Source organism: Glycine max, chromosome 13, assembly GCF_000004515.6.
Source record: "Glycine max cultivar Williams 82 chromosome 13, Glycine_max_v4.0, whole genome shotgun sequence".
Classification (NCBI taxonomy): Eukaryota; Viridiplantae; Streptophyta; class Magnoliopsida; order Fabales; family Fabaceae; genus Glycine; species Glycine max.
The window spans coordinates 23,485,122-23,619,412 of record NC_038249.2 but is presented as its reverse complement, the minus strand read 5'-3'; the positions used below and the strand labels follow the sequence as shown (position 1 = coordinate 23,619,412).

The 134,291-nt window shown below is 32.0% G+C and overlaps 12 protein-coding genes and 1 long non-coding RNA gene across 19 annotated transcripts; 7 read left to right on the top strand and 6 right to left on the bottom strand.

The window, feature by feature from the left end:
- Positions 1-15,119: 15,119 nt before the first annotated feature.
- LOC100792720 (type I inositol polyphosphate 5-phosphatase 8) lies at positions 15,120-22,291 on the top strand. Of its 4 annotated transcripts, none has more exons than XM_003541343.5 (10): positions 15,120-15,441; positions 16,404-16,449; positions 16,560-16,653; positions 17,118-17,211; positions 17,381-17,485; positions 18,419-18,737; positions 19,116-19,312; positions 19,410-19,518; positions 19,736-19,884; positions 21,135-22,291. In XM_003541343.5, the coding sequence occupies exons 2-10, from the start codon at positions 16,417-16,419 to the stop codon at positions 21,436-21,438; spliced, it is 1,404 nt and encodes a 467-aa protein (XP_003541391.1). In that variant the 5' UTR covers positions 15,120-15,441; positions 16,404-16,416; the 3' UTR covers positions 21,439-22,291. The 4 variants fall into 4 exon arrangements, with proteins under 4 accessions (XP_003541391.1, XP_014620985.1, XP_014620984.1 ...); XM_014765499.3 differs by lacking the exon at positions 15,120-15,441 and adding an exon at positions 15,471-16,018; XM_014765498.3 differs by lacking the exon at positions 15,120-15,441 and having other exon boundaries at positions 16,040-16,449.
- Positions 22,292-28,026: 5,735 nt separating this feature from the next.
- On the top strand, positions 28,027-31,651 carry LOC100792190 (uncharacterized). Of its 2 annotated transcripts, none has more exons than XM_006594019.4 (6): positions 28,027-28,410; positions 28,550-28,653; positions 29,598-30,785; positions 30,867-30,935; positions 31,019-31,217; positions 31,328-31,651. In XM_006594019.4, exons 2-6 carry the CDS (start codon positions 28,651-28,653, stop codon positions 31,381-31,383), a joined length of 1,515 nt encoding a protein of 504 aa, XP_006594082.1. In that variant the 5' UTR covers positions 28,027-28,410; positions 28,550-28,650; the 3' UTR covers positions 31,384-31,651. The 2 variants fall into 2 exon arrangements, with proteins under 2 accessions (XP_006594082.1, XP_006594083.1); XM_006594020.4 differs by having other exon boundaries at positions 28,043-28,410; positions 30,870-30,935.
- Positions 31,652-31,788: 137 nt separating this feature from the next.
- LOC100811147 (WAT1-related protein At2g37460) lies at positions 31,789-35,572 on the bottom strand. 2 transcript variants are annotated; one of them, XM_003542421.5, is made up of 7 exons: positions 35,311-35,572; positions 35,125-35,187; positions 34,906-35,022; positions 34,357-34,588; positions 33,659-33,820; positions 32,634-32,785; positions 31,789-32,263 (listed from the first exon to the last, which is right to left on the bottom strand). In XM_003542421.5, the coding sequence occupies exons 1-7, from the start codon at positions 35,499-35,501 to the stop codon at positions 32,041-32,043; spliced, it is 1,140 nt and encodes a 379-aa protein (XP_003542469.1). In that variant the 5' UTR covers positions 35,502-35,572; the 3' UTR covers positions 31,789-32,040. The 2 variants fall into 2 exon arrangements, with proteins under 2 accessions (XP_003542469.1, XP_025980822.1); XM_026125037.2 differs by having other exon boundaries at positions 35,264-35,357.
- A 21,829-nt stretch (positions 35,573-57,401) lies between these two features.
- Positions 57,402-61,172, top strand: LOC100527417 (uncharacterized). The gene is given in 9 exon segments (NM_001248848.2): positions 57,402-57,508; positions 58,255-58,392; positions 58,500-58,528; positions 59,449-59,514; positions 59,593-59,700; positions 60,304-60,369; positions 60,531-60,651; positions 60,795-60,876; positions 61,073-61,172. Coding segments are annotated over 8 exon segments (651 nt in total). The 5' UTR covers positions 57,402-57,508; positions 58,255-58,256; the 3' UTR covers positions 61,116-61,172.
- Positions 61,173-65,043: 3,871 nt separating this feature from the next.
- Positions 65,044-68,982, bottom strand: LOC100810605 (uncharacterized). Its single transcript, XM_014765497.3, has 4 exons — positions 68,598-68,982; positions 67,214-67,363; positions 66,025-66,121; positions 65,044-65,541 (listed from the first exon to the last, which is right to left on the bottom strand). The coding sequence occupies exons 2-4, from the start codon at positions 67,274-67,276 to the stop codon at positions 65,417-65,419; spliced, it is 285 nt and encodes a 94-aa protein (XP_014620983.1). The 5' UTR covers positions 67,277-67,363; positions 68,598-68,982; the 3' UTR covers positions 65,044-65,416.
- A 2,981-nt stretch (positions 68,983-71,963) lies between these two features.
- LOC100499734 (probable histone H2B.3) lies at positions 71,964-72,926 on the top strand. Its single transcript, XM_003542419.5, has one exon. It carries the CDS (start codon positions 72,385-72,387, stop codon positions 72,802-72,804), a length of 420 nt encoding a protein of 139 aa, XP_003542467.1. The 5' UTR covers positions 71,964-72,384; the 3' UTR covers positions 72,805-72,926.
- An 803-nt stretch (positions 72,927-73,729) lies between these two features.
- On the top strand, positions 73,730-78,019 carry LOC106795476 (uncharacterized). The gene is made up of 2 exons (XR_001384105.3): positions 73,730-76,216; positions 77,479-78,019. It is a non-coding gene; the product is annotated as an uncharacterized lncRNA (long non-coding RNA).
- Positions 78,020-78,268: 249 nt separating this feature from the next.
- Positions 78,269-85,096, bottom strand: LOC100809547 (arginine biosynthesis bifunctional protein ArgJ, chloroplastic). The gene is made up of 17 exons (XM_003542418.4): positions 84,784-85,096; positions 84,548-84,652; positions 84,244-84,367; positions 84,103-84,176; positions 83,592-83,636; positions 83,336-83,386; positions 83,169-83,237; positions 82,966-83,024; positions 82,652-82,721; positions 82,134-82,214; positions 81,968-82,054; positions 81,584-81,706; positions 81,088-81,150; positions 79,747-79,824; positions 79,521-79,666; positions 78,757-78,827; positions 78,269-78,641 (listed from the first exon to the last, which is right to left on the bottom strand). The coding sequence occupies exons 1-17, from the start codon at positions 84,847-84,849 to the stop codon at positions 78,559-78,561; spliced, it is 1,395 nt and encodes a 464-aa protein (XP_003542466.1). The 5' UTR covers positions 84,850-85,096; the 3' UTR covers positions 78,269-78,558.
- Positions 85,097-86,493: 1,397 nt separating this feature from the next.
- On the bottom strand, positions 86,494-95,947 carry LOC100808999 (uncharacterized). Of its 2 annotated transcripts, XM_006594017.3 has the most exons (20): positions 95,571-95,946; positions 94,386-95,320; positions 94,243-94,311; positions 93,964-94,162; positions 92,489-92,573; positions 91,656-91,766; positions 91,436-91,504; positions 91,245-91,326; positions 91,086-91,145; positions 90,941-90,993; positions 90,701-90,867; positions 90,166-90,331; positions 89,721-89,778; positions 89,584-89,640; positions 89,256-89,504; positions 88,457-88,518; positions 87,709-87,765; positions 87,530-87,623; positions 87,258-87,398; positions 86,494-86,689 (listed from the first exon to the last, which is right to left on the bottom strand). In XM_006594017.3, the coding sequence occupies exons 2-20, from the start codon at positions 95,187-95,189 to the stop codon at positions 86,603-86,605; spliced, it is 2,670 nt and encodes an 889-aa protein (XP_006594080.1). In that variant the 5' UTR covers positions 95,190-95,320; positions 95,571-95,946; the 3' UTR covers positions 86,494-86,602. The 2 variants fall into 2 exon arrangements, with proteins under 2 accessions (XP_006594080.1, XP_014620982.1); XM_014765496.3 differs by lacking the exon at positions 91,656-91,766 and having other exon boundaries at positions 95,571-95,947.
- A 5,632-nt stretch (positions 95,948-101,579) lies between these two features.
- On the top strand, positions 101,580-103,367 carry LOC100499953 (uncharacterized). The gene is made up of 3 exons (NM_001251590.2): positions 101,580-101,755; positions 102,584-102,849; positions 102,949-103,367. The coding sequence occupies exons 1-3, from the start codon at positions 101,753-101,755 to the stop codon at positions 103,097-103,099; spliced, it is 420 nt and encodes a 139-aa protein (NP_001238519.1). The 5' UTR covers positions 101,580-101,752; the 3' UTR covers positions 103,100-103,367.
- Positions 103,368-107,611: 4,244 nt separating this feature from the next.
- LOC100807932 (pentatricopeptide repeat-containing protein At3g53700, chloroplastic) lies at positions 107,612-110,340 on the bottom strand. The gene has a single exon (XM_003542415.4). The coding sequence runs from the start codon at positions 110,195-110,197 to the stop codon at positions 107,927-107,929; it is 2,271 nt and encodes a 756-aa protein (XP_003542463.1). The 5' UTR covers positions 110,198-110,340; the 3' UTR covers positions 107,612-107,926.
- A 6,752-nt stretch (positions 110,341-117,092) lies between these two features.
- LOC100807056 (short-chain dehydrogenase TIC 32 B, chloroplastic) lies at positions 117,093-122,327 on the bottom strand. Its single transcript, XM_003542413.5, has 8 exons — positions 122,003-122,327; positions 119,596-119,827; positions 119,316-119,395; positions 118,839-118,992; positions 118,407-118,485; positions 117,714-117,798; positions 117,566-117,612; positions 117,093-117,420 (listed from the first exon to the last, which is right to left on the bottom strand). The coding sequence occupies exons 1-8, from the start codon at positions 122,121-122,123 to the stop codon at positions 117,247-117,249; spliced, it is 972 nt and encodes a 323-aa protein (XP_003542461.1). The 5' UTR covers positions 122,124-122,327; the 3' UTR covers positions 117,093-117,246.
- Positions 122,328-127,717: 5,390 nt separating this feature from the next.
- Positions 127,718-132,505, top strand: LOC100806519 (ADP-ribosylation factor GTPase-activating protein AGD7). The gene is made up of 4 exons (XM_003542412.5): positions 127,718-128,948; positions 129,045-129,122; positions 131,345-131,945; positions 132,232-132,505. Exons 1-3 carry the CDS (start codon positions 128,181-128,183, stop codon positions 131,942-131,944), a joined length of 1,446 nt encoding a protein of 481 aa, XP_003542460.1. The 5' UTR covers positions 127,718-128,180; the 3' UTR covers position 131,945; positions 132,232-132,505.
- Positions 132,506-134,291: the final 1,786 nt, after the last annotated feature.

Below are 134,291 nucleotides of genomic sequence, written 5' to 3'. Positions count from 1 at the left end.
ATGGTGAGTTTTCAACAAGAACATTTTCGTTAGTGGTAAAAGACAATTTGCATAATGAGTATTACCAGAACGCATGCAACGTATGGATTTTACTGTTTGAAAGACGACGCTACCGTCAGAGTGAATAGAGGGACAGCATGAAGTGGACGCTAACATTGAATAGGGGCTGCTTGATTCCTACCCGAACATTGAACGGAGACTAGACTACATTCAACGGAGTTGTTTATTAGGCTGTGTTTGGATACGTGTTGCAACCACGCTGAACGGGAAAACTACACGTTCTAATGCAAAAATGCCAAAGTAACAAGGCTGCTGTTTTTACGTTGTTGTGCCCTGTGTGAGGTGTACACAAACGCACACTTAGTATGTTTTTACAACTACGTAGAAAACATTGGTGTTATAGAGAATACCTGCAAATTCTTTCTATTCACAAACCAATACGATCATTAATGATCCGTGAGAATCAATGTCACACATCTTATTTAACCAATTCAACTAAACTCTATTTACATAAAGCAGCTGCTGTATTCAAGAAAAATAAGACCAACTTTAATATTATTTATTATATATATGCAGTGTCATTCTTTGAAAAAATTTACGAGATGTAATAGGACCTCAGAATCGCAACTTGGGTGCCATATATTTCTTTCTGATAACATTCTTGAGGAAACAAACATGTAAATTGGGCCATCCTCTGAACAAAAGAAAAAACTGGACCACCTGATTCATGAGGAAAGATAGAAATATTCATCTTTAGCATCTAGTGGATGTTTGTATTGAAGTTGGAATTACCTATAAAAGTACAAGTACTTTTACTTCTAAAGTATTTTTTTTCTTCCATTTAGTGTATTGTAATTCACAAAAATATTTTCTTAATTTTAATCCAAGCATAACCTATATCTTTATGAATAATATTTCCACTTTATAATTCAATTTTGTAAATTTCTATTTTGCTCTTATACTTCAGATTAAGATATAAATCTTTTTTTGTTTAAGTGGCTCTGAGAAGAGAACAGTAGTTCAATGTGATCAAACCAAAAAAGAAACAATGTGTAATGTAAAAAAATTCATATGGATATTAATTATTCTTACTAAAGAGAAATATTATTTATTAAAAACATGGGTTAAGCCTTAGGATTATATCTTTTAATAAATACTTAATTAACGAAAAAATTATTAGTACAAATATTGTGGGTATATATATATATATATATACTAATAATATGACACATTATATTAACACTTCGTATTTTAATAGGATACATCAATTTTCAATACCAACACAATTGTATTATTATTGATGCAACGGACACTAATTCAATGTCAAATCATTAATATGGTTATTTTTAGTGCGTTCAATTCATAAAAAATAAAATAAAAAATTACTGTGCTCGTTACAATGACTCCCGTGAATATGACCTCCAAAACCAAATAACTGAATTGTAAATTCTTTTCCACGGATAAAAAAAAATTGTGAATTCCTGATATTACTGCGTCATTACAGTTCCAAAATGTAAGCTCTGCTGCATGGAGATGAAGGAAAAGACGAAAACACCAGCTGCTTTCCAACTTACGATGGATAACTTTTGCATTTGTATCCCTCTTGGCTCTTACTATGAACACATAATGGAAAACTTATTTTATTTGGAAATACATGGCTAATCATTAGCTAGTATTTATAATGTTGTATTTTACTTTTGACACTCAATTGCACATGCAAACAATGATCAGGCGCTTCTTGTAGCAAAATCTATCACATGAAATTGGCCCTTCCACAACAATATATCCACTATAAGTAGCTTTAACTACTAACTATATATATTACTTTATATATATTAAGCTAATACTATTATATGGTGGAAGAAGAAACAAAGCCCTATATAATTCGCAATCTGGGCATATGTGGTGAGGTTTATCATTCCTAAGTAAGCGTGCACATTGGCTAAATTTTTTAAGTAACGAAAAGGATTATTATCACCTAACTTTCGTACTAGCACATATAAAGCAGGTTACTATTCATGGCATCGATGGTGATTCGCATAGTGGAAATAATTGTTTGCCTCATCATTATATATCTGGTACAACCGAGAAGCTAAGACCCATATTATTACAAGAGAATGCCAATTTTTCTTTTGTTAAAAAAGTTTCAGTCATCAACACATCATGCTTTAAACCCTTCGTGCGTGGTATATGATTGGGGCATATTTAAAACTTTGAACCAATATGACTGATAATGATGACATCCATGGTTTTGATTTGTTATGCATCTAATACATTATATATATAATGAATTAGTCATGTCAAAACGCCTTCCATGATTTTTCCCATCATGAAGATATCCCTGCTGAGTTTTAAAAAATAAGCCTTGACTCTGCTTTCTAATCAACTCATCTTTTTCTTTCTTGATTAATTAAATTAAACATAAATTAGTCATGCAGGGCTCACCACCAATAATGAAACCAAATTAAGCCGCACGTGTCTCTTAGAAAATGAAATGTTGTTCAAGTTCTTGGTTAATGATTAGTGGTGAGCATAGTCTGCTACTTAATTTTATTTAGATTAATTAAGTTAAATCAATATGCAGACAGAATGAAGTGAGAATTAATTGAAGTAATAAATATAGTGAATTCTTGGCATTAAGTTAATTACTTGCAACTTTGATATAATTATAGAAAGCCTTATGGTATAATTAAGATCGTATTGGCTGGCTGGAACTTTATTGGCCGTGTGAGATTCTGCATGCACATGCTAATTAGCTATATGCAAGGTAATGAGAAATACAAACTATTTGAGTTTATGTGGTGGCTTAGAGCTTTAGATATTAGCAGCGACTCTGTAATCAATAACGACCCTTAAATGAAACAAAAAATGCACGTCTCCTTTTGTATGAGGCTACATGGATTTTGAAATAAAGAAACACAAGCATGCAAACTCTTCATCACCTCATATTACATGCAGTATTTCGCAAAGAAATTAAATGAAGAACTATTTTAATCATGGTTGACCTTATGTACCAATGGCATTTCCCCAAATAATTGAGTCAAGTTGTTTCTAATAATAACAGGAAAAAGGAAGAAATAAGGAAAAACTGGTTGATTATGCTGTTGAGATATATAGATTCTAAATCATGGGTAAGTACAATGCGGAGCACGTGATATATAATTCCGAGAGTCAAAATTTTATAGTCAACCGTTACAACTCCTAGCTAGCTGTATATGTATAATGTCTAATTATCTAAAGTTGTTTCACTCTCGTCTGAAATGACAAATAATTGGATATCATGTCAGCTATTAGTATAATTGAATATCTTGTGAAAGCTAAGCAATGACATAAATATTACAGTACATAATGGTGCTCAATTCAAAGCACTATTTAACTGACAAATCATCCAAGTTCTCTGGATTCTGGAACAATCTAAACCAATCCACATTAACAAATCATCAAACTCATTAGTTAGGAATAATTTACACAATTAATGTCTCATTATATGTTTCTTTTTCCTTAGTGGTCTTAATTAATGAAAAATATTAACCAATGTTCTAAGAGCACTTAGTTAAGATACTAAAAAAAATATTTTTTTTAGAATACATAAAATCATATTATTTATAATTTTTTTTATGTTTTTCTATCATCTCAACATATTTTTTTTCTATTTAGTTCTTTAATCGTAAGAACATTCACAACATTTTTAATTAATTACTTGTAACTAGCATTGTCTTAATTTGGACCACCAATTGATATGGTGTGCTCTGAGATTGATCAACTACTGCATGAGACAGCATTATACTATATAGATATAGAGCAATATAATTATTCGCTAGCCATTTAATTATTTCATAATTCCCTTCCAGTATGATCACAAGTAAATACACGCAGATTCGACGTGAATCACGTTGCTATTGCCCATATATTTTGGATACTTTAATTCCAGTGAAAAAGCCTGGGAGAAAGCAAATTAAACAACTATCCACTAACGTCATAGCTGGCGATTTCTGCCCAGAGAAATTGTGTAAATTTGTACTTTGTAGTGGTTAGTAATAGTGCTCAGCATAGTGCTTATGAAAATTAATTAAGATGATAAATTTGGCACAGTCGCTGAGATAATCCAAAGAATCCTTGCTAGTGTTATATATATATATATATATATATATATATATATATATATATATGTTCTTCCCTCTCCACTTGATTTGTGGTGGCCAGATGCAAAGAAACCAAATTGATTTGGGTCTGTTTCAATTAATTCCACGTGCCAAATAATATTCATTGATTTAGACATATATGTTTCATCATTTAGAAGTCATAGATGTAAGCGTGGCAAATAATTAAAACTATTGGTTTAGGTAATTATATGCTTTAAAAAAAATAAATGATTAATTATTTATGCAGCATTGCTGCTTTTATAAGACCACTTAAATAATAAATTAAACTTTTCACACATATTATGTACTTTGATATCATCTCAGAATGAATAATATGAGAGGTCTAATTTAATCTTAAAAATTAATTTAAAGAGTGAAAATTACTCTCATTTAATTTATATATTTTAATTTAATTTTATTATTAGATGATGTGAAATTTAAATATTTTCTAATATGTAAAAGATCAATGAGAGTGTCAACCACTCACATATACATATAGGTACACACGTACAGAGAAATGGACTATACATGCAGATTGATTGTTATTGCTATATATAGGGTCACTAGTTGAAGAGTGTCTTGTGGTGTCTTAACTACTGGTTTTTTAGTTAGAACTAATTGTAAGAATTGTCATATTAAAAAGTTATTAAACAATAATTATGTGTGATTTTTAAAAGTAATTGAAGGATAAATTAAAAATAATAAATGTATACATCAAATGAATTTTATTGATAGTTATAGATATAATATATATATATATATATATATATATATATATATATATATATATTTCTGATTATTTTAGTTTTTTTAGAAAATGAATGGGAAGACATTATAAAATTTTTTCAAAATAGAAATAAGAAAGAGTATAAGTATGTAAATTAATCTGTTTTGATTTTTTTTTTATACTTAATGAAATTACTTAATAAATTAATGAAACCTGTTAATAACATTCATTTATTTAAAATTTTCGAGAATGTTTCTGGATGTGTTGTTATATATATATATATATAACACAAAGGAAATGAAAAATTAAAATTTTATAGTTGGACATACAAGGTTGATTTTTTTTTTATGTAAAGTAATGTAATTTATTACCACAGGGGAAATATATGTTTCATTTATTGGCGTTGCATCCGTAATAGAGTAGAGTTGAATTCATGAAATACCACAAGGGAAATATATGTTTAATTTATTGAAGATTTAAATGAACATGTAAGGAGAGAATCTCATTTAATGTTTTTTATATCTTATGTATTTGATGCATAAATTAAAGACCAGTAAATTCATTCTTTTAAATATTTTTAATTAATTAAAGATATATTAAATAATTTTTGTTTTAAACAGATATTTTTTTTCAATAAAACTTATATTTTTTTGTTTGATTAACTTGAACACTTCATGTATAAAATATATATATATATATATATATATATATATATATATATATATATATATATAAATGTTAATAAAATTTGTATATGATCAAAAGGAAAATCTACTATAGTTTTTTATGTTAAAACATGATAATAAATATTGATTGTAAGGTATTTTTTTAGGAACACTGTAAGGTAATTAATAATTATAAAAAGTTATTCATTGGATTATGATTATTAATACTTTTACGTACGGTTTATCATATATAATTCATATCTATTTATAGATAAATTATTAAATTATTATCTAAACACAAATATAACTTTATATTATATTTTAAAATATTTTTTGATAATCATGTATTTTTTTACTTTAAAAATATACAAAATATTTTATATTTTCAATTTTTTATTTAATTTTAACGGGCTAGGCACAAATAATACAAAAACTCTAGTCTCGTTAGTATTATCGAAACACTTTGCCAGGATATCAATGAATGAACTTGGCTAAATATCCTGATTATTGTGAGACCAATTTAATCCCTTATTAATCATGTCGATACTTACCTAATTATTGGTAGGCTTTTACTTCAAAAATTGTTTGTAAAAGTAGCTAGTAGAGCCAACCGAACTTTTCATCTAACCTTCTTCATTCATAAAATGTCTTCAGGTAAGGAAATTGGATAGTGTTTGAAAACAAGAATCGATGGACCTAATAAAGTTTGCTTAATCCAATATATTAATTTGGTGCTATATATCTAACCTCACTCTAACTCAACTACATTAATTAATCAAGCATTTGTGTTAGGATCATTAGGATTACATATATGGCAAGTGAATATGATTTGTTTGTTGTCCTGTGTAGCAGCCCCCTCTGTAATTCTCTATACTGTATATGGCATTCATGGAAGTTCTACACTCCACATCTTCCCGTGGTAATGTCGGAAGCAGTCTCAATCTATGCAATGAATTTAATTAGAATATATGGATGGTGTGAAAGTTTTTATACGGTTATTTGATTCTAAATTAGTGTTATATTTTGTGTAATAATTTTTAAAATAATTAATTTTGTACAAAAAGTTATATTAATAATATATTAAATTAAACTCATACATTATATATACAGTATAACTTATGCACTTCCTCCCCTTACACATCAAACAAATGAGTGAGACTATTGCCACTTTAATATGTTTATTCACATTCTTTACCTTTTTTACTTTTATTCTATTTTCCAGACCTATTTTTATGTAGGTTTTAAAATAAAATATTAAATTATATAATATAAATCTCTTTGTATATCTTATATATTTTTTTATTCCCTTCAGTTCACTATGCTATCTATTATAGTTATTATTTTTTCTATATTCCCTATCTTTCTCTTCACTCTTAAAATATATGTATTTAAAAAATGTAAAGCTTTATTTTTCTTAAATTCATTTAAAATTACATCTTTTTCAACAAGCATTCATTGATATTTATGTTAGTCATTTTTTTAATTTGATAGAAAAATATTTATGTTTTGTTATTAGCATGAAAATAGTAAATTAAATATATTCAAATGAATAAAAAATAAATTAAGACACTGAAAAATATCAATATTTCTTTTTAGTTTTTATTGCATGTATAAATCAAACGTATTCATCTTTTCTATCAAAATTTAGCAATATTTTCTTAAAAGAGTCAAATTAAACGATAAAAAATATTAAAAATATATAATTCCATTTTAAAAATTCATTTTAAAATTTTATAGTGAAATAAAAATATAGAAAATAATTTCATAACATTAACTTCATAAAACACAATACATTCCATTTTTTTTTACATTTTATCATATTCTTGTACATCTTGTTAATTAGTATTATTATAGTGTATTGGTTGAAAAACTTGGTAAAAAGTTATTATTATTAGAAATTGTAGAATTATAGAATTATATTAAAGGTCAACAGTGATAACAATAATCTTTCTTTTAATATGTTTGTTATTGTTGGTTGAAATTTATTAAAATTTATGAAATTATAAGTGAAACTCATTAAAAAATATAACACGTATAATTTAGTAATTTATAGTAATATTTTATAAAAAAAATTGTTTAAAAGAATATATATATATATATATATATATATATATATATATATATATATATATATATATATATATATATATATATATATATCCTCCTTTCTCCCCATCTTTCTCTCTACACAGAAACATATCTACCTACAACCCATGTTTTTCACTCATTATTTCATGCCAATGAGCATGCATTTTCCTCTTGTTAATTTGTTTCAGAATTAACTCTAAGACTTAACAATTATGTAATCAAGAAAATTAATTAAATGGAAACTTCAATACTTGAAAATAACTTCATTCCACAATAACATAATGACTAAATAATTCTAAACCAAATTAGCATCCAAATTCATTTTAGTTTTTTCTTCTTAATCAAACCTCTCTAATTAAGTGAGACATTAAATCAATAATATGTGAAATAAAGAATTAATAACACTTTATCTTATCGAATTCAATCATAAATTAGCATGTATAATTAAGATTTAATTGAGTTTAAATTTTAAAAAAAGCATAGAATTATATTAAATTAATATATATCGTTCATACTAATTCTAACCGAATTCAACATGATGTTTTCATTGGGAAAAAAAAAGTCAAGAATTTTACAAGAATTACGACAGCACGAAACCCAAAACTGTTTTATCACAGAAACATGGACATTGTTACTGTTTTAAATTGTCTGTGGATGATTCAAACACAGTCTTAATCGAAGTGAATAGGCCTTAAGTATATAACATGAATTTGAACTAGTAAGCAGCTTGTAGCCCCACAAGAGACACTTTTCTTGCGTCACATTGTGTATAAAAAATTCTTAGGCAGTTAATTATTTATAAGGGTACTGAATATTGCCCTCTTTTCTCATTACTGGCTCGGCGGAATAACAAATTTGACAAATCTTATCTACGATGAACCGGCCATGATCTTTTTTAGTCAAAAAGTCTAATTCCTAATGTGTCTGTCAAAAAAGTTCCCCATAATAAAACGATTAGGATCAATATAATTAGTTTACTGGCTGCTGGATTTAGAGGCCTATCGTTTTATTAATTGTTGTAGACGTTGCCGTGAGTCAGAAGACAACATATGTTTAAATAAGTGTTCAGTAATTAACAATGTATTAATTTGTATTTAAAATCAAATTACTAATTAATCAAAATCTTCAACATAAGAACTTGGATGAGGATGGTGCAACTTCTAAATGAAATCCTATATCATTATTCCTCGTCAACAATATCCAAGTATCATTGTCGGTATTCAAGTAAGTGCATTCTGATATCACATGCCCGCAAATCTTAATTTGCATTAGAATGTAATGCTGACCTATTAGAACCTCGTCAACAATATAAATGGATTATATGACCGCATCAGATTCATCTCCTTCAAGTAAATATTTAACAATTAATATAATTTAGTATTTTACTCGTATGTTCTACGCTAAAATTAAATTAAAATTAATTCAAAATATAAAATATGTGAACTATTTATGTTAAATTTAATATAAAAATACATCGTTATAAAAAAATTAATGAAATGCAAGACAATTAATATATTTGTAATTAGAAGCAGTTTATCCAGAAATAAAAGTAAATTTTTAAAGTATAATAAGAGTATCAGTTAATAATTATAACATAATTAATAAAATAATTTATAGTTATTGATTGCTTTGAAATGAATATTTCATTCCATACTTCAACATGAGAGTTTATAACATGATCATCAAACTTTTTTATAAATAAAAATCACTTTTTTTCCCTACAATATAGACAACGTTTATCGATAATGTTTTATCTTATACTATATCAGGTCTATAGTTGTGGAAGTAAGAATAATTATTAAAAATAAAAAACTATTATATTTGAAATAAATAATCATTTAATCTTTATTTTTAAACTAATTAATATTAATTAAGAATGCATATTTGTAATGTATTTTAACTTATGCAACAAATGCACAAGATAAAAAATATATATATGCATTATATAAATTAGCTAGGTTGATTAGAATTTAGCTAAGCATCAAACATATCTATTTTATTTTCATATATTTTAATTTTTGGTGATGTTTAAAGTCGTGTATATAACTAAACTTGATTTTTCTTATAATTTTAGGTGATTAATATTATAATATAATACTCACATATGATTTTCAATTTAAACAATGCAAGTATGATATTATATAACAATTTGTTTTAGTTGTTTATGCTTCTGTGAAATGTCTTTTAATTAATTGCTTTTAAACATTGATAGTTAAGTAGATCTACATATCTATGAAAATATAGTCAAATGAAATTTTAATATTTAATTAAATATTAATAATTTATTTATTTTATTAAAAATATTATAGTTTTACATTATCCCATGCCTTATATATATACATAATGTGTGTGTGTGTGACAATATACGAGTTATGAGAGATCATGTAAAACAATATTTTTTTAATAAAATAAATAAAAATTGTTTATATGAATACTTGAATGTTAAATTTAATTTGACTATACGTTCATAAACATGTATAACTATCAATGTTTAAAAGCAATTAATTAAAGATTGTACAGAAGTATACATTAACAAGTAAAATAAATTGTTAAATAAAATAATACTCGCATTGTTTAAATTGAAAATCATATGTAAGTATTATATTATAAAATTAATCACCTAAAATTTTAAGAAAATATTAAATTTAAATATATACATGACTTTAAATACCATTGATAATTAATATTTTTAGGTCACACTAATATTAGTATGTAATAATTGTTGAATTTGTTGATCACTAACTTAGAATTAAAAAAAAGCTTAAATATGTTTAATTTCTTTGATAAATAATTGAATTTTATTCAGAGACTCTAATAAATTTTTTAATTATTTTAAGTCGTTGATATATTAAAAATTTTGTTTTAAGTCTGAAAGTTAAGTAATGACATGACATTATCACAATAATTAATATAGTTGATAAAAAAATCAATTTGTAAAATAACACATGATTACTTAACTGATAATAAAGATTTAAAATAAATTTAATATATAAAAACTAAAAAAAACTAAAAAGAAATATTAAAAATCCAAAATAAAATTAAACCATTTATTAAAAACCTTAATCATAACAAAGAAAAACTTATCTAATAACTTTTAGTGAGATGAACTTGACATATTATTTTATTTGAGAATATTGAGTCCAATTCTGTTAAGAATTAATTTTTGTCTTTTATGTATTAATTAGATGATGAAGACCTTCGAAAATTTTATTAGAACTATGCCTGCCCCTATCTCTTCTATGACCGTTTACTCTCCTATGAGTTGTGACATCTAAATGAGCCCATGCATTTATATCAGTCCATATAAATCAGTTAAATACCAAGATGGCTGCACCGCTGAACCAACCAGGTTTTGATGGCTAATACTCTATTTTATTTTATTTATTATAGTGTTGATATGAAGCAATCTCAGTGATTAATTTTTATAAGCAGTTCTAAGTGTATACCAAAAAATATTTTCCTTTTAATATAATTTATTTCATATCTAAAAATATGATTCAAATTATAAATCATTTAATTAAGTAATATAAATTACTATTAGTTGGGTCAATTTGACAAATAATACTTAGTTAATGTCCACTTTATACGGCAATTCAATGTGGAAAAATATCTGACACAACGGTTTTGAAAATTAAAAAGCAACATATTTTAATTAGTTGCAATTTGGTTCTACACTAAAAAAAAGCAATTAATAACCCAAAACTGAAATTGTTTAATTATTTGTTATTTACTCATCAAATGTTAAAATATCACATTTTCTCTGACAAATCTTAGCAAAAATAAAAAAAAGTTTAACAGTTGAGTAGAATATTTAAGTTGTTATAAATTTTCTAATTTTATCTTCAATTATTGTTAAGAATAAAAAAAATCATAACAAAAACTTTACTAAGAAAACTATACATTCACATTTCTCATGGTTAAAATAGAGAACAAAAGTAGATCCTTATTTTCACTTGCATAAGAAATCTTTAGCCAAAAATTTTATGATGGGAGAAAATAAAAAATTATATAAATAACAAGGTATTTGTATTAGAATGAAGAGAAAAATAAATCATATATGGATTTTTTTTCTTTCCTTTCATTTTTTTCTCTGATTCAAATTTTAAATTATTTTCCTTTTTTTATTCTCTTTCATCTGAAACAAACAAAGCATTGTAGCATTCGAAAGAGTATTCTTGGAATTTATTTCGGATTATCTCTACTTATTAAAACTAAATTCTAAATAAAGTAATTTACGTTTAGATTTTTTATCTTAAAATTAAATAAATTTAGAATAAAACTTAAAATACAATGCCGAACTAATGCAAAATTATAGAGAAAAATATGTTTAACCAAATTTTTTTCATTAGAAATTAGAAATGTTCATTAAGGTGTGTGTTTGGTTTAGTTGTTTTCTATTTTCATTTTAAAAAATGGTGATGGAAATATATTTAGTTAGATTTTCATGAAAATAATTTTCTAAACATCTAGAAATTGACTGCCACCTCCTTAAGGTTTCCTCTTCCCACCTCGCAGATATGTTTTCCCCAAGACTATTTCAATCAAATCTTTCCAAGCTTGAGCTTCACGATATCTTTGAACCTTCAGCTTGTGGGGGGCTAAAAGGAGAAGAAAATCACAATTAAACAGAAGATTATCTCATATTACTTTGTACAGCTGTAGAGCCTATTATCCTTTTCTCTATTTTGTTTTTATTCATAACTGCATTTTGTTACTAGGATTCAGAATTTGCTGAGGTGTATATTTTCTGTTATTCCTTTTTGTATCTTTTTTTTTCAAAGGTTATATATATGTACGTTTCCCTCTTCAATATGAGATAAGGAAAACCAATTCCATTCTTCTGTCTTTTATAGCCTTGTGTTTTCTTTTAAATAGGTTATACTCTGATTTACTGAGTTACAAAAAGTGGGTCGTTTGTCCTGTCCCATGAAATCTGTTTTGTCATGTGCTGCAATCATTTTTACAGATCAAATAGGAAATAAATTGATTTGTTATGTCCTGTCGCCTTAATATTTTATCTATGCCTAGCTAAATACTTCCCTTTCCTCTTCTCATGTCCACGTTACTATGCAAACTGCTATGTTACTATCAAACAGTTAAATTGTAATGGCCACCTGGGGGCTGGATTAATGAAGTGAAGTTGTTGGAAGTGGTCAAGCATCCCAATCTACTGCGCTGAGGATAATGAAAAAGGGATTCATAGACGACTTTTGGTGTGCGGGTTTATGCCTAATAAGAGCTTCGAAGTTGGAACACCGTCTTTTGACTCCAGTTCCTTCAAACTTCAAAGCTCCTTGGGGACCAGCTGACTGAAAAAATTATTCTCCCCATTCTAATGTTTTAACATTTGGCTATTTGTTTATAGATATGATCTTACATTTTCAGGAATCATTTTATTAGAAATATTGTAATAGAATAATATTTTTAGGTATGTCTAAAAATACGTTTACTTAACTTTTAATATTTTTAGGAATATTTTTTATATTTTAAAATAATAATAAAAAGAGTCAAAATGGGATTAGAAAATAATTTTCTACATTTCCATGTAACTTTTTCGCTCTTAACATGGAAATAAAAATTGCGTGTACATGAAAATACAACTTTTCCAATAATAAAAGATATCTAAGAACATTTTTAATAATCTCCTAACAAACAAGAGAATAAATATTCTCACTTTTATATTTCTTGAATGTTAGAAGATCTTTTTAAAACAAATGTCTCCTATAAAATATCCAAATTGATTGATATTTTTAGTTATTTTTATTAGATGTTAAAACTTTTAAGAAGAGTGGTTTGTTGAAAAAATTGAACTGATCTGAAAATGCAAGATTTTGTGAAACAAATATCTCTTATAAAAAAATCAAATTGATTGATATTTTCAGTTATGAGATGTTAAAACTTTTAAGAATAGTGGTTTAAAATGATCGGAAAAAATTGGAATAACTGATAAATCAATTAAATTAAAATGTATATTTGAAATGACAAAAATAAAATTAAATGCTGAACATAAGTGGTTCAATAAATACAACTCCTAAAAATACTTTTATTATTTTTTATTAAAGAATAATTCTTAAAAATACTTGTATTTAATATGAGAATTTGAATTTATAGTATATGAATAGATTTTGTATAATGTAAATATATTTTTGAAAATAAAAATATAAGCTAATCCTTATTAGGTAAAGTATAATATACTACTATACTACAAATCTAGATCCTTATCCTTGAATCAGTGTGCTTTTAGGAATTCTTTATAAACTAGTATTTTATTCTATGTATTACATATAATAAATGTTTATTTAATAATAAAAAATTATAATTTATGATAAATAAATATGAGAAGAAGGTTTATACATTAACTGTATAAAAAAATTACACTCTCATTTAAAACACAAATATGATAAGTTTGTTAACTTTTATAATAACTACCTTAAAAGTCATATTAACAATATTTATTATTAGATGATAATATAAAAGTGGATTACACTATTTTACATTATGATTCAATCATAAGGATCACTTCTAAGATAATTATTGTAATAATTAACACAGTTATCATATATAATAGATTGTAATTAGATGGTTTTGTAAATTTATTTTATACTATCTTAAGAGTCATACCAACAATGATTTTTATTAGTTGATAAATAATATAAAATTGTTTTACACTCTTACTATGCATGACCATTAAGCTATAATCAAAATATTAATAAATAGATATTTTTAACATATGAATTATATTTAGATTTATGATAAATAATTTATGTTGTTATATATATATATATATATATATATATATATATATATATATATATATATATGTGTGTGTGTGTGTGTGTGTGTGTATTATTTTCAATTATTGATGATTTTTTTATAGAAATATTTATATGCAAGTCAGAACTAAAGATGTCAAAACGATATATTGAAAGAGATAAGAAGTTAAACTAAATTGTTTAGATATTAAAAGTGTAAATTAATATATCGAGTATATTTAAAATTAAAAGTATAAAATGATATATCACATCTTCAACAAATAATTTCACCAAAGCTTATCTTTTATTTTTTAATAATATTTCACACTTTCTTATAATATCACATCATATTTCTTACTTTGAACAACTCATTTAAATTGTTACTTTAACAAAAAAAATTCACTAAAATTTCTTAAATAGATCCCACAATATATCTAATTTTTTCTCCAACCCAATATAAAAAGTAGCATGTACACCCACGAAGTTGCTATATATTTGAAATTAAAAGTGTCTAATATAAAAAGTATGTAAATTAAATTTTTGAAGTTAAAAGTATAAAATTATATAAATTAAATTAAATTTTAATTTTTCATATATAATTATATGATTTAAATTTAATTTTTTTATTATAAAAAAATATTTTCTTCTCGTATGATATGTACTTAAATTATTATATTTCCCCATAAATAAATTGGATAGACTAAGAAACTAATTCATCTTATTTTTCAAAATCAAATATCCCCTTTCCGAGAAAAGCCCCCAAAACAAAACATCATCTGCATCTCTCTCTCTCTCTCTCTCCCTCCCAGTTTCCACCTTTCCTTCCCTACAAAGTACTACAAACCAATAAAGGCAAACAAGCTGGAAGCTACAGGTCACTGTGACATATCACATATACACTTTTATGTGTTGGTGTTACCTCTCTTCACATCATTAACAAAAGGGGAAGAACTAAGGAGCATCAAACCCGGGATTATAAACAGTCTGTTTCATATCCACTCTCTCCTTCTGAATCATTTTCACTCAAACTGAAACCCCACACCACACCCCCATATTTTTCAATTCTCGTAAGTGTTTTTCATCTGTTTCTTGCTAATTATCACTTACAACCGTCACACACTAGTCCACAATAAGCAATGTCGTTGACCCACTTCACTATAATGTTCCACTTTCTCCTTGTTCCATGCTCTTGTCCTGCTTCTATCTCTGCTATGCTTCTCTTTTTCTTTTCTTCTTTCTGTTTTGGCTTTTTGTTCTTTTCGCGTTTTCCAAAAAGGCTTCGGATTTGGTGTCCCTCCTTTCGTTTTCACCACTCTGATTCCGGGTCCAGCTATTAGATTGATGTGTTTCCGTCCATTCACACACGCCATTTTCTTTTTTCAATCTTCTAGTTTTGGATGTAGACACAACCCCAGTTTGTGTTCAGATTTTTCCTCGAGAAAAAAGTCACAAACTTTCGCTTTTTGAACGAACGTTGAATGTGATCACACCCCAGTTTGTGTGCAATTTTTTGTTGGTTCATCCGCACACTGTTTTTCTTATCTGTAAAGCGCAAAACTGGAGCTTGTAAAAGGAGATTCCTCAGAGCCGAAGAGGAAGATGCACCTAGCCTTTTTTCTAACCTCTTTCTTCCTTTCTCTTTTGGTATATTCTATGAGCCCAATTTTCGTTTTCATTTTTTCTTTTTTAACATTTTAAGTACTCAGAAGCTGTCTCCATTTCCCCTGCAACTGGGTCTTAAATATTGGCCGTTGAAAACTATTCAAAACTAGTTTATTAACATTATTTCAATTTCAAACAATAAACTTAGTTTTCTCGTACAAAAAAGGAAAAATAAAATATCTAGTGTGTCTAGACCCATTTTGTTGTTTTTTCTCCCTTGATGACTTAACGAAATTTCTAACCTTAATTATAAAAAATTCCCACATGGATTTGGATAATCTGAGCTGTTGCTATTAAACCGCCGGCACCCGCGTTCCCATGCCATTTTGTTGTTTCTTATCATTTGTTGTTGTCTTATTTGGTTCAGTTGGAGAAGAACAATGAGAACAGAGTTGAAGAAGAAGATATCCAAGGTATGAAACATAAATGTCCTTGCTATCTTCCACTTTTGGCAATACATGTTCTTTATTATCTCTCTGACCCCAAATTCTTATTTTTTTTCCTTTTCATTTTCGGGTTACAGTCTTCATGGCCAAAATTTAATGTAAGAAAGTGGCTCAATATAAGGAGCAACGATGATAAATTTCACTCAGATGCGTCATATTACTCTTTACCAGGTAAAATTCAGTTTTCGGGTAATTTGTCATTTAATAGATTTTTTTATTAACATTAAGAATTATTATTTGTTTTTGAGGTGAAAACGTGTATTTTCTTTCGGGTAATTTGAGGGACAGATTGGTGGTACATGGGTATGATGGGTTAGCGTAGTGTGATTAGACATGGTGATGGAACAAAAGGAAGTGACTTTGATTAAGGGTACGCCATATTTGTTACCGGGGTCCTTGGGTCCCATCTGAGAGGCTTCCATTGAATCTCCACGTGGATGGCTAATTTTCTGAAAATCAAATTGGCCTATAATTGAGCCTGTAATTGCAAAACCACACGGTTTTAGGTTCGATATAGGATCTTTTGTTTTGGGGAAAAAAAGTAGTATATGTAAATGTTTATTTATTTATTTATTAATTATCTGTTGTGCCTGCTTTAGTATTGATTTTGGTTTTTTGGGATTTTATTTTCAAAGAGGGGTGGCTGATGGACTCCACAAATGAATTGAAACATTCGGCATCAGTGATGGAGGCACCATCTGTCATTGACATTGACACGCTCAACCTTAGGTAAACACACCCATCATACCTGATTTGAAGTAATAAATATGATTATGTGCTATGATCTGGCTAAAGCTAAAAAATTTGTTCTCAAGATATATATTTTACTTTTTGGTGAAATTTTGGCTATAGAATTTTGTTTATTTGGAAAGATGATGATGGAGGGCGTGGTCTGTAGGATGTTCGTGGGGACTTGGAATGTTGGAGGAAAGTCACCCAACGAGGGATTGAACTTGAGGGATTGGTTGATGTTGCCTTCACAAGCTGACATCTATGTCATTGGGTATACTATTTTATTTTTTATCATAAGTTTATTCCTCCTTTTTATTACCAATCCCAGTTTCGAATTTATACAACACTTGTGTTGTGTGTTTCTTATTTGATGTGCCTAATACTAGTATATTTATTTCTCACTTCAAGGTTTAATTTCAACGAGTACAGACTTTGTACTCATAATTACGTTGTCAGTTTTCACAACTGTAATTCTTTTATTATTTGGTTATGGTGACTGGAAGTCTCTACACACCAGAGGCCAGGGCTCAGAGGCTACTAGGCTATAGCTCAAAAGAGCAAATTATTGGCAAAAAAGTAACGGCAATTTTTACCTTCTGCCTTTCCCCCTTGTGTTATTAACTTGTTCTCCAATCCTTTTGCCCATTCTCGAGTTCTGAGAGCACTGCTTTTATGAATTTAGATTATTTAATTTAAACGGTCAATTAAATATACTATTATAGAGTATGTTTGTTTGATAATTTTTTAATGCAAACTAATTAAAAAAATATAAGAAAATATTATTATTGTACAACTGTAATACAAACATGATTAGTTTTATAATTGTAAATAGTTATTTAAATTTTAATTATCAATTTTTAATCAATTTTTATAATTACTTATATATATATATATAAATAAACTAAATCCTTGTTTGTATACCTTTTACTGCTACCAGCACTTTGCATGTAGTTAGTGTTGGGCTGGTACAAGAAACCTTGAACACAGCTAGTGAATCCAAACATGTTCAATCCTCATTATAGTGTATTTGCATTTTAGCTTTTGGACCTCACTATCAAATCACGGCCTAGCTAAGTTCACAATTTTGCCCCTAGTCAATCTAGGAAATTGAAATAATGTCCATGTGAAAATAAATTCAAGTCTTTCTTTTGAGGGTAAAATATTGAAATATTAATGATTTTGTTTTTATTGCATTGCACCATAGGTTCCAAGAAATTATACCTCTAAACGCAGGAAACGTGCTTGGGCCAGAGGACAGTGGCCCAGCATCGAAATGGCTGAACCTTATTCGTCAAGCCTTGAACTCTAACACAAGCTCCAGTGGAGAAAATTCTCCTACATCGTCTTTTAACAGTAGAAGGCAATGCTGCCCAAATGAACAACACTATTATTGCCTAGCAGCAAGCAAACAAATGGTGGGTATCTTCTTGTGTGTGTGGGTACGTGCGGATCTTTACAAGCATGTCAGCAAGTTAAAGGTGTCTTGTGTTGGTAGAGGCATCATGGGCTATCTAGGAAATAAGGTTGGTTCCTCTAATTTGCTTACTTATATTAAGTGTGTCTTGGATAAGCATTTGCAAAATTGATTTTGTGAATGTTAAAGTTGATTTTCAAGTGATGTTATGTTTAGATGTTTTAGTATAAAGGCCAAAAGTAAGTTAGAAATAATATTTAGTATATATTTTTTGGTCCAACACAAAAATTATAAAATTGTTTCAACTCAGAACCAATTGTAAATCTAGAATCAATTCCTTGACAATGTGAAATCAAATATGTGAGAAATTATCTCAAATCACTTTACAATGGGATCATTTGACTTTTGAGATTAATTTCAGCACTAGAAATTCTTTGTATGTGATATTGTGATTGCTTATTACTTTGTCTTGTTGGTTAATTAACAGGGTTCAATATCAATTAGCATGACATTGTACCACACAACGTTCTGCTTCGTTTGTACCCACTTGGCCTCCGGAGAGAAAGATGGTGATGAGGTGCGAAGAAATTTGGACGTTTCAGAGATATTAAAGAAAACTAAATTTTCACACTCATTCAAAGCACTTGGCCAACCACTCCCTCCTGAAAGCATATTAGAGCATGAGTATGTTCTTTGTTTCTAATTTGCAAAAGAATCTAATAATATTCCAGCAATTACCTTTAGTTACTAAATGGCCCTTGAATTTATTTTTTATTCGCAGTAAGATAATTTGGCTTGGGGATTTGAATTATCGCCTTGCTGCTGCTTACGATGATACACTTGGGCTGCTGAAGAAGAATGATTGGCAGGCACTATTAGAGAAGGATCAGGTAATTTACATACATAGCCATTTGTTTTGTGTGTATGGTCTCGATTAATCTCTAGGTGACAAGTAATTAAGTTTTATTAATTCTTTATCATAAATTGAAAATTTTGGTTGTATGTCGTGTAAAAATTTGATTAGAATCATAGACACATACTGATTTCGGACTGTGTAACAATTTTTCTTCTGTCTTACCATTATGTTGTTTTCATTCCACTTGGCAGCTAAGGATAGAGCAGAGAGCTGGTCGAGTATTCAAAGAGTGGAAGGAAGGGAAGATATACTTTGCTCCAACTTACAAATATTTATTTGATTCTGACCAATATGTTGCCCAAACTAACAAGTCCAAGGAAAAACGACGAACTCCGGCTTGGTAAGATTTGATATATTAATATTCCTTTTATTAAAACTAGAACTCTTTTCTTATCCACAATGGGAATATCATTTTATCATATGCATTATTGTTGCCGTCTGTTTTGTGTATGCTCTGACGTTAAGTGATGCCAAGTTGAGGTGACTTTTTGGGATTAAGATATGTCTAGTTGAACATAATTTTCAACCATGTTATGCATAATTAAGTATCTTCACTTAATTGGTTGGTACGTAACAGTAATATATACCAGTTGCAATTCTTTATGAAACTAGTCCCGTATGCCTTTGAAAAGGATTTGCCTGTATAATATATTAGCAACTGTTTATACTTCAATGCTGAATTAGTCAACCATGAGCAAGTGATTTATACAATTATTCTGTAAAATCATTGGCTATGTTTAATGAAATATTCCAAAATGGTTGATGACTTAATGATGGGTTGCGGGGAAACACTGTATATTTTATATCATACATGATAGGACCATCACCTTCAGAGATTAAATATCCAGGTCGTCATTGTTTTCAATATAATCATATAAACCAAATTGAACCTCCACCCATTACCATCGACCAATCGCATAGATCTTCACCCAATCACACGCCCATCTTCATCAAACATTAATTTTCTACAATAAACTAAGTTAAATGATGTCAGGTTATCAAACAGACTATTATTATTTTTCCAATTACAATGCATAGAGGCAGGCAAATTGCTTCCGATTGACATTATATTATATAATGATGGGAGATATAAGACTCATCTAGTGATAAAAAAAATCGTAAGTTTAAATTTTCATACTAACAAAATTTAATAATACTAATTACTAACATTTTTTGTTCAGAAAAAACTATTATATTAATGGTTAAAATATACTTTTGTTTCTTCACTTATTTCTTTAGTCTCAGTTTGATCTTTAAAGTTTAAAAAGTCTCTTTTTTTTATTTTTTTTAAGTATGTATGTGAATGTTAAATTAAGTTCGTTGTTTTATTAGTTTATTATACTAACATTGTTAATCAAAATTAATATCGCTAGTACAAAAAATCAATAGAAAACCTAATTTGGTCTAACAAATATACTATAAGAAATTAAAATAAAACTTTTTAAAACTTAGAAGAATAGATCGAAACCAAAATACTAAGACAAGGAATATATATATATATTGTAGTCTATATTAATATTTTGATGTTCTAGTTAAGTTTTCTTGATGAATTATCACAACTGAAGTAAATTTGTTTCTTTGGAACAAAAGGTGTGATCGAATTCTATGGAGAGGTGAAGGCGTGGAGCAGCTATGGTATGTGCGAGGAGAGTCCAAATTCTCAGACCACAGGCCAGTGTATTCACTATTCTCGGTTGACGTGGACTTGACATGTAACAAGCTAAGTAGTCCCTCTATTGCTGCATCAGATAGCAGCTCAATAATCTCAACAAGGTCGTGTTCCTCTAGACCCTTAACAAACGCTGCCTTGTCCTCATCTTGCTTTGCTAAAGTTCAGGCTGAGGAACAACTTTTGTTACTAACCAGGGTACATAGACACAGGGTTCTGACTTAGTACATAGGATACTATACAAACACTTTCCGAGAAAGTAAAGTAAGTACATAAGAGACACGACCACCAAGTTGCCGCAGCTCGCGGTGTGCCCTGACAAAGCGTAAAGTGAGGGAAAATCAAACATTAGTTGTCATGGTTCGGGTTCTGTGTTCCTCACTTTTTTTGTTGAAACAGAGGATGGATTAGTCTTTTATGGGGTAAAAAGATTAGGTTCTTTTCCAAGGATATTGCTAAAAAGTGTTTTTTAGCATATTGGTTAAGAAATTAAAAGAAAAAAATATTTATTGTAAAAATTATAGAAGAATATAAAAAAATAATTAACAACATAATTTTATACATCTCTATAAGAAAATCTTTCTTATTTTAATTTCTTAAGCAATACTCTAAGAATACTTCCTAGATGGCCTTTGCCCTTTTCATAATTGCTCTCATGCGAGCCTTGGCAATTTGGCATGCACCCTTCTGGCCCAGATGAAAACTATGTGACATGTTGAGCTAGCAATGATTAGAGGACTGCATTTGGTGTAAAAAGTGAGAAACAGAAGCGTGGCAGCGATTGAAGTGAAGAAAATAATGGCTCGATGTGTGGGAATCTCTAATCATGCGTGCTCTTTTTTTAAGCTTTTTGGGTATTAGAGGCTTAGCTTTTTTTATATAAGCTTGGAATCTTGAAAAGGTTTGGTTGTTTTAGTAGAGGCCGGGGGATGATTTGCATTTTGATAATCGGATCGGTGGAGGTGAGATTGATAGCTGTTGAAAGTTGTAAATTAAACTGTTTATCAGTTTTGTTATCGTTATTCAATACAATGTATGGAATTTTGTTATGTGAAAAATCTATAGCAGCTTAGTATAATATTTGTTCATGTCATTGCAACGCGACTTTGGTATCTTTGGCGTAGTATCAAGGATCCTTTGCTGATCAGGATAAAATAAAGATGTGTGAAATAAGACGATAAAATGGTACAAGGAAAGAGTATGAAAGGATAAGTTTGTATTGTTTCCAATATTTAGTACACACAAAGATAACTTAATAGATATCATATAAATTGTATGTAAATAATGAAAATACTTTTTATAAAAGAGTTGTGGTATTAATAATAATAATAATAATAATAATAATAATAATAATAATAATAATAATAATAATAGTGGCAATGACCTTGACAGATTATAGTATAAATTATAAAAAAAAATCACCGTATAGTAGCAAGTAATCAATGATGGATGCACATATTGGGCTGTGGGGGCAATTTCCCCCACAAGATTTTTTTCCCATTGTATATGTATAATAAAAGAAATATAAAAAATTAAATAAAATGAATAAATTGATATTGATTTTATTATTTTATTCTTTTTATTTTATATAGTATTGAAAATGGAAAAAAATTGTAGAACATTTTCAAAGTATAAAAATACATATATCGCAATTATAATTTATAGAAATTTAAGTATTTTGGATTTTATTTGTCATCACATTATGTATTTTTTAAAAGTTTGTGATTTTTTCTTCTTAAATGCAATTTTGTTCCCCTAATCTTTAAAATCCATAAATTTGGTTTCTTTATTTTAAAATAAAAACATTTAGTCTTCATATTTTTTAAAATTTGTAATTTCAATCTCTCTATTTTAAATAGAGACTTTAGTTTTTACTTTTATAAAATTTGTGATTTTGGTCATTTCAAAATATTGATTAGTAAGAGATTAATATGATGAAATTCAAATTTAGTGATGTGACACGAGTATTTGTTTAATCCATATCATAATCAACGTAATCTTTTAATAATTAACACTTTTAGTTTAACTAAATGATCAAAATCACAAATTTTGTAGAATTGAAGGCTAAATGTTTATATTTTAAAATAGGATGACCAAAATTACAAATTTTAAAAAATATAAAGATTAGTTAGTGTCTCTATTTTAAAATAGAAAAACAAATTACATTTAAGCATTTTTTTCTTTTATATAAACTGTTTTTTGTCCCACCAAGAAAATTTTCTAGATCCATCATTGGTAGCAATATTGTGATTATGATGACTATAGTGTGGATGAAGGAATACTAGTTGGGATAGTGGTGGTCACAATTATAATGAAAGCGAATTAATGATGATAATGACTATAATAGTAATGAAAATAATGATACTGATAATAATAATAATAATAATTATGATGTTCACATAGAATTGTAATGATAGTGATAATAATAATGATAATTATGATAGTTGTGTTATTAAGAATGATAACAACAAAAATTCAACATTTATAATGATCATAATGGTGAAACCAAGAAATTTTGTGATGTGAATTAAGAGTAAATAGAATTTTTTTTTTATCTTGTATTTTTGTAGTCAGGTTTTTCCTTATAAGATAAATTTTCAATTAATATATGATAATAAAAGTTAATTGGATATGATTATCCTATGCTGTTAACTCATCAAATAATAAATAAAAATAGATGATGTATCTTCTCATTGTTACTTTTTTATTACAGGAGTATCGTCATTGTTATTATTCACTATTAAATAAGTTTTACATAATAAATTTTATGTATCCAAAAAGTATTTAAAGTAATATGCTAACTGTTTCACAAGTTATAATTGGTCATGTTTAAAACTGGTACAACTTTAGTTTTACATTATATTAAAATTTTATCTACAAGAGTTAAGTATAGAGGAAGAAGACAACTTTATATACATGACCAATTAAGATTTAAATCTTTATTGAAAGAGACATTTATATTTAGTATTTGACACGAATTGCCTTCAAGACAAAATACTAGTGGGAGAAACTATTAAAACTTTATTGATATTTTGAGATAGGAACTAATCAATAAAGTGCAAGTTCACCTTTCAATAATTTTACCTTTTAAGTATTGAGTTTAAATAACTTTTAATTTTAAATTAGAATGTATATTCGCTTCTAAATTTGCATTTGCATAGCCACGCACTCAAAACCCATCACGCCCAAATGTTAATGTTAGCATTAATTGGCTTTATTAATTCTTAATTGCTACCGAATGTTAGAAATCATTCTTGGGTAAACATGAGAAGGAATTTTAATTGGGCCACACAAGGTCCAAATAAAGGGATTGCTATTAGTCCCATTGATATTGTTTTCGGCCCCTACTAAGGGGATAACAATTTTTTTTCATTTTGAAAATGTCCTTCTCACTTTGAATGTCCAAATTCACACCCTTCTTATCACAACGGAATGTGATTTCGTTGTATAGTATACAATGCAACCATGATTCCGCTGTATTTTTTTAATTGCCTCAGACATCACAACGGAATCATAATTTCGTTGTTATTTTTGTTAGCACCCCCTTATGATTTTGTTGCTTAAGTTTTTGTATCATAACAAAATTATGTTTTACTGTTTTTAAAAAAAAATTGTGTAAAAAAGAAAAAAATACATTTTGTGTTTTATATTAATTGAACACTACATTTGTTTATTGAACACTATTTTTTCTAAGAGGTATTAACTTAACACTGTTTTTCCTAAGATGTATTGATTGGACATTTTTTTAATACACATACCAATTGTATTAAGTATAGACACGATCTAAATCGTCTATATTGTCAAACCAAAGCCATTGTGTTCTCCTCTACCCTGAAAACCTCTACCTCTAAAGCCACTTATGTCTGAGCCACCTCTGTATTTCCCATCACCTACTCCATCGGAATTTTCATTTGAACCTTTATTTACACCATCATTACTTGAGGCATTTGTTGTGTTCCAACTACTATTGCTTATCCAAGTGGTGTTTTGATTAGCATCACCAAATCCATAATTTCAATTACTTTTCTTGCCCCAATTAGAATCTTTATTTCCAGGATCCCCAAAACTCCAGTTAGAGTTTTTGTTTTCATTCCCAACACTCCAAGAGGATTTGTTAGAGTTCCAATTGCTATTGCTTGGATTAGAAGCATGGTTACCATTGTTCCTAGAGTTCCAATTGCTTTCCTTGCCCTGATATTCACCATATTACTGAAAACATGAAGAGTGTACATGTTGTTGTGTATTGTGATGGTGACGTGATTTCATCATTTGAAGGGGAATGGGTATTATTTGAATGTCATAGTGGTTCTAAAGTCATTAGAATAAGTGAGGATATGTGATGCTTTAAAGAAAACAATTACGAACGCCATCGGAGGTAACAAAATTTTGCTTGACCTGTTTATATAGGTGATGGTTGTGTTGAATATGAGTGTATGAAGCTTACACGCGACGATGATGTGAGAAAAATATTTTTCATCTTTTCAGAATGTTGTAGCAAATGTCTAATTGATCTGTATACAACTTTTGGCTGATCTCTACATGAAGTCCTTGCCTTGTTGTGCAAACCAAGGAAATCCATATGTGCTAATGAGCACCTAAGCATCATGGCTCACAAGCTCCACCTTTGGTCGCTCTTGACAGATCTAGATGTGTCCAACACAATGGTCCCTATATGTTGTTGAAGAAAGGACAAATCAACTAGACCTCCTCCAAATAGAGGTCCAATGATCCTACCAGCAAGTGGCCCTGGTTGTGGTTGTGGCTCTAGCTCTGCTTGTTGTTGCCAACGCTTGTCATCACAACACCGGTGCGCCAACGCTTTCACTCCATGATGTCTCTCTACAACATTTATCCCTTGTTGCGATGGGTCTTCATGGGAGGGGTTACATCCAACAACATATGATGTTTGATTTATGCAAGCCATCTGAAAAAAATGAAAAAAAAATAAGTCATCATAATAAACATTTATTTAACTAAGAGAATAAAATTAAAAAAACATTATATTTGTCTAAAAGTAATAAAAAAAATAAAACACACAATGGAATCACAATTTCATTGTGTTTCACCAGAATGCACAATGGAATTGTGATTCTATTGTGTCTCCAATGAAACACAACAAAATCGTGATTCCTCCAAATCCAAAAAAAATATAACGAAACCATGATTTTATGTAGCTATATCTACAATGGAATTGTGATTCCTTAAAATCGTTGATTTGCGAAAATAAAATAAAAAAAAGTGCCTTAAAGGAATTATAAAAAAATAGGTAGAAGGGTCGGGCGTGGTTAGGAGGTGAAGGAGGTTGGTTGGGAAGGAGAGAAGTTAGAGAAGGGAAGAAGAGGTTGGAAGGAGAAGGGTTGGGGAATAGAGAAGAGGAAGAGTGCAGAGGGAGTAGGGTGGAATAGGGGGTGGAGTAGAAGGAAGAGGGAGGGGTAAGGAATTTGAAATGGGGGTAGAAGGGTTTTTTCCCCTTTTGGTAGGGGCCAAGAACAATTCTGGTAGGGACCAATAGTAGTCCCTCCAAACAAATTAACATAGAGGCCCGACGCTTGCGGGTTACGTTCACTTTGAAACCAACCAACTTTACTAATGACATTACCCACATAGGTCGTGTTTTGCATTTTTCTGAAATTGTCTTACCCACGAAAATATGATTTTGTTACAAACAAATATAATGGAATTTTGTTTTTGTTGCGCATACGGGGGTAAAAAAATGAAACAACAGAAAATATGATTTTATTGTACACTATATAGCAATGAAATCATATTTTCATCGTTGAACAACAACCATCCCACAACCATTCTAGCACCACCATCCCAAAACCCATTGACAACAACACAAACAACAACAACACATGGTGCTGCCCTCACCTAGGTTACCGTTGAGACGTGCGCCACCATCCCAGCATTGCGCTGCCATCACAACACCACCGCATAGCCAAACAACATCATTGCATAGTAAAACAACAACCCTACACCAACAGATATGCACACCACTATTAGCACCATCGTGTCACCCTGCCGCTAGTGCACCACCACCACCATCACCGCACCACTGTTTGAATGCCACGCACTGCGACCACACCCAGATCTGACTAGATCCACCCCAATCTCACCATTGAGTCATTGACCATATGTTCCACAAATCACAACACTCTTATTTGTTTGAACAATTAAATAATTTTGTCATTTATTGATAGAATAATATTTAGAAGTTCAAAATGAATTTTATAATTTGTTAAAAATGCACTTTTAGTTATTTATGTTTTCAAATATCTTTAATTTGATCTCTTATTTTTTTAAAATGTTAACTTAATAGTTTATCTTTTAAAATAGTTAAAATGCTCATTTCAAAATGTTGTAATTATTGTTTTAAATTTTCGGATATAATTTTGAACTTTAATGTTATCATGTGAAACTTAGTCTATTAATTTTATTTACATAAAAATATAAAAGTCAACCGCTCAAAAATACTCATAAACATAATAAAAATTTCAACAAAAATCAATCTAATGAGTAGTAAAAAGAAATTTTAATCTAATATCATTTTTTTTCTTATGAGAATCATTTTTCATACTATTTTTGTTATATTTATGGTCATTACCGGTTCAAACATAAAAATGTAAGTAAATTTAATGATACATATGTCACATCTTGTTAGTAAAAAAAATCAAAATTATATTCCAAAATTAATAACTCTTGTTATTTCAAAATGATCCATTTTACTAAAAAAAAATAAGATACTAAAGGGAACATAATTAAATGAGAGTCTCTAATATTTATTCTTTTTGAATTAACTCAAATAGTTCTGGTATCTTTTTTTTCCCCTCAAAATAAAACTGAAACAATAGAATAGAGTCATAGACACCGTTATAGAGAGTCACTGAGGTGAGGTGAGGCAGCCGGCGTATGTATGATGAACCTCAGACGCACAAAACTCGATGATGCCACGTGTACGGAAAAGATGTGATGTGACGATGCGATCGTGCGGAGCACCATCGTTTAACTTTTCCGACAAGCACAAAATCCTCAAAAATCTTTCTACCGATCTTACCGTGTTCCTCCGCATGATTCACAAAACCTGCTCCATCAAACGTAGGTTCACGGCAACGCATTCCCACTGAGTCACTCACTAGGTTACGAATCAAAACCGATGCTAATGTTGTTCCTTTTTCCGCTTCCTCGTCTCAGTAACATGTAAGTTCTATTTTTTGTTGACCCGAATTTTATCAACTTTTGGAGCCACCCAAGATGCGGTTTTTACCATTGCATGTTCCATTTTCGAGTAAAGTAACGGTTTTTAGTTTAAGTTGGTTTTGGGGGTGCTCATTGGCAGGTAAATTTATCGAGCAAGCACTGATTATTGGGAAGTTCCATCGAAAAGACCAACATTGCTTTGATTCTCTCAGTAACGAGGAGTTTGCAGTGAAGAGGGAAATGGTATGTTTCTCTTGATTGCATGGAATTTTTGTTTGCTGCTGCATATGCTTTTGTGGTCCATTTTTTTTAATGACAACCGAAATTTTGTGTGGTGCTAGTAGGTACAAAGATTTAGCATTAAATTTTTGTTTTTATTTCCATTATTAACCTGAGTAAAAAGTGTCCAAGGTCTAGTAAGGAAAGTGTGTGTAATGGTTAGGAAGTTTACCATTATGTTCTAGTTACAAATACTATGCTAAAGGAGTTAATTATATATTTTTGTTGCATGATTCACTAAACATTAATCACCAAGTCACTGTAGTGGAAGATCTCTATATTTTTTGATAGAAAAATTTTAACTATGATGATTCTGCCTTCTTTTGTTTTTAATTACATGCATTTTTTTTTATCTTTAGCCAATGTTATGCTCTACTGCAAATTTTTACATAGCTGGCCCCGTGCCAGGATAAAAGAGGGTGGTGCGAAGCAGTTTTCAGCTAACCTAAAACTTACTCAGTATTAATGTTTTTTTTTTTTGTAATTTCATTTGTTAGTGGCAATTAGCTATATGTGGAATTTGTGATAAAATTTATGGCTACTTGATTAGGAAATTTGGTTTAAGTAATTTCATATTCATTGCATGTTAATCTCAAGCTACATGAGAGTGTTTTCGTGTGATCAGTTCATGCAAAGACGTTTTGGGTTCAGATCTATTGCCTGTAGTCATAATTTAGGAGGTTCTTAGAATATGTGATTTAGATTGTAGAGATTTAAGAGAAGGAAGTGTTTTGTTTTTTCATGGTACTTATTCTTATTGGCACTGGTATTTGTGAATGTTTTTCCCTATTGGTGATAAGATGCATGCTAAAGTTTGTTCCATCTATAGTTCAGATTTAGCGGCAAGTTTTTTTTTTCATTGAAATTCTTTAGTAGGGGCATCTTTCTAAAGAGTTTTTTTGTGACAGTCTTTCCACAATCAAGCATTTTGGATGGGGAAGAGTCCTGGGGGGTTGAATGACGGTGACATGACAAATGACAATTCTTCTAGAATAGAGTCCAAGCGTGCTCATCAGTGGTTCATGGATGACCCTGAAGTGGATATGTTTCCCAATAAGAAACAAGCCGTAGAGGCTCCAAACAATTTGTTATCTGGAATGCTCAACTCCAATATTTCTTCATGGGGAAATTCCTCAGGATTTCACTCTTTAAATGGTCATTTTACTGAACAGTTATTTGCCCCAGATGCAGTAACTATGGGTTTTGAAGACACAAACACCCCCTCTGTTAGCATAGATGATAAGTTGAGTGTGGAAAGAAAGGATAACATGGATCCCTTTGGGAGTGAGTCCTCATTTGGTTTATCCATCTCAACTGCATTAGAAGATCCTCATTTAGTTTTTAATTATGATGGAACTAGAAAAGTCAAAGTTAATGAGGTGAGGGAATCTGAGAATGCCATGCCTGTTGCTACAAATAATCCCTATGAAAGAGGTGTTAGTGACAGTGTCTCAAATCCTTGTCTATACAAGGAGGATGATAATTCCATATCAACAAGTCTCGCCTACAATGAAGAGGTTGCGAATATAATAACAATGGATGGCACATATGACAGGACAGATAACAATTTTACATCAATTATTCAATCCTATAACAAGGGAAATGACAGCTTATCTATACATCCAACGTTCAATGAAATGGATTTGGGTTTCAGTAAGGTAGATAGTAATGTAACATCTATTGCTCAAGGTTACAACAAGGCCTATAACAATTCCGTGTTAACTAACCACTTATACAGTAAGGTTGACAATGACACTTTATCATTGCATCACACCTACCACAAGCAGGGAAATGATGTGCCATTTGTTTCACATTCCTATAATAATGGAGAGAGCACTATCATATCCTTTGGTGGCTGTGATGATGATGCAACTCCCACTCACTTATTCATTTCTGACTATGAGAGCATCTATCATTTACTTCCAAGTACAGCTCAGACATCTGAACCTGAGACTGAAAATGTTCCCAAGACAAAAGGGGAGATAAAAATGTGTAGAAAAGCTACTTCAAACAACTTCCCTTCAAACGTCAGAAGTTTGCTATCCACTGGTATGCTGGATGGTCTCTCAGTAAAGTACAAGGCGTGGTCACGGGAGGTAAAATTTAGTATTAATGAGTTCATCTTTCACAGTAGCTTATCTTTCATCACATGTCTGTGTACTTCCTATGATTGTTAGAAGGAACTTCGAGGTGTTATAAAAGGTGCTGGCTATTTGTGCAGTTGTCACTCATGTAATTTTTCCAAGGTAAAGTTTCTTCAATCCTTATCATAAAGGAGAATCCTTTTTGAGCCAAACTGCTACCTTTGACTAATATTACATTTGTTCAGGTTATTAATGCATTTGAATTTGAGCGACATGCTGGTTGCAAGACAAAACACCCCAATAATCACATTTACTTTGATAATGGGAAAACTATATATGGGGTTGTACAAGAGCTCAGGAGCACTCCACAGAGCATGTTGTTTGAAGTTATTCAGACTATAACTGGTTCACCTATCGATCAGAAATCCTTCTGCATTTGGAAAGGTAATATATCTTGTTCTGTTAGTGCTGTATTTCCTGGTTTTGTCTTAATATCTTTATGTTGACACTAGATGCTCCTTCTCACATTTGGACTCTCTCTTCCTCCTCTACAGAATCTTTTTTGCCTACAGCAGGGAACTCCAGCGCATATGGGCAAAACAAGAAGTAAAACAATTGTTATAAAGGAGCAATTTTGAGTTACAAGATAGGACAATCTTTGTTGGTTTCATAGGAGTAATGTTTTGATACACCTTTTGCTGACCGATTGTCAATGCATCATAAGTTTTGAACCCTTTACCCATTTGAAGATAAACTCATCTTTGATGAAAATAGTAGGGAACTCTCCAAACAAAATGGAAATATGTATTGCAAATTGGATCTATCATGGTAGCATATAGTTGATAAATTTCAAGAAGGGAAATTGATTTTGTTGTCAAGGTCTGTAGTCTTATTAATACTCTATTATTACCATTTTCTTTTGTTGTTGTATGTGGACCATATCTCAAATCGAAATATCGTATAATTAGATACACTTGCAAATTCCTGGTATCATCTGTAGGCTGACAAAAGGAAGTTTGATAGGTACCTTTGTCTTTTATTGCTGCTGTTACACCTTGACATTTAGTTATATGCAACATCATAATCTATTTTCAAAGTTTCACTACTATTTTTTAGTTATCTACCTGCCTTGTTGAGATAACTTACAACACGTTAAAAATCTATGCTCTCGTAAATCGTAATTGAAAGATTAAACAACTAGGAACACTGGCATAGCTGGAATGTCCTAGAATAGTTGAATTTTAGATAGTAAATGGTAAAGCTTTCCTCACACTAGTTCTTCATTTCTAGTGATTCCATTTCCAAAATTGTTGACGTTGATGACTTCGTGAGTGCAATTGTAATTCTCCTTCTTAGCATTGTCCTCATTTACTATTTGTTTTGCCGGTAATGTGGGCTCTTGAGTATTTGGGTTTGGTGGGCTATAATCTTTGCTTTTCCCCCACACCACAACGTATAGGCCCAAACAAATAATAACGGCACCGATCATTCTGCAACATTCAGATTCCATTAAGGTTTTGGTTAATTTCATATGTATGGAAAAAATCCGACTTAAATACCTTGGAATTTATTTTTGTTTTTAATTTTTGTCATTGTAAAATTTTTTTTTTATTGTTTTTAATTTTAAAGTTATGTTTATTTTGCTTTTTGTCCTAATAAAGCTTTAGATAACATTTTTTCATTGTTCAAACTTCAAAGTGTTATCTAAAGTACTTTAAAAATAAATAAAAAATATAATTTGCAATAACTAAAAATAAACAGATAATTTTGTAAGGAAAAAAACAAAAATAAATAAATTATAAGAATTAAAAAATATTTAAACCCAGAAAAACATCATAGGACTAAAATTTTGATAATTACCTTCCAAGAAACACTTGTTCGGCCAGAATAAAGTAGCTCATGACAGCCACGATTACCATGCAGAGGGGACTAAAAGCTGTTACGAAGACTGGGCCTCTAGTTTTCATCACTACTCCTTGCAAGTAATAGCCCATTCCCGAGCACACTATGCCCTGTATGTGAATATTTTCTTAATTAGTTTATTAGAATGAGCATTAGAAATAACTGGTATGCGTGATGACTCTTGGAAGAAAAATAAATAATTTTCTCTTTATTATTTTGTATGAATATGAAAAGAAAAGGGAGAGAAAGAAAAAAGGGGGGGGGGGGGGGGGGGGAAGAGAGGTTAATTTTATCTTTTATCTTTTCTCTTGATTGATTAGAGGGAAAAGGTGAGAAGAAAAAAAATGTAGTTATATTAAATGAGGTTTTTTTTATCTTTTTAATATAATGGTGGGTAGGTGATTAGATGGATAGACTTTTTCTTTCAATAATTTTTTCTCTTTTTCTTCCAAAGGAGAGAAAACTCCTAATTTAGTATTGTTTTCTAATTACAGTTGAACTTTCACCTTGAAAGCCTGACTTTAAATGCTAATTTTTTTTCATATTGAAGAAACTCTAATTTTAGTTATAAATAAAAGAACGCTCAAAATATCTAAAGAACTGTATTTATTGTTTGTCCTTTCTTAATATCAATAGTAGCTCGAGAAAATAGGCTTTGGATGCCAACGACTTTACTCGAATGTTCAACATAAACGAAATGAACCACACAATTTTTTTCATTAAGTTATTTATCACAATTTTTTCTTAACTTTTCTACTTTATTTATTTTTTCTTTTTTTTAATCCATCTTGCATCCACAAGAGTACGTGGGGAAAAAAAAGCACTATTAATGATAAAAAAAAAAATAGAACGAGTGGATTTAGCCAACCCAACAAGGCAACTTGGTGATGTTTTCCATATTTGTATTATTAATTTTCCATGCAACATGTTGCATATAACGTGGTTTTCTTATATTTTTGAGTAGTTAGGTTAGAGGGGCTTACAGTGTAGACTGCACATAGCAGTTTCATGTCCAATTTTAGAGACCAAACTGAAGGGTTGCCCCTTTCCATAATCAAAGCCACTGCGGCACCTTCAATTGTGCCCATTAAGCATATCCACGCAGAAAGAGAGAGTTCAGCAGGGTAGGTTTTAAGCGTAATAGCCTACACAAACAGATGATGCTGTGTTAGAACTCTATCTATTAAAATTATATATATTTAGCAGAATTCTATATTATTCCATTAATTTTTCTTTTCTCGACCTTTTAGCAATTTTATTTTAGTGCATAATTCATATATGACAAACACCTATTCATTTACTTTTTAGCTCAGCGTATCATCGATCTAATATATAAATTTATTTTTTTTTCTCCTCATCTGTCTTTCTTTCATTCTCTTTCTCAAAGTGTCAAATAGCATTAGATCATTACATGTTCATGCTTCTTTGTTCTTAATTATATGCGGTTTTCTATTAGAGAAAAATTAATTAAATACAAAATATAAGAATTAGTAAGCAAGTAGTTCATATTTTTTTATAAAATTAAATATTAACTATACTTTTTAATTCTTGTGCCTACAACCTCAGACAACATACGAAGGAAAAGAAAGAAAGGATCGAGTGTCCTTATTATTATAATTTTTTGGTCATTCTTCTATATGATTATTATTGAATAATTAATTAGCTAGAATACTCCACTCACTTGTAGGATCACGAAACAAGCCCAACTAAAGCATCCAATTGTGATCATTATGAATCCGGTTATTGTATGCTGCATACTTGTCCCATTGTGCTGGCCGTGATCATTGCTTCTGTGTGACCCTAAAAGTACGGGACCTTTCAGCAGTGTCATAACCATGGCACCCGAAACAGTTGCTAGAGTTCCTACCACCTTTGCTTGGCTCCTTATACTTTTTATTTTTATCTTCTCAAGCCTGATCAGAAACAGAGAAATCGCCTAACCTTATCAAAAACAATGAAAAATTAACTGCTATATATTAGGTAATAAGTTTGTTAATAATTTTTATGTCATATTAAAAATGAATTTTGATTGGTTGATAATATAAAAATATTTACACTTATATATGTCTATAGTGGTCATTTTTGTTAGCTTAATTAGTAATCTGTATAAGAATCTCTATCTTTCAGCAAGTTGCCAAGCAAGCAAGAACAAAACGGCAAAACCTTAGACCATATTTGAAAAAAAAAATTAACTGGTGGAGCAAAAACAATTAATGTTAGTTAGAATTACCTAAGAATGCATGCGAAGATAAAGGTAATGGCAGGAAGCATATTGGTCGTGGCAACGGCAAAGGTTGCTGTTGTGTACTTCATCCCCAAAAAATACAAATTCTGGTCAATAACTGGCCTGTCACAAAGAAATATAAATCAACATCAAAGTTAAGTGATTATTTATTTTTCCATTAAAAAAAAAGTTAATGTGTCTATAGCAATGCAGAAAATTAATTACTCTAGCAAGCTGAGCACCGCTATCTTCATGAAAATTGATAATGTCATCTTTGGCCTTACTTTCCTGTTAAAAGATCAATGCAAAAATTACTTAAATTTTATATTGACACACAAAAATATGAGTAGTGTTAGAAACGTACACTAACACACTCCTTCAAGCACACGTAGAGGAATAAGGGTTAATTACTTGTCAAAAAACCATGCCAAAGGGGCCATAACAAAGAATGCAACAGCATGACGATAAACGACAAACACATAGTTGCTCATCCCTTTGTTCATTGCAGCCTTGGATAGAACATCCATAGCTGCATATCCAAACTGCATTGATACCACAGCTGCTAAAGGCTTCACTCTTTCGAACCAATTTTGTGTCTCCATCTCTTGTTAGAGCTCCTCCAACAACCTTAACCACTAATTTAATTTGTTGAGCCTCAAGAATGAAATGATACAACGTAGAATCATCGTATTTATATGGATATATTGAAAATTATTTGCCCCTTTTTGCCCTTCCAATTGATAAATGACACGTCACTATAAAATTCCCATAAGAGGGTATGTAAATCTGTTGTTGCTTTTTAAATCAGTTGCGTCCACTAGGCATACATATTACATAGGAACTCCGTTATTTCACGCAAATAAATAGAGTTAAAACGTATAAGTACTGGTTTATTATTAAGAGACCCTCAAACAATCCTTGAATCAAAAGTTTTGAATTTTTACTTCTCTCAAAATCTGTATGAGAATGTGTGTCCATTCAACCTAAGATTAAATCAAATACACCCTTAAATCATCTGTGTAACCCATGTATCCAGAGAATTCTTTAAAACTTTTGTCTTCTTTCAATTATTATTGCCTTTAAAATAATTAAATGTTTACTGATTGACTTCAATTCACCAAAAAAAAAAAATGTTTACTGATTGTAAAGTAGCTTTTATCGATCGTTCATGGTTCTGCTTTACCATTTCTTTTTATTATTATTATTGATTTTTGTTATTGGCTTTTGGCATTCTGCATGTAAAATATTTGTATAAAAGAACATTTTTGTGTCTTATTTCTCTAATAAAAAATGTCAGCTCAACATAAAATGGAATAGATTTCTAATTGAGAAATTGTATTTATGTAAGAATGTTGTACAAAAAGTTATACTACAATACAAAGAGAGATAGAAAGAGAAGAGAAAATTCATGAGATAAGATAATTAGTTTATATGATGGTGAGAAAGAGAGAAAACATATTATTGATTGTTATAAAAAAATGTTTGCATGATTTTGTTATAGGATAATATAACTATTTGTAATTTTCTGTCCTCCCATGAGGTGAGGAAAAACAATATGCCAAAGATGTTTTTAGATGAAGCTCTGGTTCATGGTTTAAATTTCCAAAAAAAATAAATTATTGAAGGCCAATCGAATTAGCTAGTCCACAATCGAAGTTGACAGATGAGGGATGATTTACGCAAGTGTGAATGATCATCATATCCTGTTATTAGTCTTGCTTTATACACTATGAACAAAAGATTTGGTCTCAAAGTGTGGTAATTACTAATTAGCTAGCACTTAATTAGTCCACTATATGTAGTTAGTGGCTAAAGTTGTTTCCTCCTTTTGTGCTTTCAGTATGTGTAGGCACTAGCATGGTCGTTTGGATACTCCACCTCCTGCTGGAACCCCATTCACTACTCCATTTATTAATTTTTCATATAATAAGTGGATTTATGACCCCACTAACTGTTAAAAAACAATGACTGCATCTACTAATTGTGTGTTTATAGGGCGCCCCCCTTCTGAAGCATTGGTGGGCTAATGTGCCTATGAATGGAGTCTTACTCAATGCGGGTCCGGCAGCAACAGTTATCACCACCGCCAAATCACATAGTAGGAACGAAACATACAAGAAACCAATGGTCGGAAGGAAAGGGAAAGGAGGATTATATATATAAGATATTTTTTATACTAAAATTATATCCAAGATATTGAGGAACAAGATTTGTTAATATTAACACATTTAACGACTAAAACTACTATTTTAAACGGCATTTACCTATAAATAAAACAGAAAAAGGATATAAAAAAAAAAAAAAAAAACCTTCTCTTTTCAATTGTAAAGTTGCTTTTATCGTTCATGATTTTACATACATACATATATATATGAAAGCACATAGAAATACAAGAAAATGGAAGTTGAGTTGTGTTTCCAGTATGAAGATCCAATTCGATCAGTCTCAATTTAATAAGTTGGTTTGGGTCAAATTTGTTAAAGTCTATGGAAGTTGGGTCCCATTTATTTTTTTAAACACAACTCATATTTACTTATGTTGCTAGCTTTATTTTCATGACCATTGCTATTTTAGCCTGTATTGTACAATATAGATATTTATTTTTATATAATTAAAATTTATAATAAATAAATATAATTTTTTTATAAGTCAATTTTTTTAATTGAAACTAAAATGCTTGAATTTGACAAAAGTGATACCCAATTCAAGATTAGGCAATACAAAGAGCAATACTTCCAATGACAGAGTGCCACTATCATTGAGCATCCATCTAACCTAGCTATATCTACGAAACACCCAGTGTCCTCCCAACTCTATTATATTTACAAATCAAACGTGGTTGATTTCCACAGCCTAATGCTTGCTACCTCAAATATGGTTAGCATTGACTACATATGTGATTGATGTCATTAATGGATTTTATATTTACAAGTTAGGCCCACACCTAATTAAGACATTGGCTATATATGTGGTTGATTTCATTCGTATTTTTTATGGAAAAAAAATTATACACTAACATTGTAAAAAAATTTACATGATCATTCCTATATTGATTCTTCATGAGAAAAAAAGTTATATACTAGCAATGTAAAAAATTTTACATAGTCATATTATAAAAACTTATCTTGTATGATAAATTTGTAAAATTTTAAAATAATTATCTTAAAATAATTCAAACGATAATATATGATTCGATGACAATGTAATATTATTTTACATTCTCAGTATATATAGATATTAAACTCAGTATTTATATGTTAAGTTCATTCTCCTTAAATACATGTTTTTTTTACTATGTAACATAATTTAATTTAATAAGGAAATGTATGTTTTCTTCAAAATGTGTCCAATTAATTTTGATTACATGGTCATCTTATAACAATCTGTCATGTATGATAAGTTTATTAATTTTTAAAATAATTATCTTAAAGTAATTTAAAATTTATAATTAGATGATAATGTAAAACTATTTTACACTATTAATACATAGGCATTAAACTCATTATTTATATGTAATTTAGTTTAATAAGGAAATGTATGTTTTCTTCAAAATGTGCCCAATTAATTGTGGCTACATAGTCATTCTATAACAACTCATCTTATATAATAAGATTGTTGACTTTTAAAATAATTATTTTAAAATAATTTAAATAATAATTTATGATTGAATGATAATATAATATTATTTTATAATATTAGTGTATAGATATTAAACTCATTATTTATATATTAAGTTCAATGTCTTTAAATACGTACATTTTTACTATGTTACATAATTTAATTTAATAAGAAAATGTATGCTTTTGTGATTACATATGTGGTCAATTTAATTCATTGATTTGTTGATCTTAAGGTTAATTGTAAGCCCTCAAATATGGTTAATATTGACTAAATATGTGGATGATGTCATTAATAAATTTGTTATTTACAAGTTAGGTTCAAAATAGTTACATAGTACAAATACTTTAAACATGGAACAATATGAAATTAAGAAGCTTTTTTTATTAATTCTTTAATAAAATAATAAGAAAAAAGAGTAATTATAAAATGAAACAAGAATTATTCAAAACTCAATCGGGCTCAATTTCGTCCAAACACCATTTAGCATCTGTCTAATAAAACTATTAAAAATTAAGTGTTGTTTTATCTAATCTAATATAAATTAATCGTGCTCAATTGAACATTTTTTATTGGAATTAAAGTTAAATGTTTGACTCGGATTCTCTATATTAAGAGATAAAAGTGCACTATGGATAACCCAAGCATTACTTAAATATACTTATAATATTATAAAATACAATAGATACACTTATTTTATCTAAAATTCGATAATTGTAAAAATTAAACATTTTTTCTTATTTATAAAGTAATGAAATACTATATTCTCTCAATTTTTTTCATTAAAAATCTATACAATTTTCCTCTTAATTTTGTATTACTGTTTTTGTTTTATTAATAAATTTAACTCAATTTTAATAATTTTATAACCTTTGTCTTAAGTGCTAAACAAAATTATACTCCGTAACAGCCTAGGGTTGACTAATAATATGGATTTGGGTAATATGAATGAAGTTTTAACTTGAAACCTCATTATCGACATTGTAAATGAAATAAAAACTACACAAGTATAATTGATAGTTAATAATAATAACAACTACATTTGTTACTTTCCAATAATAATCAAAAGTAGTTTAACAATTGAAGAGTTAATTCTATCTTATACTTTAATTATTGAGCTTTAAACTTTTCTTGTTATTGCTCTTAAAAAAATAGTTAATTATTTTAAATGCACTGTCGTGACGATGGGAGGGGGTGTGCCCATCGAGCTTGCCATTGACCAAAAAGGAATTAGTCTCAATAAAACAAAGGCTGACTCAGAAAAAGGTTTCTTTTCTAAAAGTTGTTGGACATAACAAAACAGAAATTATAACCCAAGCACCGAATATAAGGTTACAAAAAAAAAGTTAGTATCAACATGCACTTACGTGTACTCAATTAACATAGAGGAGAATAGAAGAGAATAAGAAAATGAAAAAGGTTGCTTGGTCTTGCTTTCCCGTGTTAAACCAAGTATATGACATTAATTTCTGTTGTTGAAAGTATTAAAAGTACAGCAGATAAGAAATCCTCATAGTCCAAACAATCAATTATACACAAGCTTGTAACATTAAATAATAAATAGGATAAATAATAATTTTTGTCCCTAAACGTGTAGAATCTGATAAAAATTTATCCCTGCAGGATAACAATTCAAATTTTAGTCCCTGAAAATATAAAATAAATGTAAAAAATCATCTCTTACCATTAATAAAAAAAACCTCGCGACACATTTAGGATGAATTTGTCAACGTTCTACATATTCAAGCATGAATATAATTATTTATCCAAAATATAATTCAATCTTCATCTTCTTTCTTTTTTAATCCTTGTAAGTGTTACAATAAACACTTAAAAAATAAAAAAACAAAATAGGAAAACAAACATAAATTAGAACAAATATAATAATAATATGAATGAAAGTTAAAACAAATATAAATTTGTTTCATCCCTAAATGTGAAATGTAGGTTCTTTCATTAATAGTAATGGACGAAAGTTAATGAATGGATAAATTTGTCACACTTTTTTTATTTTTAAGAACTAAAATTTAAATTTTTATGTATCAAGAACGAATTTGTAAGCATTTTACACATTTAAGAATAAAAATATCTATTTAGCCATAGTAAATACCTCCCTTCGAATTTTAACTTAATTCCCTATAGTAAGTTTAATTTCTCTAGAGAGGGATAAGAACGTACATATTCTAATGGTGTTAATTAATTAAAAGAATGCATTTTGTTCAAGAAAGGACAAATTTACGATGATAAGAATTTGCCAAAAGTATTTTTCGTTCATTGCATGCGGATGAAATTTAATTTCCTAGACATATATATGACATTAATGAGCCATAAGCGCATAGCTAAACGAATGTTTTCTCGTGGTAATTTTTGTTAACGTATTTCCACTTTTTGATTTATGATAAGGATATTCCAGAAAAGTTGGTTGATGCGAACAGACACTTATATAAGATGTTCCTTATTCTTCAGTGTGGCCAGCAAATAACATCAAAGTACAGATCTGGAATTTTTTTCATTTCAACATCTATGTATGTCTAGGTTCTTCTTCCTTTCCACATCAAAAGTATTGATCTAGGATTTCCCCTTACACTGAAAATTACCCAGTGCTTGTGAATTTTCGAGATGCATGAAATTCTGCTTCCAATCCTGTTTTATCGAACTTTTATGATTCTTTTGCAATGCTACATGATTCTCATAAGAAAGTCGGTCAACACAGACATTAGCCAAATGTGTTTCATTTTCGTTTTTAGCACTAAAAGAAGGAACTAATTAAAAACATCTATGACATAACACACCAACAACCAGAGGTTGGCAAAAGATAAATCATAAAACGCATTAATTGGTGGTTTTATTTTATTGAAGGAAAAATTTAAGATAAACTAAGACCTTTTTCTTTTCTGTTTTATTCAAAATTTTAAAATTACTTTCCTTATTGCAAAATAAACTACCTTTAAAACTCTTAAAGTTAGTTATTTTTTTTGGTTTTGTCCCTTTCATTTCTGTTTTTTTAGCTTTGTAGCTTTCATATGGACAAATTAACATGCCTATTTTGCGTAGATGGATGGAACGCAAAGGATAAGAATAGAGAATAGGGGAAAAATGGAATAATTGAATTATGAATTCGGATGATGCAAACCAAATAAGAAAAAGTTCAGAAAACGAGATACCGCATTTTCCTATAAACTTTTTTATCCTGGGGGAATCCTTGAAGAAATGTTCATCATAAAGATATGTCTCTAAAATAATAAGCAACATAAGTATATTTATTCTTAAATTTATAGAAATGATTTCACAATGCACTTCAATTGATCAAATCAATAGTAATGTTGTCTTCTTTTTTATTTTTAAATTTTGTTGTCCTATCATGTTGTTGCTTACTTTATTGTTTTGGGCTTTTTAAAATAGAATATTGCTTTCAACATCGGCAAATATCACACCAAAAGCTCATGTGACTTTCATTGTCATCCCATTAAAATAGCAAGCGATTAACATAATAGCAGCTAGCTAGTCTCAAACTATATATCCTCCATGATATCTTACAGTGAAGATCTTGTTAAGAATGCCATCACCCATCTCGTTATTTATCCAATTTCTCCATTCCTTTTGAATGCTTTCATCCATACTCCTTTTTACCCCTAATCTTAAGAGAGCTCATTCTAATACGTTCAGAAGTTATATACGGTGGATTTTTAAGCTCAAAGAACACTTATGTAAAAAACTTATATTTACCTCATAAAAAAACTAAATAGAACTTCAAATCTATAACATGTGAGATACAAGGTAATTAAGACTTTATTTCATTCAACTAACCCCGGCCCTTAAGCTTGAAGCTTGATTCAAAAAGGTTGAAGCTAAACACAATTATGAATATTAGATACATTGGGTTATGTTTAATCAGCAAAACACAAGTATCATGTAGTCTTTCCATCCTAAAATAAGTGTTGTTTTTATATTATTTTACACATCAAGAAAAGTTAATAAATCGATAAAAGAGAATAATAATTTTATAAAATTAATCTTATTAAATAGATGAAACAGAATAATATTAATATTAGATTCGAAAATTAAAGTGATATTTATTCTATGTATTGGTGAAAAAAAGTAATTAATATTGCAATAAAAAGTCAAATGCGATACTTATTTTAGAACAATTTTTTTTTTCAAATGCTACACTTATTTTGGGAGGGGAGAGTATACATTAAAAGGTGTTGCTAACTAGTGTCCTAAAGACATTGGTTAAGAAATTAAAATGAAAAAGTATTTATTGTGAAAATTAGATAAAAATGCAAAAAAAAAATCATAAACAATATAATTTTGCACATCCCAATAAAAATATTTCTCTTTTTAATTCCTTAACTAATCTATTTAGGGACAATAGTTAACATTTACCTATATTAAAATACTTTAATTCTTATACAAAAGATCTAATAATAATGTGTTTGGGTACTCCTTTAACAAAGGAAACACATTTTCCTAGACAACATAGAAACAACACATTTATTGCTTTTAAAAAAGCATTAGTTACTTTTGAAAAAAACGGTAACCTAAATGTGATGTTATTGGTTACTAGTAATTCAACCATATATTTTTTTGTCTCAAATATAAGGCGGGGGGGAACATTTTTTTTAGTCTCAAATATTAAAAAAATTCAACTAATTTTAACTTATTAAATACTACTATTTCTAATATGCCTTTCACTTAATTTTGAATTTTAATTGAGATTTTAGTTACAATAAATAATAAATTGCGAAAATTTTAGTTTTTAATTAAGATTGTTACAATTAAATGTAGTTAATTAATTTTTTTTAGTTAGTGTGAATTAATTTTTTTCTTCTTATATTTAAGACTTAAGGAAGAAACAAAGGATTTAAAGATCATTAATCTGATGTGCATATTAAATACCATTCTTAAATAGTGATATTGGTATGAATATAAATACAATGATAAATTAAATATGATTCTTTTACAAAAACTAAGATTGAAGTAGGATAATATATTAAGTACAATATATTTATATTTTATTAATTTGTTTTGCATCATTATTTATTTTTCTTAATATAAATGATATTTATATTTATTTGCACGCCATTACTAATCTATAATTTCTTACAAAACTTAAGGGAAAAAGCTTGATTATAAATAAATATAAATAAAGGTAGTCATATTACACATGTATCATATCTGATATATGACTGTGAGAGAGTTTAACTCAATTAATTAAACGGAATATCTAAATTATTATAAATTTTTCAATAGTAATGAATCTCTAAACTGTTTAAAAGTGGACAAATACATCCCTTTATTTTAATAAATTCATGTTATTTTCTTAAAATTTTATATTTTGTATTTCTAATTTTATGTGTTTTAACCCTGACTTATTCTCATTGGAAAGCATAGTAATGTTTTATATTACAATAAGTCAGAAGGTGAGTTAATTTTCCATCTAGTTATGAGTCATGTATAGCATTGTAATTTATTTATTTTTACATAGCAGTGTAATTATTCATCCGAAAGTTTTATATTATAGCATTGTAATGTTTTTTCTTTTATGTGTTTGATAGCAATGTAATGCTTGATCATTGGTGACAGAGGGTTAGTTAATTTTCTATCTAGTTATGAGTCATGTAAAATTTTATGTGCTTCCACTTTCTTGTTTTTGGAATATAACGTTGTTCTCGCAGTCAATGTTGCGTTCTCCCTGGCGGCCAGATATGAGTGTTTTTTTCTTGGTAATTTCTTCCTGCACCCCCAAACTTTCTAATATTCTCAAACTATCCTTTTCTTATTATAACTTCTTTCATTTATTTTTTTTCAAACATTTATCTTTATCGATGGGCTAATCCATAGGTTACATTTTTTATAGGCTTCTCGATTCGTTGTTCTAGAAATAACGTAGCATTATTCCAGAATCAATAATCCATAAAACATGTTTTTAAAATTACTCATTCTGTTGTTTGTAAAAAAAAAAAAAGGAATTACTCATTCTGGAATAATGCTATGATATTTTTGGAACAACAAATCCAAAAGTTATCTAACATTGTTATAGATTGAATATTCCAGAAAACTACATGGATTCTGGATTACTTAATTCGGAACCAATGCTTTCAGATTTACTATTCTAGAACTTTGTTAGCCCATACGTAAAAGGATTTAGGCACGACTTCATGATGGCCTTTTCTCATTACAAATTCGTTTACACCTCAAACATGGTGGCACAATGGAGGTTTGGAGACATTAGAAAGGGATGGCGGTGGAGGTTCAAAGAAGAATGCATCCCGGCTAGCGACGATAACGTTGAGTCTCAACGGTAATGAGGAGTTTTAAATCTAAACGTGACGGTCACACCCACTACTGCAAAAAAGACATTTAACGACGATTAATAGAGTCATTTATCGACGGTCTGTAATAAGACAAATTAAGGAGAAGGAAATAGATGTTGCTGAGTCATCAATTCAAGTGTGTAAGGGCCCACATGGAATGCAAGAGGATAATTCTGTTATGCATGATCCGGAATTACAGGGAATGCGCAAAAGCACCAGAGCACGCAAGGCCAACAACCAATTGAAGGATTTCGTTACTTCTTGAGTAGTTAAATAGAAGAGCTAAGGGTACTTAGAGAATATCATGTGAATTGTGAATCTAATTTCTCTCTCCCAAAACTTTCCCTGTATTCACAGCTTGTACTGCAAATTCCTCTACAATTGTAGAGGTTGATACTAGTTTCAATCCAAAATTCCTTAGCTCTCTATATCACTCTCTGTATCATTTCATTGGTGCTTTCATTTCACCATGGCAGACAACACCAGAATGAAAGAGCTCGCCACCAACGTGAAGAAAAACGTCGACGATATCAAGAAGTTGTACGATGAAGTTCAGATCCAGTTTGAGCGTTTTGGTGCTGTGACGGATGCTCGATTTCAAACCATGGAGGATCTGCAATCGTCCACTGATGGGAAACTGGATAAAATCAACGAAGCTCTTTCGATGTTATTACGCAACTCCTCTCAGACCTCTTCCCATGGTGTTACGAACTCAAACAAAGCTCCGTTTCAGGTAAGAAATGTCAAGCTCGATTTCCCCCGTTTTGATGGCAAAAATGTAATGGAATGGATTTTTAGAGCTGAGCAATTTTTCGATTATTATGAAACCCCTGATAAGGATCGATTGACTATCACATCTGTTCATCTTGATCAAGATGTGGTACCTTGGTTTCAAATGATACAGAGAACACATCCTTTTAATTCCTGGGCTGAGTTCACTCGTGCCTTAGAACTGGATTTTGGACCTTCAATCTATGATTGTCCTAGAGCTACCTTGTTTAAGCTTAGCCAAACTGGGACTGTGAGTGATTATTATCGGCAATTTACTGCTTTAGCAAACAGGGTCTATGGATTAAGCACTGATGCTCTTGTTGATTGTTTTATAAGTGGCTTAAACCCCGATATTAGGAGAGATGTGATGATTCACACTCCTATTAACATTGTGAAAGCTGTGTCCCTAGCAAAAGTTTATGAAGAAAAATACACTTCCAACACCAAACCACAAAAATACCAAAACCCAAACACTCAATACCAAAATAGAGCTCACTTCAATTCAAATAAACCAGAAATCAACCAAAAACCAACCAATACTCCCTTATTACCAACACCCCCTACCAGACCCATGGACATTAACCAAAAGAATCCAAATATCAAAAGAATCACCCCTGCAGAGATGCAATTAAGGAAGGACAAAGGACTGTGTTATTGGTGCGATGAGAAATTCTCATTTAGCCACAAGTGTCCTAACAAACACCTGATGTTGTTGCAATCTGACCATGAACCAGAAAATGCAGCAGAAGAGGAAACAGAACCACCAGACCAACCACAAAACATCATAAACCAAACTCACACAGAACATCACCTATCCTTGAATGCAATGAAAGGAGCCAACAGTCTAGGGACAATGCGTTTCATGGGGAAAATTGGCAAACTCCAAGTACAAATACTTATTGATGGAGGGAGCTCTGATAATTTTGTACAACCAAGAATTGCGCATTTTCTGAAATTACCAGTGGAACCAGCACCCTGCTTTAAGGTGTTAGTGGGAAATGGACAGACTATGACAGCAGAGGGGGTAGTGACACAACTCCCTGTAGTCATTCAAGAGCATGAAATGTTGATTCCTGTGTACCTTTTACCTGTAGCTGGTGCAGACTTAATATTGGGGACAGCTTGGTTGGCTACTTTAGGGCCTCATGTGGCAGACTATTCAGCTTTAACTTTGAAATTTTTCCACAAAGGAAAATTCATTACATTACAGGGTGACACAAGCATGGGACCAGGTCAGGCACAATTACATCAGCTGAAAAGGATGTGTAACACTAGAAGTATTGATGAAGTGTTCACTGTAGAGAGAGTACAAGCGGATGCAGTCAATGACGTATGGGATGAGATACCAGCTAACATGTCACCTGAGGTGGCTGTGATATTATATACTTACAGAGGTATTTTCAAGACACCAGAAGGACTACCACCCCAAAGACCTCAAAACCATGCTATTCCTTTGAAAGAGGGCTCCAATCCGGTCAAAGTTAAACCTTATAGGTATCCCCACAGTCAAAAGGAGCAAATTGAAAAGATGGTGAAAGAGATGCTAGATCAAGGAATCATTCAGCCCAGTAATAGCCCTTTTTCATCTCCCATTGTGTTAGTGAAAAAGAAAGATGGAAGTTGGAGGTTTTGCACAGACTATAGAGCTTTAAATGCCATTACAGTTAAGGATAGTTTCCCTATGCCTACTGTAGATGAGTTGTTAGATGAACTTTGTGGTGCAAAGTATTTTTCGAAGCTGGATTTGAGGTCCGGTTACCACCAAATCTTGATTCAACCGGAGGATAGACACAAGACTGCTTTTAGAACCCACCATGGTCATTATGAATGGCTAGTTATGCCATTTGGGTTAACAAACGCGCCAGCAACCTTCCAATGTCTCATGAATCAAATTTTTCAACATGCTCTGAGGAAGTATGTATTGGTATTTTTTTGATGACATCCTTGTGTATAGTACCACTTGGAAGGACCACCTCACACATTTGGAAGCAGTTTTACAGGTGTTAGAACAAAATACCCTGTATGTAAAACTATCAAAATGTGCTTTTGGGGTTGAGGAGATAGAGTATCTGGGACATGTGGTGTCAGGGAAAGGGGTAGCAATAGAGGCAACCAAGATTGAAGCAGTTCTCAAGTGGCCAACACCTACTAACCTGAAACAGTTGAGAGGGTTTTTAGGATTGACCGGCTACTATAGACGATTCATTAAGTCGTATGCCAAAATAGCAGCTCCTTTAACAGACTTGTTAGGGAAAGATTCATTTTGCTGGAATGAAACAACACAAGAAGCTTTTCAAGGGCTGCAACAAGCCATCACATCTGCACCTGTATTAGCTCTGCCGAATTTCCAACAAACTTTTATCCTTGAAACTGACGCTTCAGGAATTGGAGTGGGGGCAGTTCTGCACCAAAATGGCCACCCGATAGCATTTTTCTCAAAGAAGCTGGCACCACGAAACCAGAAGAAATCATCTTACTTTAGAGAAATGCTCGCTATAGCTGAAGCCATCGCAAAGTTCAGGCACTACTTATTGGGGAGTAAGTTTATCATCAGGACTGATCAGAAGAGCTTGAGAAGCTTGATGGATCAAAGCCTACAAACACCTGAACAACAAGAATGGCTACACAAGTTTCTGGGTTACGATTTTGTCATTGAGTATAATCCAGGAAAGGAGAACATAGCTGCCGATTCCTTGTCCAGAATGTTCATGATATCGTGGTCTGAACCAAAGACACGATTTATGCAACAATTACTAGATGAAGTGAAGAGTAATGATAAAATGCAGGAGCTCATAACTCAATGCAAAGATCACCCCCAGCTGAAGCCTCACTACACGACCAAAGAGGGACTGCTTTATTGGAAAGGCAGGTTGGTTATACCAGACGCTTCTAACTTGATTCAAATGATTTTGAAGGAGAATCACAGCTCTCCTATTGGGGGACATTCAGGAAATTCTAGAACCATGGCTAGAATTGCTTATCAATATTTTTGGCACAATATGAAGAAAGACATCGAACAGTTTGTGCAAAATTGTGCTATATGTCAGCAAGCAAAATCTTCTCATAGTTTACCAGCTGGGTTGCTCCAACCATTGCCCATTCCATCTCAGTGATTACAGCAGTAAAACAGTTGCAGAGGCTTTCATGAATTATATAGTGAAGTTGCATGGAATTCCAAAGTCTATAGTTTCAGACAGAGACAAGGTATTCACTAGCGATTTCTGGAAAAGATTATTTGAGATACAGGGTACAACATTGGCCATGAGTTCTGCATATCACCCACAGTCAGATGGACAATCTGAAATTCTCAACAAGTGTTTAGAGATGTTTTTGAGATGTTTCACTTTTGAGAATCCTAAGGCTTGGTATAAAGCTTTAACTTGGGCTGAATACTGGTACAATACAGCTCACCATACAAGCATTGGCATGACACCCTTTAAAGCACTCTATGGGAGGGACCCTCCAGCTTTAACTCGCTATAGGCCTCAACCAAATGACCCTATTACGGTGCAAGAGCAGCTGGGAGAAAGAGACAGAACTCTACAACAGCTCAAAAGTAACTTGGAAAGAGCACAAGTTTATATGAAAAATCAAGCTGACAAGAAAAGGAGAGATCTTGAGCTGCAGGTTGGAGATTGGGTGCTGGTACGATTACAACCTTATAGGCAGCAATCTGTTGCTTTGAGAAAGAATAAAAAATTGGGTATGAGATTTTTTGGACCTTTCATGATAATAGCTAAGGTAGGTGTTGTAGCCTACAAGCTCCAATTACCAGAAGAAGCAAAGATTCACTCAGTTTTCCAAGTGTCACAATTGAAGCCTTTCAAAGGAGGGACCACTGAACAATACATGCCACTTCCCTTGACAATGACTGATATTGGGCCTATTGTACTACCTGCTAAGGTACTAGCTGCACGTGTGATTCAACAAGGAGAGTTGAAGATTCCACAGGTTCTTATCCAATGGACAAACATGCCACCAGATGAATCCACATGGGAAGGGTTGGAAGATATGAAAGCCAATTATCCTAGCTTCAACCTTGAGGACAAGGTTGTCTTAAATGGGGATGGTATTGTAATAAGACAAATTAAGGAGAAGGAAATAGATGTTGCTGAGTCATCAATTCAAGTGTGTAAGGGCCCACATGGAATGCAAGAGGATAATTCTGTTATGCATGATCCGGAATTACAGGGAATGCGCAAAAGCACCAGAGCACGCAAGGCCAACAACCAATTGAAGGATTTCGTTACTTCTTGAGTAGTTAAATAGAAGAGCTAAGGGTACTTAGAGAATATCATGTGAATTGTGAATCTAATTTCTCTCTCCCAAAACTTTCCCTGTATTCACAGCTTGTACTGCAAATCCCTCTACAATTGTAGAGGTTGATACTAGTTTCAATCCAAAATTCCTTAGCTCTCTATATCACTCTCTGTATCATTTCACGGTCACACTCACTACTTCAAGTTTGAAATGTTGAGTCTCAATCTTTCAAGTTTGTTGAACAAGCCTTGATCTAGAAGTATGTCCGAGACCCTTAATTCATTTTTCCTTGCAGGCTTGGATGGTTGCTCAAACTTGCTACAATTGTGCACAACTAGTGGCTTTTGTTTATCTACACCATAGTTTTCTTCGAGGATGCTTTCAGGAGCATCATCTTTGTCATCAAGGTCACATATTTGGCTACTGAAATTGATGAAGGATCTTTGTAATAAAGAAGGGAAGACTCTGGAACTGAGAGTGTCAAAAGGCCAAAATTGTTTGTTGTTTGAGAGGTCTTGGGGTGGGGGTGTAGTTATTATGGCAAAGGGATCAACGTGAGGTTTCATTCAGATCTGGAACGGAAGGGGGTGCAAGGGAAAGGAAAGGACACATTTGTCCATTTAAGTTTCCTATGGGATGTAAGAAGTAAAATATGAGGTGGAGGAAGTAATTGTCTTTTTTCTTGTACATGTAGTAGTGGACTGGAATGCAAAAACTAATTTTGTCGAGTGGCTACAATCTAGGTATTAACGGGCTTAGAAAGGTTCATAACCCAAACCCAATAGCTGAACACAACAATTACTCACAAGTGATAGGATTTTACCTATTAAATGGAGGCAATTACTATTTTACACCCCCTACTTCTCCATCCTCATTTCTTCTTCCTAAATTACCCTAACTTTTCTCTTCCTCTGGTAGTACAAAACCCCCCCTGATAAACCTATGTGTTTAAAGATAAAGCTTTGTTATGTCCATCATCAAGCCATTGTTTTACAATGGCTTTTATTTTTTAATTTTTTAGATGAAAAATCACTTACTAAAATATCACAATTAAGTTTTGATCTTTCTCTTTCATTTGATAGGAAAGTTAAATATTGAGATGATTTTTATTAATTGAGAAATCTATTTCTTAAAAGAAAATCTTCATTTTTAATATTACTCATTAATTAATTTATAACCTCTTTTCAGATTTTTTTTATAGTGAGAAAATAATACCGACAATCATCAATATTTTGAGATCTAGAGAAAAATGTTTTCATGAAACTGTTGACGATCGTCATCTTTGAAATTCTTTTTTATGTTACTGCAAAAATAATTTGTAAATGCTTTTGACAAGTGTTGAGCCAAGATTTAAAATAGTATGTGGTTTTCCTTTTTACTGCAGAAGATTCCAAACATTCAGGTCATGTTATCAGTGAGTTTGGTAACGTGTTAAATACCAGTGAACGTGGATCTAGAAAATAATTAATAGTTACTTTTGCATTAATGGGATCCGTAAAATTTGTAAAAGATATATAATATCTATTTACATATAATCAATTTTTTTTTTAAAGTTCATTTTTCTAAACTTATACGGAGTACTCACAAAGATAGTAATTTTAGATTTATCATTTTTATCTTTATTTTGTTTTTTTTTAAATATTTTCCATTTACAATTTTCAACATTTAAAAAATATTTTTGTTTTGACTACTTAATTTATGTCTTCAAAAAATTAAAATTATAAAAATGCATTTGTTTTAACTTCTATTTCTAAACTTTTTATTTCTATTTTCATTAAATATTTTGTATATATAATTTAAAATAAGAAAAACATATTTATATATTTTAATAAAAAAAAATTATAAATATAAAAAATATTATATATAAATATTCTGAATAATATTTTGCGTTGTTTATTTATAGATATAAGTATTATAGATTTTTATAAGTTAACTATAACCATCATAACAAAAAAAAATGCCTAATTATAATCATCAGAAAATTTTTGAACATTTATATATATTTGATTTTACGTGTTTCAACATTCTACAAACACATTATATAAGTTTGTTTTTAGATAAATTTCTTGATAAGCAGGAAAGGGATGAATACAAAAAATAATGTAAAAGGAAATAAGTTTCTTTTACAAGCTAAAATAAACATGTGCATTTAAACTTTTAAAAAAGTTAGATGATAAAGCTTCTAAATTTTATTTTATTTTTATGGAAAACTTCTAGAGCATACGAGAGAAGCGAAATTCGTCTTATTTTCTAATTTTGTTCTCTCGTGGATGTTTATGGAAAAAAAAATTCAAATATGGCCTAATTCTTATTTTATTTGTGGCCATAATGCGTTGTGAAAATCACGCAAATAACATATTTGCCTTTTTTTATAATGAATTTTTGCCTTTGAAATAAGACAAAAATAGCCTAGCATATTGGGAAATTTAGAGTTGGTAAGATAAAATTGTTTTGTAACTATAAACAATGCACCTATTTAATTACTTAGTACCGTTAAAAATGAAATAATATTGTTTTAAAAAAAAATTATCTAAACAAGGCTTCAGAAAATTATTTTCATGAGTTAAACCATCCAAAAAAAATCATAAATGATTTGTGATCTCTTTCCAGTCAAAATAAACAAATAGATGTTAAAAAATATTAAAAATCTTTTATATTCCAGTTATAATGCAACATAAGTTAAATATTTGAATAAATTTAAATCTTACAAACAAATGTTATATGTGAGAATAAAGTGGGAATCTTACAAACATAACATTAAATTTTTATTTTTGAATTTATTAAATAAACTTGTCAAGATGAGATAAAAAAATATATATTTAGAGTCGCACCTATTTATACTGATAAATGTGTGTCCACATCAAGATTTGTTGGGGGAGAAAAATTCCCTCTTTATATCGAGCCTTAATTTTTTTACTAGTGGTCATTACACTTTCGGTTAATTGTCATGCTACCCGCTGCATGGTAAAGCTTAAAAAATGTTGTTAACGCGTAGCTTTGTTATATATATATATATGCTTATCTAAAAGCACGTTCCTTCATTCCGGGACAGGATGCTTCACCCGATTCTGTGTGGGCACCACTACATGCTTTGTCTCCCTCTCTTCCTTGATCACCTTTCATCTTGCATTCATTTTCGTGCATAAAAAAATAAAAAAATTTGATTTCTTTGTTGTCCTTTTCTGTATTATTCTATAAAATTATATAATTTTTATAATTTTTTAAAATTATATATCACCATTAAATATTAAATATTAACATAATGTATGATTATTTTAATGAAACAATACAGGAATAACATGAAAAAGGCCAACAGAAAATTCAAGTCCAAAATAAAATACCCAAAAGACGAAAACCAAAAGAAGAAAGATCCATGACAAATGGAGGGATGCAACTAACTAATCGTGGACGACCTTGAAAAGTCATTTTGATCGACCTGGTCCTTTTTTTTTTTTTTTTGAAGACCAACTGATTCAAATTTTGTCCTGGTCTAACCACGATCTATATATTCAAACCTATCGTTCCCATTATTTTTTTTATATAATTCAAAGCTAGGCATAGTTTTGATATAAAAAAAAAAAAACTAGGCAAAGGAAATTCGAACCATAATGCCATGATGGCAAATAATTTTTTAATGCTTTGCTAAATTAATCAGAATTGAATTGCTGTTGTTGATGAAATGGAAACTAGCTGTAGCGTAGGAAAAGGAAGGGACAGTGAGATGCCAGCCTCCATTGTAAATGCAATGCATATTTATTTATTTGCTTTCATATATTTTTAAGAAATAGTTATCAACTTAAGCAAAGAGTTTTTCCTTATTTTAAAGATATTGCATTTTAAAATTTCAGCTGGACAACGTGAACGAATTAAATGAACCTTTTTCCCTTGGATAATAAGATATTATTACACTTTAAAGGACCCTTTTTTATTATAACCAAACGATTTCTTCTAGTTTTTTTATTATAAGTTAACTATATTGATCTTTCTTGAAATTTGTATTATATATATATATATATATATATATATATATATATATATATATATAATTTTATTTATCACCAGACTTGTTAATATTTGTTATTTTTTTTAAAAAAAAAACATATGATTGCTTTGACTATTTATACCTATTAACCAAACACGTAATGTTTTCAAACATAACAAAAAGAAAAGAAAAGAAATATAATTTTCCGAACAAGTAAAATATAAATATAATCACCGTTAATATTAATACTTAGCACGTTGGATGGACCAATTCAATGGAGACTCGGAAATATTGAAGAGTGACTTACAAGAGGAATTCAAATCTCCAACCACTTGGATTATCAAGACATCAACCATTACATGAGCGATAAAAAGAATTTAAGGGTAGAGTTTTATGTTAGATATCAACCATTACAGGAGGGATAAAAAAAATTGAAGGGTAGAGTTTATGTTAAAAATTGCTCCTCTTTATTATCTTTTTAAGTGAAATTTTTATTTGGGTTCTTTTAAAATAAAATCTTTACATTAAAACACGTCTCCCCTTTTGAGTATTATTTAAAATTCTTTTATCTTGTAAAAAAAACATGTTTTCTTATTTTTAATTAAAGACTAACATTTTATTGAATAATAAAAAGATCACATGAGGAGATCTAAACCCGAGTACTCGTGCATTAATCCTTTTAACTTTAAGTAGGATTTTCATTTGAATTCTCTCGCGTGAAAATCTCTACTACTACTAATAGTGTGTTTCGGTACTTCATAAAATTAATTTTACCACCAAAATTATGGTAGAAAATTGAAAATTGAAAATTAAGAAATTGAAGCAATTATTTGTCCATTTGGTTTCAACTTTATTTTATTAGAATTGAAAACTAATTTAAACACACTAAAATTCCCATGAAAGAAGTAATTAACTTCAAGTATCTCTTTTACTATGAAGTATTTTCTTTAACGATCAAAATTGTCCAATCATTCTAATTTTTTCTATTTAATTAAATAAGTTATATCATTTGTCTTATCTATATAAAGAAATGTTAATGTATTCTTTTTTCAATACTCTCTTATGATTATCTGACATTTGTTAAAAATGATCAATTTTGGTTAATCATACTTATCATTTAATGATTTTATTTCTTAATCTAAATATAAGATTTTATCTCTGTATATCCACTTAGATAACATACAATCTCACATAATATTTTTTTCTTTTTAAAAAAATTCCTCTCTATTTCTTTTTAGCATCTAAAGTGTAAAAGATACGAGCAAATTTTCAAATTTACCCAACTAAACGCCCCTTTGCTGTCAGGAACACAGTTTCATTGCTTCTACGCCACTTCCTTTAATTCATTACAAAAATAGTGCAAGGTCGCATCCCGTGCGGACGGTGCCAAGAAATGTCACGTTTATTTTTGTTGAATAAGGAATGTCATATTTATTAAATTTGTTGTCATTATTAAAAAAAATACAGGACCATGCGTTTAAAAAGTGAAATCAAGAGGTGGCCTTGCTTTGAAAAAAATTAATGTATAAAACGAAATATAAAAAAATTAGAAAAATATTTGTTTTTTTTTATATTTCAAATTATTTATTGAATGAATTAATAGATTTGCAAATATAAAATAATATCATTCTTGCTTTCTTTTTTCTTTTTATTGTTATCATGTTTTTTTCTTTCTTTTTCATTCTTTCAATTCTCTGTTTTACTTAACTTTTAATTTAAAGAACCTTTTCTTTTCATTTTAAGATAATAATAATAATACATCAAAATCTCAAGTTACTATCTATATAAAAAAAAAAATCACAAACATACATAGACAAATGAACAACTTTTAGTTTAAACATACATAGGTAGCTCATAAATCGCTAGTAAGCAGAAAAATAAATAACCGGAGTGATAATCCAATTCACCCTCAAAGATCAGTTAGTAGTTTACTTAGTTTGAAAAAAAAAATGCATATTTGTGTTTAGTTTATTCGGAAAGAGTTCTAATGGATTAAAAATGCAATATTTATCCACAGCATGAAAATTAATCTGAAAAATCTCTACGTAAAAAATGTTATATTGAGACTAAAAAAGAGAGAGATGAATGGTGGGTGAGCCAGCACTGCATCACACATGATCCCCACTTGCCGTGAGCGAAGATCCGTTTCGTTAACGGAACAAATTTCTTTGCTGTCTCGAGACAATATGGCGTAGGAGTGGGTTCCTACTGCACCGCACGACCGTTCGGATTTGGAACGCCGTCTCCGTCAACGGTGGGTCCACGTCACACCCAGTCAGCATATGATAAACGGGTAAGAGATGCTTATCCATGCTGAGTAGGAAAGAAGGTATCGTATTCTATTCTTCTCTTTCAATTCTTCAAAGTAATTCATGCTTTTTACTTTAAAAGGAATGAATAATCCACTTAGCGCACACATGATTAGTGTGGTAACCAGATATCATTACTAAATTGAATGACTAGTATTATAATTTCTGAGACAAAAACATAAATCACCACTGATAAAAAAAAGTACAAATTCTTTAAGTAAATTAATTTTATAATAAAAAGCTTTCTTTTTTTCTTTTTCTTTTTCTTTTTTTTATAAAAAAAACAGCTTTCTTTTATCAAGAAAACGCCAATATATTTGCTAAAATTATCAAAATCATGAAACAGCTATATTAGTTTTTTTATTATCATAAGCAAAAGTTTAGAATCTGTACTTAAGAGTAATCAAATTATTTTTAAAAAACTTTATTTTTGTAAATTATGTTAATAATGATTTATGTTAAATACAAAATTAATAATTAAAAATAATGCCATACTTTTTATAATTTTATTATAAAGGAAAATCAAAAAACTAAACGAAAAAATTTATTTTAAAACTATTTTTCACTCACCATATTAAAATATAAAATTCTACTATATAATTATTTATAATAAATTATTATAAATATAATTATTTATCAAAATAATTTGTCACAGCTAAACTCACATTAATTAAATGTTACTAATTCCTTTCATATTTTAAGGAATTCATATTCCCAAATTCGCAAAATATAAATGCAACAACAAGAGTTTTTATTTTGATTTTCACTTCTATGTTTTTATTTAAAAACGGCAACATCTAAACATTACTATAATAGAAACTCTCAATGAACGTTTTTTTTTTATATTCATTTATTGATAACCCAGGTTATTTTATCTAACTTAATCTTTTATTCAATGGAAAGATAAATAAAATTTAATCAATAATTATTTTTAATAAGAATCGAATTTGAATATTCAATCTTAATTTTAATAAATTAATCATTTGTTTTTCATCATTTAATTAAATTTTTCTTTCTTTCATTTTTTTTCTTTTTATGTTTATTTTCTTTCTTACATTATTTTTTTTTATTCGGCACCTTACCAAACAGATATTCTCTGATTCTTTCTCCTTATTTAATTTAATTTTGAATAAAGGTGAAGTGGCTATGGCCTGTGTCTGTGAAACAACAAGGAGAGCGGGAACGCGTTGCGTACACCTCACATCCTCCTCCTCTACATAAGCGCCCTCGCATCCCATTCTTTGCAGACTCAACAAGCATTCCACTCACACCTCATCGTTTCTCTCTCTAGATCTCTGTTTCTTCTTTTTCTCCAACCTTCGTTTCACCACCACACTTACATTACTTTGTCGGTGAGTTCCCGTTTTTCCTCCTTCCACTCCCACCGCTAGGGTTGCGATGCTCCTAAACTTTTTTTTTTCTTAATTAATTCTTATTTCTGCTTAATTTTCTTGAAGCGCCGTTTCTTAAACTCCACGTTTCTTTGTAACCTCTGTTTTTAAGTAGTAGCAATATGCTTGCCCTGGAATATCTCAGATCTGTCGCCGTTTTGGCCTTTCCCTGCCGTTTAGTTACGTTTTTTTTTTTTTTTTTGTGTAATTCCCTATGCTCTGCCGTTTCGCTTGCAAAAATGGCTTCTGAATCAGAGAATGTCAAATGAGTTATAGGAAAACGTGTTTTTTAAAGTCGTAATTGCAATTGTGACGGTGCTTTTGGTGAGATTGGAAAAGAAAAAACTAGGTGTCTCTGCATATAACATTTATTGAAATTAAAATAGATTTTGTCAAATGGATTGATTATTTGAGTTTTTAATTCGTAATTGCAGACATTCATCTTTTATGACGGTGCTTTTGGTGAAATTAGAATAGATTTTGTTTTTGCAATTCTTGCCTAAGTTTACGCGTCAAATGGATTGATTATTGTTGATTTTGTATGGTATTAATTTTCGGACACTGTTCTTTTGGGTGATTATTGAAAGGTCAAAGGTCAAAGGTCAAATTTGGTACATTGTTTTTTTTTTTTTTTAAAGGTTGGTAAATAATGTGAAAATACAACTATGGATCTAGTGAAAAATATTATTTATTATTTCGGAGTGCAGAAATGGCTCCACCAATTGAGACCCCAAACAAGGTTTCCAGCTATCAACAGTCCCCAAACCCTCGTCTTAACGAGAGGATTCTTTCATCCATTTCCAGGAGACACGTTGCTGCACACCCGTGGCACGATCTTGAGATAGGTAAGCTATGTAATTGTAAAATTGTGACATCTTAATGTTTTGATCGTGATGTATTTCTTTTTTCTTACTTTATTTTGTATGTTAACTGTATTTTCTCCACAATGCAGGACCCGAAGCTCCAAAGATCTTCAACTGTGTAAGCATATATACTTAAAACTTACAATCCTAAACATTGAATGACTTGTCATGCAATTTCCATGCCAAATCATTAAAGGATCACTAAATGTTTTGCTGAGATTTTATCTATTAATGGCTATGATGCACGGATATAATATGCATGTTTGTTTGATGGAATGGTAAAGTAAAAGATATACAATGTAATTCACACCAAAAAAACAGATATACGATGTATTTTATTTTTTTTACAATAGTCACTGAATTTTGATTCATGACCTCATGTATACTACTCTAGGCCCAACATTAAGCCGACCCTGGACGGTTGATACTGTGTTACTATATAGGAAACAATGCTTGCAATGTGTGTGTGGGTGTGTAAAGAGGACATCAAATAAGTATGAAGTATCCAAATATTCATATTGGATAGTGAAGCAAATGCAAGTATTGGTGCTTTGTAGACTGATGGTTAGAACAGGGATCATATTGGATAATGGCGATTCCATTTTCATCTCAAATTTTTCCAGTTAGTCTGTCTTCTTATTGGAAATGACTATCCTGTTACCTGACTGACTTGTTGGAAGGGCATAATTTGATTATTTGTATGGGATTCTGGCTGAATTTGTTCTAAACTTGTACTATAGGTTTAAGCATATCTAGCATTGCGGGACAATTTGTTGTCAAGTACCCAAAATATTTCCTATATTATGTTTCTCATGCTTTCTTTTTCTTTTCATCTAATTCTTAAATGCTATAGAATGATAAGCCTAAGCTTTTTAAGAATTGCAGTGTTTGACCTATAACATTTTCTAATCAGCATGGCTACTCTAATCTCAAGTTTTCATATCATGTTGTTCCTGTGACCTTAAATTGTTATGATTTTTATTGCCTCTATTGAGAAATTAGACTTGAATACTTGTGAAATATTGCTGAATCTTGCAGGTGGTCGAAATAGGGAAAGGAAGCAAGGTGAAATATGAACTTGACAAAAGAACTGGACTTATTATGGTAATCATGGTTGCCTAGCTTTTTCTTCCCTTGTTACACTTGTTGACAGGATATTGCTGAACATGCATCTATGTGCAGGTTGATCGTATACTTTACTCATCAGTTGTTTATCCTCACAACTATGGGTTTATTCCACGTACTATTTGTGAGGACGGTGATCCCATGGATGTCTTGGTTATTATGCAGGTACTTGAATATTGTTCATATTGCCAACTTCTTGCTAGTTAGTGTGATTCAAGTTTTCTGAAAATGGATTGTGTAATAAGTCAACAACTTCCGTTCAACTGCAATACCAAATACTTAAGTTGGTGGTTAGAGTAACGAGGTCAACATTTTAACTAAAGTCTCTTGAGTAGAGTTTCTATAGTTTTGATGATTTTAGTGTCTTTAAAGTGATCCTTGTCATTTTAAAAGACCTTTACTTATTAGGCCTTATCTTTATTACTAATCTAAAATTTAGCCAGCTCAAGTGATCTCAATGTGGGAACCTGAATAAAATTATTTTATATACTGTAATATAATTAATAATCCCAGAATATTTTTATCGTAATAATTCAAGGAGAGTCAATGAATTGGCCTTCCTAGTTCAACAATTTTGTATTTGACGTTTGTGGACCATCCTACATTTTTACATCTTCAGTATTTTTCTACTATCTTTAGTGTATATTATGTATATATTTTTATACATTATCTTTAGTATATTAATTAATTAATCTATTAAGTACGTTTTGTTTTATGCTTTTACTGTTTTTTTGTGATGCTAACCCTTGGTCGTACTTGGTTGGACAGGAGCCAGTTCTTCCGGGTTGCTTTCTTCGGGCCAAAGCTATTGGTCTCATGCCTATGATTGATCAGGTATATTAGACATTCCCTTTTTCCACAAAGCAAGAGCCTCTCTCTCTCTCTCTCTCTCTCTCTCTCTCTCTCTCTATATATATATATATATATATATATATATATATATATTTAGCAGTTCTTTTGATTATTGATCTACCATTAATTGTGATCAAATTCAGGGTGAGAAAGATGACAAGATAATTGCTGTCTGTGCTGATGATCCTGAGTATAGGCATTACAATGATATCAAGGAGCTTCCTCCACACCGTTTAGCTGAAATTCGTCGTTTCTTTGAAGATTGTATCCTTTCCAAGAATTTCAAAATGTGTTTGTTCAGCACTTCCTATATGTTAGCATCTACATAACAGCGAAATACACAAGTATCATTTGGTGCGCCATGTAAAATCAAACTATTTTTGTGTTTTTCTTAATAAAGGAATTAGACAAGAAGAATGAGAACAAGGAAGTTGCAGTGAACGACTTTCTTCCTGCCTCAGCTGCCTATGAAGCGATCAAGCATTCCATGTAAGTAGCAGCCATCTGATTCATGATCACTAAACCGTTTTTTATCCATTAAGTAATGGGTAATTGATCACTTTAACTCGTCCAATTTTGACATTTTTTTTAAAAATGTTTTAAGGTTTCAATTTTAATACTTCTCTTTTTATTCATGCGCAAGAATGATATGAAGTTTAAAACCTTTTTATTTTGTTGTGAGAAGGACCTTATATGCGGAATACGTTGTGGAGAACTTGAGGCGGTAGTGTTGATTCCTGGGTGCTTGGAATTTTGTTTGGTTGTGAAGACATACATTACATGTATTCAAAGGCTGCTATTATAATTACGATTATGACGATAACAAAAGCTTTCTATCCTTGTCGCGTGTGCATTGGTCTCAGGGCTGCAACATGCATATTCTACACATGTGCTTAGTTTTGAGTGAATGATTTTTTCATTTATTAATATCAAAGTTTTATTATTGTAGCTCACTCTACCAAATATTTGGAGCATATGGGATTCTTACATCTTATATAAAGCATTTTTACAACAAATATTAGTACTATGTTTTGTGCTTATTGCCACTGTTTACCCGAAAAATTGCATCGAATCAAGATCAAAACTATTTCATCGCGTGTGCAAATAATACGCGATAAGAAAATTGGTGCCTCGTAAATTTGCAGAGAGCAATGTCAATGTGTATGGTTGTACCAGGATGACACGTGCAAAACAAGGGCATGTTTACGGTTCAAGCAACTTATTAAAGATGGAAATGATTTAAAATTTTATATCTAGCTTGCCTCGTTTATTAAATATATATGCTTCATGACTTTATGACTACAGTTTAAAACTTTTTTTTTATTATACTGACTATGTTTCTCTTTATCATGTCCCTCTGGACTTTTCACATGTGTATTTGGGGCGCTAGTGCGCTACTGCGGGGTTATCTGTTTCAATAGGGAAAAAGTATAGCAAAGCTAAACTATTACACACTACTCTAGCCAAAAAAAAAAAACTAGTATACACTAGCACATTGGTCAATATAATTTTTTGAAACAGTGAAGAAATCCTCAAGATTTTTTGGAAGAAAAAAAACTGAAATAATTTGATGTAGATTATACTGATTCGAGTCATGTATGAGGTCACATATATATTACAATAACCGAGTAAGATTTTTTACATGAAAAAAACAAGATTAGTATAATAATAAAGTTACCTCTTCAAATATTGTCTTTGAAGATTTATATGACTGATTCGGGTTATAACAAATTATATTTCCCCCCCTTTTTTACAACAATAAACTGCATTTAAAAAGTGTGGAAAAAAATTCATCAATCCACCATGTATCAATCTAGATTCACGTAACAACATTTGACAAAATACCAAAAAGGGTGAATCAATAAAAGTTTGGATTTAAGCTTAAGCAAAACAGATGGCACATAGCTGATGAGGAACGAATCAGTCAAAGTTCAGTGAGTCATCAGCCAGAGGCCAGATGGTGGCTAGGCATGCAACTCTGCAAGTGCTTACAGAGACCTCACATTTGAATACGTCGTGCCACACATCACAGATGATGATGGCTGGGGACCAAGATCCTGTGCAATTTTTCAACAAACTTCATCAATCTCATCCATTAAGATATCTTTAATGGTTAAAATTTAACATACTCTTAGAACATATTAAATTATTTTTAAAAAAAAAAATTTAGAGATGAGTTATTGATATAAGATACCCAAACAAAAACTTAAGAAACACCCACAATGTCAATTGGACTTCTCCAATAACAAAAGAAAATAAAAAACATATATTTTTTATCCTAAAAAATTCATTAGACGTCTTCCATTGGAGATGAGCTTAGCATTTAACTAATAAAATTTGTAGAATTTTTATAATGAGATAGCGAGTATGAAAACTGGCGTCACTTAAATCTAGGGTTTTATGTGCATAAATTTCAGAACATCAGGGTGTATATACCATGAAACACAGATATGGGTTGCCACATTAGTTTAGAACACCTTCTATTGGACAAGTCAATAACTTAAGACGGGTGAAAAGTTTTAAAATTTTTCCACTAACAAACTATAACCTCCTTTTAAATGATAGACTCAGAATGAAGAAGAAGAAACAACAATCAATTTAATTGATGTTTTTTAAACGTGCAAGACAAAATTGATTGTAATAAAATAAATGAGATAAGGGAAGAGAAAATTGCAAACTTGATTTATACTGGTTCGACCACTTCTCATGCCTACTTCCAATCCTCAAGCAATCCACTTGATTGTTCACTATCTCTGTACATCTTTTATAGATTTCGAACACACTTTGGAATCTCTCACCCTTGTGTTCAAGATTCTCTAAGAGACAATCAATTTCTTGATTACAATTCTCACAATCCGAGAGACAATCAGTCTCTTGATTACAACTCAGTTTCTGAGATGAACAGAAAGATTTCTCTTCTTTAGAGTAGATGATACAAATTGAAGATTCTAGAGGAATTTTTCTCTTTTAGAGATAATAATACAAATTGAAGTTCTTAGATGAATTCTCAATAAATTTGTAAGTGTTTACCCAATAGTTGTTGAGAGAGCATTTGACTATTAAGTTCTTTTAGAACATCTCTCTTTTCGAAGTCAGACACATATATATAGGCCCATTGTACCTTTTCAAAATGGTTTGAAAAAATGCATCTTTTCAAAAAGTTTTTCTGAAATTTTCTCACTGGTAATCGATTGTAGGTTTTTGGTAATCGATTACACAGTTATATTTTGAACGGTCGTGACTTTTCAAAGTGTTTTCTGAACGGTCATAACTTTTCAAAGTGTTTTTTAAAGTGTCGTTATTGGTAATTGATTAGAAACATTTGGTAATCAATTACAAAATTCAAAATTCAAATTTCAAAACCCTTTTGAAAAGCTTATTTCCAAATTTGTCTATGGTAATCGATTACAAACATTTGGTAATCGATTACAAAATTCAAATTTCAAAACCCTTTTGAAAAGCTTATTTCCAAATTTGTCTCTGGTAATCGATTACGAGGCTAGTGCCTTTGATCTCTTGGAAATAATTTGTTTTGAGGCAAAAACCAATCAACCAGTGAGATTGTTTGAAACCTTATCTTTTTCTTGACATTGAATTAATCTTAAAGTAATGTTTAACCTTTGAATGTTTGTTGAAGCAACCTTATTTGATTCTACTTTGACATCATCAAAACCTTGTATTCATACATTCACATTCCCTCCCTTTTTTATGATGACAATTATTACCAAGTGAATTCTTTTCAGCATCATCAAAACCTACATATTTCACACCTTCACCTTCAATAAAAAGAATTAAACTGAAAAGAAAAGATTTCTTCTTCATAGAGAGCCAATAAATAAACTCTTGTGAACAGAAAACAGCATTCAAACATATAAAATAAACCGCACTACCACAGCATTCAACGTTGAGAAAGATCCTCGAAAGGAAAGAAACAATGACCATTTTTATACGGGGGAACAATTGCAATTCAAACTCGAATCAGGGAGTAGAAACACCCACTTATAGTACTAAGGAACACCAAATAGAATAAACATTGATACTTTATATTGTCCCTTTTTTTAGAAGAAATGAACCGTAGTAATGCAACGTTTTGTTATGCACTTGTGCAGATTCTGAAGCACACTCTAAGTCGATTTTCTCAAAATACACTTATACGAGAAGAAATAAAAAAATCAAAGAAATAAAATAAACTTCACTTTAAGTTAAACATCTCAACTTATAAAGAAGTAAGATTTGAGAAGTTATAAAAAGGTTTAAGTACACAAGTTAATTAACTTATGATTGGAGCATGACTCGATTTATTTTCTTTTCCTGTAAGTCTTCATTGAGAAGTTTATTCGAACTGCCTCTTTATCATCTCTAGTCTCTACCCAACCATAGTAGCTACTTGCTATTCCCATCTTAATGAAAATACGCTTAAATGTGCTTTAGTAAGAATAGACAAAGGTGACAGTCATGAAGATGACAAGAAACAAGTGGATCGCAATGTGGAAGCTCTATGATGTGTGTAAGAAGCAGCCCTAAAATGCTTTTCTCCTTTGCCTGAAGGAGATTAAGTAAAGATTGGCTAAAGTAAATGTCAACTGAAATTGTAGAAGAATGAGACTACTTTGAAAGACTTGCACATAAGAGGTAAATGTCAGCCAGGGAAACAAATTAAGAAACATTTGTATTTTTTTTTTTAGTTGAGAATAATGTTAGCACACGTGTGCTTGTCTCAGTGTTGTATATGTACCATATTACCAAGAAAACACTGCGCACTTATTCAAGAGTCAAATAAAATAAATTCAACACTCAAAGCCAGATAGCAAAATTGAAGGTTGTGTGAGCCATCCCAGAGTTGCCCATGATTTGGAGTCTAGCCGACAAGATGTAGCAATCAAGGTTGTTGGATGGTAATATACCAGATCCACTTTCATAACAGAATAGCTAGTCCAAATGTTATTAGTTTATTTCCGCACATTCTCACATAACACTTTGAGTTCTTTAAAATCACTCATGGATTTTAAGAAAATGATTCATAATTGAGTCAGGACTTCTTTGTTTTTTCTGTGTCAATCTGTCTCCAGGGGTTTAGAGCTTCTCTAATTGCCTGAGCATCAGGCGAATTCTCCCAGGCACGCTTTTCTGACTCCAAAACAGTTACTTTGTCATCTGTACAAAAACAAGGCAAGGAAAAATTGAAACATTCAAATTTTTATAAAGTCTAAATCCTTCGATGAAAAAAAAATCACGGGAGCTATCACAATACCTAAGAAAACAATAATTAAATTCTCTTCATATGCAAAATATTATGTTGATTGGGCAATTTGATCAAGAGAAATAATGTAAAAAGCCATGTATGACAGAGTACATGATATTTCCCAAATATTGTTCTCATTGGAAGACCATGGATGCTTCCCAAAAATCAGATTCACAACATTATTGAATTGTGTATCTACTAACTAGTAGTACTGGAGGCAATATAATAATCAAGACACTACTCTAGTAACCAAAATCAATAACCTGCTATTAGACAACTCAAAAGGTCATATCACATTAAAAAAGAAGCAAAAATAAGAGCATCAAATGGAAAATCAAGAAAATGGTAAGGCAGGGCAAGGGTGATTAGAGAATAAGAAAGGAAAGTTCTCACACAGAATCCAGTTTTGATCATGAACAACTCCATAGAAGCCCCAACCAGAGCCGACACAACCCCAATCTTCAGGTACCAATCAAGAAACTTCATTTTCAACTGAATGAAATAGAAACAATGATTACTGAAGTCAAAATCTGAATACAGTACTGATTAATTGCAAACCCAACACCATTTCTAAGTTCCAAAAGAACTGGAATTAGTTAAGCTTGTCATTAACGGTTCAAGTTTAAACTCATTGTGTAAAATCATAATCATAAACGTATAATTGAATTTGGATTTCATTATGCAGAAGCATTAGAAATAACTAGAGCCAAATAAGAATCAAACTGAAGGAAGCAGAAGCCACATTGTGATTCCAGAAAAATCTAATAGAAAACACACCAAAGGTAAAGGGAAGGGAACCGTATGCTATCACAATCATCACCACAGGATCAAGCAAACACAAAATTCCAGATTAAGGTCCAATAGTTTAACAAATGCATGCATGGTTGACCTTCTTGATAGATCTTGGGATTTAGGAATTGAAACTAAGCCAGAACACTATGCATGCATGTAGATTTGATAATAAGCATGCCTTTAAGCTTTACACATGGCTGAGTTTACTGCCAATAATCTGCTTGAGCTTGATCCAACTATTGCAACTGGATATGTTCAATTGGCTAATGTTTATGCAGCACAAAACAGATGGGATCATGTTGCTATGATCCAAAAATCAATTAAAGAAAATAATGTAGACACCTGGATATAGTTGGTTTGAAATAAAAAGTGTGGTGCATGAGTTTAGATTGAGAGACAGATTGCACCCTATTTGGTTTATATACATGAAAAACTAAATGTCTTGGAGAACAAAATGAAGTTGACTGGCTATGTGCCAGATCTTGCATTTGTGTTGCATGATGTGGGAGAGGAGTTGAAAGGACAGCTTTTTTTATGGCATAGTGAGAAGCTGAAAATTGCATTTGGACTTCCAAAGGTACCATATTAGGGGTTCCAATCCGGGTGTTCAAAACTTGAGAGTTTGTGGAGATTGCCACTCTGCAACCAAGTACATCTCGAGTATTGAAAGAAATCATAATTAGAGATACCACAGGGTTTCATCATTTCAAGGATGGGTTCTACTCCTGCACAGATTACTTTTAAGCTCGAGAATGTGCAATCAGCATGATGCTATTAAATTGAAGGATATACCGTTTTATTCCAAGAGCAATGCTGGCATGCGCCTGAGGTTGACGTTGATTTGATTTTGATCATACACAGAAAGGAATACCATTATAGAGATTCAAAAAAGTGGGCTTAATTGCTCTAGCATCGTATTAAATTTCCGGTTGAACTAATTGCCTGTGATATTGAAAATTAACAGCCAAGTCACATCTTAGGTGTTAGCAGTCTTATGGACACTACTTTGTAAAATACAGAGGTTCTCGACAGAATATGACTAGAGAGAACACAATCCATTGATGTTTGTTAGCACCCAAAAATTAAATGCTTTTGCAAATGCAGTCTCAAGAATGAAAAATTGACTTGTATTAACTTCCAAAATAGAAAGGCTACATGACAGTAGGATGGCATGGCTCCCAATCAGATAAATTCCCTTGACCACTTGGTTTTGACTTTTGGTGGCATTGGTATTCAAGATTTGGCACACTGATTTCATGTTGAAAAAACCATCCACTGCTCCCATCCAGACCATTCCATATTGTTAGTGTTTTGATGAGGAGCATTATCTACCATTTTATCAATTGTTTCTTGAGACAGTAAATAAAAAAATTCTTGCAAGTTCCTCCACCGCTGGGTGACAAGTACCTGCAAGCTTTTTTATAAACCAATTGTCTAGGTACAGGCCTAAAGCTATATTGAGCAAATAGCTAATATAAGGAATCCAATGACCCTGCTACAAATTAATATGCTTCCCATTCCCTAAGCTCCACATCATGTTGTTTTTAATTTTATCACAAGCCATAACGTACTCCCATCCAAAAGTTGGAAGATTGCTAATGTTTGTAAATTTTGAGATAAAAAAAAATTAGCATTTACTAAACTTGTTACCTATGATCCTTAGTCCAGAGGTATAATCTATAATCACAACATTGGAAGATCAATCATATTCACCGATTCATCATATTCAAAATATAATCATTGGAATGAGTGAAACACATAAAGTAGTCAGTACTTGAAAGCATTAGCAATTTAGCATGTGACAGATATGAAAGGAGATTATACTGTCCAACACAATTGATTATAGCCAATGTAAAATAATCAAATCATCAAAACAAAAGAGAAAAAGAATTACATTTACATTGGATAGCATATAAGGATATATGTTCATCTCATATATGTACACTAAAAACATCTAAGAAAAAGCGAGTATATCAAATTATATTGCATGAGAGAAGAAGATATGGAAAACATTCCTGTACATGATAAAGCATATGCCAAAAATTTTGATAATGAGTTTGCTTATCTATGATTCTATGTATTATTTAGAGCAATTATTTTATCCTATAGTTATTTTCACAAACATGATAATTTTCTGTATCATTCAACTCCTTTGTCAGAGTGGAAAGTATCATACTATTCACGATACGTATCGCACGATTCGATACGATTCCAGCTGCTACCGATACGAATCGGAGGTTGTCTCGTTTTTGTTCCTGAATCGTGGTTGAATATCTTTATCGGGGATGAATCGTGCTTGAATCGCGATTTCCAGACGAATCGCGCGATTCTTCACCGGCGGCTGGCCTCGCGACTCTTGAGCCTGCGCAGACTCGTCGGAGAGCGGAATCGCTGGACACGCCGCGCTGGATCGCAGGATCGTGAAGACGGGCGTGTTTCCGCGTCGCTATTTTCTCAGCCGTGGCAGAGCGGAGTCAAGGTTGTTTCAGATTTAGGGTTACTGTGGAGGAGATAACTGATATTTGGGCTTGCGGGACTTGGACAAATTCGGCTCACGTGATTTTTAAACTAAATGACGCTCCACACGTGCCTTTTTAAAACATAATAAGGATTCAAATGTGATTTTTTTATTCTGTACTAAAATTTGGGTGAGTTTTTAAATCTTGCAGTCAAATGTGATTTGTGCTTTTTTATTTTAAAATAGGTTCAATAGTATCTTTTTTTTATTATAATTAATTTTTTTTTTTTTATGGTGTGGCTGTTTTTCTTTCTACTTTTATTTGTATGGACTCTTGAACCTTCATATGTGAATAATAAGTTACTTGACATGCATGCAAGGGTGATAACTTTCAATACGAATCAAGGTGAGCGACCACCAGGGCCTCATATTTAAAGTGCCATCAAAATTGTTATTTAGTCTAAGTATTAAAATTTTATATAATATTATGATTTAGCAATGTCAACTTGAGCTTGAAGAATTGTTTCTTGTCCATTGGATTGCAAAATGTAAAGAGGAATAAGTTATGAACATAAAAAAAAAAAAAAAAATCTCTTAAAACATGATAATTCTCTAGGCTTCCTAAGATTAATCTTTAGTGTCCCGAACAAAAAAAATTAAGTATTCATAATTATTGAAATATTGTTCATCTTGAATTTTGTTGTTGTAAAACTCATTAGTAATTTATTTATAATTAAGATCATTTAAAGTAATGATAACGTGTATATTACTCTAAAAGTTGTTATTAACAATAACATGAATAATTAATTTATCATGAAATAAAAAAATTAATTAATCTACCTTGTCACATAATAAATTACAAATTGATAAACTCTTTTAAAATAAGTGAAATGATTAAAAAATCGTAGAACTAAGAAAATAAATATACATAGAGTATGAATATCGAGACAAGCAATTATATATAATATGAATGACACATCAAGAGCTCATGATTGACAATTGTGAATTAAAATTACAATTATTGTATTAATAATATATATATATATATATATATATATATATATATATATATATATATATATAAGTTTGTACTGATAGTGTACGCTCACATTATGTAGTATAATTTGAAATTGTTTTTCTTGAATTAAAATTAATTTTAAAAAATAGGCTTACAAAATATGATTCGTTACTTAAATAGATTTTGTGATTTGTAAAATCAAAGTATAACAAAATATAGCAATAAAATATTAGATTTAACTAAAATTAAAATAAAATTCTAAAACAAATAACTTACAAATTCATAAAAATTCTTATAGAAATTAAAATAGCAAAAAATGGTCTTATTCATACTCTCCTAATCTATAAACTAATTAAATCTAGATGGATAACAATAATATTATCAAGTGCAATTAAGTTTCTTTTATAAGCAAACCATAGACTAGTGGGGAAAAAACACATTAGAAACTTCATAACATTTTATTATTTACACTTGGAAACTAAATTATGACATTTGTACATGGACCTGTAACTAATAATAATGAAAATAAGATAATATTCACATATTTTATTTACAACAAATAAAAATAATAAGAAAATGTTTATTTTAAAAAAATGTAAACTAACCAAACTAATAGATAAATAAATATTTTAAGATTCTTTTTTAAACTTGTTCTCACCATTTCAAGTCAAGAGATACATAAATAGACACATATCATTATATGTTTGTAGTGATACTATTAAGAACCTATTAAACCAACACAAAAAAAATTGTCTATTATGTAACATGCCTTTTTTCGTAAATAAATGATTTAATAATGTACAACCTAAGAATAGAAATAAAAATACAAATCTAACCCTTTATTGTCATTATAATGTGATTCGGTGTGATTATGCAAAAATATGTTACTTAAGATTGTTGACTTACTATTATTGTTATGTCCAATTATATGTTTTGTTATCATGAACAAATAGTTGAAGAGCAAACAACTACAAAAGAATAGTGTAAGTCTTAAAGATCTTTTGAGGAAAAATAATATGACTTTTTTCATTGATTAAATCAATCACTTGACTTTCTAAACAAAAAAAAAGTTACTAATGAATGAAATTAGAACATAAGCAATGCTTTAAGAGTATTGTCTTTGTTGAGTAAGTTGCCACACCAAAAAGTCCAAAGATTATTTTCAAGATAGGAGTATGACATAGACGAAATCAATGAAGAAGAACCTATTAAACCAAACTTTAATATCAATGTGAATGAGTCTTGTGATAAGAAATTATGTACAACACTAATGATACGATAATAATTCCAAATCAAAATTGTACATCCAAGGAAACAAGTACACATCATGGTACAATTATAAGTTTAGACTTGGAAGCATCTATTCATGGAATTGAAAAAAATTACTCTAGGTAAATACTACTTTTAAACATTTAAAATGTGGCAACATTCTGCCAAAATTTAAAAGGTCATTCGCATCGAGTTTAATAACAATTTGTCATGGATTAATAGAATGTACAACTGATTTCAATAAATTACATTATTCTTATCACTAATACAATTGTCATAAATTTTATATATGTTTTTCTCTTGAACAAAAAGTTGAAGACTTGAAAATAACAATAAAAGAGTACAAGAAGTATGTTGTCTCTAGGAGTCTGTGGAAGAGAAATAATGTAGGTTTTGTCATTGGCAAAAAAATTGTTACTACTTGATGCAATTTGAACTCAATCAATATTTTTCTTTTGAGCAAAAAGTTTTCATATCACAGGCCTAAAGAATTATCATAAAACAAGTATGCGATGTACATGAAACTTGTGAATATTCAATTTAGTCCAGCAAACAAAAATATTTATTTACAAAAAACTATGTTTGATGTCTGATTGCATCTAAAAATACATATAGGAGCAAAGGACCATTATTGTTGAGCTAAAAAATATATGTTAACCATCCTTTTTTCATAATAATAATAATAAAAATAAACAAACATAATAAAAAAATTATCTTTTTAGTAAATAAGTTCGAGTGAGATAAATGTTTTAAAAATTAAAAATAATCTATTTAATTAATTAGAGGTACCCATCTTAGGAAGAATATTATGGAGTGTTAACACCTTTATTATGCATAATCGATTCCTTTAGGGAGGGTTTTTGTATACCGAATCCAAAAAATATTATTATTTAAAAAAAAAAAAAACTTGAAACGTTCCCCAAGTTTGCGCTCCTAGCAAGTGCAGTAAGTGAAAGTGAGTAAACTACTCCAAACTCGACTGCGGATTACGCAAGCTGAAACCGATACGGTGAAATCTCAGCCGTTAAAAAAAGGAAGATGCAACTGGACACGTCATCGATCCGCGTGACAGTGTATCCTCCAATAAGAACCCATCTCTTATCCCTATATATACTTCCACTCTTTCATCCTATTACTCATCGCATTTCATAGCACTCACCCTCATTACCAACACGAAAGCATAGCCAAAACCTTTTTTCGAAGTCTCTGATTTTCCTAATGGCTCCGGCAAAGGCAGAGAAGAAGCCGGCGGAGAAGAAGCCAGCGGCGGAGAAGGCACCGGCGGAGAAGAAGCCGAAGGCGGAGAAGAAGATCTCGAAGGAAGGAGGGAGCGAGAAGAAGAAGAAGCGCACGAAGAAGAGCGTGGAGACCTACAAGATCTACATCTTCAAGGTCCTCAAGCAGGTTCACCCCGACATTGGTATTTCCAGCAAGGCCATGGGCATCATGAACAGCTTCATCAACGACATCTTCGAGAAGCTCGCCCAGGAAGCGTCGCGTTTGGCTCGCTACAACAAGAAGCCCACCATCACCTCGAGGGAGATCCAGACCGCCGTGCGTCTCGTGCTCCCTGGTGAATTGGCCAAACACGCCGTTTCTGAAGGGACCAAGGCGGTTACCAAGTTTACCAGCTCTTGAATTAGGGTTTGTTAGGCGGTTGTGTTGCAGATCTAGGGTTTTCTGTGGATTTCTTTTCTTAAAAATTAGTTTGTAGATGTAATGATCTGAACAGTTGTTAATGGAAGGTTTCGTTTGAATAATTATAATTGCATGACTGTGGATTACTTTTTCGTCCTTTTTGTTTATGGTTTGGGCGGTGATTAGGGTTAGGGTTGTTGGATTGACTCTTAAGATGTATAATAGATAAGAGGAGTGTGGGGTTGTGTCAATTTGATCATATCGTTCCCTAATTTCCGCTCTGTTTGCCGCAATTTGAAGAACAACAGTTCACACTATTCTTTGTTTTTTGGCTATTGTTTTCTGATTTTCGAAATGAACGCCGTTTTGAAGGATGTGGTTTTCGTTGTTTCGGAAGATCGGTGAGGGCTTGAATGTATTTTGGCTGCTTAATGGACGTGCTGCAATAATTATCGCAGCCTATTTTTAGAAATTGATTCTCAGTATTTGTGTATTTATACTTTTGAATGAATATTGATATATTGAATTAAATTTATCAAAATAAATCATAATTGATCGTATCTATGTTAACGGTTGCGATCAGTTGAAAACATAGAATGTGGAAATTTTCTGACTGCTGGAGTTCGGATTCTTATTTTTTTAATGTTGCTGGATTGTTGGGACTTGGGAGACCTAATTCAATATTTCAATGCCTTTCAAAATAGACTTTGCCCTTATCATTTACGGAAAAGAATATCAAATGTTGGGGGTCGTTCATTTTCGGATCAGTTACATAACTTAATAACAATAGAGAAATACAAATTGTAGTTGATTACTACTATTTGACTAAATTATATTTTGGGTCTGTATATGGGTTTCCTTCCCTTGCCATTTATGTACATTTCAAATTTTCAAACTCTTGCGAACTCCGATCACAGTATCACACTCCTAAGAGGATGGGATGCTTTGAGATTTTACAGTAAGAGATACTGCATAAGTAATATTGTCAAACTATTTCCCAAGAATACGGAAAGAATTGTGCTTTTGCCTTTTTTTTTATAGAAAAATATGAAAATTCCAAACCGTCAACACGCCTTTTCTCTATATATATGGGCTGAAAATGTAAAATTTAGTGAATATTGGGCTTTGACACCGTAAGTGTTAAGCATATCCACAAAAATACACCGACACGTGTACGTCCAGATTTGTTCTGACTTTTCCCATTCCCTCCCAGCACCAACTATAAACAGAATTTCTCATTATAGCTCCAAATTCCATTCCGTTGACGCGTTTTTCCTTCTTCGCTAGATTACCCAGATCTACGACGAGTCTCTGCTATGAATCAATTCTTATCTTAATTTTATTTATTTATTTATTTTCATTCTAATCTTTCCAGAATCCTCGAATCTCTCCTTCGAACGTTCAGTGATCTTTGACTTGACCGAATGCTGTTGCGGTTGAAATCTCAGAGGCTTTGGGATTTCGGTGTGAGAAAATAGGGCTTCGACGATTCCTTTGCTTCCCTTCGGACTCCTTCTACGCCATTTGGTCCCTTCCTTGGCCGTATTCCACTGTGGATGCTCCTCTCATCGTCTCAAACATCTCGAAAAAAGTGATCGGCGTTGTAGTCTTAGTTAACATTACGACTTTTTCTTTCTTCTGTTTTTTTCGGTGTTCGTGGTTTTGTTTGTTTTGGAAATACCTGTTTCGGTTTCCTCTATTTTTGGCTGACGAATTTGGGAATCGAGGTGTTTTTGTTTCTCTCGGTGTTAGGAAGAAAATGCTGTCACATGGATAGTTATGATTTTAGAAACAGTTATTCTAATGATTATTGTAGTGATTATTGGAGTGGAATTACGGTTAATGTACATGTTTAATAGGTAATGTACATAGCCTTTAAATATCAAGAAACATTAAATAAAATGTAGAATATTTAGAGTTATTTCTTTTTTTTGTCTTGAAGACTGCCCATAGTCTCAAATCCAAACTAAGGACAGTCTTAAAAAAAAAAGAAAGGAAATAACAAACTTAAATCTGAATATTCTATATTTTATTTAGTGTTTCTTGATGTTTAAAGGTCTATCAAACATGTATAGTAACCGCAATTTCATTATAATAATCACCACACTAAATGTTTTTAGAATGATAACTAACCCTATGACAAATTTTTTTGGCAGAACATCTTCCTAACACTCGGTATTGCGTTGACTTCAAGGAACGTGGAAGTTTTGCAGCTGTAAACGCCGTCGTTTACAGTATGGGGTCTGAATTCAATGAAAACTGTCTGATACCTGTGGCATGTGTTAAAACATGTTTGTACTTAATGGAATAATACTTGGTGTTAATGGCTGTGTTATTCGATGCTGTATTCGAATCTCTTGTATGATCTAGTATTTTTTTAAAAAAACCATTTATCCATTTAGTTATTCTAGGATGTAATGTTAAAAAGTTATTATTTAATTCTGTGTGAGAAATCTTACTTTACTTAATTTTTAGTGTAGAAATAAGATCATCAAATTAGTTGTTTAAATGTTGCCAAAAAAAACACATCAGTGGTTTAAATATCAAATAGGCGGGTAATGGTTTTAGCAGATGAAGTTTTAGGCCGTTTGAATCGGATAGAATGTGTTGCTTTTTTTTTTCCGGAAAGATGGAATCTTCTCAGGGTTTACATATTTGGTAATTTAATTCAAATTTCATTAGGATTTTCGAAGGTCGCCAATATATAGCTCTTAGTCATGATATCTCGATTAATTTCTCTTTATAGCTCTTTGATTTCTTCCTAATCATGAGCACAATATGTGTGTGGAATGGTTTACTTGTTAAGGCTTCTGTGTGAAGATTATTAGTAATATATATATTTTTTATTATTCATCAAATAGAGGACGAACCCTGGTAAAGTTGTGTCTTGGTGATTAGCTGATCATGGGTTGAAATCAAGAAACAGCCTTTTTGCATATGCAAGGATAAGGCTGTGTATAATTACCCTCCCCCATACCTTCGCTTAGCGAGGAGCTTCCGGGCACTGGGGTTGGCTAGTATTTTATTGTTCATCAAATAATTTGTTTTGTCCTTTGTTGCTTGTAGTGCGTAATACAAATGATGGACACGCGCTCTCCTGTTAATGCTGTGTATGACAACATCATAGGTAAGCTAGAAGGTACTTTTAGTGAGTCATTACATATAAATGATGCTCAGAAGTCGGAACATGCATCTGAAGGGGATCATATTGGTAATTGTGCTGTGGGAGAGGTGAACTTACGTGGAGGTTTTGAACTGCAAAAACCAAATTAGAGATAAAGTGCTTGAAAGAGTGTTCAACCTTTCCTTGTCCTGATATGATGCTGCCTTCAAGCTCGTCTGATGAGGAGGCTGATGCATCACCCTCTAAGCAGTCTCCACGCGAAAACTACTCGTGCTCAGTATTTTACCAGTAAGTTCTTAATTTTGATTTTCTGCATGTTATTTTGTTAAATGAGGGTTAGTTTTGATATCCTACGGAAAGATTGTCTGCAATGCGTTTTTTTTTTTAATGAAGAAACGCATAAAATTAATGGCGGAATGGACTGTTTGACTTATCTTCATTTAGAGGATGTTTAAACTGAATTGTTGCTTGTGTGTTCCAGCCTAGTGCATCAGTTGGTGTATTAAATGCTGTGCATTTACACAAACATTTCTTGTTATTTAGCACTTTGCAAATTGTGTAACTAGTGTCTGTAAATACCTGAGCCCCCCTTTTTGCATATTTCAACAACGAAGATATGGTCCTACCCTTGGGTAGTGTGGCATGTGCTTTTTCATTGCAATAATAGGCTAGAACGTTATGGCTGCTTCGTATGTTGCATGCTGTAGACTGTAGTTTTATCTCAAATTTAACGTTCCAACCCAAAATAGAACACAGGGTGGTTGAAGAGTCTTGTTGTTTTCCGTACTTATGATTTGGGTTTTTTCTGTTGATGAAGTATAGATGTTTCTATTGCAAAATAAATAAACAAACGTTGGTAGGTTTAGTTTACAGATTGCTATGTTGCTACAGTGTCTCAGCATTTCCCGTTCTTGGTTCAACAGATAGAAGCGATGATTAGGGGAAGTTCCACAGATAGAATGCAGTTTGGTCTTTGGGCATACATTATTGGCAGCTATTTTTAGTAGCATTTGTAAAAATATACATACAAATAAATTTAGATAGCATATTTAGATCAAATAGCGGAAATTAAAAGAATTACGAGCGTACCTCCAGCCATTGCAAATTGAACGGAAAGCTACGCACACACGAACCTGAAAGACAGTTTTGTTCTTCAGGCCCCTTACTCACTCTGAATAGATGGTGTATTTTTTCTGAATAGAGAAGTGGGTTTGGTGATACAAAACTGAGAGCACCCCATCCTATTTATAGAGTCTGTCCATCACAGAGCTCTCTCAACTTGTTATCAGAACGTGAGATAGGAAGTTATCAGACGTGAGATAAGAAGTTATCAGTACGTGAGATGATGGGTACGTGATTTGTTACTGAAGGTGGTTGCAAATATATTTTGCAAAGATATGAGATGAATGTGGATGAAAAATGGACCAGATTCAGAAGTAACAAATTTTTCCAAAATAATAAAATATAAAGGAATGTGCAACGTGCACATAACGTGGGCCTCTAACAGCATTTGCTTATGATTTTCTTTTTCTCTGTGCTTTACACTACAGGCACCTCCAAAGCATGTATATGCCATGAAAGGTGGTCGTGAGAAAGAGGGTGGATCACAAATGAAATTGACTGTGACATGGGCCCCTGATGTGTCTGATCCGGTACCTACATTGTTATCACATACTGTAAAAAACAAGAAACAGCAGAAACCCAGGATCAAGAAGAGTCAAAAGAAAAATGGAAAGGGCCAAAAGGTCAGTTACTCCAAAAGAGGCAGCAGCAAAGGCAAACTGTATCGAAATAGGTGGTTGCATTCTCATGATGAAGTGTTTGAAGCTTCCTCTGAATTAGATGATCTTAATGCTGTTAACCATGATTCCTACTATGGAACTAGTTACTACTTAAAAACATCATTCACACAAAGGTTCACTGGCCTATTGGAGACGCGCTGTAACATGCTTGGTTGTGTCGTATACTGAGACTGCATAAATAGATAATTTCCTGTTATATTGTGATATGAATAGATCGATCAAGGCTGTTAGAACGTCCAATGTACCACTAAAAGCAGCCTAATGCACGATTCATACCTTTTTTGTTAAATAATTCGTGGAGCAATTTTTTTTATACCATCATTTATGGGCTTCTAGGTAGCAGTGCAGTCTTTTGGTTGACTGTTTGTGCAGAATCTAATCATGTGCTTTTTGTGGACACTTGACAAATTGAAGGCTCCTCATGAACATATTATAATAACAATCTTTTTACACTGATTTTTGCAGCACAATTTTTTACCGGTCTTGTTGATGACCGCTATCAAGTGCACAATCAAACGCTATATGACGAGAAATGAGGTGAATAAGGAAGATCGAGTACTACTATAAGTGCAGATTGCAGAGTACTATGCTTATGAGAGTTTGTTCATGAAACAACAAAAGTAAAGATGAAATTCCTAAACATAAGATAAAGATAAAGGTAAATCAAATTCCAACCAAATCCTGAATAAGATAATGCAGACTAATTACCATAAATTCAAAATAACATCCCTAAATATGAAATCAAAATTGAAATCCTGAATAATATCTAATTAGATCATAATCCAATCCCCATCACTATGCCAATGTACGTGTGAGGTTTCCTTTTGCCTATGTTGTGTACTCAGCATTTATTTTAACATAATCGTAGCTTAAATCACATCCCCATGCTTGTCCACGTCCTGGTCCATTGCCTGTTAGTATGAAATGAATATAAATTAGTAAGTATGATAATATACATGGATATTTATTCCAGACGGCTTAAAAAGAAAAAGAAAAAAAAAGTACTGTTCGCAGGCTATAACTTACCAACTGATATCTGAATTTTAACCGTGTCGTGAGTCTCCCCAGCCTTTCTAAGATAACTACTAGCCGCGTGCCTGCCACGATTACAAGCTTTAAGAGTTTGCATAATAAAGCATAACAAAGATGCAGCCATGGGTGGATTCTAAAGTGAATGGACAAAGAAGACTTGCACATAAGAAAATACTAATAAAAATGTACAAGATAATTGGATGGACTATGGATCAATAAATTACATGATCTAACATTTGTTAGATATAAGCATCATCTTAGCAATTAAAATTGAATATTAAATTGCAATTATTATTATTTTGACAAGAAAAGGAAACAGACTGTTTTCTTTTGGAAGACAAAGTGTAATATAGCTGACAACGGCATTATTAGAAAAGTAAAACTTAATACTTAGCAGGCAATTTCTTGCTACAAAGTTCTACTGCTAGTGTTTGATGGAAAAACATGTGAATCTAATCAAAGGATCAATGTTATTCTACTTTCCTTTCATTCTTGAGCTTTTTATTTTATTATGTGGACATATTAATAATTTGGCTGAATGATTGATGTTATAAGTAAACAGTTTCCTTCATGCAATAGAAATGGAAAGTGATACTCTTCCACAGCATCAGATTTTGTCCATTTACTAACTGGTATTGGAGAAAAAAGGTAATTGGTTGGTTTCAAGGCTTGAATGTAGATAAAATGTCAGAAAATATTTTTTTCTTTTTTTACTAATTTGCAAATGCAAGTAAAATAACCAAAAACAGAAATCCTACCGGTCAAATAATTGTGGTTCCCCGCCATCCATTAGTAAAATATCCCCCAGCTCTACCCTAAGTAAATCTTGATGGAATGAAACCCCCGAGTAACCAGCTGCAGCAGCAATGCGTCCCCAATTGGGGTCTCTACCATATATAGCAGCCTGATGAAACATTAGGTTGGATAATTAGACTTAAGCCGGATTGAAAAATGTAAAAGATTTCTTTAGTTCAATTATCATGCCTTTACAAGTGAAGATGATGCAACTGAACGCGCAACTTTTGCAGCTTCAGCCTCACTATTTGCACCAGTCACACAGACCTGCAAAGTGAAGATGGAATTTGATGAAAAATAGCAATATCAATCAAGACTAAGTCAACATTTTGGCTAAGCAACATCAACAGACTTCAAAATCACACAGAAATTGACAATAAGAGTTGGATTGAATAACTAAGTGGCCATGTAAGACATCAGCAATGGCTTATTTATCTTACTAAAGAAAGCATATGCACATGTATGCATAAAAAGAAAGGGCCCCTCTTTCTCTTGTTAGCTTCCCTCTGTAAGAATTCAGGACTGTCGCCTCCTCTTTTTGGTTTCACATTTTTCCCCCAATAAATTTCTCAAATCTGTTAAATCTTGAGATTGGTTGTTGAGTTGTTCAGATTAGCTTCTCCCAGTGACAGATTAAATGGTCGCATAGATCCACATTGGAAGAAGTGATCATTAAATCTTCAAGTTGCAACACTTTCCAAGTCTCCAATGTGAAAATGGTCAGTCATTGGGTAGCAGAGCTACATATTGTTGGTTACTCCCTCCATTCCTATTTATAAGACTCAATTACTTAATTAATCAAGATTAATGAAAGTGGTTAATTTAGTTGATAGAAATAAATTTTTCTTTAATTTATAACTTTTTCCCAAACTATCCTTGTCATTAATACTCCTCTCTCTTCTAATTGTTTGTCAATACATTCTCTCTTCTTTTAATTAGGGGTATTTCTAGTCTAAAAATAATTACTGCAAGGAACATTATAGATTGGGTCTTATAAAAAGGAAAAAGTCCCATTTCAAACTTGGATCTTATAAATAGGAATAGAGGGAGTAGTTCAGAGTGCATATTGTTTTTGTTTCCTTTTTTCTATCTAGATCCAGTGTATCTTTTCTGATTTATAAGTTTCACCGAGCTTCATTCGCTATGAATTTTCTTTATCAATAAGAAAAGGCAGAGAAAATGAGACAAGAAAATCAGTTATAACAGAAAAGGCAGTGGTGATAAGGATGGAGGAAAAATATAAGAAAGTGGAGAAACAATGGGGGATATATTATTTAAATTTATTTTGATTTTATTTATCACTCAAACCCTGCATTTTTATTCATTAATTAACAAATATTTGAATTGATGAGGTTCTTCGAAAACAAGGCAGGATGAAAACTATCACTTGTTTTGTTAAAAGAGTAAAGAAAGTTTCAATCATGATTCATGCACAAGGACTGTGGAGGATTAATATTGGAATATAAAACAACAGTCACATAAATCAACAGTCATGATGCAAATATCCTTATCCTTGACACAAAAAAATACCTCAACGAGGCATGTTGCTCCTTCCCCATCCCAAGCTATTGATTTGGCAAGACCTTGCATTACCTGGAAAGAACAATCAACTCAAAACTTCACATTTTCTGACTGGGCACTTTTGAAGAATAAATTATGCTTACATCTGAAGGAGGTTGGAATAAAGGATGACAAAAAGGAGTTTCAGGCATTTTTGCAGGCCTTTTTTCTTGAAATGAATGGGAGCAGGGGGGTTACAACATCATTTACCAGAAAAAGAAATGGGTGTTATGCTTACACCCCCCCTGCATATTACTGAATATCTGATTCCAAATGGACTATGATACTACTTCCAGCAAAACAGTCATAGTAATTCATTTGCCAGTTTTACTAGAAAGGTGAAGCTTCCAGCAAGGGAGCAAGAGTTTAAGTACATCAATATATTAGTTTGTTCAAAGGAAAAGAATGAAAATATGAGATGACAAAATAGTGATGAAATTGTAGTATGGTACAAGGTCAACTTTACCGCATCTAGGCATGCCTGAAGTTGAATAGCCTCATCACTGTCTAGAGAAGATATGCAACCAAGCCCAGACAACCCACTAGCCAAGGCAATAACAGTATCATTAGTACTAGTATCTCCATCTACCTGTAGCAAAATAATGCAAAACATAGGAATCAATTACAATCCAAAAATTGGGGGCAAAAGCTTCGGATGGCACCACATTAAATTGGCTAATAATCTTTTGACATAGAATGCTATAATTACAATTGTGAAATTGTAGCAACATGTTTTTGCATTTTAAAATAGGGAAAATGCTGAAAAGAATTATTTTATAATTGATAATGTAGCACCAATATATCACTAACTGAATTCATAATATCCAGAAAAAGCATGAAAAACACATACAGTTATCTGGTTGAAACTTCGGTTTACAGCAACCTGCACCATCTTTCTCCAAACATCACTGGTTAACCGGGCATCAGTTGTTATTACCTACAGTAGATAAAATTCAAGGAACGGACAGTTAAATCTATATATTCCAAATAAGAAAGAAGCATCAAGTAAAACATACCCCAAGCATGGTAGCCATATTTGGGTGGATCATTCCAGAACCTTTTGCCATTCCCCCAACTCTGACCTTAGTTCCTCCAATCTAACCAACACCCAACAATAATAATAAGATTATCTATCTTTGTTCTCAATCTTCAAATTAGCAAACAGATATAGAATTTGGGAATGAACCAAGCATGTTAAGGTTTGTCTGAGAAATTACAGCTTCACAGAATTATGGAAAGCTATCAAACATATCAATATAGAAATCTCCAAAACAGTTAAGTTATAGGTTCGTTTTTAAATTAGACCTATTAACTTTTGGGCTGCTGAATGCTGACCCTATACATATCAACAACTCATTCCAGTGAACTGAACAAGGCCCTTTTATGATTTATCCATACGACTAAATGCATGCATCCATACAAATGTCAAATGTGTGCGTTTATCTATATATGTATGTGTGCTAATAAAACAGTTACATACAAACTAGTTGTATCAACTTAAAACAAGTGAGCAAAAAATAGTAACAAGAAATACCAGAGACTCAATTGCCACACTCTTGCTAACAAGATCTGTAGTGGTGATTGCCACAGCTGCAGAATCTGCCCTGAATGCAAGCTAATAAGATTTGATGAAAAAAGGAATGAAAAGTAGACACAGCAAGTGTTGTTCAGAGCTATATACTTTTCAAAGATTAAGAAACCAAAATGGTGAGAGGAAGGCAAAAAGAAAACTACACAAATACAAAGGTCATATAATAATCACACGTAAAAAAAATGCGAATTCCTTAACATGATTGCATGCCAATTATACAAATTGAAAGTAAAATTAAATCACAACACAGGAATTACCCCTCAACTGAAGATGACAGTGAATTTACTAGAGTGGGAAGTGAGTTCAAAAGTGCCCCCTGCAAATAAAATGAGAAGTATATAACATTGAAAACAACAGAATTTAAGTTTGTTGAAATGCTTTGTCCATATGACAGAAAGAAATATCACAAAGGACACAAGCAGACAGGATATAAAACCCAATATGCAGTCTATGCATTTACCTTTTTTATTCTTTGACCAATTACACCAGTGGATTCAATTAATACTTCTTCTGGCTTCACTTTCAATAGCTGCAATTATGAACATTTGCAGCAAATACTAAGTAGCAACTCAATCTACATGGAGCACTATAATCAAAATCAGTTTAACACAATGAAATGATGCATACCTTAGCAAGGCTTTCCACACATTCTATCATGTCCTGGTAACCTTCTTTGCCCTGGAGACATGAAAGGCCTCAACCTCAACAGCTTTTTTTTTTTGAATGTCACTCAAAAATTGTAAAAAGAAAAAGTTGAACGAACTACACTCATGGAAAAACATTCATCAATGATCTGAAGTGACTATAGTGAAACAACACTTCAGTAGACTATTCATTAAATACTACACACAGACACACAAAACAAAGAGTTTCGGTGGCCTACCGTCGCTGCATTTGCTTGACCTGCATTAGTTAACACAGCACGTGCCTGAAATGTTACAAAACTGATTAATTAGCGAGCAACCAAGCAAGAACTATTGACTTCAATGAAAACACGTTATGCTATAGGAATCTTAACTGAAGGATGAGCAAACACCCATTCCCTGACACAAACCCGATCAAACAAGCAGAAAGAGAGAATCAAAGAAATCACTATACATTTATACAACCCCTCTCACCTAACTTCAGCAAAATCTGAGATGTATAAGTTGATTTTAGCTTATAGAAGAAATTTAATTTATTTTAACTTTTTATTTTCTTTTATAAGTGTGGATGCATAAGTTGATTTTAACTTATAGAAGAAACTCAATTTATTTTGACTAATTATTTTCTCCTCTTATAAGTGCTTAACTGCTTATAGAGAAGTTTAACCATACAAAACCATGGACAATGAAAACGGCTTGTAAAGAAAACTACGTAGCACAAACTAAGAAAGAAACAAAAAAGTCTCTTACAGTGTTGGAAATATCCAACGTCCTTTTGCAGTATAACACCGGTGCAGCCGCAACCACATTTGTTGTAAACGATCCTGAAAGAAATTCAACTCAATCACGTGAAGTGCAAACCAAACACAAAATCAGCAAAACGTAACGAACCTGCAGATACTGCATCAACATCGCACGTGACAAGCGCGAGATCAGGCTTTTCTCCTTTGGCACGTAAACCTCCGTACATTCCCGCAGCTTTGAATCCCTCGGCAGCAGTAACTCCACCTGGAATCTGAATGCTCAAAATGAAACGCTCTCAGTTGCTTGCGAACAAAACAGAGTCAATTATTTTCCACTTCAGGTAACAATATCAGCGAAATCGTAAGAATGTGGCGTTATAAGAGAAAGTTTCTGAAAGAAATTCGTACAAGGCAATGTATAAGTGAAGAAGAATGATTAGTTAGAAAGTGACCTGGTTCCAAGGTCCTTCGGGGAGAAAAATTGGAGCAGCTGGTATGTGATTCTCTTTGGTTGAAACGGCACGGATCCTCAAATTGCGTAGGGGAGAATTAAACGCCTGCAGAAGAGGTTAATTGAAGAATGTGTTACCTCAGCGATTTTTGGTAACCGAACATAGGTTGAAGAACAGAAACCCAATATTCATTGATGATCAGAAGAACAAGAGAGAAATAGAGAGCTAAGAGTGACCTTTGGGTTTGGGGAAGATGCCAAGTGAAGGTGCAGAAAAAGATGCTGAGGAATACACGAATACATTTTTTTTTTCTTTCTCAAATGTAATGTACTAGGGTTTTAGGGTTTTCGCAGTTTGATTTTGATCAGAAGCGGGGAAGGTTAGTGAACTCCGTGTGTAGCTAATAAATACTCTACTATGTTGCTGGAGTTTCGGCGTTACTTCTCTCAAATGTAGTAACGTTTTGGCAGCTGCGCAGATTCTTCCACCCAGGGACACAGTTAAACACCGAGAACAAGGCGGACAAATTACCTACGATAAGTATAGACATACGCTTCAAATTTGCAGACATAATAAATACTTATACTAAACACTCAGATTTTTTTTTGGTACAAATAGTTAACACTCAGATGAGTCAGAAAACACTCTTTCAAGGGTTGTTGTGTATTTTTTTAAAAAAAGATTGCACATAATTTTATACTATGAAGAGTGTTTTTAAATAATTAAGTTGGTACAGGACACTTATTATTCATTTTTTCTTATCAAAATGAACTGATAATGTCAAGCTTGTAGTAATTCTTGGAATTCGTTCATTTTAAAAAGTAATTATGTTGATCAAGAGATATTTTTAATTAATTACAAATAAATCGTATTAGATGCATATACCGATAAAAACTGTGTTGAGAATTTCTAGTTAAAAAAAAATGAAAAGTGAGATTTTTACTCTAAAAATTAAAGACATTTGATTTATAGTACTATCTTAATTTTTTTGAAAAATTTATCTGTCCTTTATTACAGGACTCTTTTTAAATTGTCTTGTATATTATTTTTTATTAAATACCTATTTACAATCCTTTAATATAAATTATAAATGTTATGTTGCATTTCTTTCTCTCTCTTATTAATAATATACATATTATTCTCAATCCACACATTAATTATTTAAATTAAAATAATTGTGTGCGGAAAACTGTTAACTAGTCTCAATAATTCTAGGGCTAATTTTGAAAAGTAATACCAATTTTAATATCACTAATTATATTAACTTTTTCTCAATTCTATAAATTGGTTAAAAAAGTCTTGTGTACACAAGTCAAATGCAGTACAGGAGTAGATATTAATAAGATGAAAAATACAAACAACACTCTTTTTAACATTATTGACAAATTTACTGAAAATTATAATATTTTGTAAATTCCAATATGAGTCTTTTAATTTTGTAAATTTTAATAAAATGTTCGGAAAAAAATGTAATAGAGTGTATTACTAGCACACTCCTAATTAGATATATAATTATTAAAAATTATAACACCACGAGACGAGAATAACAGTAGCATTAATCACCTCCATGCCAAGAACCGTGACTTTGGCAAAAAAATAAGTGTTAGTCGATACATTCATTCATAAATATTTTGCTACTACCATTCATCGTGGTGTGTAAGTTCCAAAGAGAGCCAAGCTTCATGAATTTAAATTCACTGCAAAGATGCACAATTTTTTTGGAGGAAAAAAAAATCAATACAGTAGGATTTTATATATCCAACATGCATGCTAATTAAAAAAAATAAAATTGGTCAGCATGCTGGCTCTTTGGAACTCCTCTACTTCCTTCTAGGCCATGTTCCCTATTTTTTACGCCTTTTTATCCTACATTGTACAAAAAGAGACATGGCTGGCTGGAACCAAGACCAAGCCACAACCACCCATACTACGTGGGAAACAAAAAATTAAGAAAAGAACAATACGGCAGCATGAACATCGCAGCAACGTTACAGTGAGGAAAATGCTAAAAAAATGAATAAATAGCCAAAAATTAGTTACAACACCAGATAAAATTCATTCTATAGCCAGCTGCACTGTCTTCTCCAGCATTGAAGTTTTATTGAAGAGTGTTAGCTGCACCTCTCTGAGATGTTTGGATAACTGCCCAAGAAAAAAAAAAAAAAAAAGAAGCTTAATTGTCAATGCTTGTTGATGTCTGCAACAATTTCTTCAAATTTTTAACTCACGTCACCATGACCACAACCATGCTCTTATTATTATATTATATCAGTAAATAAAATAAATGTGCTGTAGTGCTGAATGAATTACTCGTTGAAACCAATAAATAAAAAGTTTTCATTGAAAATAGTACAAGTTCATTGGTAACACTTTCTCAACAAAAAAAAAAAACCATTTTTGATTTCTTACAGGTCATATTTGAGTTAAGTTGGCCTTTTTTCTTCACAGAACTTGTGCCACTGCACATAATTAACAGCTAACCACATTGCAGCCTTGCAATATGGAATCAAACCTATGGTCGCTAATATCTCAAGACCAGCAAACCTATTTATTATCTATGTGATTTATAGTCTAACACATAAAGAAGAATTCGCACATTTTGATTTGACCTATTCAATCTATTAATTAGTTTATTGGGTTCTCACTTCTGAGTACATAGGTAAAATCTACTTTCCCTAGTAAACCAGTAAATGTAGAAGGATGGACTTACCTGATCTTCACTCATCTTTCGGAAGCCCAATTTCTTAGTCCAAATTGATTCAGCATCCCCGGCTGCAGGAAGCACCAACTTTTCCACGTTTAGAGAAGACAGCAACCTCTCTATGCAAGAGAACAACACTTGAAAATAACCCTAAATGGAAAATCGCGAGTTAATGAAACTTATCCTCACTAACATCTTTGAAAGATAAATAAGTGTTATTGAAATGCATGTATCAATCAACTTTTTCAATTTTGGGTGTCATGCATGAATAAGTTGCTTACTTTTCCTTGATGTGCTCTGCTTGTGGCAACAAGTGGAAGCTCAGCAACATTACGGCCAAAAATCCTAAGAAGCCCAGCAGATACTACAACATAACTGTGCGAGTATGATAAATTCAATGTCAATACAACCAAATCGAAGCACTATCAAGAAAATAAGGAAACTGGAGATAGCAACATACTTCACAATTAAAACAATGCAATACATTCCCCCAAACTCTTGGCCAGAAATATTTCTCCTGCACAAAATTCAAAATACAATATATTAACAGAAAAAAATGATCTAAAAGATTATTAGAATCCTGGCTGTGCAACACATGCATCACCCATGTGACTCGTGTCCACTAAAAATTCATACCAAGACTCTTAAACAATATAAATTCTTTCTTTTTTTAAATCAGAAAAAGATTGTATTAAACAAAACAAAGTGGTACCGGAAGTACCAAATACAAGAAAAATCAAAGCTAAGTTCAGTATGCTTGGTTATATTATATTTATAACAGGAAGGGATAAATAATAGATAACCAAATATGACTATAGCTAAGGTACAAATTTAATTCAGATGTTGAAGAGAACTTCAAAACAAACACCGCTTGTGATAGATAAGTAGATACAAATTTAATTCACCCTAAAACATGTATGTTCTGATGCAACGAAAGCTCAGAGAGGCTACAGACTAGTTTTACCATCAACCAGTAACTATGCAGGGGGGGGGGGGGAGGAGTGGAGGAGAGAGTGATAGAGGGAAATATGCATATTCATCATAATTCAAGTCAGATTCAACTTATCCACCAGCCATACTAACATTTGACTGTTAATAATCCATAGTGCAATAAATCATCCCTAGGAAGGAAGCACAAGAATACAGAAGGCTGCACATGTAAGAATCAACCACACTGATCTATAATAAAATTATCCATATTTGCTTACCCGTAGACCATAACAGGAATCAGATCACGACCAGAAATGGCAACTATGGGATCAAAACATTCCTGCCAAAACAATTCCCATAGCATGAGAAGTGGATAACATCATAACACAACATATATATAACAGACAATTTCAATGCCACTGAATAACCAACGGCCAACACACAATAATCAAATGGTAGAATAAGAAAGATAAAGGTAGAACTAGTTTATTACCCTATTAAGAATGGTTAAACAACTTAACTAAAGAACAAAATGTTAATTCCAACAATTAAAACTAAATTCCAATTAAATACACTCAAATCCAACCAGTTTTGAGTGGATTGCTATTAAAACACAGCTAAAAAAAATTCTGAATCAAAAGATCCCTATTTTATAACATGCCAAACAAAACATTGCACTTATAAACAAACCAATTCAAAAATATTTGATTCCATACATATACAGAATCCATGAATTCTTTCTTATCATGTAAAAAATTAAGGGATCAGATTTCGAGAGACGGGGGATTACTTTTCTTGTAATGGCTAAGACAAAGCCACTAATGAAAACACAATGTAAACAGCATTCTATATGACAAGGAAAGTTTTCTCATCAAGAAAGCAAGTTACAATACAGTAATCATTAATATTACAGCATTTGTAATAGACCTATTCTTTATATACTTTAACAAATTTGAACTGTTTTAGGTAAGCTAGGTGCAGATGATAGAACCAATGAAACGTGAACAAATATGAAATATCAACAGCATAAAAAATCAAGTATAACTATTAACATGCTTGGAAGCCATGAATACTCACTCGGAAAATTGCAGCAGCTCGTGAAAGCAATGGTAAATGTTCAGGATAACGACTTTTTCCACTTAAAATTCTCCACTGGATATCATTCATGGCCCCATAGGTACATAATCCCTTGTCCTCATGCTTCCTGATTATTAGTTCTGAAAAGGAAGCTGGTATAATTTCTGCTCCAGCAGAAACTGAATTCTGTAGAGCAGCATATATTCGATTGCAGTCATCACAACAAAACCACTTATCCTTGGGCAGCTCCTGTCATAAGATATGATAATGAAAAATTAAAAACAAATGCAAGTATCATAAAAATATTTGCTAAAGATCCAGTGCTTACTTCCAACTCACATAGCCCCATGTCCCGCAAGCAGCCAACATGATACTCCTTCTCACACTGGATAACAACCAGCAAAATATACTTAACTTTCTAAAAAAGGACAGTTAAATACAAATGTCATCATGTATAAATCATACCTGGTCACAAATTATTACTGTTCGTTCATCAAATTTAGCAACACTGAAATCATGTTCCCTGTTGACCAATCAACACAATTAGCACATTAGTATAATACTAAAAACCAAACTGAGCTTTCTCTAGCAGAAAAACCCAATACAGATAGCTTAAATTCTGCACACATTGTCATTAAAAAAAAACATTAATACCAAAATTTCAAAATTCAATGGCTTATTTCCATGAATCATCATTAATTCTACCACCACATTACATGCCATACACATGCATTGCTTTGACCTCCTAACAACATATGCTACTGAACCACTATATACCATGAGCCAAAATCCAAAATCTTACTTGAAAGTAAAATTGCACACTTTTGTAGGAAACATCTTCCTCATAAAATTGTCAAAAATTGATTGTTTTGTTAAATTCTTTTTAAGATAAACAAACCATATAACCTACCTGCAAACAACACATCCTCCCATTTCAACTTCTGGTGTTTTATCAACGCGTGTCAATCGTATCATGATTGGCCTCACAATAGAAGATTCTCTTCCATTACCAGCATTATCTATACAATTTAGACATTGCCAACCACTGTCTGGAACACACTGTAAACCCAAGCAGGCTGCAATTGAACCAGAAAATGCCAAATGTTAACAAATCCTGTCACTTTACCTCCAAACCACTTTATTTTCCCATAGTAATTTCACAATATCTGCTACTAAAGTGACCTAAGCATGGTATATCACTGAACAAAATGAGGTAGCAAGACAGACAATATGTTATGCAATATGTTATGTTGTATGCAGCATATGAATACAATAAAGCACACTTTCTTGCAACGTGTAGATGATAGACATCATCACTCATCATCCAAATTACACACAACAGTGGATATATTTTTTAAATATAATGGACAAGAAAAGCACATGAAAACATTACAATATTTGTAAATAATTAATAACTTAAGAATTGTTGAAGACAATTTGTTCACCTGCATGAAATGCCCTGGGGCATCCATTGCAAAGAATCAAATCTCCTCCATCTCCACATACTGCACACATATCATCACTGTCTCCCGTGGTAAGGTTTTGACCATTTGCCAACGATAGAGCTATGTCATGAAGTGTTAATCCATTGGAAGTATATATGTGTCGGTAACTGCAAAAGGACAAATTATTTCAATATATAGAAAAACAGATCAGTCATTTAGATTCTTTTAAATTCTACTCACGGTTGACGCCTAGCAGCCATTCCAGCATGGGCTTCAAACTGTGAAGGGCTTATCTGTTTACACATAATGCAAATAGTAAAAGCTTATAGTAGCATTTATGTTTGCATAAACAAAATATTTTGTGCACACAGTTATATGATCGTACCTCTATATCACAACAACCACAGACTATCCCGTTTCCCTGTTTGTAACCTCCAAGTAATTTCTGAAACACACATTAATCATGGAAAAGAATAAAAATCAAGTGCAAATCAACCCATAAGCACCAAATGACAAAAAATATTTAAAGAAAATATTAAGACACCTGTCCTTTGACATAGTAAGCCAACTCAGCACCATCTGGTAGCCCATTTGGCATAAAAAGCAACCTGTGTAAATCATTGTCCCTGATAAAAGCAAAAAATCAAATTCAAACTACAGTAGCTAAGCTATTGCAATTCACATAGAGAAGCTAGAGGAATGGAACAGGCATCCCCAAAAACAAAACAAAAGTACCTTCTCTTAGTGCAACCATCAGCACTTCTTTTCTGCAGTACACCTGAGTTAGAAGTGTAGGAGCTTGGCCTGCAAAAAAGGTGTACTGTGAATAATTGAATCTTAAGGAAAAATCTATAACTTAATTGACCATATAACCTTATACATATGAAGACTGCTCAAGCACATTCTCAACAATCAAGTATGGGTATAAGTAATTGAACCAAGAGAGAGGACAAACTTTTTCACCACACGCTTCCATTCATCAGTTGTCTGATTCATATACATGTGCTGCTCATAATGACTCGGTACATGCAAAGATGACAAATGGCTTGTACTTTCTACAGATTGACTGGAACAACAATTTAATAGGTAACAAGTTTTGTCAGTCTTTTTTTCTTTTAAAATGGAGCCAAATTTCATTAACTTAATGACAAAAAAAATTGAAAATATTAACAATTGACAGACATAAATAAAATTGAATTTAGAGTTCTCCAAAAATTCCAAAATAAAAAAGCACTAAAATTAAATTGGCAGCAGCTCTCATAGATAACACCATAGCAAAACTCAGGTGAAAATGAAATTGTTTTCCTTTAACAAAACCATAGAATTACAAAATCTGATTAAGTTTCAATTCAACAAGCACCAATTCCCAAATCCTGAAAGCACTGGCTGACAAAGCATCAGGACTAAGCAAATTAACTTGAGACCACCATTAACGAGGCTTTAAAAGCACAAGCAAATGCCCTAGTTCACATGCTTTAGTGATGTGAAGTAAGATAAAGGCATCACATAAACAAAACATGAGATGTTATTCTTGCTTAAGAAGGCCCATTGAACATTTGCACCAATAATGTGGTTAACCATCAATGTCTTGGCATTTAGAGCAAGTTTCTTTTACTATTAAAAATGAACACATTGACAGCAAGAACTACTTCTGGTGGGGGGGGAAATCAGATATGTCCTGTTCACTATAGAATTCCTTAATTGAAAAGGTTGCCAATATCCAAATGAACTAAACAAGCTGAATAAGCAAGACATAGGGAATGCTTTTTGGGTTTATTTCGGGTTCACCTTATGTTTGTATGAGGCATACCGACAAGTTTGGTGCTATAACTTTTATGAGCCTGAACCTTGCCATTGCTTTGTAGAAGACTTTCTGCAGAACCCAAGGCAAAGAAAATATATATAAGAAAAATCAAGACCTAAAGCAAAGCAAAAGAAACATCTCTTACTATTTGTCATGAGAAATATGCATCTATACGCTTAATGTGTCTTCCCATGCAAGTTACACCAAACAACAAGCATGGGATACTCTATATTTTAAATCTTTATTGAGTTTATTCCTTCCAGTTCCTGGGTGTTTTGTAATGATAACTGTTAGATACAAACCCATTCATAAGCTTTCACCTAACAGCTCAACCTTCTAGGAAAGTTGGAGAGCTTGGTAATAATACTCTCCAATAGAATAAGATCAAGACTATATCATGATTAGCTCTAACAAAATACAGGGAAAAAATAATTCTTAACACCCATATTTTTTGTACTCCATTTCAAAATAAATTTTGTACAAGTTAAGGTTTTGCACAAGGAAAAGTTACTAAAGTATTCTCAATTTCAATGAAATATAAGAGTTTATTTGACTGTTACCCTTTTATACCATTAATGCTTTCTTATTCCATTTAGTGCTGATTCCAAATGGAAGTTTAATTCACAACTGTTCCGCCACTCTTATATTGTTAGTTTCTTTCTTTCATATCACTCTTCTAATTTATTTAACCTCCAAACCATTTCCTTTTCTCTTCTTTTATTTTATTTAAATCCCACTACACTTAATACCACATGTGGGCTATTAAGAGTATAGAAGACCACAGTGTAGCAAAATAAAAATACAGAAGCAGCCAACCAACAGATACTTTCTAATCTTCAAATAAAAAAATGTTAGAAACTACACCAAGTTTTTGGTTTAAAGGAAGTTAAATTCTAAATATAGAGGAGGGAGAGGCAGGGATTCTAAAGAGGGGAGGAGAGGAAGAAATAGCATTATTGTAGATCGATAAAGTAATTACACTTAAGTTTTCAGGTTGGGGATAATTTAGTCAGCAAAGCCTAAAAGTTTCAAGTATGTTTCCTCCCTTCCAAATCCCCCCCCAATCCCCCCCCCCCCCCCCCCTTCCTCCATTTTCTTCCAACCAAACGCTATGTTTTCTTTTATCGGCAAATGTTAGTTAGTAGTTTGTTAGTGGGGGATTCGAACCCACAACCTCTCCCCCCTTCCCCCTCCCTTCTCCACTAAGCCAACCTTATAACCCCTAACCAAGTGCTATGTAAGTTTTATGTAAGGATAGATTCCAGATAGGATGAAATGTGTGGACCACATCAAAGAGACTAAAAATGACTTCTGTTGGGAAGGATATGGCAATAAAAGAAAGTGATACAGAATGCCTACGGAGAAATATAACTGGTTCTTATTTTATAGTATTCACTGTTCAGATAGCTGGACACAAGAGTTTCTAATAAAAACTTCTTGCCAGAGAAATGATTCTCACCTTTCCAAGCCTGGAAGGACTCCTCATTGACAGATGAACCAGCCACATTCTTTATAACCTCATCTAGTAGACTGAGTGGAGCAGTTTTTATTTCCTGTATAATACTATATATCGGTCTTCCATTTTCTAAGAATATATGATTATTTGGATGTCTAGTCTTGGCTCCAGCATGCTGCTCGAACTCATAGGCACTAAGAACCTGAGAAAATGATAAAGTTAGCCATCTTGTAAATACAGAACAGAATCTCCAAACATAACGAAACAAAGCGCATGTCTTACTCTAGAGTAATTGCACATTGAACAGCCACACAAATATCCGCCACCATCAATAATCCCCTGTAGCTCAACCTGACAACAACTTCAAAACATAAGAAGAAACCAAGCATGAGTATATAAAAAAAGACAATGAATGTGAGCTTTACCTTTCCAGGATTGTAAATATACTTCACTACAGCTCCGTCAAGGATGCCAGTTGATAAAAGCTTTTTGACATTTGTAGGGTAGCAGTTGGGGACTACTTTCTTGGACATTTTCAATTCCATATTGCGAGTGTACAAGTCCAAATCTCCATCACGAACATATCCCATTCCACACGGGCTTTCTAACGACCCACCACTACAATCATCCCTTGCCAAATATTCTTCATCATCCCCATGAAAGCCAATGTAATTGCCATCATTGTAAAGAGCAGGATGGTGCATAGGTGGAGGCGGTTGGTAATCATAGTCCTCCTTCTTCTTACTGAACTTAAAAGTAATTTTCCTGATACCAGATGAACTCGCATGCTTGGGGATTTCCATCACTACACGGGATGTCATTGCAGCACTACTTGTGTCCTTATCACTCTGAGAAGTATTATTATTATTATTATTATTATTCTGTTCACCGGCTTCATCACTCAAGGTCTCATCAGAACTTGAATTCTCCAAACAAGTAGACGTCAGTTCCCCACACTCTGCATGGTTGACATTTTCGGATTCAGTTGGTTGGCTACTGATATCTTGAAAAGTTTGCGCAAGCTCTGCTGCAGAAACGTTGGGGTTAGAAACCTCAGAGCGCACTTCATCATTGGAAACTTCTTTCGCTTGTTTCTTATTAGGAGACAGGTGAGGTTCAGTATCAGCAACGCATTGGTCGTAGTCACGCTTCAGTTCCGTCCTTGACTCCTCATTGTTCTCCTGCTTTCCTTCTTCTAATGCATGCACACAAACCACTTCTTCTCCCATCAAAATCAAAGAACAGAGCCCCTGGGAATCCAAACGTGGTAACTACCAGATAAACACCACTGCCGCACAGCATTCACGAAGAAACTCGAACAGACTTGAACTTCCACACAAGATTCGTGTCAAATCAAAGCCTACGCACAAAATTCACAATTAGAAACACACATTCCGATCAATTCGCGGCTATGCACAACGGAAAACACTAAAATAGCATCGAAAAAAAACAAAAAAAAAACAGTTAATATTCCAATCAACGCGTCCAAAGGAAGTTTCGAGACGGTTCTTCGAATGAAACCAAAACCGCGTAACCTTTAATTCATTCATTTTGAAGACACAAAAAAAAAAAAGAAGAAGAACGACAATAACGAACAGTAAGAAACCTACCTCAAAACCACAACACCAATTAAAAATCCAATAAAAACTCAAATCCGATTAGCCTCCAATCCCTAGAATTAAAAGAAAATCGAAAGACGCGCTCCAGGAGCCATGAATCGAGTTTTGGAGTAACAGATCTGAGATTGGGGAAGAGCAGTGAGCTCTGCACTCAAAGAGATTCGAGACAGAGAAGTGAGATTGGAGAGTGTTAGGGTTTGGTTGGACGGAGGGGGAGGGAGAGAGAGCGAAAGCTGAGAGGGCGGTAACGAACTGAAGCGAAAGGCTTGGTTCGCGCTTGAGATTTCAACTTTATGGAAAGCAGAGAGGAGCAGAAGGCGATGAGTTTCGTAAAAAGAAACAACAACTGTCCCAAAAATAAAATGGCGTCACGATATTTCGGAAGAGGCCAGAAGACAAATGGATAAATGTGATGGGACCCACTCGAGTTGGGCCTTTTACATTGCGCTACGTGGCATTGCTGGGATCCAACGGTGGCCCTCCTCAGCCGTTTTTTCTCATGAAGTGTCGTGCAAGTTAACACGTGTAACCAAGGGTCATCTACTTATATGTTAAGAAAAAAATAATAAGAATTATTTTTGGGTATGTAGAATGGACCGGGTAACTTCCCCTTCTCGGGTGGAGTAAGGACAATGCTATTCTCACCGTCAAATTTGCTATAGACAAAGTAAATTGTCCATTTTACCATTCTCTTTTTTCTTACACCTCTAACCCTTTTGTATTTTTTTTTTGTATTGTTGCACAATGGTAACTTTTTTTCGTTGTGTTTTGAGTTGAGGGACACACCGAATCATACTTTCATTGTTCTTTCACAAAACAAAAAATACACAACAAAAGTCTAATTCTGTTGTGTTTCTCAACACAAAACACAATGGAAATGTATTTTCGTTGTGTATTTTTTTGGGGGTGAAAAAATTGCACAAACGAATCATGATTTTGTTGGATTGCAAATTTTTTTCACTCCCAAAAAATACACATAACTAATACTTTTTTTCCCATAAGAGTTGTAAGTAACAACTTGCAATAGACACAAACTTAGCCTCTGTTGTTGATAGAGAGGTGAAGTTCTACTTATTACTTGCCCAAAATATCAAACAAGGTCCAATATAATGGCATCCACCATTTGTATTTTTTTGTTCAACTCTATCTCCTACATATTTTACATCACATTGTCTTACTAACATAAAATATTGATTTTTCTTATAGAACAAACTTTGGTTAGTGTTACCTACTAGATAGTGTAAGATCCTCTCAACAACTTTGAGATGTGACTCTCAAGGATCATATTGAAATCTAACACATACAAACATTATACATAATATCAGGTCCACTGACAATTAGATATAAAAGTTAGTCAATCATACCTTTGTAGATTGTATGATCTACTGATTTATCTTATTTGTCTCTGCTTAGAGGATTGGAAGCATGCATAGGTATTTTCATTGGTTTGATACCTTTCATCTTGAACTTCTTCAGAAGCTCTTTAGTGTATTTCTGCTAATGTATGTATATTTCTTTACCGTCTTGCTTAATTTGAAGCCCTAAAAAGAACTTAAGTTCTCATATCATGCTGATATTGAATTCATTATTCATTAGATAAAGGAAATCTTTGCATAGAGATTCATAAGTAGCTCAAAAAATGATATCATCAACATAAATTTGAACTATAATGAAATCTTTGTTGACTTTTCTTCTAAAAAAAAGTAGTATCCATTTTGCCTTTCATAAAACTAACTTCTAAAAAAAAGAGCTTAGTCTGTCATACCAAGCATGTGATGATTGTTTCAAACCATATAGAGTCTTTTTTAGTCTGAAAACACGAGCTAGAAACGTATGGTCTTCAAACCCAAGAGGTTGTTTCACATACACTTCTTCTTTTATAACTTCAAGTCTAGTAACGAGCAAATATTTTTGTGAAACATATACCTTCTTGTTAGTTATAACCTTGAGCTATTAACCTAGCTTTATTTTTTACCACCTTACCTTGTTCATCCGATTTATCATTGAAAACGCACATTGTTCCAATAATATTATTGTCATCAGGTTTGGAAACAAGTGCCCAAACATTGTTTTTACTGAATTGGTGGAGTTCTTATTCCATTGCAACGATCAAATTATCATCAGTCAAAGTTTCACCTATCGTCTTATGTTCAATTTTAGACACGAGCACAAAACGCAAGATCTTTGAATGATGTTTTGACTCGTTCAATTTGATCTCCAATTATTTGATCTTGAGGATGATAGTTAACAAATTTCCAGTCCTTAGTTTGAGGTTGTTGACTTGATGATTCTCCAGATTGAGGAAGAATTTCATCAGACTATTTTACTTTGTCTATCTCGGGTGCATCAGACAAACCAATTTGAATTTATGCAAAATCATCCTCAAGATCTGATAGCTTCCTATCAGTTGTTAGACCATCATTGAACTTAACATGGATAAATTCTTCCACAACTAAAGTTCTTGAGGTAAACACTATGAAAGCTTTGGATGTGTCAAAATACCCCACGAAGATACTTTTATCCATCTTTGAATCAAACTTTACAAGTTGATATATGGTGTTAAGGATAAAACACTCACATCCAAATGGATGAAAGTATCAGATATTGGGTCTTCTTCCTCTCCAAAGTTCATAAAAAGTCTTTTTTTTTATCAATGGTCATATCAATATTTTGTTTTGAACATAGCAAATTGTGTTTACTACTTATGCCCAAAAGTATTTAGGAAGTGAGTTTTCGCAAAGCATGATCCTAACTATTTCTTGTAGAGTTCTATTATTCTTTTCAACTATTCTATCATGTTAAGGTATTCTTGATGATGAAAAGTTATGAAAAATACCATTTCTTTCACAAAATGATTTAAAGTCAACATTCTCAAATTCAGTTTCATGATCACTTCTGATAGAAGAAATACAAAATCCTTTTTCATTTTGAACTCTCTTACAAAATATCTCAAATACTTTGAAAGACACATGTTTATATGTAAGAAAGTAAACCCATGTATATCTTGAATAGTCATCAACTACGACAAAGTTATATTTCTTTCCTCCTAGACTTAGCGTTTGAGTTGATCCAAATAAAATCATATGTAATAGTTGTGTCAATCTAGTAGTAAAAGTAACATTTTTAGATTTAAAATAAATTTTGATTTGTTTCCCTTGTTAACATGACTCACAGAGAAGATGAGTTTTTCAATAAATCTTGAACAGTTTATTCACTAAATCTTTTTTAAAAAGTTTTAAAATATGTTTCAGATTGACATCCTTTTACATATAATTTTAGTATATTATCCAAAGTTTTAAAATATGTTTCAGATTGACATCCTTTTACATGTAATTTTAGTATATTATCCAATTTTTTCTCCATAATGCAAATTAAACAAAATCATCAATAATAAGGTTTGATATTTTTTTAGGGTTCCAACATGGAATAAAAAATTAAATGAAATGATATTTTCCTTCTCTGCTCTTAAATCAATCCACACACACCCAAAAAAAAACATTTTTTCTTTTATCTCTTTGTGGTAGAGACTATGGACTAAAATGAAATAATTATATGTTAATTAATTCATGTGTTACCAAGATTTTTTTGTTTCTCTTAACTATTCTCTTAAACCAAATTCTTGTCTTATGTGAAAGATACATATGATTAATAAAAAAAAACTAAATAAAGAAAAAATATATCTCCTCCATATCTCCCACTTTATTAAAATTCATTTTCTTCCTTTCTTACTTTTAAACTAAAAAAATTATAAAAAGACACTAGATACAGTATTATCTAAATCAATGCCAGTTAATTCCCGATTGATTAGTTTAAAATTAAGCAATCAATTGTTGGAAAAGAGTTTTCAAGAAAAAACAAAAGTAGAAAGAACTTTCATTTTCATCCACAATCTTTATCATGTGGGCTATTATAATAATTTCCATTCTCATCCTAAAACATTACACGAGTCTCATAATAATATGACTAGAAAATTAACATCAATAATGTAGTTTAATTATAAAATCAAGAATTTTTTTTATATCAAAATATTATAAAATCAAGAATTAAATAAAACAAGATTTGTAATCTTAAATATTAATTTAATATACCATTTCTACAAAATTCGCAAAAGAGATAAAATATACCAGTAATTTACTTATTATTTTCTAACAAGATAGAAAAAAAAAAACAAAAGCAAATCCAATATAACTTTTTATAAAGAAAAATGTTTGTTAATTTTTTTAGTAGGAGTATTCAAAGCAAGGATCTATCCTTCTCCCCATTCATCTTTTATTACCAATTTAATCTCATATCTACTTAATACAAATTATTTTAAATTAGATAAGATTGATTTGATCTTTAAATCAAATTGATTAATTCCTATAGGCATAAAAAAATAAATTTCATTCTTAAAATGATAATTTTAGCCTTGATAAGTTTAAAGTATTTTTGATCTTCATAAGCTTCAAAATCAATTTAATTGAACGTAAGAAACGTTCTTAATTAATTGTAAGTAAAAATTGAAAAGACATGTGTTACCAACACTTTGTGGTGTGGTGGTGAGGTGATTGAAGACATGAATGTTTGGGCAGCGTTGCAATTAAAGGAATATGAATACGGGGTCGCGTAGGATTGACGCAGAAAAAAGAATATCGAGGGGACCCAATACCAAGTAAGTGTCATTGTTGGTCTCTTATTTTTCCTCATTCATGCTTTACAGGAAATATCCAAATTTAAATTTTCCATGAAAAAATGTCAATTGCCAATTGTCAACCACCAACAAATATCCCACTTTACGCCAGCCGCCGAATTATGAGCCAGCTGTTAGCTTAGTGCATGTTTGTTAAAAAAATTATTTTAACCAAACAGATAAAAATAAATAAATTCTAATCCTTCAGCAGAATTATTTTCACCTCAAAATTTATTTTATACCAGATTTTCAAACACTCTTAGTCATGCACACGACGTCGTTCGCCTGTATGCCACCAGCGTATGCATGCTTATATATACATATATATCATAATTAATTTAAAAGATAGTAGTAAAACAAAACTTAGCTATGTAATATACTTTTTAAAGATAATAATAGTTTAAGAGAATAATTCCTTTCATTGAGTAGTGTACTCTAGATGATGCACTTGAAAATTTATGTTGCTGAGTTTTGAATTAATGCCATTTAAAAGTATAATGAAAATTTGAAAATAGTGAAACAATATTTAAGTATGTCTCATGACTTGTATAACCTAACCTACTTTCAATATCATTTTGTTTTACTTCCAGAACGTATCTAAGTCAAATACATGTAAACAAAAAATAAAGTTTCAAATGAAAAATCTCAAATATTTTCGAAAGTTATATGATTATCGTATGTGGTTTAGATTATTAGGCGCAATGTCGCTTGATACGCCCAGAAACAGCAAGCCGAGTCGAAGAGCAGAAGCCACGTCAAAATTGAAAAGCAACGTTGGTACAATTTAAGGGTAAACAAATAATTTCATCCTTAAAATAATAAAATACCAAAAAAGTCTATAAGTTTTTGTGTTGTAACTTTAATACTTAAACTTAATTATTTTTGTTATTTTAGTTTCTGAAGTAGGTTAATATTATCACTTGTCACATAATTTTTTGAAATTTTGAACTAAAAATAAGAGATTTTTTTTTTAATTTGGAATATATTTTTTCCTTCATAAATGTCAAACTTAAAATTTAACCCAAGAGATCGATTCAATTCTAATTGAATCAGTCAGAATTAACAACAGATAAATTATATTTGGATTGTGTTTGATTTGGATGAGAAAAAACACCAGAAGAAAATTTGTATACTTTATCATATAAAACTCACATTTTACACTTATCTTAATTAAAAAATTTAATTTTTATTTTTATTCTGAGAAGCAAACAAATCCTTGGAGAAGAAAATGATTATTTATGTGCATTTTAAACACGTAATTGTATTAACCGGGAGTGTTGAGATTGGTCCATCATTAATCACAAATTTGACGCTCGGAGACGCTCTTCCGCGTGCCACAATATAAATTCAATTTAAATTCATTTTCTCCTTCCATTCCTTCCTTCCTTCCTCAACCCAACCCAATCTTCACCTTCGCCCACAACAAATCCCATTCCTGCATCTCCTCCTTCAGCATCGCTGCAAACTTTACTTTCCATTTTTGTCCTTCCTCCCCGAGAAAAAAATGGTTAGTTCCTCTCTCTCTCTCTCTCTCTCTCTCTCTCTCTCTATATATATATATATATATATATATATATTGTGTTTTTTAAACCTCAGAAAACGGATAAGAGAGAACTGAACTGAAGTTCCCAGCGATTTGAAGTTTTCTTCCGAAAACCTTGAAATATATGGCAATATTTGTTCTCGCGTTCTCTCTATCTGTGTTCCTGTAAACTGTTTTTGGCGGTTACTGCTTTTTTTTTCTTTTGAGATTGAGCTGGATTCATGATCGATCTTATCATCATCAACACTGAACACTGTAGAATCGAAGTTGTAATCACGCGTTTTGTGTTTCGCTAACTGTTCATGCGCATGTTCTTTGGTGATGATAGATCTGATTTTGATATCGATTTCACCGTTTAATCTGGAATCACATTGTAGTGTAGGGATTAGCTTTTTCTTGCTTGCTTGATCCTGTAGTAATGATAGCATATGGTTTGTCTTTGAATTGTTTTCTGTTAGATTTTCTGCTCTAAATTACTTGGATCCATTTTTTGTTGCTCAGGCATATATTTAATCATTTTGCCTGTTTTTCCTTGCCTACAAATTTTTATGTTTATTTTATTGTTTTCTATGCATAATCGCTTGGGCTTGCTGCTTTAAATAGATTTCTTGAAGATTTAGTTTATGGTTTAACTCAATTGTATCTGTTAAGTGTAGTTGACCCCTTATAGGGGAATAAAACTTGGTCATTGTTGTTAATGTTATAATAGCAATTGACATCACATGGGCATGTTGATCTGTTTGATTTCATGTGTTAACTGCCAACTAATTGTTGATGTATGGAATTTTACAGGCGAACGCAGCATCTGGTATGGCCGTCCATGATGACTGCAAGCTAAAGTTTTTGGAGCTCAAGGCGAAGAGGACGTACCGGTTTATCGTTTTTAAGATTGAGGAGAAGCAGAAGCAAGTTATTGTGGAGAAGCTGGGTGAGCCTGCAAATGGTTATGATGATTTCGCTGCCAGTCTTCCTGCCGACGAGTGTCGATATGCTGTTTATGATTTTGATTTTGTCACTGAAGAGAATTGCCAAAAGAGCAGAATTTTCTTCATTGCTTGGTAGTAGGCTCTTACACAAACTGAACAACCATAACTTAGAAGATTTGAAGTAGTAACTAATTTTTCTATATTAATTTTGTTGCTTGCTTTTGTCTGAAGGTCCCCTGATACATCTAGGGTTAGGAGCAAGATGATTTATGCCAGCTCCAAAGATAGATTCAAGAGGGAGCTTGATGGGATTCAGATTGAGCTGCAAGCAACTGATCCTACTGAGATGGGTCTTGATGTGTTCAAAAGCCGTGCCAATTAAATGATTCTGATTATGCATAATAGGAGTTGTGATGGGGATGGTCAACTTGGCTAATTTGGACTCAATTTTCCAAGTTTTGACATGAGGTCTATAGCAGCTTCAACAAAGCTTTTCTTGTTCCAGTGTATCTTGTGGTTTGTGACATATAACCCGTGTTTGGGTGTCATCTTAGCCCTATTCCTACTAGTTAATTTTGTAACTGTTCTTTGTGTGATTGGACGAAAATTTGGGATCAGGTATTGATGTAATATTGCCAGTTGCCATCTTATTAATGTCTTGTGACTTAAATTAACTAAAATACTTTCTTGAAAACAATTTAATACCTACTATGTCATCCATAACAAAATGGAGGGGTAAGTTTTGTGGATGCAAAATAATTGTGTTGGTATTGTTGCATTTTAAAACAAAGCACTTTGTATTTTTTCGCTGTTTTTCTTTGAGAGTTAAATTTAGTACTGTATTAAACAATAGCTCACTTTACAGAATGAAGTTTTCTAAAATTTGATTATGCCTATGTTAGACGATACACAATTGCATCTTTTTTCTCCTCACATTCTTGTAGGAGTTTCAAGTGCTTAAGGCGATTAATTAAGCATTTTCACGTTAGGCTGAAGAATTTGTCACATTTTTACCCAAAATAATTTTGTTTATTTGTAAGCAAAAGTGATGGAAAATATAATAGAAACACTGAATCGATAAAATTAGCACCTCAAACTCTTGGTGTGATTTCTTAGAACGAGAAACTCAGGCATCTTTAACAAATTATTATCTCTTACTGACAAAAAAGTGTGCATTCTACCTGGGCTTCCTTTATTGGCTTTATTAGAACCACAAACGAAACCTCCGTGCCAATCAATGCATGGTTCACTGCTGCACACTTGTGTTCCGGCGCACAGCTTATTATAAGCACGAGTGAATAAAAAAGAAAATACTCAACGTACCCACAGAAGCAGAAACCGAAGTACACTAGGCACACAATACAGACCAAGTGAACTTTAACCATGAAGTCATGGTGTCGGACAAAAGACCATATTAAATAGCACACGAAAGAAAAACATTATGGAATTTTCAATTTTCCTCTGTTTATCATTAAGTAAAATCAATGTATTAGCTTTTAACATCATGCCCTGTTTTTGTCAAAAAAAATAAAAATCATGCCCTGTTCTGTTTTCTATTTTAAAAATGCATTAAAAATATAGAATAAAATCTATGTATCAATATTTCTTAATCTATGTATAAATGATCTAGTATATTCGTGATAAAATTGTTAGTTGTCTATTCTTCTAAAGTTATTTGCTAGTTTAGCCTGATGGGGCACACTTAATTGTTAAAAGCGGTTAAAGAAAGAAAAAGAAAAAAAGGATTAAGATATTTAACAAGAATCATTTTCCCTTCCAACAAGTTAAAGCTAGGAAAACGAGCAATGATAACAGAATCATAATTCATCTGGTAGCTAACGAAGTTCCTCCAGAAACACAATTATGAATTAAAGGGAGGGGGGAAGCCAAAAACAATTTATCGCGCCTTCTGCCTGATGCGGGTATTACATAGCAAATGTCTACGAGCAAGATGAAAGCTCCATTAGCTATTACGTATATAAGTATATTATAGAACCTGTCTCCTTTGACTATTGACAAAAAAAAAAAAAAACAGGCATGAATATATATTTCACCTGGCTAAGATGGATGAAAAGTTATACTATTATAGAACTAGTAGTACTTGAAACAGTCATCTTTTATGTTTTCAAGATCCCATGAGTCAACTTTCTGAATGGGGCGAAAAGACATAAAATAATAACACAGCTCCTAATTCAACTCCTTATACAATTAACACTGAAATTTTGCAAGTGTGTAGCAGCACGTATTGGAGAGCCAGAATAATTTTTTTTTCCTTTCATTTTTGAGGGGTTGAATAACGGGGTCAAGGACCAAAATACAACACCAAAACATTGAACTATCCTCGCAAACACCGTATACTAGCACAGGCAATAAAGCAACGTAAATACATGAAGGATGGAACCTGTTCTATGCTTTCCCAAGTCCAGTGAATGACCATGCTTGGCAAGTTCATTGGCAATTGGCATAGCCGTTTCCTTAATGGTAAACACGATGAATTTGGTTATCCCAGAACTACTCGATGATGATGAGTATTTGGATAGCCATGACCAACATAACACGGTTGACCACTATAACATCTCAGACTCAGCAGCTGGATCGCACGGATAGTATAAGATGAGAAATATTTAGCAGTTGGCCAACCTCAAACCATGATAAATACCCAATAATTCAGGTTGTGTTATAGTACAAGTGCCAAGATTGCAAGAAAAAGTCACAAGACGATTCATCCTCACTTGATTATTCTACCACAAATGCACTAACTTGTGAGCCATCAGTATTCAGCTTAAACCACACGAGGGTGGGTGCATGACAATGAGTCTGGATCACTCTTGGATGGTCACAATGATTTGAAAAAATTCTATTGACTATTAGAGCTCTATGGTAGTCCCTAGCATGCTCATGCACCTGCAATCAAAATAAGCAAAACCCCCATTAGAGTGGCTCAAATAGTAAGCAAGCTCAAGTTCGGCGATTGAGGGGTCCACAATGTGAGGGGTTTGAGCCTGCAAGAAAGTAGGAAGGGGCAACGTTGGTACCACGAGTAAGGTTTAGTCTCATAGACACCCAAAAGTGTGCGGTAACACCTCCCAAGAACCAGAAAAAAAGGAAACCTTAACTAGTTGAGAGATCCAAAGGATTGAAGTATACATTCACAGACAGTAAACTTCCAAACGCATGATATATATATATATATATATATACACACACACACACACACGGAAGCATCAACCCAAATACCCTAATCCCAACTAGGTTGCACCATCGAATATTATCCCTGAAGAAAGGCTCCTGGATACTAGATGGTAACAAGTCCTACCATTGTAAGCCAGATTGATGAAAGCCTAAATTAGCTAATCTATCAGCACAACACAACAATTATCCTCCCAATAAATATGAGACACCACAAACTGCATAGAGTAAGAGAAATACAATTTAACCAGCAATTTCTAAAGTACCAAGGCACGGTATCCAAGTTGTGAAAAGTTGCAACAACTAACTAGTCAGATCCTAACCACAAGAGATGCCACCCTTTTCAAAAGCGATTTCATGGCCTCCATAGCACTAGTGAGCTCAGCAACAGGCGAAGAAGCCACTCCCAAAGAAAATGAAAAACAGCCCATGAAGCTTCCTCTATAATCACGGTAAATGCCACCACAAGCTGCGATTGCCGGAAAGCCTCTGGCAGCACCATCAGTGTTACATTAACACCAGCTTGCCAAGGGAGGATGCCAGGAGACTTGGAGGATACGGGGTGCCTTGGAAAGATGGCCAGAGAGATATGAAATGCCCTGAGAATAGAGAAGTCGGAAATTGAGTTTTTCATAACCCCTTAGATAGATTTCCTGAGAGAGAAACAGCACCAATAGTGTCTGATATTATGCGAGCATGGGAGAAGTAGCCATTCTGGAATCTTGCGTTATTCCGACTGAGCCAAAGAAGCCATGCTGTATTAATGACAGCTGCCAGAAAGATCTCTTGTAGCAGAGAACTCACTGCCTTAGAACAGCTCTCGAGCAAGGCCAAGGGCTCAAGCAATAAGAGGTTGCAGCCTAAGATAGAGCTGAGCCAACTCCAGAAGAACATGCCAAACAGGCACTCTATCAAAAGGTGCCTTGCTGTTTCACCTGCTTGTCCACAGTGCGAGCAAATGGACACAATAAGAGGGCGTCATCCGAGGGAAGTTTGCCAACCAAAAATCTCCAAAAGAAAAAAGACGAGAAGGAGGGATTGAAGGCTTCTGCCATGACACCTTGTCATGAGTACCATGTAAGCAATCAACTGCATTCTTAAAAGACATATGAGAGTTCATATGTAGTTGACTTCATTTTGGGGAAAGAACTTCTCCAACACATGACAGTTCATATGGGATAGCATTTGATGTTTGTTTACTTATATTAGGAAGCATATTCTATCTTAAAGTTTAAAGTAGGTTAAATTAGTTTTTTGGTTGTCTGATTTAATTTTTAGATTCAATTTGATTCTCTAATTTTTTTTAGGTTCAATTTGGTCCTCTAATTTTTAAAATTGAAGAATTTGCACTTTATGGAGGTTTAAAACCGCCATTAAGTGGTTAGTGGCGGTTTTAAACCGCCACAAAATGCACATTTCATAACACTGTCAGTTTAACTTAGAGGACATGACCAAATTGAATTGATTTTAAAAATTTAAGGACCAAATTGAACCCGAAAAAAAAAATAGAAGATCAAATCGAACCTAAATAATAAATTAGACGACCAAAAAACAAATTTAACCTTTTAAGGTAAAATGCTTGCTGTACTAACCATAATACCAATTTGGGACCGACTAGATTCTTGTTGAGCATATGTAATCTATGTAAAATATAAACCTGCAATTCTCATCCTGGAAATAAAGTACTTAAATTAAGAAGTGAATGAACTCCTTTCTTATGCTTTGAATCCATTAAGAAATATTCATATGAATGTGCTAGCTACAAGTTACATGTTTGCATTGTCCCCTTGAAACTGGAAACAATGAGGATGAGGAAGTGGTATTCATCAATGAGGCCAGCCAGATGAAGGCAACACTAGTGCTGAAATGTATTCACTCCAAGTCTGTAATATGGTCTTGGCCCTTGAGTCCTGGGTTTTGAACACCTTCATATGCTTCAGCACCTTTATGCAATGAGGAGCTTTCCCATAACATTCTTAAAAGCATCACCAGAGTGCACTTACAACAAAGCTTTAACCACTCAAAATCTCCTGGGCTTTTTCCGATCCAAGATAGCTCCAAGATTGGCTAGTGCATCATTAAATTTCTGAATCTTGAGGAAGCCTCTAATAATAGATGTTTCGGATTGTGAGAATCTTCCTTTCTCCATCACCATATTGATGAGTTGAATGAGGGTGTCCTCCATGGATAAAGAACAAAGACCTTCAGCCAAGAAACCAAATGATGGGAACTCCGGCAATATTCCTTTCTCCAACATCTCAACTGTAAAATCAACAGCCTCTTGTATCGGCCCTCCACCATTACAGAGGCCACGGAAAACAATCTTGTATGTTATAACATCCGGAGGATCACCCTTTTCCATCATTTCTCTGAAAAGCCTCATGGCTTCTTTTGTTCTCTTCCTTTTGCAGAGTGCTTGAATCACAGGGTTATACGCTTGTGGAGTCAAGACCATACCTTTCATCTGAACAGATCTAAGGAGCTTACTTGCAACATCTACTCTCCCTGCCTTACACAGTCCCCCAATAAGTGTCCCATATGTAACAATATCTGGCTCGCACCCATTCAAAGTCATATTCTGCACAATATCAGCTGCCCTTTTTATATCCCCTTGTTGGCAGAAGTACTTCAGCATTGTAGTATAAGTGAACTTGTCAGGTTTTAACCCTTCCATTATCATCTGATCCATAAGCTGAGCAGCTTCTTCCACTCTCTTGCTCTTACACAGGCCATTAATAAGCGTGTTATACGTCACCGAACTTCTCGACACCCCCAACATCTCCATCTGATCGAAGATATCCTCTGCATCCCCAACCCTATTGTTCTTGCACAAACCATCAATCAAAGTATTATACACCACCACATTCCTCGCACAGCCACTCAATTCCATCTCCTTCAGCAGCATCAATGCTTCCTTAAGCCTCCTTTCTGAACACAGACTCTCGATCAATATACTATACGTAAATTCATCCGGATCACACCCCTTCTCCTTCATCTCCTCGAACAACTCCATAGCAATCTCCCGGTTACTCGTCAAACACAGCCCCTGTATCAAACTATTGAACGTACAAACATCGGGCAAAACCCCCTTGCTAGTAAGAACACGGGCAAGCTCGGTGGCCGCCTCAACGTGATTCTCCTTACACAAAGTACCAATCAGCGTGTTATAAGTCACGGTATTCGGCTCACAATCTCTCGAAACCATGTGGTGGAGAATCTCCACGGCCTCGTCGATCTCGCCCAACTTACACAGCCCGGAGATCAACGAGTTATACGTATAAACATCCAATTCAAACCCTTTCTCGAGCATAAAATCCATCATCTCCAAACCCTGTTTGATATGCCCAGTCCTACATAACCCATTCACCAAAGCATTGAACGTAACCTGGTCAGGGCAAAACCCTTCCTCCTCATAAATAAACCTCAAAGCCTCCTCAATTCTCCCCTCTTTGCAAAGCCCATTCACCAAAACATTAACCGAAACACTCGTGAGCTCGCACCCAGACTCCACCATGAGTTCCTTAATCCTCAGCGCGCCTTCCACGTCAGCCTCTTCTATAAACCCCTGCATAAGTGTGGTGAACGTTTTTTCGTCGGGCCTGAGCCCGTAGTTGGGCATGTCCTCAAGCATAAGAATCGCGGGCCGGAGCTGATGGGCCTTGCACAAAGCCCTAATTAAGATGTTGAAAGTGGAGACGTCGGGTGGAACGGCGTCAGCGACCATCTTCGAGTGGAGCGTTTCGACGAGCTTGAGCTTGTTGGCTTTGACGAGGAGGCTGAGGGCGACGTTGTAGAAGCGCGTGTCGGGTTTGACGGCGAAGTCGCGCTCCATGAGGAGGAAGAGGGGGTTGATTTCGGCGTGGAGGTGATGGGAGGTGGCGTAGGTTTCGAGGAAGATGAGGAAGGTGGACTCGTCGACGGGGATTTTGGAGGAGTGCATTTGGCGGAGGAGGGTGAGCATTGAGTCGAAGGAGCCGGCGCGGGCGAGTTGGCGGAGGAGCTCGTGGAAGACGGAGGGGTGGGCCGAGTAGTTGGGCTGGGCCGAGGCCCATTGGAAGAGGCTGAGGGCGGAGGAGGAGTCGGGCTGGCGGCGGAGGAGGTCGAGGAGCTGGGAGGGGGAGAAGTCCGGGGGGAGGGGGTGGTGGGTAGCGGAAGTGGAAGATGAGAGCGCGGAGGAGGAGGAGAATCTAAAGGTGGAAGAGAGTGAGAAAGAGAAAGGAGTTGTGTGGCGTTGGGTTATTACGGTGTAAGCGAGAGGGAGAGGGTGGAAGTGGAGGGAGGAGAGAGCCATTGGGACAGTTTTACAAACATGTGCTGTGCATTGAGAATGGATGAGCTGTGAGTGTGTGGAGAGTGAAAAATCAGTGACCCTGTTGTTGGATGAGGACCAGAATAAAATCTCTTTTGGGGGTAAGAGCCTACCCTATAAGCTTATTCTTTGTCTATTTTTGCGTTTTGTTTTTTAATACTTTCACCAGGGAAGTGTAAGAAAATTGGTTTCATTTCTTGTTTTAAAATTAGGAAAAAACATTATTATTTTTTTTCTAATTTATTTTTCAGTCTCAATTTAGTTATCTTATTTTTAAAATATTTGTTTTGGTCATTTAGAATGAGTTCAATTTCATCCTTTACAATGATTAATGTTTAAGATTTTTTTTACAAAAAATAAAAAATAAATACTTCAAAAAAAATTAATATTTATTAGAGACAGTCTTACTAAAATATTCTTATTCTCTCTCCTAATTTCAATAAAAATTATTAAATCTTTTAAAATATCATTATTTATTACATGATAAAATTAAAATAAATGTTTGAATATCTATTAATTGAAATTTTTTAAAGGATTTTTTAACCCATATTTTAGGATATTGGTTAAAAAACTAAAATTAAAAAATATTTACTGTGAAAATCATACTAGAAAATAAAAATAGTTTTACTTTAATTTTTGTAAAGACATATACTTTAAGACCCTGATTAATATTTTTTATATATAGAAGGTATTGGTGAATGTCTTGGACGTCCTCTTCAAAAAGAACAAGGGCTCGACAAATTGAAGATGGTTGCTAACAAAGGTTTCAAAGAGGCAAAGTATATCTATGGTATGATATTATTGTCTACCACTAATTTTTCATTACAAGAAGAGGGTTTAAAACATATGCGGGATTTAAGGGTGGAAGATTGTGCTATGAAGTGCTAGAAAAATGTGAAGAAATGGGTTACAACGCGTTATTGGTTGCCACAAAATGATTTTTGGGTTAGAAACAATATTCCTCTCTGTTCGTCAAAATAAAAGTTTAACAAATTCATGTTCGATAATATACTTACAACATCTGATTTGTGTTCCAAAGTAGATGGATTGTTCATCCATGGCCTACAAATAGTAAGCAACATAAGTAGTTAAAAATAATTATAAATTTGTCCATACAAAACATATACTATACACGTACCAACTTCCGTTTTTTAAATTTTGGGTTACTTCTCTTTTTTCTGTATCATTGTCTGCCTGGAAACATAGGTCAAATTATTACTCATGTTAGTATCACATGCATTCAATTAAACAAACCATAATCCAATAAGGTCAACACGCTTACTTTTTTCGGCACTGCATTAGGCATCTCAATACGACCAACTAGTGCTACATCTTGACTGAAACTTACGTTAGCCCCTTCAGTGTTATTAACAGAAGGATCATTGACGTTAAAATCTTCACCGCAACTTAGGTCGTCTTTCATATATAATTTAACAAAGGATAAGTCATTGCACATTGTCAAGTCTCCTCACAGTTGGAACATTGTCGAGACTTTTTCTGTTTCTTTTTTCGGGGTGCACCTTTTGTCTTAATCACATTAGGATTCTTCATATCATCTACCATACCACTAGAATGCCTAACAGGATCACCACCCAAATCCACTCGTTTCTGCAACCTTTCAGTCAACTTACATAATTCATCCCTTACAAACTTGAAGTTATCAACATCTTTCGAACCTAGTTCACACAATTTGTTACAACCACCTGATAGAGCCCCAAAACCACCTATTTTGATCATGTCAGGATCGGTTTAAGAAGAAACATAACAACTAAAAAAGAACTCTTCGTATCCTTCAACCATTGCTTACAAATCAAGCTTGAGGGGAATGCGTGGATGTGCTCAAGACGCATCGCCCACATAATGTGCGAGCATGGAATACCAGAGGACTCAAACATCATACAGTCACACTAAAATTTGGATTCAACTTCGTCATACTTAACAAAATGTTGACTAAGCCGCTCACTAAATTTGTCCACCTTGAAAGTAACCTTGCCCCCTACTTGACATCTATTTATCACATTTATCCCTTCGGCATTGACAATCTACTTAACCAAATCATAAACATCCTGTGTGTATAACTTTGCAGCCTCCCGCTCATTCGTAGGCAATGAAGTATTTATGTAAGGTTCGGTATAAAAAAGCTAAAAATCTAAAAGCAACTCATTGTACCAAAAATCTCTTAAGGACTTCTCAAAGTTAAACAACAGCTCAACAATTGAATCCTTCCTTTTTACATATATTTTCAAAAAAGAGTTCACCCCCTCACACTGAAGTTGTCCTTAAATGTGCAAAAAATGTGTCCCTAAGATAAGCAGTTGCCCACGTTCGCTTCTTCTTATATGTTTAGGCAACCCAACTATTTCCTTCAAGTTTGTGCTTCTTAACAATGTGCTTCCAAAAAACTTCAAACTTCTTCGGCTAAAAATTACCATACATGACTGTTTGGAAATCTTCATGAAATTTTTTATTCTTCACATTGTTAGATGCATTTTTTTTGTAGGTGCCAGGCACAAAGCCTATGAGTTGTGTTCGGAAAAACCTTTTTCATTGCCTCCCTCATTGCTTTATCTTCATCAGTTGTTATAGTTTTTGTTTGCTTCTTGCACATACAATCCAATAAAGCATTCAACACCCACTCTTAAGTTTCAGTTGTTTCATCTGATACAATAGCAGCACCAAATATCACTGTTTTCATATGATGATTTCTACCTGAAGATTACCATAAGCTTGTTGTACTATTTTTTTTGTAGGTTGCATCAAAAGCAAGTACATTTCCAAAGCATTGGAAGTCAGTTCTACTAGTCCCATCTGCCCAAAATAAATTTATCAACTTACCATCCTCTGTAACCATGTATCTTGCAAAAAAATAGCATTGTTGTCACCTTTTCCTTGCAAATAATTAATTGCAGCCAGTACATCTCCTCTTTTGACTTTGACACGCTTCAACCGCTGAATATGATTGATCAAATCTCTCTTGTTGAATCCAATCCTTATGTGTCCCCCTTTTTTTATCTAGCATATACCCCATAATATGACATGTTTTCACACCTTGCCCCATGCAAAGCATCAACCTGTGCTTTGTCTCCACAAGACAATCCACGGTAGGTTCGGATTAGGAGAACATAATCTATGGTAATGACCCTCCAAAAAGGTTTCCACGTATAAATTAACCACAGTGTGAGAGAGCTGAAGGTGCCCACCTACCAATGCTAGGGAAATACGTCCCAAAGTTTCGGGATGAGAGAGCTGATGGTGCAGAATCATCAATGCCAAGGAAATATGTTACGAAATTTCGGCGTGAGAGAGCTGAAGAAGGTGCAGAATCACTAATGCAAGGGGAGTATGTTCTAAAGTTTCGGCATGAGCTAGCTGATGGCTAGCTGAGCCGAGGGTGCAGACCCACAGAATCACTATTTATTAATGTCAATATAAATATATAATTAACTATCGTTTAGCAGCATGTCAACTAATTTTTCTGTTGTATGGTCAGGTTGATTGGATATGGTAATTCAAAAGAGAATTGATTTTGGGTATACTATAAGAATAAGAATAATATTCCTCTAAAAAAAAGAATAAGAATAATATAGTACTGACTATATGTCTAAGTATTTGATGACAATTTTTTTCATAAAGAGGACCATTTATTCTATTGGATTGGATATTCTTCCTTTTGCAAATTACTTATGTAGAATGAATTTTCGACATCTAGAAACTTATTTGATATTAATAAAGAGAAAAAAAAAAGAAAAAATAAATATGTTCGATAATATGATATACTAATAAAAAAATAATGAATATTAAAGAAATGTTTTTAAAAAAGTGGGATCTAGCTACTAAAATAATCACCTATATTTTTAGTGAAATCCCTTCTTTCATTCATGTTTTTTTCTTCAAAATTTAAATCCAAAGTCTTAAGGTTCCAGAGTTTAATGTTATGTGAACCAACGACTTGTTGGTATAGTGTGTTTGGATAACCTATATAATACTATGATAAAGTAGAATAACTATTTATTAGATCATTTTGTTTAAACTTATTTGTTAAAATAAAAATTTATTTTAATAAAATAAACAACTTTCTATTTTCTAGTGTGTTTGTCTAAATTATTGTTACTTAAAAAAATAATTTTTTTTAAGAAACAAAACCTATCTATTTCTTAAAAAAACATATTTATTTTAAAGTTATTTTTTAAGTTTAAACTAATTCACCCATTGTTTTACTTTTATCATGAAAAGTTAAATAATTTTTTTTATTGGTGTGAATCCAAACACATTATAATTCTATGTTAACTATATGATTTATTAAATGTTTTTATTATAAAAATAATTTTGTAATAAAATTTATATAATTTTTTTTTATCTAACACAAAATTTAACTAAAGTCATTTCAAGTTAGATTTAATTTTGAACTCAAAATTGATTTTTCAATATAAAATCCAACATATGAAAACTTACCTAAAATTAGATTAACTAGTATTTTAACAAGGAATCCATCATGATGAAACCAAACGCATACTACTAAATCTCATTCGGCAGTTTTCTTTTGGGCGAGTGAATTTAATGTTGCTCTGTAAGAGCACGCATAATAGATTCTGGGAAAAAATTCTCGTAAATTACTGTATCTTGTTGACATTTCTTGCTGTTAAGGGAGTTCCATATTGGTCAAATGGCATTATCTTGTTAGAAATTTACTCATGCATGCATGCTTGTACGTTGTTAACATTTCTTGTTGTTTAGAAAACATATACTAATATTATTATTAGGCAGCTACTATTTCCCCAACCACCCTTTGAGGAGTGTAAGATTTGATGTCAATGATGTCATGGAGTGGCTCTCCAGTTTCAAGCCTAACATGCTAAACCGAACCCACAAAGCATGTCAATAATTCTAGGTCTCACAACAACCCACAAACACAAGCCATTCCCTAGAGGCCAGAGAGTTCAACCTACCTCATTCGCCCATCAACCCCCACCCAAAACTCCAACAACCCCACACCTCAAAAAGTAGGTTTTATTAGGTTGTTTTGCTCTACCCACACATACTCGAACCATTTCCTCAGTTTAATTAAAATGCAAAAGATATGGATGGATCTTGCTAATCAGTATCCAATCAAATGTTTAAAAAAATATTTATTCTATAAATTATGAATAATACAATTTTTTGCCAAAAGATATAACCAATCACTTCATTAAAAAAATCGCATCACTCTCCTAACAATAACATGTATGATCATTAATTTTTTTATTACACTTACAATTGGACCTATAAGTTTGTGCTGTGTGAAGCCCAAAACATCAATGCATGATTTCATTTTCATCAACTCCTACCTATCTTAGGACCCAGAGCGAGCATGTTTTTGTGGCTCTCTAATTTCATCCGTTCATGGCCTCTACTAATCTATGCTGCCACTTGGATTATGGTAATGACGTTTACGGTGGCAGTGGCTTCACTCTCCACAGAGGTGGCTTTTGTCTCCGCCATATCTTCCTCTGAGAAATGCAAGAGTGATGGGTCCCTTGTTAGAGTTAGAGTTCCGTTGGAGGAGACACCGTGTTTCCCTGCTCATCTTTTCACCAAGTCCCACATCGATGTTATCGTTCCACCAATCTTTGCAGCCCTAATTGTAGTTGCTTCTGCTTGCGTAGTAACAGTTGTGGGCCTATGGGAGCATGATTAAACCAATTTATAGAAATAGATGCAATTAAAACTTCCTATTCTTTGTGGAATCAAATTTATTTACGTGAATGTTATTCTCCATTGTCAAATAGTATTTGCATTTAAAAAGTTTTATATTGGATTATTTACAATTTACTGTGTTAATTTAATTTTGAGATAAATAATTATTTTAATCCTTAAAAAGTAATGTAATCCCGTAATAATTTAGAGGATCATCGTGTCTTATGATATATTTGTCACACATTTTATATATTTAGTAATTAAATTAATTTTTTTAAAAGTTAAATTATGATTAATTTAGATATTTAAGGACCAAAACAATCATTTAGGCTTTATTCACTTTAAATTCGTGTAAATTACGTGAATCTTAGAAGTTACTCTGTGTAACTTCGGACCGAGTCGAAGGCGGAATGGATGTAACATCAACAAGTTTTAGGATGAAAATCAAAGACGGACTTAAAAAAGCTAATTAAGAAATAATTAGTTATCCATATAATTAAAGTTTTAAAATATTTTTAATAAAGTAAAATAAAAAAGATTAGTGGAATAATATGATTAAATGAATTTATTTTTTAAAAAAAAATTAAAAGATTAAATTACTCTCTAAATATTTGTATACAGTATAGTTGTTTAAACAATAATTATTTTAAAATACAGCAGATTCTTAAAATATAAATTTTATGATGCGTTTAGAATTCCAAATGAATCAAGTCTAACTGAAATAACCTTAACGTGACTTGATAAGAATTGATATATATATTTTTAACTCAAACTCGATTCGACTTATTAAATTCAATAAATTAATTATGAATCAAGTCTCGTTTTTTTTAACTTTCAATTGGTTCAGTTTATTGCCCATTGTAAATTTACCCATTGCTTCTTTACCTTTGCCTTTGTAAATCCAATAAACGATACTGAATTCTTTAATTTATATCCATTATGATTTCAGAAGTTAACGCTAGTGCATTAAAACTTCAACTAGTTAACAGTTATATAGTCTCGTAACCAAATTTATTTTATGATTCTTTTAGATTCTCAAAATCTAACCTAATCAAACTATTTACTAAAACATCATGTGAATATATTTTTTTCGCCTTAATTTTAATTTAAATTAAATGGTATACATGTCCGATACATAAATAAGACCTCTATATTACGCGTACAAAATACAAATGGAGTCAAGGATCGATAACCACGAATCATATGAGAAATAATGATATATCCTCCCTCATATATAGAACTTATGATTATAACTGTAGGGTGGATGGGTATATTAAGCATAATTAACGAGTTTTGATACACTGATATATATGAGGAAGACGAGGCTTTGGTACTAATTAATACTATAGTGCAATCAATCAAGCTTTTGAAAGTGAATTAATCATCTTGTTGCTAAAATCCCACAGTTTCCTTCCTAAGAGTTCGTTTGAAGCATGTGTACTTGGTTGACACTCATTACAATCCCGAAAGTACTTCCCCGTTACCCCTTTCAAGCTTGGGTGTAGAGCGACATAGCACGTTGTGGCTGCTCCCTGCTTGGTCAAAATTAGAAAATAAAAATTAATTATTATTATTATTGGTGACTCTATTTTTTAGCACTCTCAATCAAATGCAACATTTTGCAGATGTATTGGAATCTTAGCTACAAGGAGGAAGACAATTTAATTGAATATATACCTGAGGGATGTTCTTCCATGCGAAAAAGGTAAACATCTTCAGAAAATCTGCTTGAAATGTATATTATTATTGGCTTAGACAAGTAAGTAATGAAAAGAACATTAAATGTATTGTATTATTTGTACGTATTTTTGGACAAATCACTTACTCATAAGTAAAGAAGAGTGTCTCATGAGAGGAGTCATTATCACCCCTGGGTGGACTGAGTTGGCCGTGATGTTAACACCTTCTGCCTGTATAAATTAAATTAATAAATGCACAATGAATCTATAAATGATAAAGATACTGATTAAAAATAAAAATAAAATGAACATGAAAAGTTTTATTTAAAATAATTATCAATTTACTCTTACCATTATTTTTAGTAAGAAAAAACTTTTTATTTATTAATCCTTTCAACTACTAACCTTAAGATGCTAATTACAAGACCCTAAATACGAAGGAAATCAGTTTTCTCATTTATCTACGGCGGAACTCACAATTAAAAGTGGTAACGTTCTCTCTTGTAATTGTTATTTTTTTTTCCTTCTTTTTGATGCGTTATTTTTCTATTGGGGAACAGGGTGGGAAGGAAACGTGCTCAATAGTCAATTTTCATGGTATCTTTAAGAAAAGATTCTCTTGCTTGTTAACATGCATGGTGTAAAATGTAAATTCAGAGCTAGAATTCCATTTAGATAGACAGGTATAAATTAAATAACTGCTAAAAGAACACACATTACAACAAATTGTCATTATCTCTCTCACTCTCACACATTTATTTTATTATAGTTTACTCTATGTTTTGCTTTGTAAATAAACAAAATAAATAAAAAGGTTGTTGAAGCATTAGTAGTTTCACCTGTAAGCGACGAGAAAGCTCGTTTGTGTGTAATATGTTGGCTAACTTGGACTGTCCATAGGCCTTCTTGTCAGAGTATCTGGAAAATTATAGCAATATTGGAAAAAAAAGAGATTGTAAAGTTACAGCTATCTGCATCAGTCACATTACACGTTTCCAAGCTGAAGAAGGAGCTAGCGGAACTTATTACATGATGGGGACCCGACTTATCTAAGTTATAAGATAAATTATTAGAGTTATCTAACTTATTTTAAGTAAAAATGGGATACTTGATCTTATTTTTAATTAAGGTAAATTAAACAACTCCTAAAAATATTAACTCTTTTTTACGTTTCACTTAGAAATTGTCAAGATTAGTTGCTTTTAGACCATGTAGTAGTAGTTTCTTCACCAAAAGAGAGTGGGAGAGGATTCAAAGTGTAACATACGCACCCATCTTCATCATTGATGTTATCAAATCGAATTCCTTCTTCGTAAGTGTAGACATGAGCTATTGATGAAAGATTTATGATCCTGCCCTCAATTCCAGTGTCTTTTGCGGTTTGTTTCATCTTGTCAAGAAGAAGTTTCGTCAAGAGAAAATGACCTGAGAAGTGAAAAGCGAGAGAAGAATACAACAAGTATTAGACTTATGAGAAGTGCTAATAAAACACTTGTTAATGCGAGAGCATTTGTATTTAGTACATATTTTATTATTAGTTAAAATTCATTGAAATCTAGAAACTTATAAGAAAAATTAATTAAATATAAAGTGAAACTTATAAAAGTTTGTCATATCTAATCAATTTTATTAATAGTAATGAGTGTGGTTAAAAAAGTGTATTAAAACTGTTAGTACTATGTTATTAGTATTTCTCCTAAACTATAAACAATGATATGCACGAGTAGTGCTGAGACACTTCAAACTACCAAGATGATTGGTTGCAAACTGCATCTCAATCCCATCTTCCGTTTGCTGATAAGGGCAGAACATGACTCCCGCGTTGTTTCTGAAACCAAAGATCAACAATGTCATTAGTAGCAACTTTTGAACACATTATTTTTTTCTTGTTAGTACTAGTTTTTCTCTATCACATGTCTCAGGGGATACGGGAAATGGGGACAAAGTAATTCAATTGGATCTTTAAATGAAATGAACCCACATTGAGAATGAGAGAGAGAGAGAGAGGGAGAGGGTTAAAGAAAGCACATTAAGATGTTAAGAGGAACACCAAGAGCAATGAAGTTGTCCACAAAGGTTCCGACAGACTTCACTGAGCATAGGTCGAGCTTCATTATGTCCACACGAGCTGACTCGTCTTCCTCAAGTATGAGTTGTTTCGCTTCCTTTGCAGACTCCATGTTTCTGGCAGCAATTATGACATGGGCCTTTCGAATTGCCAGAACACGTGCTGTCTCCAACCCTATGCCACTGGCTCCTCCTGCATTTGGACATAACATAAGGTGAATTTAGTAGTTAAAGGGACAAAAAATGGGAGTTCGATTTCCTACTAATAAAAAAAAAACTAATAATTAATATTTGCCTATAAAAAAAAATTGTTAGATCACACACAATTGGAGGATATACATCATTCTCAATCTTCAATCCAACTATCCATCTTTATTTATGTTTTGTGCTGATTCTCATCTAAAAGTGTTTACTACTAAATAACCTTAATTGAATTCGATTGTACTATCTAGTGTCTACATTGTTTCTTACTCAATTTCTTCTTTACCTGTCTCCTTTAACACCACCTGCCCCCGACCTGAGATAATGCCAAGTATTTAATAACTATTTAATCCGAGAAAGACTAATATTAAATTAGTGATACTGAGTTTAGGATCGAAGAAGTAGATCCAAGGCAAACTTCACCAAAACTACAGCCTCTCTGGTAGGAGAGTTTCGCTTTCCTTCTCTTTAGTCTTCACTCCTACTGGATATATAACTACTCAAGACATCTTTTGTAGCAAAGGCATTAAATAAAAAATAATAGAACAATATAAAGAAAAAAATGATAAAATAATCAAGGATAAAAAGATAAAAAATGATCAATAATATTTTTGGAAAGAATATTTTTTTTGTCTTAATCTTTTAGTTTATTAAAAAAAAAAAATCTTAACTAATCGAGAGATGAACTTAAAAGTAAATAAAATTTTATCAAAAATTATTTTTGTTAAAGATAAAATTCAAATAATCCAAATAATTCAACCTTATTTCATCATTTGATTTTTGGAAAGAATATTTAAATTAGAGACTGATGGATCTTAACTAAGTTTTAAATACATAAAAAAAACAATATATTTTCAAAACTGATTATGATCCTTTTGACATCTCTACTGAGTGCGCCTACTCCCTGTTAGAGGAAGAGATAAAAAGTGTTGAGAGATAAAGTAATAGATGTAATTAGTAATTTGATAGATGGAAGACAAAGATAAAAAAAATGTAGAGTGCAAAACTTAGAGGCATGCAAAAACAGAATCAAAGTTATTTTAAAATTGAATGGAAGATATATATCAATTGTTTACTGTAAAAAAAGAAAATTATTTGTTTAATTTAAAAAAGTGTTATCATAAATAATTATAAAAAATATCATATTTTTTTTTTAATTTTTAAAGACTTAGACAAAAAATAACGAAAACTAACAAAACTAAATGCAATAGGGATGATAACGAGACCAAGCAAGCATGAGTAGCAAGATTCAACTAGTCGTCATAACAAATAAATTAAATCATCAGAAACATCTGCAAACTTAAAAACATTGCTACAAATGGAAAAGCAAGATGCAGAACTGGGGATTTTATATATATAAAGAAAACCACCATCAAGCATCCAGTGCCACACAAAAAAAGATATTTTTTATGGATCATGCAGAGTAATAAGGTCCATAATCACCGCCTCAAGCAGTGATTGCCATTATAACTCACATGTTGGTGCCGAATTTCACTCACAGGATGGACCGCAAAAACACAAACAAAACCAGGAGAACCGAAGACACGGGTGTTCAGCGGTTACACTTATCTTTACTCAAACCTCGAAGTTGCCCCCAAAATTACGGTCAGTATTAAAAATCTTGATAATAAGTTACATTAAAATATGTTTGGACTGAGGATTTTAACCGAGGAAATTAAGAAAATTTAAATTTTTGTATTTTAAAATTAATTGTTTAGATATTTTTTTGAAAAATTTAAAATTTTGGAATTTTAAAACAGAATTTTAAATAACTAAATTCTGGAATTTTAATTTTCTTCCAAAGGTAACAAATTGAAATTCTCTTTTTACCGTCTTTTTCAAAAAACACTCGTAAAGCATCGATTGAGTTTGAACGTAGAAAAACACGTATAACTAGCACACTAATTATATTTTTTTTCATTTATTTTTTTCACCCTCATAATTTTAACTTTTTTTATTCAAACACAAAATTTTAAAAATAAATAAATTTTAATTAAAAAATTTTAAATTTATCAAAATTTTAAATTTCTCTATCTAAATACACAATTTAACTTTGAATAACATGCATAACAGGAACAAATAAAATGTATTCACCGAAGGCTTGTGTGTACTATGAAACCAAGTAAAAAGCAAGGAATAATAGTAATTCAAAGTACAAAAAACAGACCTGTGATGATTGCAGTGAGGTTGCTGGCATCAATTCCTTCGATAACCTGTTCAGCAGTTGAGGAAGATCCGAATCCACTACATCCCGGTCTCCCTGTAATCAACGAAAAGATTCCCACCATACTGAGCACACAAATAGAGAATAACCAAATCTGTGTTCAAAGCTTAAAGTTTAATTTCCTTTTTGGGCTGAAACAATCACGATATATATGCATGTTGGGGAAGCAAAGATTACTACTACATCGGTTAATGTGGGATGAGAGAGAAGAGCTAGAAGGTGTAGCGTGGGGCCTACGGAGTTAGCAATGAGGTGGGGAAGAAAAGCATGAACAGTGTAATTATAAAAAGATAAATACTAATAAGTATTCTTTTATTGAAATACACAAAATTATATTATTTATAATTCTTTTATATTTTCTTATCATCTTGATATTATATTTTTTATTTTAATTTTTTAATCAATAACCATAACCTAAGAACACATATTATTAAAATTGTAAATTCCCTTAATTAATTTGTACCAAAGATTGGGTGTATTAAATTCTCACCGGTGAAGAGCTGGTTGATAATTAAATTCCCTCAACGACCAAACTAATAATCAACAACTAGTATTTTTTTTTATCTTACACACGAAAATTATGGGACCCATGACGCTGTGTGAATATTTGGAATGGAACCCACGTGAAGCGCCTCAACATATTTACGAATTACGATTCTCAAAGCACTGCAAAATTTAGTTCGGCAACAACGTCAGGGACACACGATGAATCTGTTTGTTCTTACGTCTCTGTATCTCTGTTATTTTTAATACTTATTAGTAACAGAACTCGGAAGCTTCCATTGTTGCCCGATCAATTCTAACCGAATCAGATATACAAAACAAAATCCTGCACCAGTTTATTTAGGGCAAATTTTACCAACTCTTCCAGAATTGCATACAACTCTTTTGCTTTTTTAATGTTTGCACCAATTTCTTAAAAGACTTACATGATATTAAAAGACTTATATGTGGAAAAATAATGTATTTAACGATTTTTATTTTAATTAGAAGATAACATAGGAAAAAAAAAACGAAACTTTCCTATTATTGAATAACAAAATGGAAAAAATATGTGGTCGACAAAATTTACTTATATTTACTCATTTATTCATTTATGTACTTATGCAAAATGGAAGAACTTTCCGAAAGATTTGACGACATATGTTAATATAATTTACTCATTTATTTACTCATATTTTCAATTCATACATTTAATTATCAATAAACCCCAAATATAATAGTAAAAGAATCCATTCTTGTAGTTAATGGTGAATAAAATTAATATTATATATAGAGAGTGATAAAATTATATAAGTATAAATTTCATCGGTATTATATTATTTTATAAATTTTATCTAGAAAATATTTTTTTAAAATTCACGTTAAATAAAAAGTTCCTTCACACAGATTATATATATAGAATTTTATATTAATTTAATTCAAAATTATTTAATATTTTGTTCACATAAATTAAAATTAATATAATATAAATATCTTAAAATATATTAAATATGAATAATTTGATTTATAATACAATGCAGCACCACAAAACGTACCAGATCCCATACTGAAGCTAGGGACAACGCAGATGGTTCTCTCTCTCTTTGTTTTTTCTTTTCTCAATCTTTTCTGGTTAGTGTGTAAATGGACCACCACATATCCATGGAGATCCTCTCTTTGTATTGTCATAAAATTTGATTACAATACAAAACTAATTTTGGTTGACAATGTTTTGGGTTGTTTTTAAACCTACGCAATATATCAACCTAAGTTATGACTGAGATATTATCTAGTTATTCGCCAGCTTCCCTCAAACTCTTTCACCTGAGTTTTCGTGGAAGAATCTGGATCAGTTTTGAGAAAGAAAAAAACTATCAGAACCAAAGATAAAAAATAATAATTGTGGTTCAATTCAATTTTGACGACTTTCTAAAAAAAAACTATTAATTTGTCAAATGAAGCATAAATTCACGTAATAATAATAAAAAAAATTACATTTCAATTAAACATAAATTACAACAGATCGATGATACAATTTCTAATTGCCTCAAGGACTGCCTAATAAAATTTTACAGCTTGCCATATTTAAACAAAAACTTTACAATGGGACAATATAAAATACACAATTGACATAAAGTGACACACTTTGGCAAGTTCACTACATATATTAATTTAATATAGAATATATAGGCTTAACCCATATTATAATCCAAAACTTATTTTGTGACTGGTAAGATATATAATTAAAGAGATTAACTATTATACAAAAGTCACGTGATAAGAATGACAAACCAGGAAATTTTGGATCTAAATGTTAAGAATACATTAGCGAAAAAGCAATATACTAAAAAATATTTAAAATATTAATAATGTCAAAAGAAGCTTTGATCAATTATTCATGACTACATAGCATAAAATTAGTAGTTTTAATAGCGCAAAAGCAATAAAAGTATAAAACTATCAGCCCCAAATAAAGAACATTTTTTTCAAGAATAGTTCTCAAAAGTACCAATGGATCCGCTTATCATAATTGAATCAACTAAATAATTAATATTCCAAAATTTTAGCACACAAAACTGGTCATGGTGACTTTCAACAATAAAGGACAAGAACGATATACACATTTGTAATGTGAACGAAAATACTTTTTGAAATTAATAGTGACAATATTTTAAAAATAATATCAATCACCAGGTCATTAAGTCACCATTTGAGTGAATAACATCACCTCACTTAAACTCGTTTCACCAATGCCTTATATTTTTTTTTTTATATTCGTTAAATACAAAATATGCTAGCGTCATATTCGGATCATTTCATGGTAGGTAAAGAGAGAAGCTATTCATCGATAAAAATGAAAAAACAGAGATTTGAAAGCTAATTGGTATTTATTTAAAAGCCTGACTTAATTGATTGACAAAAATGGTGAATTATTATATTTTTTTTAATAAAATCTTTGATTTTTACTTATAAAAGAAATTTGGTATTTATTAGTCTAAGTAGCAAAGAGCTTGATTCCTTTTAAATAAGATTTTGATTTTAACTCAAGTCTTGTTAATTGAGATATAAACTAACTTTTAGATTTATATCAACCGTACTCTAAATAAATAATTTAAAATATTTTTAGAAAAAATAGAATAATTTTTAAAAAAACTTAAAAAAGAAAGTGAATAAATTCTTTGAAATGAATCAAATCTTTTTGCCATTGCTTTAAAACTGTGTTATTAATATATCTCAAATTTTATTATGAAAAATAGTAATAACAAACTCTTGTTACTACATTTTTTATTATCAGACAAATTTTATGTAAATTCCAATAAAACTTGGATCCATATTTGTAACTAATAATATAAAAAAATTACACTAACAATCTATCATAAATCACTGTTAGTATAAGACTCTTAAGTTAGTTAATATTATATATATATATATATATATATATATATATATATATATATATATATATCATAATTTATAATTAAGTGATAATATAAAATTATTTTATATCCTTATTTACATAATTTATTTTCCCTTATTATTTTATTATATGTAGGGATAAATAAAGTGATCTAGTCTCCTTTTATTAATGTTAATAACAATAATCTCAACCCAAGATTGATCATTAGGTGCATGTTTGGATGATTAAAGTTAAAAGAGATAAAAAAATGTGTTTTTTTTAGTTTAGAACCAACACATTTTTCTTTTTAACTTCATGCATTAAAACGTGTAATTTTATATTAAAATTTGTAAAAGTACTTTTGTAGCCGTTAACCAAAAATATGTTTTATTATCATAATTTTGTTTTCTAGAGAAAGAATAAAATTCGAATCTAGTGTGGAAAAGTTTAAATTTACAATATAGACTTATATTTTTTTTTGGGAAAAATATAAATATATTAAACTCAAAATGATACAACAATAAATGAAACATACCCCACATCTAAAGAAAATCAAAAACCTCCCTAATATAAAAAGACCTATATCAAAATGCTAAAACAAATACAACAGGTACACTTATTATACATAAGAAACTTAATCTTACTAATAACTTCTATTATATAGACTTATATTTGTGGGAACAAATCTAGATGCATGTATCCGAAAGATGAGCGATCATGTCAATGCACCGCTGGGGGTAAGCAATTGCACTCTCTCTTTAAGTATCTTTGCCTTTTTTTAAAGATTGAATCAAGATTTTTTTCTATAAATTTTATATGTATTATCAACTAATTATACATGTTGAGTTAAAGTTGAAAGATTTTGATGTCCCCTTTTCTTAATTGAATCGTTTTTTTTTTGTCATTGCTTTTGGTAGCTGCAGTTGAATTAGTCAGGCGAGTCTCATCCACGATTTCGTGGTCCAAACACATTTAATTAACAGGGAAAACAGCTAAAGATATGATAAAGACTGAATTATTGATGTTTAAAGAGTAATAGCCCAACCAAAGACATAAATAATTAATAGATCCAAAGTTAATATTAAATTATTTGATCTTATTTAAATTTGATTATTAGTGAAAATAATTTTTTATCATATTTTATTGGTCAAATTTCTGATTTGTTAGAATCTCATTTTTTTTCTTATAAATTGGATGGTTAAAAAAAATTAAATGTGTTATTAGTATTTATGTAAAATAATTGGATGTCTTACCCATTGATTTGGTTAGTTCTAATTTATGATGATCCATGTTTCTTTTTTTGTTTTGTTGGATTTTGATAGATTGACTCCTTAATGTCATTTTGACATTGATATCACATTAAAATATGAATTTAATTTATACATATTATTATTTAATTATTATATTATTCTATTCATTAATAAGATATGAAAATAGAAAGATACATCTGTAAAAAGATTTACATCAACAATATCTGTAAATTAAAGTTTTAGAATAATATTTTAGTCAATATTCATGTAAAACCAAAAAATTCAACATAGTTGTTGATAAATGGATTCCTTAAGTGTACCTATAGGGGGTTTAATTCCTAGTTGTGAGTGTGAAGAAAATTTTGTTAGGAGAGACAAAATATGCTTAAGTAACTTTAACATCTAGAAAATTAATCTAATGCCTTTTAATTATGAAAATATTTTGCTTTGTGCAAATAAAATTAAGTAAAGATAGAGAGTTCAATAACAAAATGAGAACGTTTTGGATTGGTTACTCATGAATATTTATGATTTTAAAAAAAAAATGGAGTAGTTGAGGCATATATCATATATATTAGTTTTAAAAAGTATTAAAATTATTTTTGTTGACAGGATAAAAATCTTATTCTTGGTTAATATTATATTCTTATTCTTTTAGATTTTCATTAATGTTATAATTTAACTATTTCAGATTTCCAATAAATATTTTCTAACTTTGGTCTTTTAGTACGGTTTAAAAATCAAAAGATTTAAATTTTATTTATATAGTTGAAATTCTTTGCAATAACTCCAAATAATCTAACCCCCTAAATCTTCATTTATCAACTTGAGAAAACAGAAGAAACAAAATAGAAGGAAAAAATAGAAAAAAAGAATTATTCTTTATGATGTTGTTTAATTTAACAAATTGAAAATTAAAATATATTAAAATGAGTGTGACGGCTGGGGTCATGTTGACCCCTCAAATGGACATGGAATATTTCCTTATTTGGTTTAATTCAAGAAATTAAACGTCACCACTTTTAATTTGTACAAAAAAAGGTGTAAATAATACCCCGTTTTATTAGTACCTATTATTTTTTCTTATAATTATTGTTTTTTTTTCAACCACCAGCGTCTTTGATTTTTGGGTAGAATCTTAATATATTCTTATCAATTTCAATTTTTTGAGTGAATTATATAATTAATCTTTAATCCAAAACTTAAACACATTTAAGTATCTTTGCCTTTTTTTAAAGATTGAATCAAGATTTTTTTCTATAAATTTTATATGTATTATCAACTAATTATACATGTTGAGTTAAAGTTTTAAAAAATCAATAATTTTGATTCAATTATTAATTTGACATAGGTTTTATTTTTTATTTTGATCTAATTGATCTTAGATTCTACCTATTGGGACACACTAGTAACTAAACACCATCCTTTTTTTCCGGTGCGCGACTCCATCTATTATTCATCCACACTCCCTCCCTTCCAGATCCGATCCTCGATGGCGGCGGCGTCGCGGAGGCTCCGGGACCTGCAGTCCGAGGCCGGGAACAAGATCTGCGTTGACTGCTCCCAGAAGAACCCGCAGTGGGCCTCCGTCTCCTACGGCGTCTTCATGTGCCTCGAATGCTCCGGCAAGCACCGTGGCCTCGGCGTCCACATCTCCTTCGTCCGATCGGTCACCATGGACTCCTGGTCCGACATCCAGATCAAGAAAATGGAAGCCGGCGGCAACGACAAGCTCAACGCATTCCTCGCACAGTACTCCATCCCCAAAGAAACCGACATCGTTACGAAGTACAACACCAACGCCGCTTCTGTTTACCGCGACCGGATCCAGGCCATCGCCGAGGGCCGCCCCTGGCGCGATCCGCCGGTGTTGAAGGAAAACCTCTCCGCCGCCGGAAAGGGGAAGCCGCCGCTGACGCAAACGCGGAGGAATAATAATGAAGGTGGATGGGATGATTGGGGTAACGAGGCGAGTCCCCGGAGCAAGAGCAAGTCGACCGGGGATTTTAGGAATTTGAACGGCGGCGGCGGAGCGCCGGCGAGGTCGAGGTCGACGGAGGATATCTACACGCGGACGCAGCTGGAGGCGTCGGCTGCGAAAAAGGAGGACTTCTTCGCGAGGAAGATTGCGGAGAACGAGTCGCGGCCGGAGGGGCTGCCGCCCTCTCAGGGAGGGAAGTATGTCGGGTTTGGATCCAGTCCTCAGCCGCCTCAGCGGCGGAATGAAGCGCAAAACGATTACTTCTCTGTTGTTTCGCAGGTGAATTTCGTCGTTTGATTGATCGGGTTTATTTGTTAGCTCTTGAAGAGTTTTTTTTCTTAAAAAAAAAATTGATGACGCGGTGTTTGATTGCAGGGGATTGGTAAGTTGTCTTTGGTTGCTGCCTCTGCGGCTAATGTTGTTCAGGCTGGCACGAAGGAGTTCACTTCTAAGGTATTCTGGGTTGGCTTTGTGCATTGTATTGCGTGATTGTTGTCAGTGTTAATTTTGTTTTCTATGACAAAAAATGCAAGGTTTTAAATTGCAGTTGGTATTTTTGTTGCAATCCTTAATATTGCACTGTATGATTGAAATTGTGGACAAATGCAGCTGATGCGGCCATAATTGTGGTTGCATTGTTGTGGCTGCCGCGACTTCAAAAACCTTTGAAGTCGGGGCTGAAATTGCGGTTGCAGATCATTTTTCAAAGCCTTGCATTGTTACAGTTTGTTGCTTCTTCTTGAGTTTAATGCAGTGTGTTTTAAACCAAAGACACTCCTTTATTCCTTTGATCGATACAAATAAACAAAGGAAGGAAGAAATGAATGTTTTTCTTCGTATATATAGTTGGTATTGTCCCTGGGAATTGAAGAGGTCATCTTGGTGTATGAGCAGCATGAATAAAAATCAATTATTTTTCTGTAATTTTGGCGCTTTCACTGAGTTTTGCCTCGTTTCTGAGGATTGGCAAATGCAGTTGAGAGTATAATATGATATGGAAGAAAACTGTTAAATGAGGTCAATAGGGAACAAAGTGTCAGATTATATTCAGATGAAAGCTTAAAACAATTTCCATAAAACTAATGATGTTTGCCTTCATGTTGTCTTGTTCATCAATGCATATCTAGTCTATTAGAACTAAGAAGGGATTATGTTGTTCTACACCCCAAAAGTGTATTACATCCTTGAGTCATATAAATATGACCGAAGTATTGAAAGTAAATTGTGTGCTCCAGTAGTGTTACTGTCTATAGGATCCCCCATCGTGCTTCTAGAAATACTCTTTAAAATGTAGCACACAACTTTTGTAATAGTTGTTGGGATGTAACTTCTCAAGACATCATTTTACTACCTATGGAAATCCCTGATGATACTACATATTGCATTACATACTATAAGCTTAACTTAATTTCACATGGCAACCGTGGGGCATTGGTTATTTGCTGTTGTGCACATGTCAGTGTTATTAATGACTGTGGTTTTGAGGATGTAGGCCTAGTTTGTTTTATAGTTGGAAAATCAATTCTCGCACTTTCTAATAGAAAAACAGTTTCCCATGGTAATATGTGGTTTAGGTTAATTTATGCATGCATCTCATATTCTGTTTAAAATCAATTTCATCAATATCAATTATACTCAACTTTAAACCAAATGGGCACGTAGTAACCTTGGTTATGGGTCCAGTAGTCAAACATTTACTGTTTGAAGAAGTGTATGGTTATTTTTTATTGGCTATCAGATGTGTAAGTTGTTGGAAATTGTAGATTGACAGAGATTAATGTCATTGCTGGTTCTTGGAACTTGAACTCACTTTAGGGCTCATGGACCTTCATTTGTCTTTTTGGGTGTGAGGATAAAGTGCAGAAGTAATGAAGGCTTGGTGGTTTTAGCCTTTTAGGCCAAGGAATTGCGCACATCCTTGAAGCTCATTTTACAGTTTCTTTCCTTTTATGAAAATGTATAAAACTATGTTATCAATAGCAGAAAACTGCGTCGCTATAGCACCAGAGCGCTGTGTTGCAGCTGCTATCCTGGGGTGGTATAGTGGCAGCAGAGCGGATGCTACTGTGAAATACGGATGAAATCCCTAACATGTCAGGTGTTTTTGGTATTTTTGTAGTGTATCTGCTTCAAAGGAGAAATGACACTCGAGACTTCACTCTTGCTTCTTTCTTTCACACGACCCACCCCATCACTTTTCCAGCAACCCATATCTGATTTCTGCATTCTTTTCTGCTCCCGCAGGCTTCTTATTTTCTTTTTGTACTATGTTTTCTATTTCTTATTTGTGCTCTGTTTTCCTTTCTCTTTCACCCATTATTGATTATCTTTTTTTCTGTAGAGGATTAAATGTCTTTGTTTCTTTGTACTTGTATGTTTTGTTTAAGTACTATAAGTTTTTATTAATTATGAATAGTTCATGGGTTTTGAATATTTTTCTATTTTTGAGCATGCACATATGTATATGTAGAGTATTCATTATTTAGTTTATATAAAAAATATTAGAATAGTGGTAATCCCACTATCTGCTATCACATTTTTGGGGTTGGTCACTCTGCTTCTATCTGGGAATGGGATTGACAAAAAGGAAATGTTTCTTGCTTTTTATACTTACATGGCAATTTTGTTGCTTCAATTTTTTGTTTGGCTGACTGACACTATACTATTTGTTTCAGGTTAAGGAAGGTGGTTACGATCATAAGGTGAATGAAACTGTCAATGTTGTCACTCAAAAGACATCAGAGATTGGACAAAGGACTTGGGGCATAATGAAAGGAGTCATGGCCATGGCTTCCCAGAAGATTGAGGAGTACACTAAAGATGATCCAAACTGGAAGAATGATAACTGGCAACGAAATGAGAATGATAGAAATGGTTATTATCAGGATTTTAATCAAGAGAACAAAGGCTGGAATTCTTCTATTGGAAGAGAACAATCTTCATCAGGGCAATTTAAAACTCAAAGCTCTAGCTCTTGGGATGATTGGGACCACAACGATAGCAGGAAGGAAGTACCAGCTAAAGGATCAAGTCATTCATCAGGTGGGCTCTTTAGTACCCACAACTCAAGCTCTTGGGATGATTGGGAACACAGAGATTCTAGGAAGGAAGAACCAGCTAAAGGATCAGCTCCCCATAATAACGAGGATTGGGCTGGCTGGGATAATGCCAAAGATGATGGATTCGATAATTATTATGAAGGTGCATCTAATAAGAAAGGTGTTGGTCATAATGGGAAATCAGATGGCACTTGGACAGAGGGAGGCTTTCTCTAAGGTCCGTACATTATGCATTACTATCATTTGCTCAAACTGATTCTTATTACCCTTCACAATCGTCTATGTGAACCATGAAATAACAGTTAGGCCTTACTAACCACTTGGTTATGCAACAATAGTTCCTCTTTTTAACCTGTATGCCTACTGAAATTCATAAACTTTTAATGCATGCTGGGGGGACAGGTTCAACATGTTGACATTGAAATTATAATTTGCAGTTTTATTTTGTTGCTGTTATTATTAGTACAACTATTGTTATTAATGTATGTATTATTCTAATGCAGATTTCAAGTACATAATTTGAAACAAGTTATCACTTGTTATACTTCTTGGACCAGGGTTGATTGGACTTCATTACCAGTTTCATGATTTCTTCCTTAAGTGACAAAAAAACACTGTAGTTTACGCACTGATGGCATGCAGGCCAAGCAAGGATGCCACTAACCAAACATGATACTTTATTGTTGGCTATAACTTTTAATCCCATTGTTCCTTTTTAAACTCAGACCCAATGTGCAAGAAGAAAGATTTTGTTAAGGTTAAATATATTTTCAGCAAGTCTTTTTTCTTATTTTCCTTTCTTTCTTCAATATTCCCTTCTCTTTTGTAATTTTTTGGGAAAGTTCGTTGGAGAGATAGTATCCAAAGAACGGGCTAATCGTCCAAATATCAATTCTTCACAGCATTATTGCCTGCGAAGTGTGATGATTAGTGACAGGGAAATTTCAGAAATGTTTTGAATTTGTAGCCTCTTAATTTGACTGCTTATAATTTTATGAATGCCCTTCCCTCGCCTGTTTCTCATAATTTATCGATGTTATTTGTGTCAAAAATTATTTTTCATAATATTGCAAAATTAAAGTATGGCGTCAATTTCCACAACTAAATTAACATCACACTCGTATTTTTTTTTAATCCTCTTATTCATTAGGAGGAGAAAATTCTGATTAATTCAGAGTTTGGTAGAAAAATAAATAAATTTTGATTAAGAATTATTTTTGTCAGAATTGAACTCAAGTATTATTCAGATAATTTAACTTTAATTTTATTACATTAATAACTCCTTCAATAACATGGTTTTCTTGTGTTGGTTATTATGCTCCAATTTGAAGTTTATTTTGACCCAAATAGTATTTGGGTGAAAATTATCATTTAAAGTAGTAATTCTTATTTACCTGTACTGAACTTTTTGATAGAGAGGAAAGAAATAGTTTGGAAATAGGAAATGAAAAATCGAGGAAAGACGAGAAATAAGAAATGAGCAAAATTATTGGTTATTTGGTTTAAGAAAATAGTGGAAATACAAATACCCTTTTGAAGTGCAACCCACCCATTATATTATATGGGAACTGCTACAGCATAACACGAAATTTTGATTTTGCCCTTTCGTAAGTTTAATATGGATTGTCAATTCGTAAGTTTCATACGGATTGTTCAAACAAGAATCGAACATGTGATTTTTGCATTATTAGCACAACACCCTAACCAACTAACTAATAGATTAATTATGTTATAAAATAATTAATGTCGTTATATATAACACTAAAATTTCTAATGTATATTTAATGTACATGTAAATTTACATAATATATTTTGTGATAATTAATTTTTATCTAATAATTACTTTGTTTACATATATAAATTGTAAATAAAAATCACAGGTTTAATAAAAATTTACATATGTAAAAAAAATACCAAATTTATTTAATTATCAATTGTTGTAATAAACATCTAAATACATCATTCAATTAAATACCATATTTGTTTAATTTTCAATCACTGTAATAAAAATCTAAATACACCATTCAATTAAATATCAAATTTGTTTAACTATTCATTACTATAATAAATATCTAAATACAACATTTAGTTAAATATCAAATTTGTTTAATTAATTAAATGTATAAAAAAATTCTTAAAAAATTATAATTTTTAAAAAAGTTCAAAAAATTATAATATCAAATTTGTTTTGAATTTTTTTAATACGCACCTCTTCTTCTCCAACGATGGTTTTTCTTCTCCAACGATGAAAAACCATCAAACTTTACCGTATATTTGTAAACAACTCACATACATTACTGGGGACAACAAATACTCACAAAAGGACGCTAACAGAAGCAAGTTATACTAAGGAGTGCGGTTTTACAAAAAAAAAAAGGCACTACAAGAAAGAAAAAGTTAATATGCTATTTATAACCGTATTTTGAAAACTGCTGGATGTATTAAAAAAAATACTGGGTGACCCCCTTATATTATTTCTACCCTTCATTTCTTTAACCCAATCTGCCTTTGCGTTTCTTTTTCAAGGCCCATCTAGAATGGTTTTGCTATTCAAAGCTCCGCC

Excerpts from the sequence above, each read along its gene's own strand:
- LOC100792720 (XM_003541343.5), top strand. The coding sequence starts at position 16,417 with ATGAGAACAGAGTTGAAGAAGAAGATATCCAAG. Across the intron at positions 17,212-17,380 it reads ATTGACACGCTCAACCTTAG|GATGTTCGTGGGGACTTGGA; the intron begins GTAAACACACCC and ends CGTGGTCTGTAG. Across the intron at positions 17,486-18,418 it reads GCTGACATCTATGTCATTGG|GTTCCAAGAAATTATACCTC; the intron begins GTATACTATTTT and ends ATTGCACCATAG.
- LOC100792190 (XM_006594019.4), top strand. Across the intron at positions 30,786-30,866 it reads ACAAGGCGTGGTCACGGGAG|AAGGAACTTCGAGGTGTTAT; the intron begins GTAAAATTTAGT and ends TATGATTGTTAG. Across the intron at positions 31,218-31,327 it reads ATCCTTCTGCATTTGGAAAG|AATCTTTTTTGCCTACAGCA; the intron begins GTAATATATCTT and ends CCTCCTCTACAG.
- LOC100811147 (XM_003542421.5), bottom strand. The coding sequence starts at position 35,501 with ATGGAGACACAAAATTGGTTCGAAAGAGTGAAGCCTTTAGCAGCTGTG. Across the intron at positions 35,188-35,310 it reads TTGGCATGGTTTTTTGACAA|GAAAGTAAGGCCAAAGATGA; the intron begins GTAATTAACCCT and ends ATCTTTTAACAG. Across the intron at positions 32,264-32,633 it reads GAACAAGTGTTTCTTGGAAG|AATGATCGGTGCCGTTATTA; the intron begins GTAATTATCAAA and ends TGAATGTTGCAG.
- LOC100810605 (XM_014765497.3), bottom strand. The coding sequence starts at position 67,276 with ATGATCAAAATCAAATCAACGTCAACCTCAGGCGCATGCCAGCATTGC. Across the intron at positions 66,122-67,213 it reads ATTGCTCTTGGAATAAAACG|TTGAAAATGAAGTTTCTTGA; the intron begins GTATATCCTTCA and ends TATTTCATTCAG. Across the intron at positions 65,542-66,024 it reads CATGATCAAAACTGGATTCT|ATGACAAAGTAACTGTTTTG; the intron begins GTGTGAGAACTT and ends GTTTTTGTACAG.
- LOC100499734 (XM_003542419.5), top strand. The coding sequence starts at position 72,385 with ATGGCTCCGGCAAAGGCAGAGAAGAAGCCGGCGGAGAAGAAGCCAGCG.
- LOC100809547 (XM_003542418.4), bottom strand. The coding sequence starts at position 84,849 with ATGTATTCGTGTATTCCTCAGCATCTTTTTCTGCACCTTCACTTGGCA. Across the intron at positions 83,387-83,591 it reads GTCAAGCAAATGCAGCGACG|GGCAAAGAAGGTTACCAGGA; the intron begins GTAGGCCACCGA and ends TCATGTCTCCAG. Across the intron at positions 81,707-81,967 it reads GAAGTTTCAACCAGATAACT|GTAGATGGAGATACTAGTAC; the intron begins GTATGTGTTTTT and ends ATTTTGCTACAG.
- LOC100808999 (XM_006594017.3), bottom strand. The coding sequence starts at position 95,189 with ATGGGAGAAGAAGTGGTTTGTGTGCATGCATTAGAAGAAGGAAAGCAG. Across the intron at positions 94,312-94,385 it reads ATATTTACAATCCTGGAAAG|GTTGAGCTACAGGGGATTAT; the intron begins GTAAAGCTCACA and ends AGTTGTTGTCAG. Across the intron at positions 91,505-91,655 it reads TGGAAGCGTGTGGTGAAAAA|GCCAAGCTCCTACACTTCTA; the intron begins GTTTGTCCTCTC and ends CCTTTTTTGCAG.
- LOC100499953 (NM_001251590.2), top strand. Across the intron at positions 102,850-102,948 it reads AGAATTTTCTTCATTGCTTG|GTCCCCTGATACATCTAGGG; the intron begins GTAGTAGGCTCT and ends TTTTGTCTGAAG.
- LOC100807932 (XM_003542415.4), bottom strand. The coding sequence starts at position 110,197 with ATGGCTCTCTCCTCCCTCCACTTCCACCCTCTCCCTCTCGCTTACACC.
- LOC100807056 (XM_003542413.5), bottom strand. The coding sequence starts at position 122,123 with ATGGTGGGAATCTTTTCGTTGATTACAGGGAGACCGGGATGTAGTGGA. Across the intron at positions 119,828-122,002 it reads CCTCACTGCAATCATCACAG|GAGGAGCCAGTGGCATAGGG; the intron begins GTCTGTTTTTTG and ends GTCCAAATGCAG. Across the intron at positions 119,396-119,595 it reads GTTCCTCTTAACATCTTAAT|AAACAACGCGGGAGTCATGT; the intron begins GTGCTTTCTTTA and ends CTTTGGTTTCAG.
- LOC100806519 (XM_003542412.5), top strand. The coding sequence starts at position 128,181 with ATGGCGGCGGCGTCGCGGAGGCTCCGGGACCTGCAGTCCGAGGCCGGG. Across the intron at positions 128,949-129,044 it reads ACTTCTCTGTTGTTTCGCAG|GGGATTGGTAAGTTGTCTTT; the intron begins GTGAATTTCGTC and ends GTTTGATTGCAG. Across the intron at positions 129,123-131,344 it reads CGAAGGAGTTCACTTCTAAG|GTTAAGGAAGGTGGTTACGA; the intron begins GTATTCTGGGTT and ends TATTTGTTTCAG.